This window comes from Corapipo altera, unplaced genomic scaffold (genome assembly GCF_003945725.1).
Source record: "Corapipo altera isolate COAL_440 unplaced genomic scaffold, ASM394572v1 61411, whole genome shotgun sequence".
Classification (NCBI taxonomy): domain Eukaryota; kingdom Metazoa; phylum Chordata; class Aves; order Passeriformes; family Pipridae; genus Corapipo; species Corapipo altera.
Window position 1 is genome coordinate 6,382,758 of NW_020884875.1, and position 144,179 is coordinate 6,526,936.

Below are 144,179 nucleotides of genomic sequence, written 5' to 3' on the forward strand. Positions count from 1 at the left end.
GTTTCTCATGCTGAGTTCATTCATGCCTGATTGCCCTCTTTGGTTTTGAACTGTAGCCTTGAAAAACAACAATAAAAAGAAAAAACACTCAAGAATATCACCAGTGAAATGCAAATCATCAATAAACTAATTTTTTTTCAAAGCAGATCTGTAGGAAGTGAAATGTGCTGCATGACCTTGGACAACTATCAATCCATCTTGCTGAGTAGCTGTCATCTGTATTTCTTTCACTCCAGACAGGCATTAGACTGCAAGCTGAATGCAGTTCAAAGGTACTTTCCATCACACATGAACTTACACCTTCTTTTATGAAACATTCTGCCTTCTCAGTGTTGATACACAAAGGTGAGGGGAGGAGTGGCCTCTTACCTGCTGCATGGGCAGAGGCTGTGGAACTGCCTGGGACTCCCCTCTGTGGCCTTCTGAGCCCCTCTGCTTGGAATGAGGGTGGGAACAATCCAGGTTACTGTTTTCACATAGGATTCAAATTCATGTCTATTTACCAAAAGAATGAAGATTCGTCTGATAACCGCATGTGAGCAGCTAGTCCTCTACATCTCTGAGGGCTGCTGCTGCAGGCATCTCTGCCTGAAGAACCTTGGGGAAAATGTGCAGGCAGCTGATCTTGGCAGTGTGCATGTGCACGTGTAAGTGATTATGTCTGTTCTCTCACAGGGACCCTCACTTCCCAGAGTTATCGACTGCCTGTGCTCTCTCCATCCCCTTGAGCCCCATTTGTGGGTGACCCCTCTCTCCTGTCATGGAGGTTAGATCATCCTAGTGTGATATGATGATATGTAGAGAGAAGAACTCAGTTTTCAAAGGCGATTTAGGTGGTTGAATCCAGCCAGAGATGTTAGAACAATGATTTTGAGCTGATTTAGGCCTCTTTTAAAAACTGAGCTCTGCCAAAGCTTGTCTGGATATTTTTGCACAGTGCTGTTCTTTGCTGCATGGACTTACTTTGGATTGATAAACACAAGGTCATTTTGTCAGTGATATGTTTGTCCCCACAGAACTATGGCTATGTGAGGAAGATAAGTATGAACAAATCCAGATATCTGAGAGCATGCTTCAACTCTGTGGTATGAGGCCATGTAGCATGAGAGCAGTGGATACTGCTCTCCCTGGGAGGTTTTTGTGGGTACCAGGTCTGCAACATGGCCTGAAGTGAAGCAGTGCAATGTCCTATGCTGAATGTAACAAGCATGTTTTGGTGGGGCAAGTGATTTTCCCCATTTCCCTTTCTGTTTTTAAGCACTGGTGGCCACCTTTACCTGCCTGTACCAGACTGTAATATTGCCTGCATGTCCAGGCTTACTCCTTTGCTGAATAACTTTTCTCTCTCTAAAAATTGTTAATGCTTTGTCTCTGTAGCTTTCCACAGGAGTACTGTAAGGAAGAAAGTGGTCACTGGAATGGAAGTGTGTCTCCTGTGTGCTAGCTGTAGATAGTGAGAATTCTGAGTGTATGTGTGAACTTCAAAATATTGGAAAAAAACTCCTGTGGTGCACCTATGTTTCAAAGTAAATTCTTCTGATAGTATTAGGCTGACTCACGACTGAGCACAGAAAGGGACACACCTTTTCCTTGCAGGAGAGCTTTTGGACTGTGAGTTTAACTGGACCAGCCTTGCGATGAAGCTGAACGCTCATCTCTAGCCCTTGGTCAACTCAGCCAGCAAAATAGAAAGGGTTGAGGTTAGAGACAGCCTCTCTGACAGCACCATCCTTAAGAGGCTTATGCTGCCTGTAAAATAGCACCGTCCCCTTTTCTTGTTAATCTCACTTTGCTGGAGCAGTAGTGAAATCTCAACTGGTGTTAACACTAGGTAGAAAGAGACTCACCAGCTGCTCCGTGCTTCTTTTAGTTGTATTTCACCATTCTTAAGGATCCAATATTGTACATATGCAGCATTAATAACTTATTCCTGTTTGCCTTAGGAGCCAACTTCCTAGTACCACCCCGTTATGACTAGAATCAAAGAGTAGGGACTGAGGGGGAGAGCTGAGGGAAGGAGAGGAAGAGCTGTAGGCAACCACCATTGCATTGCACCAACATCCAGCCAAGTCACACAGCCAGCAAACAGGTCTACTTCTGTTTGTTAGAAAGTCACTCTCTCTGAAACAACCTAATGTCTAGGCTAATGACTTTTCTGGTGGAGAAAGTTGATATCTTAACCCAGCATAGTTCTTACACTGCCCAAGAAAGTAGTTTGTCCTCTTGCTTATTGTGTTAAGTAAAAGCACACAAGGAGCTGGGCCCAACAACTGATAAAGGATGGGGGCTGTGCTCTGTATTGCTCAGGGCCCAGAACAGTCCTGCTTTAAGCAGTGAGTAGTGCAAATTTAGATGAGATACAGGTGGCAATGAGTACAGAGAAAAACACTTGCTGAAGTAAGGCGTTGCTGTTCAGCAGTACTGCAGCCTCTGGAAAATGCTGTCTTTTTTTTTAATCTTTTGTAAGTTTGAGATACTGAGACAACTGCCTTATCACCTGCCTTCCTCCCTCGGCTCCAGTAAGGTAAAACTACCTTTATTTCCAAAGATGATCAAATTGTTACATATCTAATAGAACCGTGATTCTTTTCAGCTTTTTTTGCAATCTTCTGTTGCAGATGCCAAAAGGATAATTTCTACTTTTTGAGCTCTACAACTTAGTCTAATAAAGGATACCATCACTACTGCAATTCTTTACTGAGGGCTTCACTCACCTGAATTCCATTGGCGTTGAGCTTTGTTCTCTCTTCTTTTGGGTCCCAACTAAAGTAAGGCCTTTGTTTAAGTAATGTCTATTTAAATGAAAAAAACCCACAACTGAGTCAAGCACAACCTGCTGCAAAGCACTTAACTCTCTCAGCAATTTGAAATGATGGGTCTGCAGCCCTCTCAGTTCTTGTGCTCTCTTCTTGTTAGCAATGTGTTGGCAGCCTGAATAATTACTGTGGGCCTCAAATGTTGTATTAGAAAAATCCATCGCAGCTGAAGTGACCTTGGTCTTATGTGTCAAACTACTTGTCACCCTGCTGTGGTTTGCAAGTTGGGAATTTCTGAGAGCTGAATAGTAAAATAGAGAGGAGATGAGCTGACAGTTTTGTGTGACTATGGGTGTGTGTGTATAAATACATTTAATCACAAAGAGGGAAGAAAAAGTGACAGAGAAGATAGCTTTTCCTTCTCCACTGTGTAGCCATAATATGTATAATGTGTCACACATACTGGTTGGCACTTAAAAACAGCAAAGATGACAGTTGTTTTAGGACCTTGGCTGCAAAAAGAGCCCAGAGCTCTGCTCAGACCCCTGTTCTAGCCTGTGGGCTCACAGCTGCCTGTATCTCAGAAAACTTCAGCCAGTAGTTAAGTGTCACAGATAATGGGACCAACCTACAGGGTGCTGTTTCCCGAGGTGTGTGTGACTGCATCTGCTCAGACAGTTAAGCATGACACCAGCCCTGGTTTGGAAGTTGCACTGGCATAGCATTGCATCTGAGCCAGAAAGCCGCTCCACAGGCCTGTTTTCTGATGGGCTGTGCTGCACTTTTGTTGCTGGAGCTGGCTTATTTTCTTTCCAGCAAACAGTATGGAGGTATTCAGATCTGTCTGCACTTGTTGGTGTAGGGGGACATACCCGATGGCTATGACAGTCTTTTGCCTATAAGCAAAAGATCTGTCAGATTAAAAAAAATTGGCTTTCTTACATGGAGCTCTGCTTTGTTCTTCTTTCAGTTTAAGATAAAATCTGGTTTTGGAGTAGGCTAGCTGAGAGTCCCTCCACTTGTAGAGCTGACCCCCTCTTCATGTGCTGTGCAAGTCTCTAAATGAAATTACAGTATACTTAACGCAAGGCTTCCTAAGTAAGTGAAACTGGAGTAATGCATGCCTATGTCCAAATGGTACAGGGTTTATGAAGCAGTTATTGTAGAATCCATGTTTCTGAGTTTGATTTCAGTAAATCTACAGAGCTCTTTCCAATTCCTTTTTCATAACCTTCTTCTTTCCTCCATATGTCAGCTGTCCAGCTCCAGGAGGTCTGACTGGGCATGATCTGCCATGTAGGCTACCTTCAGCAGCTGCTTCAGCAGGAGCTGCTAAATAAGCTACATAAGGCTTATCACAGGTTGCTTATGTTAAACTTGAGGGCTATATTAAAATGAGAATCGATGGATTTAAAGTTGTAGGGTGATGTAGTGTGGGGTCTGACTGTGGTGGTGGTAGCCATATATTGGATGGATCCTCTTTGGTGGATAAAGACTGGAAGGCAATGGAGGAGTGCAACTACTCCATGTCCTTAGGGAAACCTTCTCAGGTAGCTTCTGAAGCATTTGCTCCAATATCTAGCTGCTAAGTGGGATCCTCAGGCCTGCCTGCCCTGTCTGCATATCCAGAAAAAAATGTCACCTCTCTGTTGCTTTTCTCAGTTTCTCAGAGCTCAGTAAACACCAAGGCTGTAATTTACAACTTGTGACATTTCCTTTGCCACTGAAATACAGCTTTTTCTCATAAGTTTGTTTCATGTGCATAACCAGAGTGTGCAGGTGGATTTAGAGAGCTGCTTTCTTTTGATTTTGTGTTTGTAAACTTTTGTTGTATTCATTGACATTAGATTCTCTGGCATTATGTTTTTTATTTTCTGAAATTACACTTTGACACTGCATTGTATGTATTTGACCATCATCTGCCCCAGACCTGCAGTGTAATGCATGTAAGTCATTGTTCAAGCAAGTGATGCTAGCAAAGTATGAGCATATCTTGCCATTGTAAACTGGTCATCAGTCTGCCACTACAGAGACACTGGTGATGGTTTTCAACTATCTCCTGGGTGACAAGTATTGTACCTTTAGAAAGAGAATGCACCAGACCGGTACCTTGTTGTAGTTTGGTAGCTGAAGATGAATAAGCTCACAATTGAAGGAACCACATTGTTTTCTTCATCCACTACTTCATGTGTAAGGAGTGCCCAGAACACTGAATGGGAACCAGCTCAGGGAGAATTTTAGTAAGGACAACTCATGAATCAATATATTTAGAGTGGCAATGAAGGATAAATTTAAACTGAGATTGTAGTGGAAAAGTCCAGCACGAAAGCAAATATGTGAATAGTCCAGGGGAAATTTTGCTGGAATAAAATTACCTTCACTCTTTTACAGATAAGAGAGTTGAATGGCTTGCAAGAAGTCAATTCTTCAGTTACATCCTCTTATTTTAACATCTTCAGCTCTTGTAGTTTCTTTTCCTCTCTTTGGTGTGTTACTGGAGGGACCAATTTTGCTTAGTCAGTACAATTGCCTATAAAGGATGTTTACTTTGACTTCTTTTTGCCCAGCTGGAGAAGACTACACATCCCTTTTAATGCAGCACATTTTTACTCCCTTAGCAAGTTGTCTGTATGGCAGGATCTTTTGTGAAGTGGCACATGTGCAAGGACAGTTCAGATCTGGGAAGAGCCTCTGCAGGGTCTAAATGTGAGGTCATGGCAAAATTGCTTCTTGTGACACATATGGCACAGAATGGCTTTGTGTACACAACAGTGATCCTCTCTCTATGAAAAAATACGCTTCTCTGAGAAGAATTTTCCTGTAGTTTTGTATTCTAAAAGGAGAGAAGACAATTTATTCAGCAGTATGTGTAAGTGTTCTCTTGGAAGGCAGAATAACATCATAACTTCACAGAGTTAAAGCCTACCCAGCATTATGATCACCTTCGGCTGACTACTGTGAAGGAGGGGCCACGTTTATCCACTGGTTCCAGATTTGAGCCAGTATGTTCTGTCTGGAGTGTGCAGTGTCACTGCATGTCAGTGCAGCACCATGAGAGGTCTCAAAATCTGGTGCTGTGATAGTCCTAAACGGTCCCACCACTGGACATATCTGCTGCATCTTAAGGCTTTGGCTGATCATGGGTTGAATTTTGTTTCTCTGTTCTCACCTGCTTAAGTCTGAAGTGTGTATGAGGGTCCAGCCTGAAAAGGGGCAGTGGCTTGTACTAATGTTGTTTGTACGAACAGCAAGGGAACACTAAATAATGTCTGTGTGCACTTCTGTAAGACTATTTGATCTATCATGGGTTAAAGCATCTTACTGAAAATAGGCAGTGAAAAGACTATTGTTTTTGCAGAAGTTGAGTAGCACACATTCAACAGTTTGGTGGAAAACATGCTCTTTCTTAAACATTTAAGATATTACCACTTGTGAATTGTTGTGGCCATGTATATTTTTAAAGCTAGGTTGGAGAAATTCTTACTCAGAAGTGCAAATAAGTCTCATGAGTGTATTTGCCCAGGGTTGCTGTTCCTTGAGCCTTTTCAATGTAAAGTGGAGCTGAAAGGCAGGAATCCCTTTGGCATCACGTTTGTTCTAGCTCTTCCTTTTACTATTGATTTTAAATCTTTACAATTAATTGCTTTTATCAGAGTTTGCATCCTTCCATGGTTAAAGTAGGACCCTTCAACTGCTTAAATAGAGCAGATTGATATAAAAAAAATAGATTTGCTCAATGATAAAATAATGGCACGTTTCAGAGCAGATCAAACAATAGGACAGTTTCTGTTACCAACACTGGAGTGTGTTTTCAGGCAAAGCACAGGAGACAGTGGTTCTACAGTGGAGACTTACATCACCTTAACTTGACCACATAGGCTGGAGAGGTCTGGAAATTGTGTGTCTGCAATATCTTTGAACATAAACGAAACAGTGATGAGTCAAAAGAAGGAATAGTATATGTCTTTCATAGCAAGGGCCCTGAGGGTCGTTTGCTCTTACTTAATGACTTTTAGAAATGTCCGAACACCTTTTTAAGCACAGTCTAGACTGGGAAAAAAAAAAAGAAAAAGAAGAAAATAAGAAAAAGAAGAGTTGAGAGATTGATATAGGAGTGACAGGCAGGCATGATAAGATTTTGTGGCTGGGTGGTCTCTAGCTTGCAGATAGAAAAGCTGCATGTGCTGATCTAAAGACTCTCCTGCCCTGTCTGTCTTTGCCTTTGCCATTGTTTCTGTCTGTAACTTTCCCCTTCTCTCTTTTCTTGTTGTGTGTTTCTTTCTTGTGAGAGAAATCAAATGGATTGTATTATGCTCTGCCTCTAGGTAACTCTTAAATGGCCTAATTGCTACTGGAGGGCCAGACATGGAAAGTTTGAAAATGGTTGACAAGAAAAGAGGGTGAAGAAAAAATGCTTTTCTGAGGCTGAGGTGTCTTGTGGAGAGAACCTACTGGATAAAGCAGATGGGATAGCAATGTGACTTGTGTGTGTTGCTTCTGGTACTGTTGCTGGGTTTTTTTGACTGCTTCTAAGACATGCTTGTTTTGGGCTTTTCCCCTTTGGGGACATAAGAGCAGTCATTACACCTAGGGAAGAGAAACCCTGATTCTGAGAAAGCCATAGTCACCTACACACTGCAAGGGAGTTCTGGATGCATCCTCAAAACACTTTTTCCTGGTTTTGATAATGAAAATGTCTTCCTTGCAGAAGATGCATCGGTGAGTTTTTTTTTCCCTGACCAACACACTTAATAAAACTTACTTTTCAACATTTCTTTAAGTGATCGTATCTTCTTGGAATATTGCAGCATCTAGATTTCACATCACCTAAGGCTAGGTTTATTTATGTTCCTACCTGGAAAGAGAAAAACCCTTGATAGCTTCCCCAGTACATACTTCATTTCTCTGAGAATGAAATTTTAATGTTGACGTGCCCTTGAAACTCAAGCTAGCAGAGATCATGGAGCATAAGTTGTGTTGGAAGAGAGAAGGGAGAAGTGAATCAGCCAGCACTGTTAGCACAATGTTTACAAGCTTAGCAGTGACTTGAAATGAACACATCCACCCTGAGAGTTAACTAGATTTAGGTATTAATCAGGGACATGTCTTGCTTATAAGAGAGTTGTAGGTCAAAACTATAATAAACACTAGATTTTTCTGAATACTTCAGACAAATGCTTTCTAGCACTTCACCTCAATCTTTTAAATATGATCATATTAAAATTAATACAAAATACTTGGAGAATACGAGTAGTGGAATAATTTTCTTAGAACTGTATATAGATATCAATTTAGGACTTTTGAGGATAAAAAGACAGGAAAGGAAGTTACCAAAAAAGAAAAGGGGATGAAATGATTGAAATTGTGGGCATCTGAAAAATTCATAGCTGTTACTTTATTCCATTACACTGTAGGCAGTATTTATAAAGAAAAAACCCAATCTGGTAGCCATTATGAAAATGGAGACTACAAATAATATTAGCAATTTGCTACCAGACATGTGGTAAGCAAATTAAGCCTTAGCTCTTCCTTATAACCTTCAGTTTGTTGTCATTCTGTGGCTACTGCAATTTGGATTTATGGTGGAGTATAAATTTGCTTCAATCTATTAGTTTTCTGTTTAAATAATACAGTCATGATGCACCTCTGTGGAAGCTTGTAAGTAGACCAGCCAATATTTGTTAAATATATGAGACATGAAGATAAAAAACTGCACCATACTTTTTCATGTCCTGTTTATGTGGTTGAATACAGCCAGGGAGATGACCAGGAGAGAAAACTGTTTACTCCTACTAGAGAAAGTGAAGGGGTTTATTTAGTACACAGAGCATTTTATGTTAAAAGTATCAGATGTCCATGTTATAATCAGCTGTTCTTCCCCATGGAATACCTGCATAAGAACAAAACATTCAAGCTCTAAGTTCCCAGAAAGGTGAAGTTTACATGAGGTTATTTCATATTTTATTAGGATGCAGATTCTTCTTTTTATCCTAAGGAGAAAAAAGCTCTGTTTTAATAAGAATGCGCTTTTTAAAAATCTGTCTGCTTTTGGTCAAGATATCCTACATAAGGCTATAATTGTTGCAGGGGAAATAATACTGTGCTCTGGAGGTTCATCTGGCTGATAGATGTGGCTAGAAATGAGACTATAGCATCCTGGGAACTGTAAGGCACAGGAGAAAGCTATAACAAGGCACTCACACATGCTTCAGTGTGTAATTATTCTGTCTGAATGCAGCTAAAGGATTTAATTAGTATATAGAAGGCAGCATAACAGTGGAGTCTGCCTGATGACTATTGATTTTTAATAAGCCCAGAATAATGAACTGTCTTCAGGAAAATATTATCATAAATTTATTTCCTGTGAAGAATAAAGGAATAAAGACAGTGTGACCCTAGGTCTTTAATTTTACCTTGTATTAATTCCCCCAAGCAAGAGTCCCTTTTGACTTTTTCTGTTTATGGCTTTTTTTCCCCTTCTCTTTAGAGTTTTGTAATCAAGACCACACAATATTTTCTCAGATACTCCTCAGTTATCCTTTTTAATGTCAACTGTGTCTGCAGAGCTTTTCTGCTGTGCATTTAAAAGTGTATATAAGCTTCGCTTTCTGGGAAAGTGTATCCTCCTTTCCCAGGCAGCTGGTTCTGTTTTTGTGTTGGTTCAGCCTCATCCCAAGAGTCTGTGAATGCTTGAAGAGAGGAGAAACTGGTCTGCATTGACTCTTAATGCCCACAGCAGTGGAAATTGGTAGTCCCTTGGGACTGCTGCAGTTAGTGTGTCCTGGGAAGCACTGGCTCCTTTGAAAGCAGTAAATGCTTTGTCGCTGAAATCTGGTTTCTTGTAGAAATGCAGTCATGTTCTGCCATAGGAGCTTAGGGAAGGCTCTGACACTCCCTGTAAGGGCTCTCAACAGCAATAAGACAAGGCTGTATGAATCACTTGCACTAAGATAAAAATAGAAATTAGGTAGGCAGTAGTAGTCTGAAATATTTCAGGAAAAAAATCCCTGGCTATTTGGTTGGGGAGCAATAGCCACTGGAAAAAATTTTTGGGAAGGTGAAATGAAATGAGATGAAATTGGTCAGGGTTTTCTATAGGGGTAGAAAAATTCATTCAAACACCAAGAGAAAAAGAAAACAGATAATGTGGTTTGCAGATGATAGAGTAAGAAGTACTGGCATTCCTGTTGGTAGTAGAGTACACTTGACTTGGTTGGAGATGCTGGGTAACAAAATGCCTGGGGATGTGGTGGAGGTTTTTCAGGTTGAACAAGCACCTGCCAGGAGTGTCATTAGCCTATTTCCCTCAGCAAGCAGAAAGACAAGATGACCTCTTGCAATCCCTCCCAGCCTGGAACTGTGTCATCCTAGGATGGGAGGGCAGAGGGTGGGAGGGAATCCTGCATTTTGTGATGTTGGAGAGTGCAGGAATGACTCACAGTCACCTCCCTCCTAATGCAGGGTTCAGTGCTCCATCACACCATGCAGGAACTGGCAGTCTCATCCTGCAGCTATAGGTCCTCCAAGGCTTCCTGAAAGCCTGTGGGAACCCCTGAGCTCTCTGCTGTTGGGGAAATGCAGCCTGAGGTACATCCTTCATGTTGCTGGCAAGGAATGTGGGCTTTGAGACTGTGAGTGTAGAAATTCTGCAAATACAAGATGTTCAGGAGCAGAGGGGAGGGAAAGGAGCTATAGGGGGAACAAGAAGCTTGTTGCTATTGTACACCATTGCTGCTGTTTTGAGCACTTCAGCTGAACAGATCTGGTGAAGAGGCTGTGCTGGTGAATAGGCTCTCCGCAGTGATGGAGCTGGGAAGATGCTAGTGCTCTGTTACTGCCCTGCAGAGACTTAGTCCAGCTTCTCCATGTCTCCTTATGGGGTTTTGCTGTTTTGGTCCTTATGAAAACACAGGGAACAACATCCTTTAAAAATATTTTTATTTTCAGGCAAGTAAACTGACCTTATCAGTGTGCAAAAAAGGCAGCTTGACACTCTGTGCTGTGTGAAGAATTTTGACCTGTTATTGTTTGACATTTGTGGATTGTTATGTCAAACACAGCCACCTCTGAGGAAACAACTCACAGACCCCCCCACCGTAGAAAACTCCTCCTCTGAGCTATTCAGAGACTGATATTTAGACTAACCTATGGAACAAAGGATCAATTTGTGAGATAATTCACTGAAATAATCTCCATGAAAGACATCAAGTACTGAGTAATTTTTCATGGCTGTCTTGATGCACCTGTTAACCTGAAAATCATTTTAAGTGAATGAAATTCATTCACTTAAAATTTCATTTTCATTAAAATTGATGCCTTAAGCCCCTAATTTTTTTTTTTTCATTTTTCTAATATTTGTAAAACTTGTGAGTTTTGTAAGTAGTGGAAGTAGACTCTAAAAGCAGCCTCCCTTACATCCCTTTCTCTGTAGCACCCTTGTTTACACATTCCTTAACCCTCTTACCCCATTCTATGCTCCCTATATCAATCCTACTCCCGAATCCAGTAGAAATGTTTAGTCTTTTGTCAAGGCAAGGCCTAGATTGTTGGCAGAACAGCATATCAGGGCCTAAACCACAGAACACGGTGGAAAACTGGGTAACTATGTACCCTTTGTGCTCTGAGGGAGATGAAGATGGGATGAACAGGGGGTCTCGAAATGCACCCCAGACCCATTTTCAGGGGGTGGACCCGGGGCGGACCAGAGTAAAGGCCACAGGGTGGACACATTTGGGATTGGATGGAGGGTATTATAAAATGTAACCTCTCGGGCACAGGCGCGTGCGTCTTGTAACATCTTTAGCCTTGGCAAATAAACCCTTTCTTATCTCACCCCTAATTAACTGCTCCAGGAGATTTTTTCAGCACCATAAATCCCACGGCAACAAAATGAAAATCATTGTTAAGTGCCTGTTAACCTGAAAATCGTTTTCAGCTGATATTTTTGACAGAAAGGAAGTTTGTGTAGTGACACTTTTTTGTGGCTCCTCTTTAGACCTAGCCAGCTCCTGCTCACAGTAACAGCAGGGTGCCCACTGCCTATAAATCCAGAAAGTTTTAGTTCTGGTAAGCCCTGTTTTTTTTCTATTCCCTTTTCTTCAGGAAACAGTACGAATTAATTTTAACTGACAACATGAGGTAATAATCTCTCATGAGGCTTCCTGTTAGCTTGGCCAGCTGTATGTTGTCTGTGGCTTTCAGCATTGTTTCTCTCTCTTTTACTTGCTTTCTTATGCAACAGTTTGACATGATGTAAACTCTTGAAAGAGTCAGCCTGTAAAAACTTATCCCTTTGGGAATAGTTTTACTTTCCCTCCTGCTGCTCCCAAGGGCTCTAGGTGTGTGTGTCAGTGTGAGATTGAATACTGACTAAAATTAATTTTCTTGTTAAAGGAGGGCATTATTTGTAGTTGGCATGCTCATTTTTAATCCAAACAAGCAAAATGGAAGCAATGATGACAGGAGAATGTGGCTTATTTTCATGCAGTGCATTTGTAAAATCACCAGCTCTGGATGGGCATAGGGGATTTTTGTGGTCTGCATACAGGAATGCATGATTGTGCTCTTCTGGACTTGACAAATTGCTGTTACTAACAGCTACAGTCAGTAGCAAAGTTCTCTTCTGACAGCAGTTCCCTGCTTGCTGCTGGAGATTGAACAGTTTCTTAGAGGCTGAAATGGCATTCATGAGAACAGGAATGTGTTGGGCCACTTGTGTGCTGTAGGGAAGACACCAGGTTGTCAGAGACAACAGTTTAAATGGAACTTTCACAATAGATGCTAATTAGCTGCCCTAGAAAGCTCTGTTGTTATGACAAAGGCCCATTCCCCTCTGCCAGCCTGAGCAACAGGAGGTGCCCGAGGAGCTTCTCCTTGGCACCCTGCAGCACAATCTTCCTGGCTCTCAGATGATGGCAGGTGCACAGGGATGTTTTTCAGCTCTCTGCATTCAGCCAGGCTTCTGCTTGCTGGGACTGTCTGCTCGTGTTCTTGGAGTCGTTTCACTGTGTCCCGGTTTTCTTTGCTTTCCTCTGTTTGTCTTGGCAGCACACAGGTGCATACAGTTGTGTTTCAGCACACTCTAAAAACCTTTTATTTGCAGCTGGTTCCCAGAAAAATACCTGAATCCTTAGTTTAGTTTGAGGGGGTTTTTTTTGACTTTGTAGTCTGGCTCAAGTCTCAAGTTGTCAGTGATTTGGGAAGTTTAAATGCCCCTGGTGTGCAGAGGAGGTTGTTCTCCCTAAATGGATGGAGTAACGGTAACTAGAGGCCTCTCTGCTCTCACAAGGTCTTTTTGACCTCATGGATGGAAGAAAGCTTGAAGGTAGTTACTTTATATCACAGAACAGTTATAATTAGATTTGCCAACTAATCTTGAATGAAATGTTAGATTAATTCTTGCTGCTGCATTTTCTCTTCTTCATCAAATATCCTAAGTGGACTTTGTTTGAATTTGCTCCAGAGAAAACCTGAGCGAAAGAAATTCAATTATGCTTGCTTTTGTCACTTGACATTTCTTTGCAGTGCTTTGAGGACTCTATAAACCCTCAAGCATGTAATGCAGTTGGCATGAGCTTGGGGCCCTATTTTCCGATGTGAAGAGTATTTTCATCCAAGTCCAGCAGAGCACTTGCCTACCTATCCTTTCTGAAGATTACAGATAGTTTCACTGCAGTCATTGGGACTATTGACAGGCAATATAAGCTGCAGGCATGCAAGCCTTTGTGTGGTTTGGAGACTATAGCTTTGTGCAGCTTGATAAATATTTTAATTTTGGATTGAATTTAGCAATGTTTGGGATTTTTTTTTACTGTTTTCATAATATTTCCTTGCAGCAGGGAAAGAAATACTTTCATCAGTTAAATTATATTAGTAGAGTAGTCAACACTTGTAGAAAAATTTGCATGCTAATGCTGGATGGTTATTATTCCAGAAGATGCTTGCATACTTCATAGGTCATGAAAAGGAAAAGAACACAAAAGAAACCTCTCTTAAGCTTGTCTTTTCTGGTCTCATAGTTGTTGAAAGTTCTTCTGACTGTTAACTGTTAATTTAATCCAACTCATGGAAAGATGAAAGTATGAGCAGAAAACTACACATCCAAACCTGAGGCACAGCCACTCTGTATGGGCTCTGTCAAAGAAGAAACTGCTGTAGAACACAGTGGCAAGGCAAACAATTACCCTTTTATTTTTGTTTTGTTTAAATACCAGCAATTTTATTTTAAAGGGCTAAACAAGTGATAATGATTTTGCTTGAACACCCACACATTGGCATGAGCACTCTGAGGCAAATCGGGATGGAAAGGGAAAGATTTCATTGCTTTTGAAGACAGAAATGGACAGATGAGCTAAGCTGTCAACTTCAGATTTTGTGCATTTTTATTTGAGGATTTTTGAAGGAAGAAACATGAATTGAGAGGGAAAGTGTGAAAGAAAATTACATATCATTAGTTTTAAGGTGGTTTCCCTTTTTGGTAAACTCTACAAGGTGTAGAAATATGTCCCATTGCTCTTTACTTAATTTTTCTTTTTGTTTAAAGGAATCTGTGCTTTTAGAACTTTGAGGTAATTCCAAGGACTGTGCCTCTAATTTTGCCGCAGACCCAATGTCTCAGTAAAATATGTAACATTTTGTACACAGGAGCCACCTGAATTCAGGTGTTTAATTACAGGCCACATACCACATGCATTGTGAAGATCATACTAATGTTCTCAATTCTCCCTTCCCTTTCTGTTCAAAATATCAGAGGGCACCTGAAAGAAACCCTCTTGCCTGTTTTCATTCATGTTCCCATAAGCTGAGCGGTCATGATTTTAGCTGTAAAATAAACTATTACACTCCATACATGATTAATAGTTATTTTGACAATCTAGTCATTAAAATACAAAAACATAACAAAGGATTTAAGAAACCTATTTTTTTTTATAAAAGTGAAAAATATTTTTGCAATATTCTTGTTTTTAAGTTGGTGTATAAGAACTTGGAGTGGACAACAGCTGTTACAGTGTATTCAGTGGTACTGTTGGTTGGAGAGACCCTGCTTTGTGTCTCAGCTAGAGGGAAATAATTTGAAACTGTATTGGGAACCAGTGTTCTCCTTGCCAACAAAGCTGAGATTTTATGTGGAAATAGATTGCCTTTGGAAAAATTTTCTGTGACAAGAACTTTGATCCTTCTTCATGGAAAAAATAATCTCAGGAAAACCTTGTAAATTAGGAGAATTAATTCCTTTTAATAGGCTGAGACAGTTAACATTTACACTTACTACTTATTCACAAATATCATACAGCGCTTCATTTTTCTAAGCCATAGACACTGTGAAATGTCTCTGGAAAACTGTGCAATGATTTAGATGAAAAATGTGTTTTGTCTCATGGGGCAGGAAGTATGCTTATCAATGTGGCTGTTAAACTGCGAATTTTCTAAGGAACATACATACAAGTTGATGATCTTGATCCATAAAAGCAGGCTCTTAGACATGACTCATAAACCTGTCAGTGATTCTAATGTGTTCCTCTGTTTTGAATAAACGAGTTGTCCAATGACCTAAATAGGCCTTGGCCATCCAAAGAATTGTGTTAACTCTGTGACAGGTAGTTGCATTGCATGTGGTGGACAACGGGTCAGTGTTCATGAGTAAATGTTAGAGGAGCAGATTCTAATTGCAAAGGCTGTATTTATTAATTTGAATATGTATCATCCACTTTCAGTTCTTTCATCATCATGGCTGGGCTTCATGAACGAAGATCTGGGAAGGGCTCTACCCACGTTTGTTACAAGTACGTTGGTGGCTGAAAAGGCCAGTACGAGATAGGCACGTCCGATTGCAAAAGGCACAGCAGAAAGACTCCTTAGATGCTGTATTCTGCAAGGCATGATTCTTTCTGCATTGTCTTTTCTCCTCAAGGGTGATCCTGTGTGTGTTCTCAAATGCATCAGCAGCATTATATATAGTATCTCTCCAGGTCTCCTGATTGGAGGCCAGAGTAGACCAGTTATGATGATCAGTATGGACAAGGCTGAGATGTTGTTTCAGGGAGTCCTTGTATCTTCTCTTCAGGGCTCCTCTCTTGCGGCAGCCAGTGGCAAGTTCACCATAAAGCAGGATCTTAGGGAGGCGGTGGTCCTTCATCCTGGAGATGTGCCCTGCCCAGTGCAGCTGTGTTCTCAGTAACATGGCCACAATACTTGTGACTGCTGCTTGTTCTAGAACAGATGTATTGGTCACATAATCTGACCAGCGGATGTTTAGGATTGTACGGAGGCAGCGTTGATGGAAGCGTTCTAGGAGTTGTAGGTGGTGGCAGTAGATGACCCATGATTCAGATCCGTATATAGAGTAGACAGCACTATGGCTCTGTAAACACTGATCTTTGTGCTTTTCTTCAGGTGTTTATTTTGCCAAACTCTTTTATGAAGCTTTCCAAAAGCACTATATGCCTTTGGTAACCTGTTGTCTGTCTCTCTGTCAATCTTACCATCCAAGGAGATGAGGCTACCTAGGTAATTAAACTGCTGGACTGATTTGAGTTCTGATTGGCCAATGGTGATATGGGGATGATGGAAGACTTCCTGAGGTGCAGGTTGATGGAGAACCTCTGTCTTCTTTAAACTGACTTCCAGCCCAAAGAGCTCAGCAGCGTCAGTGAAGCAGGATGTTAAATGCTGCAGAGCTGCTTCTGTGTGGGCCACAAGGGCGGTGTCACCAGCATAGAGCAACTCCCAGACAGGATGATTTAAGGTCTTGGTGTGGACCTTCAGCTGCCTTAGATTGAATAGGCTTCCGTCAGTATGATATCGAATGTAGATACTGTCTTGATCCTCAAGGTCTGCCATGGCCCTTTGGAGCATCATGCTGAAAAAGACTGAATAGGGTAGGAGTGAGAACACAGCCTTGTTTCATGCCATTCTTTATTAGAAAGGGCTTGGAAAGTGTGTTGCCATATCTGACTTGGCCATGCTGATCCTTGTGGAGTGAGATGATCATTTTAAGGAACTTGGGGGGACAACCTAAATGTTCCAAAATCTGCCACAGACCTCTTCTGCTCACAGTATCGAAAGCCTTGGTGAGGTCGACAAAGGTTACATAAAGACCTACCACAATGTTATAAAAAATAATTTCCCCCATGTGCATGTAGTGTGTTGATTAAGAAGTTGAATGACTCAGTGTTTTTATAGCCTTCTAAAGACTTATCTGTCTTCCTGGCTTTTATACTCTTTCTAATCATTTAGCAAATCCTGAAAGGAAGACAAAACAAGGGCTTTAGAGACAGAGAAGTGAGTGATTAGTCCTAAGGAAGCTTCAAAGTAGATAAGAAGACTAGGTCAGGTTTGTAGTAAGGACAAAGATAAATCATTTAAAAGGATCCCTCATTCAGGGGTGCAAAACATTTGACTGGAAGATTTATGAAATTTATCAAAAAGCATGTTCAGGAACATTTGGATTAATAAATAACACAACTGATACTTGCCTGTATAGCTTCAGTTCATAGTTTGTGCTTGAAAAATGGAGAGTTCACTGAACTATGAAGTTCTGAAAAGAGCTTTTTATCTTTTTCTTCTCTTTACTTTCTCTTTCTGTGTGTAGGATTTTATTTTCTTTTTGACTAACATAACCATTATTTTTGTTTTCAGATTAATGAGCTGCAAATAATAGGAGATGATGATGTTTTTTTCCACAGTGTGCACATGTTTTTCAGCGTGTCAATCTGCATCTATCTACATCAATAATGTAGTGAATTTGTGGGTCTTTTTCCTCCTCAAACCACATCTCCACTTTTTCACCCGTTGTGGTTAGGAGACAACCACATTTTTCAAATAATCTTGGAGATATTTTGCCTTTCCTCCCTAATTGAGAATGCAAAAAGTGCCAAGTGTCTTTCTCTGCAAATCTGGCTCTTCTGAGTGCATCAAGCAGTAAGATGGGCAATGTCACTATCTGCCTAGTTACCTTTCAAAATGCACATCAGCAGGATTTTGCTTAAGGACTTTTCTTTAAATTTAAGGAGCAAGTGACATATACAATTTCACACCACTAAGGCAGAATCTCTGTGTAATAGAAGATTTTTGCAATTCTTTAGAAATCAAGTCTTGAGTAGAAACTAGATAGCTTAGTTTTTAAAAAGCGTTTATATTTGTCAAATATGACTCCTTCTCTTATATTCCACTGTTAACCCCTAATGATATAGTTAGGTGGATTTTTCTACTACAAGCTGATCTCCTTAACCCCTGTGACCTCTACAAAGATCCTAAAACCAGACAGTAGATAAAAGCATAACAAAAGCAGAAATGACTGAACTGTACAAAATTGGAAGGAAAATATGTGTGCTATCAGTGACCTTTATTTGCTGTCTAACAAAGATGAATTGTGCATTTCTTTTTTTCCTTGATGATGAATACAACGTGAGCCACTAAATCTCCTATTGCAGACAGAACTGTGTTTTGTGCAAAGATACTGCCATGGACAAGCTTTAACATAAATGTTTTCTGAGATAACAATCAACTTCACTGAGAACTGTGTCTTTGAAGGAATAGCACTCCCATCTCTTCATAACTTACTGCACTGCCTTCAGTGATGTTAGGTCTGTACTATCTTTATTTGAAAAAGATAGTACCTCTGAGAAAAGTATTAGCTGTGCTTAATCACTATCTTTATGTTTTTTTCATGAGAATTGCTCAGCACATAACATTAAACCAGGCACATTATGTTTATGTTGACTGCTGTGGCATCAGCATCAAATGGGCAACACTTGCCTGGTGATATGTACATATGTACATGTACATGTCCACATCTCAGGAGGTCATTCTGCACTCTTCTATCATCAACAGAGGAAAAGAGATGAAAGTGGTCAAGCATGAGTAATGCTTTAGTTGTCTAAATTTCTGGTAGATAAATCTCATTTTGCATGTCACTATTACCCCCATATAGTTGCACTGGCAATACTGGGTGGTTTCCACAGCCTACAATTCACTGAAATACTGTTTCAGTTTGATATTAGAGTGTTGCTATCACTCCACTATGAGAAAATCTTTTCATACCTAAGGTTGCAGCAAAAATATAATTACACACAGGATGTTCTTCCCAGTTTGAGTCATATCACTGGATGCTGTGTGTGACCCAAGTGGGACCTGGCTCTAGGAATGGGGGAAGCAGGTTGTTACGAACAGCAATTCTGCCTGCATCACTAAGCCATTGCTGTGCACCCTGATTCGTGCAAGCTGGAGAGAAGTGTAGGTGAGCAGACATAGTTCTGCATATGGGACAATGCAGGCATTCTGACCCCTTCTCCACAGGGTTTCCCCATGTCCTCCTTCTGAACTCATCATTTCTGTCCCTACTCTACATCCAAAGTCAAGCTCTTGCCTCATCACTGGGGTGGCAAAACTGATTTTTGCTGACAGCAAGCACTTGAATAAGTTTTTTGAGAACCAAACATCTTCTGAACCATTTCCTTCCTGGTACAATTCTTTAATAGTTTTCTATTTTCCAGTATGTGTGTACTAACTTGCAAAGCTTGGGGTGTAGGACATTTCACTGATAAAATCTAAGGCTGTTGGGAAAGTTGCTGTTCCTTTAAGAGTTGATGTTGCTCTGATTCACTTTGTAAAGATCATAGTTATGGTCTTTATACATACATAACTGCTTTCAGATAACCATCAGGACATATTTCAAATACTCACAAATGCTCTTTAGTATCTTTTCAGCATATATGAGTTGTAAGGTGTTAGAAAGCAGGCCAAAAAATCTCCCTCCTTTGCTGTGCAAATGAATCAGAGCTTCTATAAGTGAACAGGATTCCCTCTGCTGATAAAAGTGGGGCTATTCAAGCTGGAAAGGGATGAGCAGCACTTGATTTACAGAACTTTTTTCTCTATCCAAGCTTGGGTTTTGATTCACTGGGTTTTTTTGGGTCGAAGGAACTCCTAGCCTTAAAGAAGTCCAAGGACTCTTCTTAGATAGTATTATCCTCACATTTTGGTTTTTTTTTTTCTTTTTTTCTGTTGGCTAAACATGAGTGATGTCACCAGGTTTTTATTATTTCTTATCCTTGGTTTACCTCATTTTATTTTTTTGACACTGTATATGCATTTATTAGGGAGATTTGTTGTGAGACTCCTTGCTGTATTGCAAACAAACCAGACATAGTTCAGGAATCATTGATAGAGAGATGCTAGCATGCTGATCATGCACTGGACTTTTTGCAGCAATCTGGGATGAATGAATCTCAGTTGCAATGTATTTACACAGTGTGTCTGCATTTTACTGGTATGTCTGTGAATAAGAGTGGTGTTCTGTGAATAACTGTGGTGTGAGAAGAGGGAAGACAATTTGCAGAATAAATTGTACATTGTCTTCTTCCTCTACTTCCCAGTTGATAAACAGTAGGCAAATTCAATGGAGGTACAATTTCCTCCCCCAAGCCCTTTCTTCTGTGTTAGCTTGGCTTCTCTTTTGTGTTCTTTCTTCAGCTTGTAATTTCATTTGTACATGGCTGGAAATAATGTGTGGCTCACTAGAGGGATGCAGTGTGTTGGGAAGAGGGAGAGGGAGAAAAAGACAAAGAAGAAAGAGATATTTATTTGCACCTATGCAAGAAGCTCCAGCTTTCTCAGCTGCTATGGTGGAGACATAAGGAGAAACAGCTTGTTGTTGCTTTTTGCAATCTGCTCAGTATGCCACAGATAGTTTTTATCATCAGGGAGCTGTTACCACCAGTTAAAAACCATACTCTTTTTAAACAGTGTCTCACTCTCTCTCTAAAAAAAAAAAAAAAAAGACAACAAGAGAGATAATTTTCACTATTTAAATATATTTGTATATATTTCTTTCCTAGTGGGCTGAATTTTTGTGCTTGCAGAAGAGGCTCTTTCTTATGTTGCACACTGGGTTATCTGTCCATGCCTTTGGAGTCTGTCCATACTTGAAGGATTGTGAGATCTTCTCCAATCCCAGGATTGGAGCCAGCCCACCCAGTCTGGACATGGCTTCTGCTCCTCTGTGCCAATGTGGCTTGGCTTCAGAAGCATCTACACTGGGCTGTAACTCTGCAAGGACTTTGTTTTTCTGAAACTCCACAAACCTCCAATTTGCGAGTAAGCTGTGCTGAGATCACCATGCAGGCCCATTTCTGATCCAACCAGTTCTGAAGTTGAAGTTACCAAAAAGGAAGTATAAAAATTTATGCAACTGAAATGTACATAAATCTGTTCCCTGTTCCCTATTTTTATCGCAGCAGCTGCAGCAGTAACACCAGCTGCAATGGTGCATCTCTCCATAGGTATTTCTGTTCCGTTTCTAATGAAATGTCTTAACTCCCACCTGTCACATCAATGCCTGTCTTCCTTTTGGAGAGACAGAGGTACTTAACTGCATGCTTTGGTAAGGCTGTGTATTCATTCTCTGTGACACTAAACTGCACTTGAATGTATCTCTTCCTCCTACTGCTTCCCATTGTGTCTCCCTGAGGCAATACACTGCAGCCTGGGTCCAACAGCAACACCTTGCAACAGGCACTGACTCCTTTTCGAATGAAACTGTTTTTCTCTGCACCAAAAGGTTTTCAGTTTAAATTAAATAACTTTTCTTTTTTTCCATGTATTATCTCAGATGCACTGCCCTACCCCACACAAGAATTTTCAACTGAACCCCTAGATATTTCTTCTTGCTTTCCATGTATGTACACTAAAGTAAGGATACATATACATTAGCCTGTGTACCTTTTAGCAGTTAAGTTCTTTAAAGCAGCTACTGTTTCTTTTATCATGTTATGAGTGATGGCTTTATCCCATTTGAGGAAATGTACAATTATAAGTAGCACGTTTTTGAATGAAAATGATATTAACTATATAGAAAAAGAAAGAAAGCCTGATACTGGCTGAATTTATTGACAGGACCCTCCAGAGATTAAGTGGCCTCAGTTCCAGTTACTTTCTCTTGAAGGATGGGACCTTAAACAAACCAAACCAAAAGGTATGTTCATTGCTTCTTTTCCTTGTCCTTGTGAAAGCATGGAAAACATAAAATACTCCTCTGTCTTTGTAAAAATCTTTTATTTAATCTCCTATACTTGTAAACCAGTCCTCTGTCAGCTCTTTCCTTTTGAGGTACCCTCTCATAGGATAGCATAGGATACCTGCCAGTACAGCAGAAATCAGTGTTTTCTTTTTTGACTCTTTATGATGACTGGCTTTTGAAGAGTAGGAAGGATGAGGGTTAATCTTTTCCCTGTGAAAGATAGTTTGGGGTGTAGAAAACAGTTCTTGGATGGATGGATAAAGCAGTTCATGGTGATGTACTTAAAAGTATAAAGAAAAGGACGTGCATGAGAATGAAGATCTAAAAATATCACTTAGTTGGGAGAAGGTGGAATAGGGGATGGATCTATCATGAATGACTGGATGAAGAGAAATAAGGACTAAGAGAAAGTAAGTTTTTGTTTGTACGTTCTTTAGAGAACAGTGATAGTTGGTTTGATCTTATCTATGTGGACTGGACCAATAGAGACTATTGATATTGTTGGTAAGGGTTTTTTCGTGAATGTTAACCCCACCCCTTGTTGGTTTGAATATTCATCAAAGGATGTTGCACCATGTAGCCAAAGAGAATTTCTGTAGTAGTTGAAATCAGTTGAATTATTCAGTTCTCAAAATAACATAGCCCCTGTCCCACTGGAACTGCTTTTCCTGCTAGCGTAAACCATTCTAAGTTGTTTCTAGGGATTTATTTTTTGATTGGTCTACTCTATTCCAGGACTGTCAACACTGAAGATCAGTGAAGACTTATGAAAACATGTATTTATTAGAAACTTACTTCTATAAGATAAGGTTTTTAGAGGTTTTAGTCACAGTTATCTTACATTACGGATTTTCTTGATATGTTTACTTATTATTAAGTTTTTGAGAGAGCAACATGATTTGCCAAATGTGATATGGATCTTAAGTATATTGACATGAAAGTAAAATGAGGTCGCTGAGATGAGAAATTCATCCAATTTACTGGACATCTATATTGGATAACTCCCAATATTCTTATTTATGGCTTTTTTAGAAAAAATCAAAATAAGATCCTTTGATTGTGAAACACTATAAATAAATTGGTAAAGATCCACTTTTGAAGGATTCCTGGAAAGAAATTCCAGGGCAAGGAGTATAGAATACAGTATAACAGAAAAAAAAGTGTTCTGATTATGTTTCTTACTTCTGATGCATTCCTGCAGAGGAACAGGACCCACGTACAAGTGAGACCAGCCTAATTGCTACTCTTGTATGGGTGGCATCTGGCACCAGTGTGCCAAGATGGAAGTCAAGGACAGTTTTGGAAAAGAAATGTGTTGACCTTAGGCTGATGTGGCATATTTGAGTAGGAAGCTTCCTTCTGTTTATGCAAAAAGTGATTCTGCTGTGATGGATGTGGAAGTGACTTTGAAGCAACTGATTTGGAGAACCAGGACTTGGCTTTCACAGGGCGAATAGTTTTCCAGCCTTCAGTCAGAAAGTGGGTGGCTGATCTAAATGCTATCTTGTTACTTTTCTGTTCATCTCAGCAGATATGATTAATTTACGGCTACGACTACCTGTCAAATAGTTAATGATTTATGCACTCCAGGAGTTTGCAGGCTTTGACTTTTTGCCCTAAAAATGCAAGGAGATACCCCAGATGGACAGTTGAGCCCATCCCCTCAGTGCTAAGCCCTAAAAAGGCAAGAAGATGCCTCAGAGGGGCTAAGCCCTAAAAGGCAAGAAGATACCTCAGGTGGCCAGTCGGGCCCATCCCTCCCTCCAGTGCTAAGCCCTAAAAGGCAAACAACTCCTCATGCCAGGGAGGTGCAAAAGCATGCTGAGGGTATATAAACTGACTGGTGACTTTGAGAATTTGGGGATTCTCCTTCTCCCCCACCGCCTGCAAATCAAGACCATCGCTCTCAAGCATCGCTGGATCCAGTGGGCGGTGACTATATCCATTTCTTTTGTACTCTCAGCTTCTCTTTTCCCTTACTCTCATCCTAGTTTTCCTCTCCCCTAAACAGTTTCTCCCCCCCCAAAAGTTATCTTTATGTTACATTGTTTTATGACAACACCCAAACTGTTAGCATGCTTGTTGATACAGAATTGTTAAAATAAACCTTGTCAGTATATGTTTTCAAACACCGATTATTCAGTGTCGTTTCACTCTAATCCACTCCAAGGGAATTATTGATAAAAACCTGGGTTACCCCCCTCCCTTTTTTTTGGGCGGGTCGTAACACTACCATATTGGGAATGACACTTGAACAAACATTTCTCATTGTGAATATGGTCATTTGGTGTTGCAAGGTAAAATGCTGACCTGCTTTGACTAAATGATATGCCAAGTTCTTCTTCACCTGGAATTATTCTATGACTATATGTATATTTTACTTTGCAAGCTCTAGGGAAAATAGTAATGCCATATCTGGCTGTTCAGTTAAACTGGGCATTTCTGCATTACACTACTGTTTGCTGTTTCTGGAGAACCTCTAACTTTGACTGACCAGTCCTTGTAATTTATGCTAATGTTTTCATCAAGGGTGCTACCAATATGTGACCTGTACTTTCCTTCTCTCTTTGTAGTTGTGAGTCCTTCAAGACAGACAGGTTGAAAAATTAAAATAGCACTCTGCCTTGTATCGGTACTGTCTTTATCCAATTGTTCTCTCATACCCTTGCTATTTCTCATCATCCGCTGGTAAGAGCTGCAAGGACACTCGTGTTGGTTAGGGCCATGTGAGAGAGTTTCTCCATCCATTCTTAAAGAAAAAAGAAGTTACCAAAGTGGTACAATGTTTTTGTTAGTAGATCTTGTTTTCGTATTCTGCTAATAAACAGATTATATATCATGCTACTGCTTTTAGTGGCCATCACACCCACACGGATTTAATTATTGTTTGAGGGTATTTGAGACACGAGTTTCCCCCCCTGCACTGCGATCTCTTCCCTCTTTGATTTAATCAGTTTGTTTCCATTGCCAGTTCCTTTTTTAAGTTACACTATCTCTCCACAGATGCCAGAGATGGTAACACTATGCAAAACAAACTGAAATATGGCAGCATTCCGTCCTCCCATGAATAAGCAGCAATAGTGGGAGCAAATCACTATTCCACTCCATGCTCTTCCCAAATTATAGAATCATTTAGCGTAGAAAAGATCCTTAAAACCATCAAGTCCAACAAATGCTGGTCTTTCTCCTGAGTCTTTGGGCTGGTTTGAAGCTGCCATGGTTGCAGTGCCAGTAGGCAGCTGGAGCAGTGTTTTGGGGCTCACAGCTCAGACTGTTTTAGAACAGTCCTTTCAGGTTGTTAGCACTAAACACTGGGTGCTTTTCTGCTAGCATAAAGAACATGTTTTTTCAATGATGTATTTATAAGCCAGGCTAGATTTTGTCTTCATATGAGACAGTAAAACATTAATCCTGCCTCCATGCTGTCAGAGTTGAATGTGGCTGTTGAGATCTTTAGGGCAGAGCTGAGGAAAGCACTGATGCAGAGCCTGCCTGTTGGCAGGGTGTCCCCCTGCCCTGGGCTGGCCTGGCCCCAGCAAGGTCTTTCCAAACTCCCTAGTGCATCTTGCAGCCACTTATGTTCCCTTTTTTTGTTGTTCCCATCTCAGGATGGGAACTATGCAGTTTGTCTTAATATAGCTTTAGCAAAATTACAGCTAATCCAATGTCCTTTCTGGCTGGCCTGGTTCTGACATGCCATCACATGCTGTCATGGTAAAATGCATGGGCAACTGATGTTTATGGCAGCATCCTTGTCTTTAGGTACTTTACATGAGTGGGGCCAGGTGTCCCTTGCAGCTTCCATCCTACCCTGCCGTTATATCTCTGCAGTGGTACACCTGAGCCTGTGTTTTATATACTTCCTATACAGGAGGAAAAAAAAGTCTATTAGTGTTTGGTTTGGGTTTTCTGGGGGGAAGGGGGTGGAAGACCTTACAGGATTGCTACTTCCAAAATCCTGAAACTCTTTCAGGAATGGTAAGTGTTGAGTTTGTGTGCCAGGATAAGAGTTTTGTTCTTTTTAGAGGGATATCTCTGTTTTAGAAAGTGGACATAATAAAATGGGAAGAGGAATTACTGTCTGTAGAACAGTAACATGTGTAAATCCATATAAGCATCCAGTCTGCTCAACCAGGTGCCAATATTCACATCATCTCGTCTGTCCAGATAAATCTCCCAAGATTTCCCAGCATGTTGGGCATTTTTTGCTGTGTTGTCACTTTTTTCAGGTTTAAATAATGTCATTTTGCAAAGCAGCTCTTGGGCTGTGAGAAGGAAGGACTTGCCCTCAGATACACTCAATAACCAATATCTAACTGCTATTGTTGGTATGACTGAGCTTTTGACTAGAAAATTTCAGGGAATATATTTTAAAAATCCTTAATAGGAAGCTTCTGAAGGGAAAACTAGAGAGAACTGAAGGAAAGAAAGAGAGAGATGGGTTAGAGAATAATAAGTCAAAGAAGAAATAGTAGAGAGAATCTGGTAGGTGTTATGTAGAGGATTAAAATTAATTTTCAAACACTAAGTACCATGAAAGAAACCTTTCAGATTTTAACGAGTTTGACTTTAATGGACTGGCACGTGCTTGAGGGAGCAGCAAAGACATCAAGACTTGGACAAATCCTAAAACTCTTTGAAGACATGTCCAAGTACAAATGCTAATATCATGAAGCAGTGTCTGCTTGCCCTGTCCAGGGAGCATGGACACCTCAGAGGCTGTTGCCTCATGCTGGAGTGTCGGAAAGTAGTGACCCTCCATTTCCTGCCTTCAGAATAGTGCACTGAAGTGTCCTACTGTGTCTATTTTGGCCTTTCTGATTTGGCAGGTTTTCTGAATGTGTTGCAACAGTGATGTCCTGTGCCATAAATCCAGTTCAAGACTACAACTAGGACTGAACTTGTAGGAAAGTCCAGTTCCTGTTGAGGGTAACATTTTTTTTGAACAGATTTTCAAATGGATTTGACATATGACTTGCTTTTTGTCATTTGAAAATAGATCTCAGTCCTACATGATGAACCCAACTGAGGAGACCCCGGGGTCCTGTGTTGTCTTCTCTGTTTCACCTCTGCAAGACACCATCCCTGGGTTGACATCTCATGATCAGTCTTCACACTTTTCAGCTCCTTGCTGGTAGCTCTGCCTCTGCTTAAACACTAGGATTTTCTGAATTTCACCCTACCTCTCCCTGCACAGGTAGGAATGGAGCATTTTTTGTTTAATGTGTAAGTTGAGAAAAGTTTATCAAATTAAGAAAAAAAATAGCCAAGAATTATGGTTTGTGTACACAGAATAGAAGCAGATAATCGCATTTATTATTTCACTTGTTCTTTTGTTCTGATAATTATGGGAATAAGCAGCCAAAAATAAGTCTGGTGCAAGTTGTTGTGCTAAGGTCTAAAGCTGGTCAGCTGAGGCTCTAAAAATCCCTCAATAAATTTAATGGGAGCAGAATTTTAAACACTAGAAGAGACTGTCCAAACCTTCAGCCTTATGACTGTCATAGATACCAATCAGGAGGTCCGTGCATAGCTGATGTAATTAATTGAGTTGCCCAGTGCTCCTCTCCCTGGCACTTTCTTCTGTTCCAAGCAGTACATGTGGAACTTTTTCCAAGAGAAACCCAAGGAGTACCAAATCTGCAAAAATCCAAAAATAAAAGCAATGCGATTTAGAAGACCGTCCAAAACTATCCATCCACTGCAATCTCACCTACTGTGTGTTAGTAGGAGCTTTAGACAATAATCCGCAGTACCTGGCCTCTGCTACTGGTTTAGAGTAATATTACTCCCCATGTTCATTTAATTACTTGCTTGTTTTGTTTAAAGGATTGTCTTGGAGTTTTCTTCAAGGTCATTCAAGTAATCTAGTTTTGCATTTGACCTTTTTGCTATGGAGGCTATGGAGGAGGACTCCATCCGAATTTTAGTTATGCCATGATTAAAAATGGCTATTGAATTTGTCATTTAATGCTGGCGATGGTTACCAACATGTTTTTTTCATTCCGAATATTATAGAGAAATGTGTCCCTCAAAGTCACATGAACAAACATTTTAAGAGCTCACATGAGTATGTGGTATGGCGGTGCTAGCCTTTGCATCCTGACATTCAAGTGCTTTGATAAAGCCCAGAGACTGTGGCCATTGTTTTGGCAGCTCCGTGCCTTGGGCCGGATGGTAGGTGTGAAGGCCTATGCTCCTGGTCAAGGGAACCACAGCACTGTGCTAGGCAAATGCAGTCACTCTTCAAATGCACTGTCAGCCAGAGAGTTCAAACAACACTTTGAGGAGCTGCTCTCTGCATAAATTATGCTACAGTCCTTAATTTTTCCAGTTTTCAGACTCTTTTCCAATCCTGTACACCCTTCTTCACAGCACCTTGGGGGTTAGTCTGGGAGCTCTCCTGGTGTTTTCTTAGGCTTTCTCACACCTTTCCTTAGTCATATTTGGCTCCTAGGAGTCTTTCTTACTGCAATAACTGTGAGAGTATTAGACAGCAGCTTGACCAAGTATGCGCTTGTTTACATTATTCTGTGTATAGCTACTCCTCACGTAGAAAAACACCCTAAGGCCTGGACCAGAAGATATCACACAGGCATAGCGACTTTCAAGCCCAGAACTTTGGAGGAACCCCAAGGACTGTATGTGCTGTGAAGAAGATGAAGATGAGGAAGAAGGGGTCCCAAATGCCCCCCCACTCAATTCCTGAAGGGGCGTGTTGGGGGGTGGAACAGGGCAGAATCAGGGGTGGACAGAACAGAAATTGGATGGACCTTATTATAAAATCATAGAACCCCTGTCTGGGGACACACGCATGGTATGTGTTCCTCTATGCCTATGGACTCATTAAAGGACCTGCTCTCTTTATCTTATCTCCTACAGCAAATTGGCCTTGAGTCTTTTTCTCTGTGGTCTTTTAGGCAACAGTTCTGGCACATACGTAGGACCTGAATTTGCAAAGACTACTGAAAAGACCTACAAGCCTTTGAAAGGCAGCATCTTATGATTCCTTCAGAAGAAAAAAGTAATTTTAGAAATTAATTTCTAAATCAGTTTTTGACTTTCTTTGCATACTCTACTGAAGTTTTCCTTTGAACATGAGAATGTTTGCAAGTTGATATTTCTTGGATATGGCTTCTTGGTGATAGCTCTGCCCACAGATTGCAGTTTGAAGCTTCAATAATTCTTAAGTGTCAAACATTTAGTGCGATGGAAGTGTTGAGACATGTCCAGAGTGTTTGGATGTGAAGCTGGAAAATAAGCATCATGGAACACTCCTGGCAGTTCTTTCTGGTTTTTTTTCAGACCCAGTGAAACATTTGACACTTTTTCCCATGCTCAGACATTTCAAAAAACCATCTTTTTTCTACCTTTTTTTGTCTGGATAGTGTCATTACTGTAAGAAGAATTTATGGAGGTGCCCATCCCTTCACAGATAACCAGATTCCTTTGCTAACACCTGACCACTAATGTGCTAAAAATTCTTTTGGATGCAAATGGTAAATTGCACAGAAATTTCCTAAGATGACCTCTGGCCTCAGTGATACCAGCACCCATGGGACTAGGATTTGGTAGGCAGAGAACTCTCAATTTCTCTGCAGTCCCTTAACGTTTTGGCACAGAAGACATGGATTGTCTCATTTTTCTTCAGTGATCTATGGCTGGTGATAACTTTGATATCTATTTCAATGATAATTTTCCATTCCTATTAAATCCATTGACTCAGTGATACCGGGGACAGTCAAATAACAAGTACTAATAGCTACAGGGTATATTTTCTTCCTGACACATACAATACAGTTTTATTGTCATAAAAGAGTAAAGAGTTTACAGCAACTTACTTGGTTTGCATAAATTTGAGTATTTCAAAAGGTAAAAGAGAAACCTGACCAAAATCAAATGAGACTGGGTATTATGAGCTCATCCTTAGACGAATGTCATTACAAACTGTCTTTTTGTGGTTGGTGCTATGGTGGTCTCTTGTCCTGATTGGGTACACCTGCTGTGCTGTGCACCTTCTGGGGCGATATGCCCCAAAAAGGCCAAATGAGCTGGACTTGGCAGCAACTTAAGGCTTTTGTCCATTTATAAAGAGAAGATGGTAGAGATGAAGGAGAGAAAGACAGACTTGTTTAAATGCTGTAGACCTCCAAGCTACACTAATTAGTTAAACAGCCTGACTTAATAAAAGATGGAGTAGGATGATTGCATCAGCTGTCATATCATGGTGTGTTAGCTACCTCCAAGACTCTGAGGTATTTTCTAGAGGAAAAAAGTCATCAATATGTAATGTGACATCTCAGGCTTTGCAGAGACTTCTAAGGAGGAAATGGCTGACCTTCTGCCCCAGCCATTTTGTCTGAGATGTTTCCATTCCATTTTTGCTTTTAAACTAATTAGAAGCATTGCTAGCAGCCTGTTGAAACCTCACAGTGATGTGGTAAGAGAGACTGAAAGGCTGTTTCCCAGAATGGCTCTTCCAGTCCCAGAAACATTTTTCCCCTATAGCAAAAATTTTTGAAAATCAGTGATTGCACAAAGAGATGCAGAAAAAGATAAGCAGGAGTATACCCCAGTCTCCTATAAAAGAGAAAATATAGCCCAGAAAAATATTAGTAAGGTGACCCTGAAACCAAATTGGAAGAAGAAGCTCTTAGGCTCAGCACTGCTAGAAAGAAGTTGGAGCTGTAAGCAGCCAGTGTTTTATGCTTGCTGCCACTGAAGTTTATCAGGTCTTCCTTCATTTTCCGCACAGAAGTTGAATTGCATGAGTGAAATGCCTTGAATCCATCAGTTTTTCCTTCTAAACCCATTGATATCTCTCATTTAACTATGTCCAATGGGCTAAAAGTAGCAACGTGTGGTCAGACATGGGGTGTAGCATGGAGGCTTCAGATTAAACTCTGTAAAACTGGCAAAACACTGACCTTTTCTCTTTAGAATAAACAAATGTATCACCAAATCAGGCACTCCTGCTCACCTCCCTCAGTTTGCAGCAAGGCACTTTTTGCGGAGCTCTGGAGCAAAACTGGGCTCTGACCCTGGGGCCACTGGCCCCTTTTTGGTGCCTTCAGGTGGTGTTGGTCCATCTCAGGGTCTCAGCAGTGGGACCAAATTGCCCAGTGCCTGTGGCAGATGCTTGTTGCATTGCAGTACAGTACCATCAGGTGTTTGCTTTGTTCTTAACCCCAAGTGGATTGATTCATGTGACAGCATAGTGGTGTCAGCAGTGCTGCAGCTCTGCCTCATAGGCAGGAGTGCAAAGTGCATGGGTTGAGGTAATTTACTCGTTTTGGTGTTAATCACATCCATCCTAGCCCTTGCCAGATTCATAGGCATGAAGCAGGGAAGTGGGCTGGGGAATGGGGTGAGGGGGCTTCATCTTTTAAGCTCTGCAAAGTTCCGTCTGAGCATTGTCCCAAAGTGCAGACCTGCTCTCAAGCAGCTGCACAGACTGAGCAGATGAGACAAAAGAAAGAATCTTGGTCAAATTTGAACTCTACTGCTTTTTCTGATGACTCTAAAATATTTAACGTAGTAACCCATAGTGTATGTGAGCCTCATGTCTCATCTGTGCTTTAAATTGCATCTCAAAGAATTTCCGTTTGATAACTGAAAGCACATGTTGAAAAGAGCTTTTTTACATCTCCATAATCTAAATATGAGCTATGTATGTATAACATGGCCTTTTCAATTTTTTTTGAAAATACATTGCTTCTAACTTGACTTTTCTTATGCCAAAGCTTTGGATCTGACGCATTTTTTTCAGTTAAAACTCTAATCTAACTCCATTAATACTTTTTTTTAATATTGGAAATGTTGCGCAAACCTGAAGGCAAATGACACCACAGTGCTGCATTATATTACAAGCTGTTGACAAGTTGGGTTTTTTTAATAGTATTTTTTTCACATTAGTATTACATATGATATTCTCTATTAGAAAACAGATCTTTTATTTAAATAGAAAAAACCCCCCCAGTACAAAATTTTGAAATTAATGGCATTGCTCTAGATCTGCTTCCTTTTTGTGACTGTTTCTCAACTGTGTGAGTACCACATTAATGTTCTGTGCATTTATAGGCAAAGTTACCTAAAAGTTATCCATAAATACTGATAAAAGCTTTTCTGGTTTTAATACAGGGATTAAGAAAAAGGTAGTTCTTCTTAGCATTCCATGTGAAAACTGTGTATGTTGCTATGTAACTTGACAAGCACTGTATGCAGTTATGTATGCAAGTGTAATTTTCTGAATTGCAGTTTGCTTACGAGCCTAAACACTTATTTTCTTTTTAAAAATCCCAAAATTTCAAATGAGTTTTTTGCAACAAAGGCCTTATTCTCATGCAACTCAACAGTCACTTTCAGATTAATATTTGAAGCTGAAGGACTTTCCAGAGTCACGCTTTCAGAGATCCAGGCACATTCAGTGACTAATAGTATGTGCAATTGCAGTGTGTTCTAGAGCAAAAAGGTAATTTGGGGTACAGTTGCTTTAACAAATATAGAAATGAACCCCCAATGCTGAAAATGCAGTGTTTGAGGGTAATTGTTTTCTTGGATAACTAGACTGATTAATACTATAGAGTCTAGCTACAAAAAGAGCCCCCAAAAGCTCTGATAAAAATGCACTTGCTGGATTTTTTTTTCAGCCTGATGATCCATTTTTTTGATTACAGCACCCTATAAATCATATTACCTTGTGCACTTCAGTTGTATCTGCTGATACTGTGTTTTGGCTCCTATAGTAGTAATAATTTTAAGCTCCTGTTTTGTTTTGTTTTTTTTTTAATGAATATTGAATTATTTTCTCTGAGTTAAAACAACTTTTAAGAATCTAATAAAAAGCATGTGCCTGTCTAATACTAAATAAAATTAACTTAGAAATATCTGTAATTTAGGCAGAAGTCTGTCCTAATGACCTTTCAGCCTGAATTTATGAGATGTGATACAAACAACATAAAAGGTGTACACATCTAATATAGAGGGTGCAAATTCAGGATGGAAGTGGGACAACAGAAGTGTGGGGTTGGGCAAGAAGTCATGGAGGTCTGAGAGGTATTCTAATTGGAAAACTATTTGTTTTTAGTGGAGATTGCCACATTAATAAACCCACAAGCTTAGGTGAAAGTTAAGATCCAGGGAGCAGGTCGGGTGTGCGATCTGTGATATAGAAGCACAGGGGGCACATGGGCAGATTTCCTGTCTCATCTCTGTGTGAGAGTGGAGGGTTGTGTGATGTGCAGGATGTGTGGGGAGATGGTGCTTGTCAGGAAGTTGTGACTGCAATAGTGCAGAGCTGAGCCCTGCCCTGAGCTGCAGGTTTGCCTGAGCAAGTTTTGTGGCTACATGGGTGCTGTCCTGTGACAGGTATGGGTGACAGGTAGGACTGTCAGTAGGGCCATACTCTACTGCTATGTCCCATGCAGATCTTGTCACCACAGTGGGCTGGTAGGGATCCAATATAAGAGAAGTGTTTTCAGGTGTCATTTAAAAAATAAAATTGTCTTTTAAACACAGGTAAGGACAGGTAGTAGGGAAAAGTGAGAGGACAGGAGATGCAGAAGGATACCATATAGGGAGAAGGATACCATAGGGAGAAGGATGAATAGAAATGTTGCTGGGGACAGATGTTGAAGAGCAGACCCTGCTGTGGACAAAACTGCAGGACAAACATTCCTCTATAGGGTTTCTTGGTATTAACCTGCTCTTTTTGTTGTGTTGAACAGAAACACAATGCTAGTGCCAATGTCTTGCTCATTGGTTTCCTTCAGAAGTCCATTGCAATGAACAGATTGTGCCAATGTGTTGGGCTGTGCTTACTGAAAGGTTGTCATTTTAATGTGAAGAGTGAGTCTAATACCCTTATCTCTCACAAAATGATAATGGGGAGACTCTTACCATGTTGGGTGGCTCTATGCAGCCCCACTAGAAAGACTCCAAAGATCGCAGAATCACACAGAATCACAGAATCAATGAGATTGGAAGGAATGCCTGAGATCCAGTCTGACTTGTGACTGAACACTGTGCTTTCCTTGAACACCTCCAGGGGTGGTCACTCCACCACCCGCCGGGGCAGCCCATTCCAATATCTAATCACCCATTCTGTGAAGAATTTCTTTCTAATGTCCAACCTAAACCTCCCCTGGAGCAGCTTAAGACTATGTCCTCTTATCCTGTCACTAGTTGCCTGGGAGAAGAGACTGACCTCGACCTTCCTAGGACCTCCTTTCAGGGAGTTGTAGACAGCAATAAGGTCACCCCTGAGCCTCCTCTTCTCCAGGCTAAACAACCCCAGTTCCCTCAGCTCCTTCTCATAGGACTTGTGTGCCAGACCCTTTGCCAGCTTTGTTGTCCTTCTCTGGACTCACTCCAACAGCTCAATGTTCTTCTTGAATTGAGAGGCCCAGAACTGGACACAGGACTCAAAGTGCAGCCTAACCAGTGCTGAATACAGGGGAAGAATCACTTCCCTGGTTGCACTGGCCACACTATTCTTGATACAGGCCAGGATGCCATTGAGTTCTTGACCACCTGGGCACACTTCCAGCTCATGATCAGCCTGCTGGCTGTCAGCCAGGACCCCAGGGTCCTTTTCCACTGGACAGTTTTTCATCCTTCAGTCCTGCATGTGGTTATTGTAGCCAAAGTGCAAGACCTGGTATCTGGTCTTACTGAACCTCATACCATTGGCCTCAGTCCAATGGTTCTTCCTGGAAAGTAGAGAAAGGGCTAGAATTGAGGGCAGATGCCACAGGTTTGGGGAGAAAAATATCAAAATCTTAGAAGGAGAGGTGAGGGACAGCATTGAGTGCAGCTAACTAATGTTAACTAACTGGGCTTAGATGGAAACAAGCATCTCTGCATCACCTATATTCCACTGAAAGTCTGAGGCTTTCAGTGCATTGGTTTCAAAGGTTGAGCGTTTAGCCAGAAATGTAGATTGGAACACAGGATAAAAAGGAAAATAAAAAAGCAAACAGGAAGTTGTGGAACTGAGATGAAACCCCCAGAGGACCAAATTTTTGTTTCTCAGATTTCCTAGTTTAATCAGAAATGATGACAGATATTGCAGGGGCCATAGCAATTGTGGAAATGTGGCATTAGAGAAGATGTGCACTTAAAGGCATAGTGAGTACTGAAAAGGAATTTGTTTTTCAAGGACTTTAAAACTGAGGTTCATGATTGGAATCTCTGGGGCAGTCCTAAAGCAGTACTGTTTATACAGATAAATGGAAAAGCATATGAAATACAATACTGCATATACCTCCCATGTTTCACTGCACTATATATGAGGACTGTATTAGAGCTGTTGAAAAAAACTCACAGCTTTTGCATTTTTGACTCTGTGTACTTTAAACTCGTCATCTTTTATCTAAACTGTGAATTTTAATGGATGGATCTTAATATTGCTGACCAAAACCAATGCAAATATAATACATTTTCATTTATATTTATCTTTATTCAACCAAATTTACTTGTTTCCTTCCTTTCTTTCTTTGTGTCCTTATTCATCTTACACCTTTTATGCTAACTTGGACTGTTGATTCTTATTTAGGGGAGTGAAAATGTTAAACAGAATCATCCCATCCTTGAGATGTGTCAGCTGCATTACTCAGCTTGGTGTCATCTGCAAATATTCTGAGGCTGCACTCGATCCTTTCAGCTATGTAATTAATGAAGATATTAATAACACTGGTCTCAGTAGGGACCTTTGAGGGACACCACTTGACACTGATGTCCATCGGGACTGAGCTGTTGACCACTTCTCTCTGGATGTGACCATTTAACAAGCTTCTTATCAATCTAAAGGCCACCCACTGAATCCATCTCTTTCCAATTTAGAGAGAAAGATGCTGTGGGGGACTGTGTCAAAGGCTTTACAGAAGCCCAGATAAATGATATCTGTAGCCTTTTCTTTGTCCACTGATGTAGTCAGTCTATCATAGAAGGTCACTAGGTTTAACAGACAAGACTTGCCCTTGGTGAAGTCATACTGGCTGTCCCGAATCACCTCCCTGTCCTCCATGAGCCTTAGCATAGCTTCTAGGAAGATCTGTTCCACGATTCTCCCAAGCACAGAGGTGAGGCTGACAGGTCAGTAGTTCCCAGGGTCCTCCTTTCTACCCTTTTTAAATGGGTACAATGTTTCGGCTTTGCCAGTCACCTGGGACTTCTGATTGCAATGACTTTTCAAGTCTCATGAAGAGTGTCTTGGCAACTACATCAGCCAACTCCCTCAGGAGTCTGGGATGCATCTTGTCAGGTTCCTTAGACTTATGTACTGATTCAGGTTCCTCAGGTGGTCGTGAATTTGATCTTCACTTCTCCCACAGTGGGAGGAACTTTGCTCCCCTGGTCCCCATCCTACTGTTCATCTGCTCAAGAGATGTGGCAAGAGAGGTTGCCATTGAAGACTGAGGCAAAAAAAGTTGTTGAGGACATTTACATTTAAAAACATTTATTCCCTACAGTGGCTGTTACACCACGGTAGGCTGAACACAAGACAGATCTCAGGCATCAATTAACATCCTATGATCCCTATCTGTGAAATGGGAGCAGCAATGCTTATCATTGCAAAGAGTCCATGAAAATTTCCTGGTATTTGTAAATTTGAATTTTGAATCCCTGCACAAAATCTGCACATGTGGGTTGCCCCCCATGTCTGGAGATCCCAACTTACTGGAAATATTTTATATGCAGATTTGGTGGGTTCCCCCCCCCCATGTCAGTGACTATATAAGCTCTTTGGAAGTAAAAAGTGTCTTCTAAGAACCTGTATGTATGGCCAGTCTTCGTGAATGAAGATTTGGGAAAGGTCTTTACCCTTTGAGCCTGCGCGGTGGATTTTTTTAGGTGAGACACAGTGTGTGCTGAACTGAGCCCACCCTTTAATCCTAAGGTTCATCTGCCGAGGCTGAGCAAGCTTGGACGGTGGCAGTGAGGTCCTCAGGACGTAGGTTTGTTTAGAGTGACCTTCTCTTAGATGGATGGCCTTACAGGGCTGACCAGCTCCATCTGCCCGGGGGAGTTTCCCTGACTGGGAATGGAACCTGGGCTGCAGTGGTGAGAGTGCAGCATCCTAACCACTAGACCACCAGGCGTCCCTTTTCTAAGAACCTAGATATTTAATAAAAGCTTATTTCCTTTTTCTCTCATGGTTATTTTAATGTTTACAGTTCCCTACACAGTCGTTTTGAAGCCATGTGGCTCTCACTGTGGATTTAAGGTGTGTATGTCTTTCTAGAAGCAGAATACCAGGGATCCAGCACAATAACCTTTGAATCCAGTATTGAGAATGATTGTTTGTTTCCTTTCCAAAATGTTTTTTTAACGAAGATGGAAAACATCTGGATTTTGATAACTGCTGTTTTATAAAATGAAGAAAACAAAAAAGAAGAAAAAGAAAAGGAAAAAAGAATAGGGAAAATTCATTGAATCCCAGAAAAAGAGTATATGATTTTTCCTTCAACTGCTTGATGCTTTCCATGGAATATTTAGGGGATGAGGAAAGTAATTTTCCCATTACCATCAGCCCCATTACCTCAGGAATAAGCGAGCTGTGGCAGCAGGTATCTTTGCCTTCCGATTGCAAATTCCATAAATATTAACCCCAGCTGGTTATTAGTCTAGCATTTAAATAGTTCTCCACCACCACACACTCAGTCCATAGTTACAAGCAGGTGCTCTTCATTACTAGTCCATGTTAAAACAAAATAAGAATGTCCAGATGTTGGAAAACTGCTACTGGATAAACATATTTTTCTCCCACACTTTGTGTCAGCATCAGAAAAAAAGGCAGAGTAGGGGAGGCAGTTGTGATGACATTGCCAGTACAGGTAGTAGAAAGCTAACAGCTGGGACTGGTCCCACAGGTTGTCCTAGGTACCACACAGGGACAAACTTGAGCTCCCCTGAGCAGTCAGGTCCATTCCCTGGGCAGACTGCACTCGCCTGGACCTTGGTAGCCTTTAATGCTTATCATTCAGCATTTCAGTGTGGCATTTCAGTGTTCATAAAGCCTGTTCATTGTTGCAAAGGAAATAATTTATCGTTTTTTAGTTAGGTGTGGGTATGCTAACATCACAGATGTTATTTTCCGCCCTCCACCCCCCATTTCAACCAAAGTTCCTGGAGGTACCAGAGTGCAGAAGCTGCCCCCTGCCCCCAGCCTGAAGCAGCCTACTTCCTCTGCCACAGCACTGCCCTACCCTTTTAAGCTGGGGGGGGAAGCAAGTCAGAGCAATAATCTGCTTCTAGATGCTCTTTGATCTCCTGCTCCAGCTGAAATTCATCCTGGTTGGAGAGTCAAGCCTTCTGCATCACAGGTATTCTTACTGTGGTCTTGGGTAAGCTCTGGCCCAGTGGCAAAGGGCTCTGCCTTGCAGCTGAAGCTAGAAACTCAGAGTTTTAACCTTTTTGTGAAACAACAGACTTAATAGATGAAAATGTAAATTTTAGTCTTATTTTCCCTTCTAGTCTGAAAAAAAAGCATGATTTTAATCTGTCAGTTCATTGCTTGGGTCACTTCTCTAGACTTCAGGAGAATTCATAATTAATGATGCAGAGCAGGCTTTTTTTTTTTCCAGTTCATATTTGACTTTGAACTTAGCATTTTTTCCCTATTCCAGGCTCATAATTTACATGATGAACAAATGTCATATTAATCTTTTGATAGGGACCCATGTTGTTAATCAAATTTCTCGTTTTCTTAAACCAGTCTGTCTTGTTATGTTTTTAAAGATATTAGTCTTCATCAGAGAAGAAAAATGAGGCTTTCCCCTCTGTGTCCTATTATACCCATGGAATCATGTTACTGACCCATCACAAAATCCTGATAATGCATTCTAATTTCCTTATGAGGTAAGCTAGTAAATCAGGGCATATCTAAGTGATATTTCATGGCAGGTTTGCAGATTCCTGTCCCTACTTATAGTTCTAACTGATAATTAATTGCACAACAGTTTCCTTGTAAAATGCACTACCTTTCTGGAAGTGAAAGCAAAGGTTAATATTAATGAGAAATTCTATAGGAATGTTTACATTAAACTAGGACAAAATTTTGGCTGCAGTCACAGCTTTTCAGATTTGTTTGAATTTTTGAATAATGCTTTTTCATGCTACACATCCTTCCACAGCATTTTGGGTAACTAATTCCTTTTTTTTTTTTTTCTGTGGTGGTCTAACTCCACGTTGTCCTTAGAAATATGCATTTCGCTCTCTTTGGGCAAATGTACCTCTGCATCTGTGTTCACAATGTGGCTGCCTCTCAAGCGAAGCCTGCAAGGACCAGCCTCTTTGTGCTTCTTCTACATTGTTGCATCTCAAGCTTACCTTCCCCAAAGGCATCCTGTAATTCCCCTCTGAGCTGATGGGAATTGCAGAAGACACGTAAAAGTAAGGCTCTTGCATGACACTGATTCAAAAATAACAGCTTTTATTGGAATACAGTAATTACTGGCACCTTGTCAGGAAATGTTACCATTGAAAATCTTCCTGTTAAAGTCACTTCTTCCATCAAAGTAACTTCTTCCACAGTAGGTATGGCAATATGACATATAGATACAATTTTTTCCAGATAAAACCCAGCAGTTTTTCATAGGTGCCCGGGCTCAGCGCTGTCTCTTTTCCCTTGCCTCTCTTGTTGCTGGTAAGTCTGGCATGTTAATCGTCTCAGGTCCTGTGCTGAATACTTTCACGGCTGGAGTAAGTCAGCTTCTTTGCCTAGCGGAATCCTCAGGCTCAGGGAATTAGTGCTGAGAGCTGCCTGATCACTCTTTATGTGTACAGTGGGTAAAAAAAAAATAATCCAGAGGCAGGTCCAGTTCAGGGAGGAGTCTTTACCTGTAATTCATTCTTCACTTGGATGAAGTCAATAGCCTCCTCTTCGATATGGTGACCCCAGCATTATGACTGAGTTTGTTTCAGAGATACCTTGTGGTCTGGGGCAGCATGTATCCACGCTGTCTGTTGTAGGTAGTGAGAGCCATCAAGGTAGCTCTAGGTGAAACCATGAGATAAAAACCTCCAACATGGTGCTGAGTTATCCAGGGGCCCAGAAAAGTGAGTGGTCTTGCACTGGGGAATTAATGAGGCAGAGATAACCAGAGCTAGCCTGAAGACCTGGTTTTGGATTATGGGATTAGAAAGGCTTCCAGCCTTGGAGGATGGCACCACCCTTCTCTCCTGGGCAGAAAGGTTTTACTTCGGGGCAGGCATGGTTGCTGATGGTACAGTGGGATCCCTCCTCCACTGCTTCCCAGACATCCAAGGGATGCTTTGAAACTTTACATTGGAGCCCTTATAGCATGCTTTAGACTGACTTGCTGGTGTGTGCTGAGCTTTCAGTGCCCTTCTTGTCAAGTTAGGCTGGACAAGGCATAATTTAACTCCCTGAGACTTTATTAGAGTTAGTTTTAGTATCTCCAAAGTACTTAATATTCATATGCCAACAAAGGGGCTGGAGTCATGTTCTCAACTTGCACACGGAAGTCTTGTGTGTAGTGCCTGGAACATCTAAGCATCTATGTCTGGGCCAAAATCTGACCTAGTGTGAACAGCACATATGTAGCATGACTTGTGGTTGTATGTTGTGCATATAAGCTTGACTTCACATGGGAGTAAATAGCAATTCATAAGGAAATCTTTGTTTAAAGAACCTTCTCCTTCTTGCTGATGAGGCCAGGAGGTTGTGCGGTCACCTGTGGCACTGGGACAAGGACTGTGTCTCCGGGTCTTTGTTCTGCTCTGGAGAGCCCTTGAAGCTGGTTGCTCAAGGCATGTCCACTAGCTATGAGGCCAGCCAGAATTTCCTTGCTATGCAACATGCCGATTACTTGCTAGCTTCCCATGCAGAGCTTACGTGGTACAGAGGACTTTGTCTGAGCCTTCTACATCAAAAAGGAATTAAATTTCAATGCAAACACAGGTGGCAAAGTTGAGCCCTTAAGCCGACAGCAAAGTGTGTAACTTAATCTGGTGCTGCAGTAGACAAGCTATCCTTGTTAAATAGTTTAAATTTAGCTGGTTGAGCCCTTGAGAGATTATTTTTGGGAGACATTGTGTTTACATCTCTCCACTAATTGCATTATCTATTAATTCTACTGCTCAAGAGCACATGCCTAGACCTTGTACTTCCTTGCTAATTTGTCTCTGTGCTATATGAAGCAGAGACCCAAGGAAATTAGAAAATTGACTGTTTCTAGAAGTTCTCTTTATTAGTACTTTGAGCAGATCAGATCTGCTGAAACCTGGCTGACCTTTTCTTTGCTCTGGGTTTACAAACATAAAGAGGAAGTTTGTTTACTGCAGATGTGCAATTTGCTGGGTGCACTCACAAAGTCATCTGTCCAGCAGCCTGCACTCCCCTCACTGCTGCGGCACAGAAGGACTGTGCTGTTGAGTGGAAGGTATTCAAACTGTGGCAACAAGAAGCACAACTCTCCCTGCGCTCTTTGTCCCATACTGTAGTTCCCTTATGCAAAAATGCTTCTTGCAGGAGCAGTACAACACTGCTTTTCTTTTTTTTTTGCATATTTCTTTGTGGTTTTTTTTAACTTTCTGCCCTAGCAGGGAATCAAGCAGTCAAAATGTGAAGGCAGATGAGGATGTTATACACGTTCTTCAACCCTGCTGCCAGGGTAGTGCAAGCAAGGGCAGGTAGAGCTTGGACATTAGTTAATAATGAGAATTTAGTTATGAACTGACAAACTGTCATAGAATAGATATACAAGTGCTGTGGTCATGCTGCTGCTGCTCCGGCTTGTGTGGTATGGCTTTGGAAAATACACTATGTAGTGTTACATATTCATCTACTGTTTGGGAAATTTAACAGAATATACTGTCCCTGTTCAAGCCGCCTTGTTAAAACTAAGTTTGAATTCACAGTTAGACCTTTCCAGCCCCAATGAGAAAATATTCTGGATTACTGCACACCTTGGAAAATAGTAGTGCAACAGTAAAACCACCTCAAACTCCTCTGTAAGGCCTTAATTCTGCTTTTATTTTTAGCAGTACAATGAAAGCATAAATGTGCAGGGGGAAAGGGAAGATGGGGACAGAGTGTATGAGGGGAAAATGCTACTATGGTAAATATTCAATGAGTACAAGGAGGGAAGGAAGAAAGGACACTACTGCTTCAATATGGTATGCAACTCCAGAATCCACCTAAAATGCAGAGCAAATTTAAGGACAATGATGACAACAGCTACAAAAATCATTGGAGGGCTGGAGGGACAGTCTGTCAGTGACAAAATAACTCAGTCTATTTAACAAAAGAGGGTTGAGATGTAGTTTATATAAATTTTACAAGTATCTTCAAGTAATTTTTATTTGCCTCTATGTGACATGGTTTTTTCATGGAAAGCAAATTGCAATAGAGTAAATGAAGAAGATGAGAATGGAAAGCTTCATTCCTTTAAAACAATACTGTTCATTTTTACAGGAGGTAAGCTTCAGCTAGGAAAGTTACACTTTAATCAGATGTCTGTTGTTGGGTTTAATAGAGGGTAATTGAATGAAATTTTATGGTTAGTGATTTCTAAATGAGCAATCTAGATCTTTTGAGTGTGGTTTACTGGTCTTCTCTTTAATAAATCTAAAAAATGGAAGGAAAAACATGGATAACACTATTGCATTTTATATTCTCCTTAACTGAGGCTGAAATGTGCTGTGGACAGCAGGCTCTGTGAATAAAACTGCTACCTTGGCTTTCTTTCAAATACTACTAATATATGACTACATAAAGCTCATCTAGGTACCAACCCGAATTTCCTATTCCTTCAAGCCACATAAAAAATTAACCTCTGACTGCCTGTTAACCAAATTGCAATAAAGTCAAGTGAAACAAGTCCTGAAATGGAAGACACTTGAGCTTGTTGCTTTCTGGCTTATGTTGAAGAATAAGCAGAGATGCCTTGGGTAATTTTCTGTTTTCTTTCACCAGCAGAAATCTTCTTCCTCATTCATTTGTTGCTGCCATGCTTTAGAGGGTGCTCTCCATGCTGAGACTCTGTCCTGGTTCCTCTCTCTACTGCACCAGCTACCTGAGTCGTGGGCCCCAGGGTCTGTGGGGAGGCAAAGACCTTATCTAATGCCTCAGAACTGATGGGACAAAGGCAGTCACCAGCAATGCCCTCCCTTTCCTGTGTGTCCACATTATCCCAGGAATTGGCTTCCCCAGCTGCTATTACTAGGCAGATAGCCTGGTAATCTGCCTAGGAGAGGTAGAATGAATTGTGAAGAGGCCACTGGGTGAATGTAGGGTGAATGCCAAGATGGTGTTACCTGTTGCGTTCGGAAACGCAGAGCGTGAGTGAGAAGTGAGGCCATAAGAGGACGAGCAGAAGTGAAGCAATGGATGCTTAGAGGAACCTAGTACAGACCACTTCAGTATGGTCTGAGGCCAAGCCAATTAAGCCTGCTGAGAGAGATGAAATACAAAGACTGGATATATTAGCTTGGGCTTGGTGTAATGATAACGTGGTTACATTACTCTTTTCAGGCTGGGAGCAGGGGCAGAGCTGGCCTACATCTGCCACACTTTGTGTTGGAAACATGCCCAATCCAAACCTAAGCACAGGTGCATGTGCTTGGCCATCTTTGTGATGAGAAATCAGCAGCTGGGCACTGCTCAGAATGCATCACTTCCCATGTCCTGATCCAGCATGTCCATGGGAATGTGCTTTCAACCCATATTTTATGGATAAAGGGTTTTATGCCCAAGTGACTGAGAGCTTTGGGCCACACTATGTAGCAAAATAAGCTGTACCAAATCTTCAAAGTATTCTGCAATCAGGGATTGATCCAGATTATAGCCTAGCTGATGCATTGCTCATCTCTGTCCTGTTCCACGTGTTCTGTATTCAGCAAGGATGGGCACCCACATTAAAGGCTCTTCTGGGTTAAATCTGAAGCCCTGTCCTGCAGAAAACATTTGGTAAGTGGATTTCTTGCACACTCTCAGAACGACTGTAAGATCTGCAGGCTTTTGGCAAAAGTCCCAAAAGTGAATGCAGAGGTCATGTTTTATGTCAGGATTGACAGCTCACATCACACAACAAAACTTGATTTCTTCATGTTTTTCTCTCATTTCACAGATAACTAATTTTGTGGTAGAAATATCATACTGAAACCTGTTCTGCCTGTCAGCTGAGCTGCTCAGTCTCTGATTGCTGTATATCAGAGAATATAATAGCAGCCAGTCCCACATAAAATACACTGTTTATTGTCTATCAGAATAATATTTAAACCCAATAACATAATCTATTGTGAGGCACAAGGATTTCTGTGGCCTAGTTCTGCATCTCTTCTTTTGACAACTGATTTCAGTGTACTTGTGCTGGTGCAAATAAGATCAGATCTTTAGTGTAGAATGATTTGAAATGATGCAGTTTGTTCTTATATTTTTGCTCTTTGGCTGAGCTGTGTCTTTAGATGTGGGCTCCACTGCAAAGATGAGGCTGTGCCTGCACATGTTTTTATAACTAGGTTGTTTTGTGATACTGGCAGTCTTAAAATAGCTGAGCAATATGATATCCTCTCACATTCTTTTCTGAAGCTGATGCATATGTAGTGGGATCACATATTTTTTGTATATAATTTATCAGCGAAGCAGGGAAACTGTCTGAAAATAATCTCAAGTACACCTCCACCCACACAAAAAACCCCAAAAACCAACAAAAACCTCACACACCAAAACCCAATACAACAACAACAAAGCACAAACCCACAACAAAACAACACAAAAACAACAACAAAAAAACCACTCTGAAAAATAGGGATGTTCCATGGAAAAAAAGTCAGTTCTGAAAAAACCCCCGAAAACCTCACCTCACCTGATTTTCTTTTCCCCACTGGAAATATTAAACCAGGACTTCCCAACTCCATTTCTCCTGGATGATGAGGGTAGCCAGATCTCTCAAATGTGGGCAGGTCTCCGTTGCTGATACCTAGTAACACACCACTTGGCCCATGCTGCCAAATAGTGCAAGCTGCCACCCTTCATTTCCATGCTAAGGCAATTTACTCTGGTTTATGGCATGAAAATTTTCTTCATGAAATGTCTCAGTGAAAATGGCTACTTTTCTCCTCATTTATGGGGAGATATGTTATTTTCTAGAGAGCTGTCTGTAACCTGGTGAACTGCACCGCTCTAACAGATGTCTTTTACTCCTCGACAGCTGTGATTCTCACAACTGCTCCCCTAGATTTGGTCTCAACACGAAAGTGGAAAATACTCTTCAAGGCAGGGGGTTTGTGTTCTTGCTCTAAAGCACTTTTTGTAAAACCTTGCTTAAAAAGTAATGTTTTGGTTTGGTATACTAGGTGTAAAATGTTTGGGTAAACAGAGATATTCTTTTTTCATACTGTTCCTGCTGCCCACAAAGCACAACTGAGTTTATCCCCACATGTAGACAATTTCAGACTACCAGGATATTTTAGTTATGACATATGAATATATTCAATGATTGATTGTTTCACAGGCATTGAGTAACTGACTCAAAATTCACTTACTGCTAGAAATGAGCAGAGGCAACAAAGGACAAATGAAGTCTTTTGGCTATTAGCAGTAGCTACCTTTGGATGATGCTCTGTTTGCATATTGTAAAAAGTCTACTCTTTCTGATAACTTCATCTGGCAGTATGTGTCCTCAGAACTTGCTGTGAATATGGTGCTCAGTGTGCAAGAACACGTCCGTGAATCATTGGCCTGTGGCTGGCCTTTGGCAGCCAAGACACAAGAACAGGCTATGGGAACAGGAACTTTACAAGATAAAAGGGAACAAGACTACAATAGAGCTTGAGGGCCAGGCATGCTGCCAACTGCCCAGTCAAGGAGAGATAGAGGTCATGAAGACTATGATAGGAGGAAGTAACAACCTCCGAAGAGAGTAGCGACCCCCGGAGTGCTCCTGGCACAGGCATGCTCCAGTCCATCATCATGCTGCAAAAGTGCAGACGTGAAAATTTGGAAAACCCTCCTTCTGGCTTGTGATGGCCACATACACCAGCATGAGACTGCAAACTCCCCAGATAAAATGCCTGAGCCTGTGTGCTGGGACGAGGCACTCAGAACACTGAGGACCATGTTGCCTCTGCAGGGATGCCCGCTAAGTGTTTTGCCTGCCAAACCTCATCATGACGGGACTTGGAGCTGGACTCCTTGCCTTCCAAACACTTCTTCTGGGATTGGTATGTACCTTCTCAGCTTTGCACGGCTTTAGCTGAACATATCTGTAACAAATAGTAGCAGTTGCTTAATAAAGTAATATTTTCTTTGAACCTACCTGTGGGTGTGCCACTTTTCTTTATCCTGGAATTCTCAAACCCTAGAACACTCAGATATACTTAAAAATCACATTTTTTCAAACTTGTCAGAAGAAAACACTGGACAGGTGTCTTAAATAAAGGAGAGGGAGGAGTAATGGAAAAAGTCACATTGTGTTGTCTTTGCTTATACAGCAGAGCCTGTATAAATACTTAACTGAAGTTCCCCTTCTATGTTTTTGGGTAAAGAAAAAGTTGCAGGCAGCATGAGAGGAAGAGTATTTTCCTTTGTCCTGGCACTCTGGACATATAACAGTAGCACAGTCTTAGAGCAAGCATAGTACCTGCACCAGAGACTAGGTTTGCAAAAAAGTTTTGAGGGGCAGAACACCATATGTCCCCTCACATATCCTGTGAAGAATCAGCTCTACATAGAATTATACTGGTTTTATACCAAGTCTTTTATCATGCTTCAAAGTCAAAAGTTGCCAGTAGTCCATAAGGTCAAGTAAAATATCAATGTCCTTCCCTAATAATTGCATAACATTGTCATCACACATGTGGAATGAGATTTACTTCCAATTTAGTGTGGCTTTTGCTGGACAAGTTGTAAGTTCTAAGCAGTCAAAAATCTTCCATGAAAGAGCAATTTATCTGTAGGGAGTGTGCGATCAGCATGCCATCATGAACTACTTGCTTGCATTGACTGCCAGCAAGGCAAATAACCAGGTATGCCATCTATCAAAGCAAAGACATAAACCTGGAATGGAAATTTTATTACTTGAAAGGATGAGGGGGATAAAAGACTCTCAAGAAAAATGTGTGATGTAAAATTGAGAGACAGTTTACTGCTAAGAGTCGGTAGGGTCTTTAGAAAATATTACAGAGAACATAGAAACTGAAAAAAACCATTATTTTTATCTGAGGGCCTGATGGGCAATTTCAAACAAGGTTTCATTTTCTTTGAAGATTTATGGTACGTTTAAAGAGTAATTGGAGACTGAGGTGCACAGAAGCTTGGGTCTGTCTGTGATTAAGCAACAGCTGGGCCAAAGGAATGGCTTTTTCTAGAAGTCTGAAGGTAAACACAAAAGGCTTCTGAGAAGCCACTGGCATCCCAAGTACCACAAACCTGTAGTGGAGAATTGTGGCAGGCTTTTTTTGTCTTTGTTGCGGGTAATGGAAGAATGCTTTATAGACTATTTCTTAGCACTTTGCATGTAAAATAAAACATGAACAGGAATATTAACAGGAGTGGGACCTGGGTTATAGTGTTCATTCATCCTTAGCATTTATTTTGTGCTTCATCAGAAATAACACAGGAATAAAAATTCCTTTTGTGCTCTGCACCTGCTGAAGTGCAGGAGCTTGCCAGGTTGCTTCCATTTTGAGGAGCAACTGAGGGCCATGATGTTGGTCTGTGTCTTTGGTGTAACGCATTCTTACTACTTTGTTTTCTAAGAAATGGTATTTCCTTGATGTATTTGCTGCAGAGTAATTACAGAAAATTCACAACACACTTATTTTTCAAAGACCAAATGATTAGCATGAATGTTAAGAAAAGGATTTTCTTACTCTTAGTGATGTGAGGTGTTGACATCACTACAATATCATATCAATATGATATCAAGGCCATATTAATATAAAAGCAATATCATCCTAGTTCTTGTGCACTGCTGTTCCTTAATCTAAATATGCTGCTTGGCCCTGTTTTGCTTTGACTGTGCACAGCATATTTCTCTGTGAGCGACCTTGCCCAAAAGAGCTCACTGCAGTTTGGTAAAACTGGAGGCTGATTACTTCATCCTCTAATTCAGACATTTCCCAACAAGTGCTGCTGTCTCATAAGCATGCAAGAGAGACACAAAGGGCAGGGAGACTGCAGCCCCTGGGAGAGGGATGTATCAATTACTTTCAGTTCCTACCTTTCCCCCTGGCTATGCCTGGCTTAGGTGCAGCATTCATCCCTAGATGCAGCAGCTGTCCTGACCTCAAGCCATGCACCTGTATGCCCTTTCAGGGTGTTCCTCAGTGACAGTGCTCACATCCTGCACATACAGAGCACAATTGGCCTCTATGCTACACCAGAGAGTTTTGAAAGCTCTTTGCCAGCTGATGGTTGGAGATTAGCTGAGCTGCTTTGGCAACAGCTGGAGGTAGGGAGAACACGGCTGGGTGGTTTCCAGGGCTTACAAGACTCCTGGCCCTGGGAAGGGTTTGAGCTCTGGCTCTGCTGCCTCCTCTACCACAGAGAGTTATTGCAAAGGTTTGAAACTGGTGTCGTAAAAAATGTTCAGGCTTGGGAAAGAGTTTTGAGGTCAGACCTGAAAGGAGAGATAATGCCCTTTTCCCAAGACTGTTGCTTTCCCACAAGTGCCTTTAGATAACTATTTGATGCTGATGCTGATAAAATAATCAAGGTGTTAAAGGCAGGCGGCATTTGAGGATAAACCTGTCAGCTGATCTGTGAAGTGACTTCAGTTGAAAGCTGTGTCATGGTGGGGTGAGCTGTACAAACCATGCTCCAGAGCCAGCAAAACCCACCTTTTTGACACAGAGAAGTGTTAGAGTGATTCACAGGATCAGAAGTAGGTTGTGGCCTGAGAATTACTTTTTTAACCAAAGCTCTCAAAATGTGAGCTTGCCTCTTTGGAAAATCAGTGTGGATTGGTTTTTCACCTCTTCAAAACAGCTCATGATTTGATCTATTAATACCTGTGTGATTACAGGAAGAACAGTACTCTGGTTGGGGTTGCAGGAGCACTGAGCAGGGGTATCACCCCTTCCCTCAGTCAGTGCAGCCCAGCCAGCCTTCCCACCGTGGGGCACTGCCAGTACCCACTGTTGCCCTCCCCAAACTTGCTGCGGGTGTACTGCATCCCAGTGTCCAGGGCATAGGTATACTTTACTATTGCTAATCTTGACATTTGTTCTTTTATGTTTTTTTTTACTTCTAAAAACACCTAAATCTCCTAAATATTTAAAAATACAAGTAAAGCTTTTTTTTAAAAAAAAGGCTTAAAATTAAAGGCTATATCAAACTTTGATAGCTTCCCTGCAAGATATTTTTAAGTACTCAGTTTTAAGTCTCAGAGGTTTTCATTAAAATTTTGAGATAATAACATATCTCTGTGGTGGGTACTTCTTTATCTGTAGTACCTAGTGTATGGGATAAAATGGGATAAAATGCATGGGATAAAATTTTTATTATCACTATCTGTTTTGGGTTTACTTGTTTCTTCCCCCTGGAGCTGAAGATGGTTAGTTCCAGAGGCGGCTGCAGGTGAGGGGGTGGCCAGGGCTGGGACCGGGCCCCTGGCTGAGGCGTGCAGCAAAGCGCAAAAGAAATTCCAGCCACAGAGACGATGTTGCAGCCTGTGATGGTTTGGAGCTGGCTCCCTGCCAGGTCTCCAAACCTCACTGCAAGAGCTTCCCCCAAAAAAACAAGGGAAAAGAAAAAAAACCAAGAGAACCAAAATAAGAAAGAGCTAAAGCAGTATATAAATATATTTACGCTTATATTACATTTATATACAATTACAAAAACTATATACACATAAGGAAAAAAAACCGTAACACCTGAAAACAGAAAAGGGAAAGGGAAAAGGGACAAACCAAACAAAAAACCAAAACAGGTATACACACTCAATAAAGAACTAGTCAAAGAAAATCTTAATACTTTCCTTGAGATAGCACAATCGTGGCCAACCTCACTGCCAAGTACTAGACCCTGGATCGGCAGAAACAACAGGCCCTGTAGGCCCGACCAGGCCTCAGCTCCCCCACAACAAGGGAGACTGGCTGGGGGAGTCTGCTGTCTCCAAACCTCATGGGAAGAGAAAAGAGGAAGAGGCTTCTCTCTCTGTCTATTTATATGTTTGATTACATAAAGGAATAGGATGGAACACTTCCTTCCTTCCTTCCTGTTTGCCAGGAAGGAAGGAAGGAAGCGTTCCATCCTTCCTTCCTGGTTGCCAGGAAGGAAGGCCTACACTCAAAAGCATTACACAGCCAAGCCCATGTTGGAGCAGGTGAGTGCATGAAGGAGACAGTCATCCATGGGAGGCCTAAGAGGGAGTGAAGTCCTCTGGAGAATTTGCAACTCAGAGAGAGACAGAGAGAAGCCACGCTGAAGCAGGTTATTCTGGGTAGGACTTTAATGAAAACCATCGGGGTATAGAGACTGAGCCGAACCCCAGAATCTGCAACCCGAGGGAAGTGTAGACCCGATGTGGAGGGGTTGCCTGAGAACTTACTCCCTTTGGAGGGACCCTGCGGAGCAGGGAAATTCTCAGATCTTTAGATTCCCTGTAACCTGTGGTGAAGATCACGGTGAAGTAGGTTTGTCCCCCTGCAGCCCATGAAGGACCAGTGGGGGCACAGACCCTCCGCACCCCAATGGAGAGAGACTTTAGCTATTGCCCTGAGAGTAAAGAAGAGACTTCTCCTCCTGCACTGATGCAGGGGGGGCGAGGGGTGATTAGAAATTATATTTAAGACTGTTTATTTTATCAACATTCTTTGCAGCTTCTTTTTCACCTACTAGAACAAGTAAATCCTTGGAAATACATAGGATCATTGGAACTTCATCACAGGGAAAGTTGTTTAAAATTGTCTTATTTTATTATTCTTTAGTTCCTATCCTGTTAGCAATAAATTTTGATATCTTTCCTCATGTTGAGTCTGTCTTGCCTACGTGAACCTCTCTCACCTTTTAGCAATTCTGTGGGCGGGTTGAAAATCCAGCCAGAGTAAACCCAGGACAGAGTGGATGCATTAAGGAGACAGTCAACTGTGGGAGGCCTAACAGTCATTTGGAGAATTTGCAACTCTGAGAGAGAGAGAAGCCACACTGCAGCAGGTTAGAGTACAGCCTAAAGACAACCAGGGGAGGTGGAGTCCCAGAGTAAAATGCTGAGACTTGCTGTTGGTTGTTGCTGGTGATGTTCAAAGGCAGAATGAAGACAAAATGTGAAATGGTATTTTTGACAAAAAAATAAAACAGACATAATAAAACAAACTCAAGCAAAACATGAAAAATGTCAGTATTGGTTATCATTGAATCATGCAATCATAGAATATCCTGAGTTGGAAGGGACCCACAGGGATCACTGAGTCCAACTCCTGGCCCTGCACAGGACATCCTGAAGAGTCACATCATGTGCCTGAGAGCATTGTCCAAACGCTTCTTGAACTTGGGCTTGGTGCTGTGACCACTTCCTTGGGTGAGTTTTTGCTCAACAAAATACCAGATGTTGTATAAATATTATGTTCAACTTCAGATAACTGGAAGGGCAAATTTTTCAGGAATGTTTGAGATAGAGAGCCTGGATATGATGACAGAAAAGATCCTTTGTACTTCTGTTACAGCAGCTTTTCTTGGGTCATTTCTAGCCACAGCTGGAATGTTTGGATGTGAGAAATATTTCTTGTACCACCATTCCTGGGCCATCAGCTCAGGCTTCACTTCAACAAAGCACATGCCTGGCTTAATTTCTCGTTTCTGATATGTGAGGTATCTGACTGCTGGCTGGGAAGTGCCTCAGCCCTGGGCCTGCCTTAGTCCTGTAATCAGTGGTGTTATTCTTGGCCACACAGAGGGGAAAATCCCATGTCTCTGTTTGCGTTCTGGGAGAGGAAACTGTGAGCAAATGAAACCTTCCTGTTCAAGGGGGACCGGAGACATCCCATGCTCCTCACCCTCCATCCTGGAGCAACCAGACAGCCCACAGCTTCAGGGTAACAGGTTGTTCTATCAAAACATGAGCTACTACTTGTCATTTATCTCTCCAGCATATTTTTAAGCTTCAGCCACAGTTAGTGTTCCACACTGTCTGGCTTTTAATCTGCATTTTTTGTCCTCTCACAGGTGAGTGACAGAGGCCCTCTACAAGCAAAAAGAAACACTGATTGCTTTGGTCTCTTGTGCTGAGTAGTTGCCTTTTAGCTTTGATTCCTTTTCTTTTTTTAAAAACAGTTTCTTTTGCTGTTTTTTTTTAGTTTGCACTGCACATTGGTCAGTCTAGTCTTTGCCAGATATATCCTTCCATCCCTCCTTATCTCTCTTCAGCCTCTAGGCTTCACTGTCAATACAAAGCCATAGAAATTGACTTATCAAAATATACCGTCCCAACTTTTGGTAAAACAGATAACGATCCAAGAAGTTTTTCCAAGCTTTACAAATAAGACATAGTATGTTCAGTATGTCATTTCTACATGTGATTGCACAGATTTTCTGCTTTATCATGCAACCAAGTAAGAACATTTAAAGTTTCTAATAAAATGCCTCTAATAAAAACAGAGAATATTTCTGGAAGTTTGAAATAGAATCATACCTGCTGTTACTGGTCAGTATTAGTTTGTCTGAAGGGGGAAGTGTTTGACCAGTGATTAGGGCTATTCTTAGTGCTAGTTCTTACTCAAGCTTGTAGTCAGTCAGGTAGAGGTGGGTAAGCACCAGTAAAGAGTTCCAGCAGATAACAGAATTCACAACTGTTATTGTTTCCAGTAGCACTCATTACTTCATGGCAAAAAGAAACAAGGCTGAGTGACAGTTTTCATTTCCTGGCAGCGTGCAGGATAAGCTTATTTGAAAACAAACATATTTTTCTAATCCTTGGCTAAGAAAACTTGATATCTATTCCTATGCATGATGTGATTTCTCCAGCAGGCTTTCCTACATATGTTGCAGCCAGACCTGTTACTGCACTTATTGTTGTAAATAGATGGTAGTGGTCTGGCTCTGTTTCTCTTTCCTTTTTATTTTTTCCTTGTTTCCCCCTACTCCCCTAGCCCTCCCCCCCTTTGCTCTAGTTTATATCTTGCCTGCCTATATAATAGTAAACTGATGCATGGACAGAAAGAGGTATATATATGTTTCAACATCGTCCATTTTATTTTGTCACTCCTTTTTGGATCCCCAGGGAAATTTGCTGTGTGATGACACCTGTCTGCACCTGAGAGATGTTGTATTTTCTAGCACTGACCTGGAAGCACCAGGCAATCTGAAAAAGAATTCCTCCTTTCCTCCTGAGAGCTGGGCTAAAATACCAAAACCAATGAAGAGCTACATATAGAAAATAAGGAAAATTTTTCTTTTTGCCACAGCCTGTTCACCCAGCTTAATACATAAACCTGAGATAGATAGGAGGTTTTGTTTCAGATGCATGATTGCACCAGTAACATATGGCAATTTCGTAGTCTACTAGTAATGTCACAATTGTTTCGTTTCTTTGTAGAACAGACCATCTTCCTCTGTCAACATGTTCCTGATTGACTGTTTTATTAGCTTATGTCATTGTTGCTTTGTACTTGATTGCTTTATAAGAAGCACATTTACTGTCTGACTACTTTAGAAATGTAATTTCTATATTTTATTTTTTCTAATTTCTGTTTTAACATATATTTTACCATATAATTATTTATTAGATATAAATATATGACATATTATAATAATATAAGTAGAAGAAATTATATATTTCTTACATTTATAATTTCTAAGAAAAATACATTAGACTGCATTAGACTTGCAAGATGTGAGTACATGCGGTCATCTGTGAACAGCACGAACAAAGGCAGTCAACAGGGAACTTTTGCACAGAGTAAGAGCCAGACAGCTGATAGACCAACACTTCTGTGGCATTTGCTTAACAACGTGCTTAAGACTTGACTTTAACTTCTATTGCTTTGGTGGAGAATGGGTCAGATGGCTTTTTATTGCTTTGGTGGAGAATGGGTCAGATGGCTTTTTCCATCCTGATTATGAGAAACATTTGTAAAAAAGTATTCTGGAATTCCACTTCTCTGGCCTAGATCTGAGGCAAGGTCCCAGCTACTGTCTCATGGGTCGGTTTGGGCAGGTCGGTGGTACAGCACAGAGCAAGATGTCAAAGGCAGGCCTGTAGATGATCATGTAAGTTTCCCTGCATGCTGGAGCTGATAGGAGACAGCACTGGCAGGTACTTGGGGTTGGGCCAGGCAGCAGTGCTAAACATTTCTAAATAAAATGCAGTTTTTTATCTGCAGTGTGGCCATCATGAGATGTGCTTAACGAATGAGTAACAGTGCTCTCTGCACTTTCGACTAGGTCATCAAGCAGTTTCTGGTGCAACAAGGACAGCAGTATTTAAGAGCTGTTGCCATTGAGTTATCATGCAATGCATACTGGTAGCTGGATGGTCCCATTTCAGCCAGAACACTCTAAGAATTTGAGGATTTGTGGGATGCCTGTGCGTGTATGTAAATGCCCTTCTCTAATTCTAACCATTCCCCCTTCCCCCTTCTCCACCCACCAAAGTTATTTGTGGCAGCTGTTAGCACAGAAAGGGACCATTTCATGAGCTGAAAGCACTGTGTGTATATTCAATATATATATGCAGACCTCTCTTCTGCATACTCAGGATTTTGGAGGTCCTACATCCCCAAAATACTTGTGGGGTTTCTATAATGGAACATGAAGCATGGTTAAACTGGCACAGGCTTATACTGAATATTGCTATGTTATGTGGCAGTTACTGGTGCCACACATGTGGGTCAGTCTGTCATGCCTGACTGTGGGCTATTTTGTGCCTGGTTGTTCCCTCTGTGTGCAGTGGTTATCCCCAAACAACTAGCATCCCAAGTTGTCATATGTTCTGAAAACACATTTCAATGAAAACATGGAAAAAGCTGTGTCCTTTCATGGATAATGAAAAATTTAAACATAGACTAAAGGAACCTCTAGACTGGCAATTGCATCAGCAGCTGCTGACCCTTCCAAAGCAGAAGCCTTCAGATCAGAGCTCCGTTCTTCAAGATAGGGATATGCCTTGCATTGTAGCTATTTGTGGTTCCAGGGAATGAGAGCAAAACTGTGACAAGTGAGCATACGACGTATGCAGGATTCCTTTGTTCTTGATTTTTTTTCTTCTGAAAAAATAAATATAGAGACTGAAAGAATATGCATTTCCATTAAAGAGTAGAAGCACAAAACCTGCTGGCCAGTGTGATTGTGTGTAAGAGAGGGAATCAGCACCACTTTTGTCTTCTTTGGTAGTAAGCCATTCCGTGAATTTTGACAAAAGTTAAGTATACCTAGAGCCTCGGTCTAAGGCGGCTCATCAAAGCTGACCATGGACTGTGGTGCTGTCAGATGCCCAGTGCCTCTACTGCCTCTTTGCTTAACAGAGGACAACCCCATCCTTGGCTGTTCCCTGAGGGGGATCGTCGTAGTTTCCTAATGGTGCCTGTGCCCTTTCCTCATCTCTCGGGGAGCTAAAGCTTGTACAAGCAGCTGTGAATTGCCCCCCTGCAGACAGCTGTGCTCGGGAATGTCTTGGGCCATCCTCCCCTGGCTTCAGTTGCTGCCTGTTACTCTTTGCCCACAGCGTTTGGAGGCCCCTGTGTTTCTCACTCCCAAAGTGGTCACAGAGAGGATGCTCCCATATTCTGGGCTCCCTCACCATGAATGGCCCTTTCCACAGGAAGGGTAGGCAAGGCCCAACCACAACCTGTGCCAGAGCAGCCACACCGGGCAGAGCTGGCGTTGTGTGCCAGTGCTGCTGCAAGGATGTGGGTGGAGTGAGAGGCTGTGGCTTGCCCAGGGAAAGTCCTGAGCCCCACGGGGGCACCTAACACATGTAGCTGATGGTTTGGGCTGTAGGCAAACATAGTGCTGTGGGATGGAGGATCGTTTCATCCAGAGCACAGAACTGCCGTGGGAAGGAAATGCTGGAGCTGCAGTGCCTGGGCATGGGGCTGATGTTCTGCTGGAAAACCTGCTCATCACTGTGATCTCTGGGGGGTCATTGTGAAGGCTGCCAGCTGGGCTAAGCTGCCACTTCCCCAGCCTCACCTGTCTGCTGTGATGGTGATGTGGAGTGCTGTTGCTACATGTAAACAATGCCTGGATTCTCAAAATCACAAATGTGTTGGATTAATTAATTTGTAGAGCATCTTCTTGAGCCACCCTATAAGGGCTGGGAGAAACCAATAACTTGCTGATATCAGCCAACGTTTGCCCCCTGTGTGTGAAACCAATATATATGGGTATTACCAGCAAGTACCAAGGAGGAGGGCAGTCAGGCAGGAAAGTCTACCCGGGGGTAAGGAGAAAGTAGTTACAAAGGGATGTTTGGTCTGGGTAGCACCTGGGGTCTCCAGTTCCTGCTGTTGGTGACCACATGACCAGCTCAGGCACCTGGAACGTGCTGGAGGTTTCTGGAAAAGAAAAGCTCTCAGGGTTACAGGGATGTTACCAAGGCATGTTTAGTAGTAATGCATAAGGACTGGTCCCTTTATAGTTTGTTGCTGTAAGCAAATTTTATTCTCTTATGTGTTTCCCCTTGAAATCACCAAGTCAGACAAGAAAATAAAGCTCTGTAGTTCACAACTGCAAACGTGTAAATGTTACTGAAAAACCAGCATATGGTGGGGGCTATTGCCAGTGGAGGACTGTCAGTCTCCACTGACCTGGGCGTAGTCGCCTGCCTTTCTCAGCATTGTGTTTCCTGCACTTTGAGCTGGGGGGGAGGGGAATTCTCACCCTGCAGCTTCCACTGCCTGCAGCCCCCCGCTTGCCCCTCCTACCCCACCCTCTGCACGAGGCTGGCTGCCTTCAGTCAAAAAATCTGCTGGGCTTGGCACAAACGCCTTCTAATGCAAATATCAGAGGACTATAGAAAGCCTCTCTGTTCATGTCGGTTCTTCTGAGCCTCGCTTTCAAAGTGCTGACTGTGTTGGTTCTTATCGTAAGTCAGTCTCAGCAATTAACTTTCTTTTGATCATTTGGGCGTGTGCTTTTTTTTTCTTTTTAAGTGCACTTTTAATAGCAGATGAATGTAGTGACCAAATACACAACCATGGGATTTTTAATTTAAAGAATATGCTACTTAAGCAGATGTTATCAAGCTTCTCCAGACAAAAATATAGTTTTAAATTACAATTTTATCGATGAGAATAGTAATGAGGATTGTTACTTTGAAATAGGCAATTTAGGTGTGTAAGAACATGCAAAAATTGGCATGCAGATTTTAAATGTGGTATGTTAAAGTCTGATGTAGTTTACTATGCTGTTTCACATTAACAGCTGTATGAGTGATTGATGAACTTTTTTACCTACACAGGTATGGTACTTGGATGCTGGTGCCCCAAATGTGTAGCTAAGTAAGTGTAGGCCAGTTCTGCACCTTGTTTCTAAAGACTTTTACTCCTGGCACCCCTGTGCAGCCATCAGTCTCTGCTATTGAGTCCAAACAAATACAAAAGAATTTTTTACTCATTAGGAGACAGATGCTCAGTGAGACTCACTCCCTGAGCTTTTGTGTCCTGGACTTTTCTTTCTCCCTTTTGACAGCACTGCACATCACAGAATGCTGCTGTACTACCCCAGAGGCATTCTGCTCCATGGATTACTGAGTAAAATGTGAGTGAATCTATAAACAAAATTAAAGATTTTGTTTTAATGTGAAGTTTATCTCTTGCTAATAATGTTTGCCTTTTACAAACTCAGCAGACTAGAGCATGTCTCATTGCTCACAGTAGTCAGGATTGTCAGTGGTTTGTTTTGTTGAGCAACATTACATTTCTGAGGTTACCCCTCATGAGTAGCAAGACAGGTTTTTTTGCTGCAACCGTGAATATTGAAAAAAAAAATCCTTCTCAATTTGGTGATTTAGATCACAACCTTGTTGCAGCATGCATGCAGGCTGCATGTTTAAAATAGCATGTGGCAGATGTGTTGCTATAAAATTTTTGATGAAGAGGTGACCAGAATGCTCAGCTTTTCATGCTGTCAGTGACAGTGCAAGGATAGCACTTGCATTTGCTTGTACCTACTCCAGCTGGAATTCTTGAATACATTGGCTTGATGATATTTTTGATATGTAGGTTAGTATTTTTGTTATTTCATAAAGACTATACATGGTTCAGACTCATATAATTAAAAACTAGGGTTATTTATGTATAGTACTTCCAGTGTCCTCCTTTGAGACCCTTAGGGTAAACTTGGGCAGGTATGATCCATAATTGTTGAGGTTCAACCCAGACATAGTTCCTCACTCTGGTGCTGCTCACTGCAAAAGGAGGTTTCTGTCATGCAAAACTCAAGGTTTCCTTGGTGTAGCATCTCTCTCACAAGCATGTAATTTGTAGCCATCCTCAGAAAATTGCCTCTCTTGCTTTGGGTAGCTATACAAATCTCAAAATCTAATTTCATAGGTGGTGGCGTCTCACAAGTGTTTTCTTACATTGTGGTAAATGCAATTTAACTTAAGATCAGAAGAACTTCTATATGAATCAATTGAAGGTCCAGCCAACACAGTGTCCTGTTACAAGCAGTGGCTTGCAAAAAGCGCTTAAACAGAAGGATGAGGAACAGAGTTGTAGGAAGTGATTACACACACCTTCAGTAACTGATAGTTTAGGCATTTTGTGTGTTAAAGTTTGGATCTGGATAATTGTATCTAATAGCCACCAGTAGGTTTATCCTCTACAAAATCCCCCCCTTTTTCTAAATTCCTTTTATGCTGTGGCCTCCACAGCTTCCTGTGGTAATGAGTTCCGCACTCCAATTAAGAAGCTATGTGGAAAAAGCATTTCCTTTCCTTTAAACTGGATAATTTCTTTAAGTGCCTCCTTATCTTAGTATTGTGAGAAGTCACGAAAAATCATTATCTACAAACCTTTCTTTGTGTCATTTATCATTTTGTAGTCTTCTACCATATTCCCTGCATATTTTGTTTTTATAATATTTTATTTGATTTTCCTGTCTTTTTGAGCTTTGCCAAATAGTTCTCTTGAAGAAACCTTAGACTAATTTGCTTTAATCAGAATAACAAATCAGAATGGTCAAATGAAAAAAAATAAATTAATTTAGTCTCTTGTTTTATAGAAACTCTTCCAAACTTGTCATCATCCTGGACTCTGTGTAGCTTTTTTGGTTCTACATATACAATGAGGTGGGTTGGTATGAACACTGAGCTCTGATGTTTTTTGTGTACCAGGTTTCCTACCTGGTTTTAGCTATCATAGTTTAACATTATGCATATCTACGTAAGGTTATGTATTCATTCACGTATTTTACACTCACTAGAATTTCATTCTTTTCTTTCTTCAGGTCACTCTGCTGTTCTCTGCTTTGATATTCTTCAGCACATCTCCATAAGCAGTTTTAAGCTGAGTAAGCTTATTTCAAATCACTTTGATTATTTTGAACAATTCAGGTCAAAAAGACTGTAAATTGGCCTCCCTACTGGTTTGCTGAATATATCTGGGCAGTAGTAACATGTATGATTTAAATCATTAGTTGTTACCTTTTTGATACATCCTTCAGATGTAGATTTACATGAAGACTGTGAAGTCTGTGCTTGAATAATACAATCATCTGCAACTTGCCTGCATTGTTCAACCAGGTCTTAATACCAGTTGCTCCTTGAGCGAGTCAGAGAAACCACATGAATGCGACTTTCCCCTTACCAGGCAATCCAAGTACAGACAAGGAAAGAGTATGGCGTCTTAAGTAAGAAAAGTGTCTTATAATCTGTACTAGTTCCCCTAGCATAGAGGAGGCACACCTCTGCTGTTCCTTAGACTGGTTTTGTAGTCACCTTTCATGTGAAAAGGGTTGTTTCCCATAGCTGGGTTAGACTGTGTATCATTAGTTGATGTATATACAACTGGCCAGCCAAAGAGAAGGAGCTGCAACATAGCATGATGACTCTGGCTTTTTTATTTGCTTGTTTACAGCTAACTTTTACAACCCATCATTATGTTTATGGTTGAATTTGGAGAATATGGGTTTTAAGTTACTTGCATTTATTCATGTGGATGAGAGGGTACGGAGGGCATGTCCTTTTCTGTAAAACATTATGTTATCCTGGAATGGGTAAAAGGAGTTCTGTCAATATTAATGCACCTATCTTTGCTCTCCAGAAGCTTGCATGCCTAATACATCATTAAATCTAGTCAGAAAGAGGTACTGGCTTCTCTCTTTTTGAGATTAGCATATAAGAGAAGTGATTCTGAACTGTCAGAATCATTCTGTGACAGCATGTACTGTTAGAAGTTACTATCTTTCAGCTTAAAAGCAATATAGAAAGTACAGCAGCCTGAAGAAAAGGTATTTCAAGATCTTTTCCTTCTAGTGGATAATATTTACTTTATTTTAGTTGAACAGGTTTTTAGAGATCATTATGTTTAATTACGATGAATGTAATTCTTGTACTAACAATGCTTTCAGATTGAAAAAAAAAAGAATATTTACATGTATAAAAGTGGAGGATCAAAATCTTTCAGATCATTTTTCTGTTCCTAAGCATATGTTAAATACTGAGAAATATAGGTCTGTAAGCTAAAGAAAACAGTATCAAACACATGATGTTTGAAAAATCCAGGGCAGAGCTCTTTTTAAGGGAATGATTACAATTATTTACTAAGAGCATGACAGAAATATTGTGACTTATGTAGTACTGGTGGACATCACAGGAAAAGATGATTTTTGCAAAAGAGATTTTAATGAAATCAGGGTGGTACAGATTGCATTACTTTCAGCTGGGCAGGTTTTCTAGCTGGCCTGTCCAGTACATGCATAATTTGCTTCCAGTTTTTACCTTCTAGAGAAACCTGTTGTTCACTCCTTCTATGATCCTAAGTGTATCTGCACTCCTGGAACTACTAGTTTCTAAGAATAACAAGAGAAAACAGAGCCAAAGGGCATGATGTGTTAATTGTTTGCAGAATGTTCCCGGTGCAAATTTCCTTACTTTCTCAATGAGCTGGAGCTTTTTGTTAAATTAATGGAAATTCTCCTTGCTATTTCCATAAAATGCAGGTCCTTTATCTGAACTGAAACTCCTTTGTGGTTGCAAGGTGTGGGTGGCAGAATGCTGAAATGCCTTTCAACTAACCTTCCCAGAATTCTGTTTATAGCATAATGCAATAGACACAGTTTTGGCATTATACTGTCAGCACAGCTGTCATGTGGGAAATCACTTTCTACAAATATATTTATGGGAATGGCATAGAGATAGCCCACTGGTGCTTCTGTGATCTGAGGTTTCCTTTCTGTTAGCCACGGATCTGCTGATGAGAAAGATGACAAGAGAATAAAGGTGTGTAGTAGTTCAAACCAGATTTTCCCCCTGCAGTTGAAAGTGGTAACCCCCAGGGGGTGGTAACTCTTGAAGTTTTGAAGTTTTGTCCAATGAGTGCTTCTGCAAAATCTAAACATATCACAACCAAATGGAAGAGAAGGGTTGTAGTTTTGGGGTGGAAGAAGTAGCCATGTTCTGACTGCCACGAGGAAAGGGGCCCGGAGCCCCTTGGGCCCTCTGGGCCCCCCCCCCCCAGCCCCGGGCTGGGGGAGCTGCAGGCACCTGGAACAGCATAAAGCTGGGCTAGGTGCCTGTAGTTATGCCGGGAGATGTTTTCTCCACCGTGGGCAGCAGAGACAGAGCAGCAACAGCGGCAGCAAAAGCAACACTGGCTGGAGAAGGTGGGAGAGAGCCAGGACAGATAAGAGCTGAACTAAACAGCAAACGGCATGTACTGCAGAGAGGACTCCTGGAAGGAGACAGAGAGCCAAGAGAGAGCCAACAGCAGCAGATGTGAGCAGAACTGGCTCTACAGAGAGAACTGGGGTAAGAACTGAACCAAAAGACCCCAGACTCCTTTGAGACCCCTCTTAAATCAGAGTGGTGGACTCTTACTGATTAGAAGTCCTAGATGGAGTAAAGGAGCTAAGAAGCTCAGTCGTCCTGAGAGTTCAGCCAGGACGGTGTGTGGAGGCTGACCTTGAGGCCCTCCCTTGCTGCAAGCTACAAAGAAGCTCACAGCCATCCTGAAGCAGGGCACAGAGGCTCTGGAAGGGGTTTGAGTCCCCTGAAGATACCAGACTGTCACGAAGACCCCCTGGGCTCGTGATACGACCGTGGTGGAACGACCTTTGTCTGGGGTGACGTAGCCCACAGAAGACCCCTTTGCCTGCATCAAGGGGCCGAGGGGGATACCCCCTTGTGAGTGCTGGCAGAGATCCAGCTATCAGCTGCTGCAAGAAAGAAGAGAGAGAGCCTGCTGCCTTAGAGACATTGCTGCTCTGAAGAAGGGATCTGTCCTTCTTCCCTTCTGGACTTTTATTTGTAGGGGAGAAGAGATCTGATCCATTGTAAATACTTATGTCATGGCAGAGATAGCTAAGGTTGTATATAATGTATTGTAGTATTTATTCGTAGAGTCATTGTAATATATTCCCTTTTCCCCATTTTGAGTCTGTGTGATTGTCTGGAAAACACATCTTACACTAGGTTGAGATGTAGGAGGGGGTTTAGACTAGGGAATTGGATTTTGGGGATTGGATTTTGGGGAATCTCAAACCATGACAAGGTGTGAGAAATAAAATCTTTCAAATCAATGATAATAGGGGCCCTTCCAGCTTCAGAGGGAGGATTGTTTATTTTACATAATTAGAAGAGATGAAGATGATGACAAATGGAAGGATTTTAATGAGAGAGAAAAATAATTGTTTTTACCAACTGTAAAGGTCACCTCACTGATGAGGTGTCTTCTTTGTAGTTTCTATCAAAGCTGAAAATTTATTTCTTCTAGCATTTTGTGTATGCTCCTTGGGCTCTCTAAACTTGACAACATAATAATGTTATCAATGAGAACTTTGGAGAGTCCCAACTCTGTTAATTTTGCTCAGTATAAGAAAAAAGAAGTTGCTTCTTGAGCCCATTCTTGAGTTTCATTTAGTCTGGTCCAGGCCCTCATTGTCAATGATGCCAGAGACTCTGAAAGAAGTTGGCCTCAGTGAGAGATTTGAGCTAACTTCCCTCTCCCAACAGTTAAACCTTGAATGTGGAATCATAACATTTTACGTAAGCTATAAAAATAAGTGCATTTTTAAAAACCATGGGTTTAGGTTTTTAATGTTTTGTTTGCTAAATACAGCCTGTAAACTTAAGATTTATCAAGCAAGTGCTTGCCAGTGAATTGTATTTCCACCCCTCACCTTTTAGTACACAGAAGTAGAGGACCTATAACAGACCACCCATTGGAGATTCAACCAAGTGATGTAAAACGTGGCACAAGGAACTCAAACTCCATTCCGAGGCCATGACCTGTTTAGGGTGTGCTTTGAAATATGGCACATTTTAAGGCAATCTCATGTTGTATACATGTCATTAGTAAAGTGACTTCAGGCTCTTGGAAGTCATCAAGTTTGACACCACGTCATTAAAGGTTTTTATTACTGTTTCCTAAACATTATTACTATTTCCTGTACACTTTTTGCTACTGTCTTTTAAAGCTTATTGTTTGAAAGAAACCTTAAGCCTTACTTGTTTTCTAAGTCAGCTTGAACTTTAGGTACCGACAATAAAAACACACCAGAAATGCAAATCTTGACAAACACTATTGGCTGTCTCTGCCAGCTCCGTGCTCTTTGCCAGTGCTGCCTCAGTCAAGGACAGCTATTCGAACAGATCTCTGTGCTGAAATATCTGGACTCTGTGAGCCTCATTGTTTACCTGTCTCACATGCATGCTCATCCTGATTACAGCGAAGGCATCCTTCTTGTCATGTGTGCATCAAACCCTTCTCCTTACGTCTTTGTGGGCGTGCAACAACTGCCATTATCTGATTCTTCCAGGGAAATGAGGTTGAGGTGCAAGAGGCAGCAGTCATAGCCACTGACAGACCTGACAAGAAAATGTCTTAATGCAAACAGGAAATAAAACTGCATCTGTTAGCATTCCTGAGGAAAAGTGTGTGTTGAGAAAATAGGGCTCAGAGGCAAGGCTCAGAGGCTAAGTAAATATTTTATGGAATGGAGATGGGGATAGGAGGCTGGGGGTGGAGGGGACACAAAAGAATTGAGTTGCCTACACTTAGAGTATGAAATGAGGAATTTTTTTCTGTGTGCAACTGGGTTATATTTCTTTCTTTCTTTCTTCTGTATCTTCTTCTCCCAGATAAGGTGTTGGTCATATGGCTTCAAAGATTTTAGTGCACTCAGCAGCAAACCTGTGTTTGTGGTCTTGGTTTTCCATGGATTATTTACAATTTTGTGTAATCACAGTGGTTGATGGAGTGAGGAAGATGGGAGAGAGAGGTGGTACATATATATTGCAATGTTGAAACGAAGTAAGGTATGACATTACTTCAAGTCAGTCAAGGAGGAATTCCCATTCTAGCTTGGGAAGGCCTAGTTTTGGTCCTTGTACGATCCTGCATTGAGATAGGTTTATGGGAACAAGAAGAAGGATAATTTAAAAACCAATGTTCCTGTTGCCTACAGTGTCTTTGTGCTGCACAGGTTTAACCAAGCTATCTTGACATTACAGGTCAGTCAGTGCCCATTCTGGAATGAAAGTCTGGCAGCCCTTCTTAAGAATTAGCATTTCCTCATTGGAGATGAGAGACAAGGCTCATAAAGTAAAACGGACTTGCCTATATAGTTTATCTTATTTTCCTCTGTTATGTTTGTATGTATGTGTGGTACTGTTTATTTTGCAGGTGTGTCACACTGAAAGTTGAAAATTATTTTGACTATGGGTTAGCCTATTTGCATTGGTGTCTTTTAATTTGTGGTCTTCAGTTACCTTTGCAAGTAGGTAGATTCTGAGGTCTTAAAGATCTTTAGAAATTTTTTCAAGTTCTCTTCTTTATTTATGTTCAATAACCAAGAAATATTTAGGAGTCAAAAAACTAAAATGTTGTGTTGCTGTTCTACGCTGCTTATTTGGTACCTTGTGAGTTTGGTGTGTTTTTAAAATCTTTATGCCAATATGCTCTGCCACCTACAAAATTGTTAGCATTCATTTAGTGAATGCCAACAATTTTCTGGTTGGCTTATTATTCTGTTTCCAATAGAAGTGACCTACTTGGGTGGCAGCTGCTGTGTGTGAGAAGTGTGGAGAGTAACTTACGCAGACTCTTGGTGCATGGTACTGACCAGACATGGCCTAAAACCACCCTGAGCTGGACTGCTCAGCAAGAAGTTGTTATTTCAGTATTTCAATGAGTCCTCCCAGGAGAGGCAGGCATATAACAGATTTCCAAGACCTGACAAAACCTGTCCAGGGAGGTAATATTTGAGATAGTCAGCTTCATTTGTGTACTTGCTGTTTTGGCCATTCAACTTCATTTAGAGCCCTGCAATTCAGTAGCTTTGAATTTCTAATTTAGTATCTATTTTACTGTCTGGCAGAAATTATAGTTGTTCTCGGTGCATTTCAGGAAAGTGCTGTGGAGGATGAGAGGAAATCAATATTTTCATGCAGTAAATGTTTCTTTTGAAGTCAGAGCTCTAAATGAAAGTCATAGTTAAACCTCAAACACTGGTTTGATAACAAACTACCTAAGCCTATCAATAAATCAGCTTTTCTTCTATGAAGCCTTTTTTCCCTTTGAAATTGTTTTACAAATAATCTCATCTCATGAGATAAAGAGAGGATAATGTTTATGCCAAAAACTTCACAAGGTCTCCTCCCTGAGTGCAGATGGATTGACTAAAGTACCTTTAAAAAATGAATTTTACAGGGAATATGAGACACCCCACTCTCACCCAAATCCTGATTTATATTCCAGAGTGACCTATGTGTTGGTGAGTGACCTTATTATGTTTGTTTTATTGGTCTAATGATCAAGGATCTTTTTTCCAAAGAGCTATAGAGCTCTAATAAAGAGTAATGATTTTTTTCAACCTCAAAGAATAGGCCAAAGAATGTTCTTTCTTTTACAATTCCATTAGAGGGTGAAGGTCTATAATCTGGACTGTGCAGAAGTCCATGTGGTCAGAACAAATCTTTTGGCCAAAAACCTCTGAAAACTGTGCTGGACTAGATTAACAGAGAATACTCTCTGAAGCAAGGAGCAAATTACAGTTTTACTTTTAAAAACATCCCCAGACACCTGAAAAGGTCCCTAAGCTACCTAAAAATCCAATAGGGCAACAATATATCCTATGTAAGGAAGATCTTTGTCTGTATGATGTAATTCTAAATTAAATGAGTTTTTCAAAGTAAAATCTTTTATATTAAGCACAAATCATTTTGTATTTAACAGCATCCAGTGAGATGCTGTCATCTTATATGTAGGGAAACTAAACCCAGAAGAGATGGGGTGCATTTGTCTACTCTGAGAACCATACCAATGAGATCTGGCTCCATACTTTTTCTGTAAATGTTAAGATTGATTTCTTAATTCCAAATCTCTTTCCTCCTAAAGAGAAAAAGGCAAATAAAAAACCTAATCCTTCCTCTTGGGCTCAAAACTGTGCAGCTGATTGATACTATTATGCCATGTCTGAGATATAAACTAAAAAAAGTCCCTCATGTAAAGACTAAAATTGTCTGATTAAGTCTTTAATGTGGTATCATTACCTGTTAAAAGGGAAGGACTTAGTTTAAAGGAAGGCCTCTTATTCTGTGAATTCTTCTTAGAGAAATAGCTGCCAAGTTATTTGTTAGCCTGGCAATATCAAACACCCTGCAAGCCCTACAGAGCTCTGAGGATCTGCTTACAGGCAGAATCCAAGTGTTGGATTTATCCACAGCATCATCCCCTAAGATATTCTCAAGACATTTTACCCTTCCCACAGGCTAGAGTTTGCTGTCAGTTTTTGGTATTCATGTCAAGTGCTTGTGGGAAGAGATATGCCTGCTAGGAGATGACATTCTGCATTACTGAAGCTCTTTCAGTCTTTGTATAGGTTCTTCTGTCTCTTCTCTTTGGTAGGAAAGCTCCCTTTCCCATGTTGAATTTGCCCTTTAACTGTAGAGGAAGAAAGGCTTGTGAGGGATAGGAAACAAGTAGGCAGATATGATTCTATATTTTTTTCCTATCTTGACAGTTTTTAAGTGATGGAACAAGCTTCAGGTAACAGCTGAAACTGAATGTTTGCTCTTTATATCATTATTGACTGGTAGTTTGTGACTTTGCAGGCATTATTCCACTTCTCATTTTGAAGTATTTTCAAAGTATGACCTGTTTTTTAATGGTAACTCTTTAAGATATAAAAACAAAAAAACCAGACAAGAGCTAACCAAATAGAAAAAGGACCTCTCAAGTCTTTTGGTATCTGATATGCCTTATTACAGGTCTATAAGAGTCTTCACAGTATTTTCCACCATTATTGTTGGTAAAGTTTCTATGCAATCACCAATGGATCTTAATGCAGACTCTGCTTAAACACTCATTTCCAATCTCCTATTGCATTGTAGGGTAAGGTTTGGTATGAGATGCTGAGTAACATCCCTTTGAGAGTTATGCTGATGAAAACCAATGGGACTGATTTACAAGCTGACTTTCCAAGGGGAATTACTTGTTGCATACTCTATTTTATAGTTTGTCCTCTTTGCTGGAATACAGAAGGATGAAGCCCAGCAGTTTTTAGCCTTCCAGTGCAGTATGTATCTTTTGGCACCTGGGAAATGCAATGTACTACCTACCTTTCTGAAGCAAAAATTGATAGCATTGTGACTCATATCAGTGAAAGGTGCAGATAGATTCCTTTCCCTCTGGAAATATGAGTATGTTGTGAGTGTAGGTTGGAAAGAAAGGGAATGAGGACAGGGAGAGAGCACTGAACTCCTGGAGGCATACTGGTTCCTGACTTACTGCTGAAGACAACTCTTGCCAGTATCAAGCTTTACAGTGAAGATTATAGCAAATGTTTGACTGATTGTTTATCTTAATATCTTCATCCTACTGACCACTTAGATTTGCATTTGGAGTCTGTGCCCTCATGACTATCAGTGAAGTAGTTCACACCACTTTCTTCTGTTCACAGCCACTACTATTGTTTCCTGAGTATGGCACTACTCTGTTGTGAGAGTTGAGTATTTCAGATCTGTGTTACTGCAGAGTAGCCACTTAGGTTCTGTTTTGACAATGAAATTACTGAGTTGACAGATCCCAGAAGAGAAAAGGCATGGGTAGTTTTAGCAGTTATAAAGCTAGAGTATGTACACTCAAGACTCAGAGCTTAGTGATTTCTGTGAGCACACTGAAGCATCCTGCAATCTTTTGTGCATGTGGGATTTAACAACTCTGCTAATTCATTGTAAAAAACCCAGTTTTCTATTTAGCAAAGAAATCTCTCTCGAGAGAGAGCAGAACTGATATCAATTTGAGTGGGATTTGGTCTCTTTTTGTGTTGTGTGTCAGTTCTCTGTTATGTTACATAAGGGATGTTAGTTAACTAGGTTGTGTTAAGTAGCATCAATAGTTCAAAACAGGCTGGGGTTGCTCCACTGCAGATGGAACCGGCATATTTCTGAGGTCAATGCATGAGTCTGAGTCCTTTCATTGGTGCAAAAGTAATTTATTTCCACTTTTAGAAGAGGATTCTGTGAGAGAGTAGAGGACTCTCACAGATGGGAAACTTTGTGATGAACTTGTTGGAATGGCTAGAAAGGGTATTTCAGGCAAAGCTTCGGCATCAGGGAAACTGCATAACCATTCTTGGGTTTGGGGAAGAGGAAAGACTGGTGGGAATGAAGAGAGAATACTTAAATGTTGTTTTATTACTTCCTGGAAAGAACAGTTACTATGCTGTTGAAATGCTTCATTTGTGAGCTGAAAGTTTTGGACTATAATCAGTAACGTGAAATATTTTAAATGTCTTGAATTTTGATAGAGTCTCAAGTTCAGTCCTCACCTTCTTAGAAAGATATGGTAAATGATATGTGCCCTGGATACAGATCCTATGTTTTGGAGTAGATTATCTCCTAGGTAGAGTAGGTAGAAAAGATAAGGGATATAATAATGAATATTCAGCTACAACCTCTGTGATAAAGATTGTTTTGGCCCAAAGTAATATTAAGATCAAGAACTGTTTGAAGCCATAAACAGATTTTAATGAGTGTGATCTGAAAGATTTGAGCTTGAGTTTCAAACATAAGTAAACATAAGCTCTTACACTAGTCCCCATACTGAAAACCTGGAAAACAATTTGATTGTCCAGTTTATATGAAAGATTGTGATGGTGTCTACACACATTCAGCAGGCATAAATGAAAGCCAGAATTATTAAATTACGTATTTATATTTGCTGAAGTTATTTACCATATGTCTTCATTTGTATTATGCAATCCCAGTATTAGGAAAACCCTATTCAGTAGCCAGAAACATATTTATTTTTTAGGCAAGAGAGTAAGCTGCAATAATATCCATAATACGTATATATTTGCAGTGACTAAGTAGTGTGCTGCTTTTCTTTCTCACACAAAAGCATCCTTTTTATTATCATGTCCACCCTTCTTTACAATTTGCCTTACATAATTGTGATGTTGCTAGCTGAAAGGACAGGGGGAGCTACAACTGCCGCGGTCAGCAAGGGAAAAGGGTAGAGCGCTCCAGGACGCCAGGGTGAGAATGGTGTTGTAACCTTTGTTATGGTGGTGGTGAAATGCAAAAAGAGGCCAATAACAAAATGGTTTCTGCCTTATATAAGGTAGGGTAGGGAAGGTACTGAAACAAAAGGAGGGGTTAAGGCGGAGCATGCAAATTATAACCATAAAAGGGAAACACAATCATGTAGGTAAGGGGTAGCCTTATAGGGACAATGCTGCAATGCAGCATACATGGACCAACAGGAAAATAGGGTATAAAGACACAAGGAATAGGGCACAGTCAGGGTACAATATGAAAGGATAATAGAATAAACTAAAGAACAAGGGTGCAAATTTTGTGAAACAGTTCACAAAGCCCAAGTTTGCTTAAATGATGTCTTCTTTCAATCTTCATGAATTTCCACTTCCAACACACAACCACACAATTTTCCTTCTGTGTCCAATCTTCATTTTTGCCCCCGGTTGCTGCACTCTGTCTTTGAAGAAATGCAGAAATGTTAACAGAAATATCCATAGAACAAAGGTGTCACTGGAAAGACATCTTGTAATGGTTTAGATCTTGGAGGGTCTAATTTAAATAATAAATTGATCAGAACTCTTTGTGATAACTACATGTATGATTTAAAGCATGTAGGGAAAGATAGGTAATCAAAAAAGTAAAATAACTTGCTGAGTTTTCTGTGAGTTGGTGAGAGAGTGAGTTTCTTTACTAGACCCTGAAGAAACTGGGTGGAGTACTGGCCTTCTTGTATTCAGTAGCTCTATGGTTGTGGTGGGTTGACCCTGGTTGAATGCCAGGTGCCCACCAAAGCTGCTCTATCACTCCACAGCTACTCAGGGAGAAAAAAATATAATGAAAGGCTCATGAGTTAAGGACAGAGAGAGATTAATCACAGATTACCAACATAGGCAAAACAAACTTAACTTGGGGAAATGAGTTGAGTTTGTTACCAGTTGAAATCAGAGCAGGATAATGAGAAGTAAAACATATCTTAAGAACACCTTTCTGCCACCCTTCCTTCCTTCCTGGCCTCTACCTCCTCCCTGCCCGGCGGTGCAGGGAGATGAGGAATGGAGGTTACAATCAACTCATCAAAGGTTGTTTCTGCTGCTGCTCAGGTAGAGGAGCTCTTCCCCTGCTCCAGTGTGGGTCCCTCCTGCAAGACACAGTTCTCGATGAACTTCTCCAGCCTGAGTCCTTCCCATGGGCAACAGTTCTTCATGAACTGCTCCAGCATGGATTCCTTTCCATGGGTACAGTCATTCAAGAAGCCCCTGCTCCAGCGTGGGTACCTCACAGGGTCACAGGTCCTACCAGGAAACCTGCTCCAGTGTGGGTTTCTCTCTACATGGGTCAGCAGGTCTCTGCTAGATGCCTGGTCCAGTGCAGGCTTCCCGTGGGGTCACAGTCTTCTTTCAGGCATCCACCTGCTCCAATGTGGGTCTCTTCCACAGGCTGCAGGTGGATCTCTGCATCCCTGTTGACCACCATGGGCTGCAGTGGCACAGCTGCTTCACCATGGTCTGCATCACAGGCTGCAGGGGAATCTTGTGCCTGGAGCACTTCCTCCCCCTCCTTCTCCACTGACCTTGGTGTCTGCAGGTTGTTCTCTCACGTAATATCACTCCACTGTTTTCTGAGTGCAATTATATCTATGCAATAACTTCTTTTCCTTCTTTAATATATTATCATAGAGATGATACTACCATCCCTAATGGGCTTGGCCTTGGCCAGTGGTGGGTCCATCCTGGAGCTGGCTGTCGTTGGCTCTGTCAGACATGGGACTTGCAGCTTCTTAGAGAAGCCACCTCTGTAGCCCCCCGCTACTGAAACCTGGCTGCAGTAAACAGGCAACAGGTCCTGGGAATTGAAGCATATAAAACCAAAAAACAATACAAAACTAATACAAAACCAATAACAATAGTCCTGGTGGTTTGGCCTGTGCTCAAGAGAAAATGTGTGAGAAAATTAAATGATCTTCAGGCTGACTGAAGATGATCTGATGGAGAATAATAGGTAGGTAATTATTTATAAAACTTATGTTTTCCCACAAATTACTTGCTGGAAGTCCATCACATGAGCACATTCCTGAGTTCTCCAGGAATGATTGTGACATGGTGACCGAATTTGGCGCTTTCTTAGTGTGGCATTTTGTCTCACTTTTTAAGAGTGTATTCAGGTTTCCAAATTCATGGACACAATCCTGTCATTGGAAGCTGTCACTGATAAATAGCAGCAGGTAAGCAAGGAAACATGTTCTGCTTTGATTACTGCATAGGTTTTGTGGCTATAGCTCTGGAACTCATTCTAACTCCCCAAGAAGGCTGGTCACCATTTATTTTCTTCTTGTGTCATGAACATCAAGCAATGAAAAAAAAAGCCTATTGGACTGGAAATCTTCAAATATTGCATAAAATTTTAAGAAGCAGCTAATTTGTCTAAGGATGAGAGAATCATAGACTCTTAAGGTTGGAAAATACCTCCAAGATCATCAGGTCCAACCTTTGACTGAACACCACCTTATCAACTAAATCATAGCACTGAGTGCCATGTTGAGTAATTTCTTGAACACTTCCAGGCATGGTTAGTCCACTATTTCACTGAGCAGTCCATTGCAATTCTTGACAACTCTTTCAGTGAAGAAATTTTTCCTGATGTCCAACTTGAACCTCCCCTGGCAGAACTGGAGGCCATTTTCTCTTGTCCTGGCACTAGCTGCCTGGGAGGAGAGACCGACCTCCACATGGCTACGACCTCCTTTCAGGTAGTTGTAGAGAGTAATGAGGTCTCTCGTGATTCCCCTTTTCTCCAGGCTGAACAACACCAGCTTCCCCTGCTGCTCCTCTTATGACTTACTTTCTAGATTCTTCCCCAGCTCTGTTGCCCCTCTCTGGACACACTCCAGCACCTCAATGTCTTTCTTGTGGTGAGGGACCCAGAACTAAACACAGTACTTGATGTATTGCCTCACCTGTGCCAAGTACTGAGAGACAATCACTTCTCTAGTGCTGGTGGCCACACTGTTCTTGACAAAGGCCAGGATGCTATTGGCTTTCTTGTCCACCTGGGCACACTGCTGGCTCATGTTCAGCTGCTGTGACGAGCACCCGCAGATCCTTTTCCACCAGGCAGCTTTCCAATCACTCTGACCCAAGCCTGCAGTGCTGCCTTGGGTTGTTATGACGAAAGGGCAGGAGCTGGCACTTGATCTTGTTGAAGTTCATACTATTGCTTAACCCAATTTACTTTCCAGTACCAAAATGACTCTAATGGACCATAGGACTTCGTGATCCTTAATTCAGCAAATAGCAAACCAAAAAAAAAAGATATTTTGAGACAAATTTTTGTTTGACTCTGATTAAGCAGAATTTTCTTCCTTATTAGTGAAATATTGTAAATGCTTCATTTATGTTGAGTTATTACATTCACATGAAGGTTTATAGGCAAGCTACAAAGGATTTCCAGTACATTCCTCTCTAAGGTAAATGAGTCATTTTGAAGAAATTTTTAATGAGTCACAGAAATACATGCAATGTTTTACATACGAGTCACTACAAAATATGATCAAATATTATTTTAATTTTCTTAAGCAGGAATGTTGCAAATATATGACTGTCATAGTGCATTTTGTGACATTGTCTTCTGGTTATTTACTACTGTTATTATACCTATTGCTAAGTGTAGATAAAATATTATAATAGATATGTCTCAAATTTATGAATAAGAAAATAATGGAGTTCCTAATTTCAGCTAGTTAGGAGTGGGCTGCTGTTATATGGCACTGAGCAAGTTATTTCACATGCTCTGGTACCTTGTCTGTTTCAATCACCTTAACCTCTCTCTGAAATTCCAACCAAAACAAACTCCATTATTTCATTTCAGTTTTAGGGGTTTATTACTGCTGTTAAGTTTAAGAATTTGGCATTCCTTTTATATATAAGCCAAGAGCATTAAATAACCCCAGTGAATACAGTATTACCTCTCGAGCCCTCACTCCTTAAGATGATGATGTTGAAATTATTATAGCAGCCAGATCTAGGACTGACACAAGAAAGGACTGATTTCTGTAGAAACTACATCCCGACATCCTCATTAAGACCTTCCTTTCTGATAACCAGTGGTGTGTGGGACACCCTTTGTCCCCTTTCCTTGACACAACTTGTTGAAGAGGAATGTGAAGGCTGGGTGTGATCTTCCCAACATCAGAGTGAAAGGAAGTAACATACCAAACAGATGATGACATAAGTGCTGCTGAATCTAATTTCACCCCTTTGGTGACCACTCAGCAATATTTCAAAAGGCTAAATTCAATAGTCATAACAAAAAGCCTATTTAAGATCTGTCAGTATTAGAAGTGAAGATAGAAGGAAAGCTAATTAAGAACTGAGTTTATTGATATGGATAAGCTGTGCTTAGGCACTTTCAAGTTCAAGAGGTAAGGAGACTTCTGCACCAAGAATATACTGGGAAGTGCTGATTACAACCCCTCTTTATAGAGCTGGGCAAACCTGTTCAGCATGAATAACAGTACATAATCTCCAGACAGGCATTATTCTGAACTCAGTAGTGTGATTGTTCCCATTCCTGATGGTGCTATCTTTGAGAGAGACTGTGGAAGTTGAGGCATTTAAATACTTTATTAACCCTCTCCCTGCAACTCTCTCACGTTTCTCATATCTGATGCTGCATTCATTTATGTGTGAAACACTTAGAGCTACCCAACAGATAATACTTTTTGACATCACCTTCCTGGAAAGGAGTGATTAGTTAAACAGCACTTCTGATGGGTTCCTAGAGGTAGAGGTGTGAAAGGAGAGATAACGCTGTCTGTTTTTCTAGGCAGGTCTATCTCTGCATAGTTTTGTTGCTTTCTGACTGCACTTCATGTTAAGGACTTCACACTGCCTTCAAGTTTCCTTGGCATCAAGAATATCAAGGGGATTAAGCAGAGGCTTAAATACATTGTGTGGGCATCGAATAAATAAGCATCTATGTCCTTGTGGTAAAAGGTGTGCAGAGCTGTCCACTTGCAGACCCACTCCCTGTAGTGGTGGTAACCACTGAGCCAAGGAACTTTTTTAAATAACTATCCCTGTGGCATGTCTTGTCTTTAGTGAATTATTGTGACAGTCACAGAAAGACCCCAAAACCATGCCTGGCAGTGTGAAAACAGGCTGCTAACTTAAGCATTTAGCAGTTGAAATTTAGTCTGTCTGTGCAATGACAGGGGAGATATGTGGTGAAATGTGGTGAAAATAAAGACACCAAGAAGTGGTTGGGCCTCCATTAACTATCTCCTGAGAGAAGGAGAGCTGATTTGATTCAAGCCAGTGACTTGAAATGATAAGCCAGTCATGCTATGCAAAGAAAGAGCTGTCACTACCCCACAACCACACACACCTATTAGCACCAAGTGCTCATTCACATTTGCTACCTTCTCCCTATACTTTGGAACAGTCTTTATAATTAGTCTCTCTGTTTCCAAATACATATTTTAGGATCCTGTGTTCCAAAGCTCAGAACAAGAAATTGTTTTTCACAGTGTTACACAAAAATCACAACAGTAGCTATGCATTTTATGACTGCTCCATAGTTTTTTGAAGAAGGAAATTAGCTCTGTACTCTTGCACAACCTGGTTGTAATGATGATGCGGTGTTTATGAATGATGAAAGAAAATGATTTGGCAAAGAATTAAAAAAAAAGTAAAGATGAAAAGTACATTAAAATTTCCTTTCTAATCTTGAGAAGATGTATAAACCTAGCAATATTAAGATTATTGCTTTGGGTTACTATAATTTGAATATCATTTGATCTCGATTTAAAATATCTGCATATTTTTGTACAACAAACTTTGATAGCAAAGTCAGTGATAATGAGAGTTTGATGCTTTACTTATGGACACTTTTGCTCATAGCTCAGTGATGCCACTCTGAGATATCTTGTAATAATTTGTCTGAGAAGAAAACACCTTATAACATTTAATCATTACTTCTTTGATGTGTGGTGTGGTTAACATGCTTAACATACCTGATTCAAATAACTTAGCCTTGATAGAGAATTATCTCATCCTTTAAGAAATACTGATTTTTGCCACAGCAAAAAGAGCTTGCACTCTATAATGCAAATATGTAAAACATGCAGATTTATATACCTGCCCACAGATACACTGAAGCTTTTTCAAGATTCGGGACAAATAATGATACATAAACCCAAGAAATATTAATTAGAATAAGCATTTTGCAAACTTGCTGGAAGAAATATAAAAAGACAATATATCATGAAGGTATAACATATTGTACAAGGCCAGCTGCAGGAAATGTATGGTGTTTTTACTGTGGGTTGAAATTCCATCTCTAAATAACATGATTTTAAAATCTGCACTACAGCTTCGTGTACCAGCTAAGGTGATGACAGGAACCATAAAATAGATGGGCGGTAAACAAGGTAACAGGAGTGCTGAAAACACAGTGACAGTGGAAAAGCTTAAGGAGCTACAGGTGAAAAGGTACAGGAGAAAAAGAATTACTGTGTGACTTCTGAGGAGTACATGCAACCCATTTCAAGATGCAAGTAAGGCAGCATTAAGGTTTTCTATTTTCTTTTTCACTGGAGAGAGCGCTCAAGAGAAAAAGAGTCATTACAGAAAAGCCAGATTAATTGTTTCAGCTGGTACTGGCCATGGAGAAGGGGTCTTGCCCAGCAGTCTCTCACTACAGAGAGAGAGAATCTGGAGTTTTGACTATCAATTTAGAGGTAAATTTTGAAAAGAAAAGTTTTAGAAGGCACTGTTAAAGTCATTAGTAAAAAAAAATAAAATAATATTCATGTGATCAAATGGAATTGGGTAATAATTAAAGATGAATTCTGGTATAAATATTTATGTCACTTAAACATAGTTCAGTAGGCACGGAAGATAACTAGCATGGTGCTCATCTTTAAAAAAAGTGTAGGGAAATATCATTGGAGACATATACCAAAATGGCTGCCACCTATACCCTGCAAATTTATAACTGTAACAAAATAGTGGAACTGAACATTAACTATAATAAAATAACAGAACTAAACCTTTATCATATATACCTTTGCTACCTTTTGGAACAGAAATAGTGTTTTTTGCAGGTAATGCCTTGCAAACCTAATAGAATTCCTTGATGGAGCAGAAATGTTTTACATATGTAGATTCAAATTATGAATCTGAGTATAAATAAAAGGTTCTGACATGGTTCTTTCTGGAAGAATAGTGCATTCAAGTTCTCACAGGACAAGAGAACTTACTTTTTTTGTGTGGAAAAGCAACTAAGTACCAGATAAGAAGTACGAAGTAATAACAGAATCATCTTTCCCAGCAAAGATGGCTAGCAGGAATGAAGGTCCACCTCAAGCTTCTCTAATACTGACATGTGCTGACCAGCTCGCTGTTAAATGATCTGGTGTGAGTTGGCAAAGTTTGCAGATCAGACATAGTTATTAGGCAGACCAGTCATAAGATGATGACACAGGGTTTCAGAAAGGTCTGAGAGCATTGAAAAACATGATGATAAAAGAGCAGATCAAATTTATTGCTAGCAAGTATGAAGTAATGCATATGGGAAAAGAATCGCTATTATTATGAGTTCACAACAGCCTCTAAATTAGCACTCTATAAGGAGTTTCTTGAAACCATTGTTTTGTTAGGGGTTAACCCCCCAGTAATAATGTTAGAAGTTATTACTGTCTTCTAGTTATATGGTGTAAGTGTAAGCAGGGGATGGTTTCCAGGCAGAGGTATTAGCTTTGTCAGTAACACAACTGTGAGTGTTCTCAAGTATTAACAAATAAATACAGAAGAACAAGAAAAAAACCCAAAAATCTGTTCTGTGCTACTGGTTTATCTATGCCTCAAATATTGCATGGAAACCCTTTTTCAGAAAAGTAGCAGTAAAACTAGAAGATAGGTTGAGAAGGTTGTCAAGCTGAACAGATGTATGGAATCAGTTCTGTCAGAGGAGAAATAAAGTGGGGCACTTCATCTCAGATTATAAGAGGTAGCACATAACTGTGAAAGACCTGATAGAAATGCTGAAGTGTATAAATGGCACAGAGAAGGTGAGTAAAGCATAATTTCCCACAGTTCAAGAGATTGATAGCATCATGTAAAGAGTTATAATTAAATGACTTGGAAATTATCTCTCAAAAAATATATATAATCAAATTAAGGTGTCTGTTGTAGTTGATTTTTTAAAGGTATAAATGGATTAAAAAAGAGCTTGGGCAGCCTCACAGATCATAGTCCATCGCTGGCACAACTTCCAGCTTGACAAGTCTCTAAATCACTAACTGAGAGAAACTGAGAAGATATATCAGCAGAAAGGTCCTTGCCATATTTGTCATGTTCCTGAGCCCCAACTGCTGGCTACTGTCACAGTCACTGTGGTGGGGCAGATGAACTGGTGTATTAAGCCCAAGAAAGGGAATAATTTTAATATCCATCCCTAGTAGTGAAAAACACAGTCAAAGAGCCCTTATTCTGCCAGTATTTTAGCACTATGACTCATTTTTTACCTAATGCAATCTTCATGCCAATTAATCATAAGGGTTTCTGAACAAATATTTACATTTTAATAGGAAAGATAGAAATGTGTATGCTGAATATATTCACGATTCTTCCTGTGCTCAGAGAAGCTGACTCACCAGCTGATGCTAATATCCACTTTGTACTTAATATGTTTGAAATACAAAGGTGTAAAATTACTCACATTGGCACTTCATTATTTTACATCCTACTGCTGTGAGTGAATAGATACAGAAAATGACAAATAACAGAGAAGAGATTGTGAGACTTTTCTGTTACTCTTTCTAAAACCATACAGGCACAGGGACAAGAAGATGTTGCTTTCATAGCAGATATTTTAAGAGAGAAGTAGCAAATATTTTTATTGGTAAATTTTAAATATTTGCCTTTGAAAATACTGAGAAGGCAGTTTAGGAGCTGGAAAGGAAGTGCAGCTTTCCTCAAAGCAGTATTTGTTTGCATTTGCCTGGTAAATCCAGTCTTTTTAGATTCTAGATGTCATGAAATCAAAAGCTGTGGTAATGCAATGTCACAATGCCATGCTAGAAAATCACTTTCTTAGTCACTGACATTTGGAGAGGCAGTATAAGTGCTATCTCCTGGGAAAGTCATGAACCTAGAAAAGCCTGTTGTTTCATAGCATACCTCTAAATGGAAAGAACCTCCCTTGTACTTCCTTGCATGCCCAGTGGTGTCTAGGATGGCATCTTTAGACCAAAGCACCTAATGGTCTAGCTATTGCATAAGGGACCAAACATGTCCAGAACTGGCCACGCTTTGCAGTAAGAGAAAGATGTCTAAGTGAGGAGGAAACTCCATTGGATTTGCTATTGCTGTGTACTCTGCAACATCATTTACATTGGATTAAAGAGAGCTGTGCCAAGAGCTTCTCCTTCCAAAGAGGGGACCTTTGGACTTTGCACTGGACTGAATAACTTTGCAGTCTTCAGAGGCTGTGCAGAATTACACCCCAAGTGTATAAATCAGAAATGCTACATACCTACATACATACTTAAATGCTCTCTCTCGCTAGAGGGAACTATTGATGCCATCAAATTGCCTGCAGAATGACAGGGCACTCTGATGACTCTCAGTCTAGAAAATGGCAGGCATTTGCTGTTGCAATAGATTAGGGAATAGCCTATTCTTAGGAAATAGAAAAGTCTCAAGAAAATCTCCTGAAAAATACAGTCCTGAGAGAGATGAGATGGTGATTACTACTAAGATTAAGACCCTATGGTAGAGGAAGATAACTCACTTGTGTACACCTACTTGAGCGGAGGTGAGTTTGCTCCTTCCAGATTCCCTGCCTTTCCATGTTTACAGTTTTCTGCACGTGATGAGTCACTGAGTGCAGGGCTGCAGCTAACGACTGTAATGCATGAGGGACTTGTGGGAATCTTGTCTTCTTTCCAGGTCCATGCCATAGTATGTCAGGCTAAAGAAGTGGAGAGAAACCACCCAAGAGAAAACCTGTACTAGGGTTGCACCAGCTTCCAGCACCCCCCGAGAAATGAGAGGGTAAGAAGAGAAGCTCATGTGCCCTCAGATGACTATGAATTCTGCAGGTGTACTTTTTTTTTAATATTTTCTTATATAAGGGTTTTTATGATTTTATGTTTTTAGAGCTCCTCAAGTAAGGGCTGTGATTTCATAATACTTCTAAGCAATTTTGGGTAGTGTCCACCAAGTACACTGAAAGCTACTACTGTTTGTAATGCTAGCATGTGCAACATGCGTGTTGTAGAACCAGATAAAATTGTCATCTGCTTGCTTTGAGAAACCTAGGCAAAGACCTTCAATACCAGAAAATGCCTAAGTTTTAGTGTGACCTGAAGAAAGAGTCATATGTCTTGATCTCCAAACTACCGCTCCTAGCTCCCATGAGATGGCTTTCATGTTAATTGTCTCCTCAAGATTATTTCTCAGACTCTTGGCACTTCTGTTGGCTTCCTTCACTTCTTACTCAAGCCTAGCATTGTCTTTTGGTTATTCCTGGTATTCATCTTCCTACTGCTTATCTTGGCCTCTAAGTTTCTCAACCTCCCTCAACAGAGTTGGCATTACTACCTTCCCAAGCTTTTCTCTTAGAAGATCTGACAATTTTTTTCATCTCCCAAGGCACATCTATTAATCCCCCTAGCTGTTTGTTTATCTCTACTGAGTTTCTCACCTGTTCATTTCCCCAGAGCTGTTACAGCACAGCTCTTATTCCAGGACACTTCTTACTCCCCCCCCCCCCCCCTACTTATTCTTTGCTTACTTTGTTATATATTCTATCCGCCCATGGATTTAATCTCTCATGATCCACTTTTTCCTCTCCCAGATGATATAGTTATAGTGGAGTGTCTATGAGAAACCCTGCTTTAGCAGTTCTGGTCTGTCAGAGAAACTAGTGTAGCAACTGGGGATGGACTACACAGGTGCTTTCAAGGTCTGCCATGTTCAGAGGGCCCATAGATAGTCTATCCAGGACAATGGATGGGCAATTAGAACACTCCAAATGTGGACCATGAATGTCAGTAAGACAGAAATGGGAGACTTTATAAAGTTTATTACTACAGTTGTGCACAGAGACTTTTTAAAATTTAAAGAAAAATGAATGAAGGTAGATGAAATTGTATTTTCATCAGCAACATAAGATATTTCTAGCAAGGTTTCACATGTCCCAGACAGCCTGTCCCAAAATACATCTCTGACTGTATCCAGGCTTGCGCTTTCATTTGTGATTTCACTAGTGCCCTTCCACAGCTCCAGAGAGGGAGATGACTCTACTGAGCGCAGTTTCTCTGGGAGCTGCAGATGCATGTGCCTTCCGTATCCTTACCAGACCTGTTGGTGATATTGCTTCTTCCATCTCCAGAGCTGTTACCCTTTTACCAATCACACCAGCATCTTTAGCACCAGGTTCAGCTACTGGGCAGAAAACCAACTTCTGGGCTGTAAGTCTGAGCAACTCAAAGGCCTTCCCACGATAGTAGGCATCACTGTAAATCAACAAAATGCAAGGGCGAAGAGGTCAACTTCAGTCTTTGCCTGGGGCCTCTGTGAACTTTGCACCTTCTCTCACTGTTGCATTGCAAGCTCATGTTGTTCAGAAGAGGCTATGTACTGAACTGTTTCTGCTTGATGCACTGAGATCAAAACTTTCTTCGCTTTCATTTTTTTTCCATTCTGCATCACAATTCTGTGATCGGCAATTGTTTATTATTACCTAATACAGTCTGTATTGAAGATAAAAGATATATGTCAAGAACAAAGGCTGTTAGTTTTAGCTAGCTTCTTTTCAGACAAGAAAAGTATTTTCTGCATCCTGTATTTTCACTGTAGCATACACTGAGTCCTACTCTGATATCAGAGTTGATTGTGTTCAGCACTTGGAACTTGTGTGGGTTGTGACTTTGCTTATTAATGAAAAAGCAGCATCACAGCAATGGCATTTGTGCAGATGAATCCCTCTGCTATGATGAAAGAATTTATCTTCATATCCTAAGAATGCAATTGTTATGAGTCAAGTTCTGCTAACCAGAAACTATAAGCAGCCCAGCTCTGATGAGCAATAACAGGTGGGGGAACTCAGGTAGTCAAAAGAATACGGCTTTGCAAGCAAAATGCCTGAAAATATGCAAGTGCTTCTGGCAGCATATTCCCAGTGTTCATAAAAATAAGTAACTACAAATGAGTATATTTTATTTTTATCACGTAGGAGTTGCAAAGCACTCAGTGACTCAGATGTACAATTAACAAATTTTATTATTGGAGACAAGAATAGCATGCAGTCACCCAGCAATATGAAAAACATTTGAAATCAACCTTTTCTTGATGTTCTCCTGCTCATTGTCATTTCTTGCTTTGGACCATGTCAGGAACTCTTACTAAATAAACCTTTCCTGGAAGAGCAAGTTTTTTGTCTGGATAGGTCTCCTAGATTAGAGGTAGAGCAATAAACTTCCACTTGGAGGCTTTGCTCCACCTTTTCTCTGATAGCAAGAGGCTAAGAGAAGTTACGGCTGAGAAATAAGTAAAAAAAAAGCCAGATGGCTGAAGATGTCTCCCATGAATTGTGGCAATGTAAGGACTGCTTTTACAGATAAAGTGTTAGCTGCAACTTGATCCTATGATTTGTAATTTTGTTTCTTTGGCAATGCTAGATGGACCAGCAAAGAAAGCAAAAGCCCAGAGCAAAACCAATCTGTAGCTGACTCTAGAAGGTTTTGGAGGATTTTTCAAGGGTCTTCCAAAACATTTTAAAAGACCTTGCTCTTTCAGTGAATATCCAAATTACAGAAGTCATGAAGGTATGATAATGCATTGACTTCCTTCATATGAAATGTAGGGGCTTTTTGTCCTTTAACAGCATTTTTGCAATGTCAGGGATAGGATGGTGAAATTGTGAAAAAAGAAAAAAAAATCGCAAATATATTGCTCTAAGTTTACAAAGTTCTTGAAATTATGAGTAAAACAGTTTGTTGTGGGTTGATCTTGGCCAGATTCTAGGCACCCACTAAAGTCACTCGGAGCTGGGAGAGGTCACACAGGCAAAACAGACTCAATGTGGGGTTAATTCTAAATTTATTACTAACAGGAAAAGATATAAAGAGTGAGAAATAAAACAGTCTTAATCACACTTTCCACCCACTCCTCCTTCCTTCCATATTCTCCCTCGTCACCCCACAGCGGTGCAGGGAGACAAGTCCACCCCTCGGGCAACAGGTCTTCCAAATCTGCTGTCCCGTAGGTCACTTCCATGGGCTACAGGGGGACAGCCTGCTTCACCATGGTCCTCACCATGGATTACAGGGGGGTCCACAGCTCTGAGTCCTTCCTCTGCTCTGTGGGGTCCCTCCCATGGGTAACAGTCCTTGATGTATCTCTCCAATATAGGTCCACCCCTCAGGCAGTAGCTCTTCCATATCTACTGTCCTGAGGGTCACTTCTCCATGGGGTGCAGGGAGGGTCTCCGCACCCTGATGGTCCTTCATAGGATGCAGCCCTTCATAGGGTGAGCTGTACTGATGTGGATCCCCCACAGGGCCATAACCTGCTCCGGTGTGGATTTTCCTCTCCACAGGCCACAAGTCTCTTGAAAGACTTCGCTCCATCCTGGGCCTTCCACGGGGGTAATAGCTTTCTTCCATGAATCCATCTGCTCCAGCATGGGCTTGGCTGCACCGCAGTGGGCTGCCCCGGCCTGGGCCCTGGCTCAAATCAGCTGAGAAGGAAGGGAGGGCAGTACCCGCCGGCAGGGACCACTGTGCTGCACTGGTCTAGCCCGTAGGGCAAACCACCCCCCACCCTCACAGTTCCCCTTGGGAGCTTTGGCACTGTTGGTGCTGTTCGGCTCCTCGGGCAGGATGGGCTCCAGCACAGGCTGCTTGCGGGGTGGGCCTGGGGGGCTGTGGGGCTGCTCTCCACGGGGCTGCACACCCTGGCCCCAGCCCCAGCCCTGGCCCTGGCCCCAGTCAGTTCTTCGCAGGGGCCGCCGCTCAGCTCAGCTGGCACTGCCAAGAGCAATATGGGCAGCTTGGCTGGGCCGCCGCTGTCCGCTCTGGGCTAGGTCCCGAGAGGCCTGGGCTCGGCTGCCGCTGCCCCACTCTCCTCCCATGGTGGGGGAGGTGGTGGGACCACCCAGGAGCTCTGATCAACTCTCTCCTGGTTGGAAAATTCTTCTGCGCAACAACTTTGTTCTTAAATATGTTATCACAGTGGCATGATTATTGGCTCTCCCTTGGCCAGCAGCAGGAAGTCCCTCCTGTAGCCAGCTATCATTGGCTTCATTGGGGGGGAAACTTCTAGCAGCTTCTAACCAAAGCCACCCAATGTAGCTGCCCCCGCTACCAAAAACCCAGCCACCTCAATCCACGACACATAGAAAGATAATGAATTACCTATCTTGTGGATCTTAAGTGTTTCTACTTGTTCTACATATGCATATTAGGCAGTCACAAGGGATGGGTTAAAATTTTTAGCGATTAGTAATAAATCATTATCTTAGGCCATTGTTCAACAATTCAGAAAAAATGAACTTCATTATGCCTTGGGGCCTAATTTTCCTCACTCATAAACATAAATTGGTCATCTTTAACGATAATATTAAGTAGACAAACCGGGCAATATAATTCAGGATGACATGAAAAACAAATTCCTCAAGTCTATCCATTTCACAGTCCTTAGCTTTGCAGAGGCAGTGGCTGAAACAGTGTCTTGCTCACCCTCCTCTAGCCACCCTTTGCCACAGGGTCCGCAGGTGTGGAGCTCCTCCAGCCCCTCTCCTCCCAGCAGCTCCCTGGTCACCGACAGGACTAGGGAAGTGATCATCCCACAGTACTCAGCACTTGTGAGTCTACACATTAAATCCTGTGTTCAGTTTTGGGTCCCTCACTGCAAGAAAGACATTGAGGTGCTGGAGCGTGGCCAGAAAAAGCAAAGGAGCTGATGAATGGTCTGGAGCACAAGTCCTAAGAGGAGCAGCTGAGGGAGTTGGGCTTGTTCAGGTTGGAGAAAAGGAAGCTGAGGGTGACCTTATTGCTCTCTACAGGGTGGTGAAAGGAGATTGTCTCTTTTTCCAGGTGACAAGTGACAGGACGAAGGAAATGGCCTCCAGCTGCAACAAGGGAGAAAAGAATTTCTTCACGGAAAGGGTTGTAGAGCACTGGAACACGCTGCCCAGTGAAGTGATGGACTCATCACACCTGAAAGCATTCAAAAAGCTTGGGCATATGGTGCTTGAGGACATGTTTTCAACATGAACATGTGCTATGTTGATGATTGGACTTGATGATCTTAAAGGTCTCTTTCCAACCTTAAGGATTCTATGACTTTCAGGCAGACTTTGCTGGCCTCTGCTCCTTGGAGGTGGGAAATTTTAGCCAAGAATGCAGGAAACTATTTTAATGCTGAATAGAACAGCCTAAGTTTGAAGAGGCAGAGGTTTCATCAACACCGTTCTTCTCCTAAAATCCCTGCTGTAACAACAAATTGAGGTTTCTTTTGCAGCAGCCTTCTGGAAATACTTGAGCTCCAGAGGCATCACCATACTCACTGATCTCTGTCTCTCAAGCACGCACAACCAAAACATGCTTTAGTTCCCAGAAACAAACTCTCATGTCACACTTTATGTTTCACAGAGGAGATTTCACAGATTTTGAAAGACTTCCAAAGCAGTAGAGTAGTCAGTATGGGGTTTTTTCTGAACTCTTGATTGGAATGTCTAGACCAGGTTTCTACACTTCCCAACAATCTTAAAATTATCTCAACAAAACACTGTACAAACACGACTCTCATCTGGAAAGAGGAGTCTGGAAAGCTGAACTTCTGAATCTCCACTTGCAGTAAACACCATGATTTTTGCTAGTGTGCATTGCAAATGGCAGAAGTACATAAAAAAAGCTTGTACCCTGAACTTATATTGATCCAAATGTCTTATAGCAGTTCAAAATGAGTCCTGTCCTGGCTGCAGCACTGCTTTGAGAAATGATATTGAGCTTTGTGCATGATTAGTGGAAGGAGCATCCAATGGTGCATCTAAACTCTGATGGAGGAGCAAAGAGGTAAGTAAGGCTCATTATGCCTATCAAGTAAAGGTAGTTGTTAGGGATGTAACAGGCTAAAACCAACATAGTCTACATAAGGAAAAAAATATCATTATAGTTTTGACAGCAGAAAGTATTATTTTACAAGATTGCCTTCTTGTATCTGTTATCCCTGTTTTGGAGTCAACGATATTACTGAAATTTTTTCTTAATGAGTAGTTCAGCGTCTCCTGGAGTCTTAGAAAGAGCTTCTGAACACATGAAATATTTGGTGCCCTGGTTCTCAAGAAGAGCATTTTTCTGTTTTGAAGAGCTTTGAGGTCTCGACCTGGTAAATTCTGCAATTCTTTATTCAAGAAAAAGTTTTTTGAAAATCAATAATTCAACAAACTGGAAAGCCAGGCTGCCAGGGTTGTTCAGCTATAGCTCTTGTGTTGGTCAGGCAGACTGACATGAGCTGTGGCATAGCTACTTGGACATGGTTTGCAGATTGTCTGTGGTGGTGCAGGACCCATTGTGATGAAAGACTGTGGGGGTTGAGGACCATGAAGAAGAACAGTATCAGAGATGGAAGAAAGCATTACAAGAATCCATAGAAGAGGAAGATGAAGTTTCAACATAATGGACTTTCAGCAAATACAATGGACTGATGCATGAATGCGTAGGTTTTGATGTTTGTTGTATTCTCCTACTTTGTACTCCTACATTTTTATGAAAAATCCCCTCAGGTTGTTTACTTCTTTTACCGTCATGTTCTGATTGGTTGTTAGCTGCCACAGTGTAGATGTTCCATATAAGGTCATACCTCTCCCCTTGATCCCTTATAGAGATGTAACCTCTCCTTGTTCTCCCTATTAAGGCGAGTTCCCTTCTTCTCTTTCCCTATATGTCATGTTCACATCCCCAGTTCCAGAATGTTCCTTTCCTCTGCTATATTAAGGGGAAGCCATTTTAATAAAGAGCTTGCTTACTCACTTACTCCAGGACCTACATACCTACAACGAACCCTGAGTGAGTGTCCCTTATTTCCCCACCGGGCCGTAACAAAAGACCTTGCTGGGAGTCGAGGTGAAGAAATGGCTGTTGTTCAGTATTAAAACTAGCCCTAATGTGGGTTTGCTATATAGAGACATCAATGTTGACATGTAACCTGAGGAGGGGAGGAAGGACTGCTGAATGCAGTTTGACAACGTAATACGCTCTTGTGTAAGCGAAAAGGAATATGTTCAACCTTCAAAAATAACCATGCAGTCCATGAAAAGACAACGTGAATTTACAAATATAAGTGACAGAGTAGTTGAACTGAGGTATTGGAGTTGTGGCATCTACTCAGAGTTTTTTCTCTGCTTGATTACTCTTGATCTTCCATTGAAATTTGCCTGGAGTGTGCACAGTGGGGCTGTGAAAAGGGAGATGAGCAAATCCCATCTTCCTGATGGAGGTGTCAGCCCTTGTTGGGCTGTTTGGTGAATGGGTCTTCAGCTGAGGACTCCCACAGTTATTGCCCAACACAACTCTTATTCTGTGTGTCTCTGCACCTGTTCTAACTCCCTAGACAACAGATACAGCGTTGTCTTGTCTAGCAAATGCATGGCGTACCAGCACAAGGGAACTGGAAGCTGGGCAGCAGTGTACTCTGTAAATCATTGCTGGAGAAGTGCAATGGGATTGCTCATGTGCCAAAAAATTCCAAGCATCCCAAGGAAGCTTCTACAGCAACATGCAAGGACTCAGTCTCCGAGCTTATGTGCCCTTATTGTATGCAACAGCAGTAACCACCTCGCCATTATCTATTTTTGTTGCATATGTGCAAGGAAATGCTCAATACCTTTTGAATATTGTGGTTTACACCAGCATTATTCTCGCTTTTTCCCAGGCCTCTATAAGCTGGGAAAGTCACCTTGTGTTCAACCAATAGCGGGTGTATCCTGCTTTAGCTTTTGTCAGGGAGCCAGCATTTCATCTCTCAGCAGGCACATTGCAGTCACATAATGGAGGCAGGAACTCAGCTGAAATAAAGCAATGCTGAAAGCTTGTCAGAAATGTAAATGATATTGCACCTATTGTCAGTGATGTATCCTCCATTGTTCTCACAGTTGTTTCCCAGCTGAAAAAATGCTGGGGAGCCTGCATGATGAAACCAGAGACTGTTTACTGTAACATGATCTGTCAGGAACAGCTAACTGATCTCATACTACAAGAAGCATACATCTGTGGAAAGGAGAATTGAGTACTGAAACCCCGTGTTCGTAGTGCTGCAAAGCTGCAGTCTCAAAGTTTCCTCTGGCTGTGTCAGTATCGCAGGGAAGACTGAAAATGCAATTTACCTCAGTCAGGGGGGAAAGGTGGTTCCTTCTGATCTGTGCTGGAAGTGAAGGTAGAAGGATCTCAAGAGGTTTGTTCCAGAAGAGGAAGGATTACTCGGCATGGGAAAGAGAAAGAACAGGAATAAAGACAAGAGCCAAGCAAAGAAAAACTCTAACCCCAGGAAGTTCACAAGGGATTTCTGCATAAAGTTTGCTTAGCTGTCATTAAATAGTAGAAACCTGAAAAATGGTGGGTTTTAGAAACTGAGAATAAATATCTGGTATGTCGACAGATGAGTTACTGAGAGGTGAGATGCCATTTTCTGCAAGTATGTTACTTTCAGGCACCTTACTGTGACTATTTTGCTCAATTTCAGTAGTGTGATACAATCATTTCCCACAATGCTTATAACACAGGTCTCTGTCATGAGCACAGGGCTTGCTCGTCTGTATGAATTTGGCTGAGACTGACCACAGAAGAGAGTCTAACTCAGAATTTTCCAAATGTGAACTTGGAGGTGTTGGACATGCTTCTTATGCTGAAAAAAGAGGAAAGTACTTACTGAACTTACTGAACATGGTTTTTTGCAATAGTTCTTGTTGAAGTGACAAGTGTTTTGATCTTTGTGTTTTTAAACCGTTAAAACCAACTCAAATTTCAAATGGGGAACTGCTTTGGAATAGAAGATAAAGATTTAATCCTGGAAATGTCAGATCAGTTGGTTTGATAAATGTAAGTCTCTTAAAGAAGGTTTTCTTTCAAAAATAGAGAGAGCCTTTAATAGCTGTTCCTTACTAAAAGTAGTTTCTGTTTTGATGAACCCTTACTTTTTTCTAACAACTAAAATATTTTGTCAAAAACATCCAATGTCTTGAAGCCACAAGCACTTGTGTTCACAAACACCTCAGATACTCAGTCAGTACGTCACAGAAGAGAAGAGAATAAGCTAGTAGGTCACTGCCCCTTGGACAATTTTTTTGGCCAGTGGCTACTAATGTAAAAGCATTCAGGGTAGTTGTCAAAGAGAGACAAGGGAGCATAATTTCCCAGCTCCTCTTCTTCCTCTTCACATTTGCACAGCATGAAAAATAATGCCAAGGAGTTTTTTTATTTCTTTCCCTTCCACTTTAAAAAAGTTTCTTTCCCTAATATTTCCCTTTTCATTCCTCCCCAAGTTTCTTTGTTACCCTCTCTCTCCTGGCTGGTATTTCAGTACATCTCAAAAAATTTAGTTCTAGCTATTTCATTAGGACAACAGCAGTGGTGAAGTTAGATGGAAGTAATGACATCGTGTATGTACATCACAAAAGTACTACTCATTACTTTTTAGAAGATTTCCCATGAGGTAATGGCATGAGTCAGCATGGAGGCTGTACAGCACAGACATAATGGAACAGGTAATTTGAGCAGAGATAAGCATGATTTGTTTTGTGTCTCTTGCCTTTGACCAGTGCTCTGATCATACCAAGTCTTTTTTTTTTCTCAGCAGTGCTGATTGCAAAAACGGTAAAACTGTAGGGATACACTTCCATATCTGCACATCCCTGGAAGAAATTGTAAGGACTAAGCTAAGAAAATTAGTTACTTTTAGGTGCCTGCCAGACAGTGAGTGCACAAAGTCAAATTTGGTCTGTGGATAACTTTTAGCAACATTGGTGGAGGTGACTTGTTTGTTCCTCGTTTGGTAGGAGCTGGTCTGGATATATGAAAATTCTTTGTTGTTAGAAGAATTCTTTTCTTCTAATCAGAAATACCTCCTTAATCTAATAATGCAACACATGCAAATATACTCTGTGTATCAGTCAGGTCTTTTCCTCTTTCCTTTTAACTGCCTTTTACCTTGCTGGGTTTAAATGGAACCAGTCTCCTCTGAGACCACCTCTTCTTTGGGCTCCTTGAAGGCAGGGAAACAAAATGCAAGGTCTTGCATTCACATCAGGTTGGTATTGGTCTTCTTGATCCCTCACCTTTCACCTTCCTATAACACAATAATAAAATACAGTAGCTATTTCTTTCACAGTAGAACTTCCACGACATTGGTTGTAAGACTGAATAGCAGAGTCACTATGCAGACATGTACTTTACCTATTCATGTACATCTCAGTATCGATTACTTCATTATATCACAACATTTTTTTTTTTTATGTAAAGCACATTCTTCTACTTATTTCCAGAACCCTGCTGTGTTACTTGGGTTCTAGAGTGAGTCACCTGTCTGTAATTTAAATTTTAAACCTGTCATCAGACAGCTGTTTAGCAATACCTTTTGCAGATATCTTTCTGCCTCCCTCTCATCTGCCTTTAATCCACTGAGTGGGTGTTTGCCTTTGATTGTAAGAAAGTTCCCAGATGTATCACCTTTCATTTCCAAATACCTGGAAGGTAACTTCCAGTCATCTGACCATTTTACCCATCCAGACCAACTTAAGGCAAGGTCTAGAAAAGGAGATTCTGCAGAGTTCCCAATGATTTTTTTGGCCATTTATTGACCTAGTAATATTGCACAAGAAATTTTACAAGGGATTTTCCTTTTAGTTTGTGTGGATGAAATTGTCAGTTTGGGAAACTATAAACTAAAGAAAATGGGAGAGTTTACTTCAATGTTTGAGCTAAGAAAGAAATCCTCAGTTCCTTGAGGAATTGGCAGTAAGTGAAATTGCTTGAGAATTTGCTTAACCTGACTTTTTCCACATTAAGAATAAATCATAATTGTATTGGTTAGTTGAACATTATTTTGTGATTAGAACTTTTGGCATATAATGAATGGAAGAAAGAACGGAAATGACCACACAGAAATGCAATAGTGTGTGAGTATACAGTAGCACTAAACACTTTAGGCTAAATGTGTCTGGGTTTGCATTCACGTCCTTGGACGTGAACACATTCTGGTTAAGATGATCCTATTTACCTAAACTGAATGGAAGTCAATAATATTAATTGAACATGTATGGAGTTTTGTTATTTGAGCTAGTGAAAAAAAAAGGAAAGATAAAAAGGGCTTTGGAAATAATGTAGAATGATTCTAAATATTTTTCTCATTCAACAACAAATATCATTCTTGAGTTCTCTCATCAAATTTAACTGAGCCCCCTCGTGATCATGGGTACTGTGGAGCTGTACTTATGATGGAGAGACTCCTGTTCAGCTCTCAGCCACTTTTTTGCAGCATTGTAGAGCTTGCTTTATGCCACAGTGAGACCAAATGTGACAGAAAAACTTTATTGTGCCAACTGCATCTGCCAACAGGTGGTTCATGATTCACATACTTAACATCCTTGTATTTAAAATCAAAACAGCTTACAAAGAGAAGAAGGGAAGAGCAAAAAAATGGTGAACATGCCATTCAGCCTTCTGCTAAAGTCTGAGTGTTCGAATTTGTTCATCTCCAGTTGCTGTGTGATACTTTCTTCAGACTGGTAGACAAGGTGTTTTCTTCATGCTGTTGGGTCTGGATCCCAGGAGGGAATGTGACTGTGTCAAAAATCTCATCAGTAAAGCAAAACTCCTCTTGAACCTGAAAGAACAAAGCCATGGGTATCTGAGGCACAAGAGTGAGCAAGGGGCTCTTTGAACCTAGGCACAAGACAGTGTATGTAAGGAATTGCACACTCATGAATTTTGGACTTTTGTACTTTGTCCTGACACTGGAATAATTTACTAGCCAGAATCAAGGTTCACCCCCTCACTTCATGGTGAGCAACTCTGTGCCATTCATGGTGCCCATATGGTGAGGGGAAACTTTCTCCTCTCCTCATGGAAACCACATCTACTCCCTTGTGGTCTCAGGGTCTGCATCCCTTTGCTGTTTCCTTGCCCTTGCCCTCTGTCCTGAGGGAGCATAAGCTCTCCTTCTCTGGTCCACAAACAGCCCACCCCTTGTCCCCTCACAGTAGAAGTGGGGTCTATTCTGCCATGGGCACTTAAAAGGAGAACTGGCTCATGTCAGTGTGGCAGAGAGCATGTTAAACTTGGTTGCTCCCACCGTGTGTGTTTAGAAGCAAGGCCAGCAAAAGGGACAGCAGGCGAAGGAGCAGTCCCCATGGTTGCACCAGGAGGAGCAGGACACATGCAGGTGATCCCAGAGACAACCGTGCTGAGCAGATGGCAGCGCTCCTTTTCTCAGAGAGGCACTGACTCGAGAGAAAAGCCACATGGAAAATTATGCAAAGAGGTAGAGCGGCACTTTTGCAAATAAAATTGTGGGCAAGATGTTGTGATTTGCATTGGCCCTGAGCTGCACTGTAGGCTCTGTCTCACATTTTCCCATGAAAGTAATAAATCTAAGGAATTCTGCAGTGGCACTTACCTTATCATGAAAATGATAGAACAAATCCTAAATAAATTCCATCCTCTCTTTCTCTCTTTCTATATCTGCTGTGTAAATAACATCAAAATGTGGTCTAAAGACTGCTTTCCAAAAATATAAATAAAAAACACACTCGGGCTTCAGTTTTTAATTTATTGTTTTATTTGTTTTCTTTTTATTTGTTTGCTTTTATGTAAAGAAGGGTGAGAAAACAAAAACTGTGAGTGTTATATTAGGATATGTCTATATGTTTTTTCTCTTTTTCACAGAAGTTATGAAATAAATAAAACAACGTCAAATAAAGTTAATGAAATTTAAATTTACCTCTAGTTTCTTCTAGCAGCATAGACAGCTTTTCCTTTATGCCCATGGATTTTTTTCCTTAAAAAAAATTAAGTGGTCTTAATAATTAAGTAAGTCAGACAAATGTTCTTTAAATCATTGCAAGGGGTGGATAAAGAGATTTCCTCTTCGATACTGGCAGACATTATTCAAAAGTTCAAGGGAAGAAGGTTCTACAGCTTTCTTGATGAGACAGTCCTGAAGCTCATTAGTGCTCATTGAGTCTTTCCTGCTCTTCAGGCCTATCCTTCATTTATTTTTTTATAGTAAGCTATTAATTTGTGATAGTAGAGTATAACAGGAACCAGTCATGTTTACAAGTCAAAACTCTATGCAATATTGCAATAGCTCCTAGTGTTTTCTGCTATAACAGCCAATAACTCTTGCTGACTAAATTAAATTTTTATCCTGCTCCATACGGCAGCACTTTCTTAGGAAAATGAAGTTGTTTTACTTGGCTTGAAATACGAGTAAAACCTAACAGAAACCTTTCCCTTTTTTCTCTGTCTAAGCCTACTTGCATGTGTAGTAATTCTGTACAAAGGTCACTTCCAATTTTCTTCACCCTGAAGGCTTCCCAGTAAAACCTCAGAAGATGTCCTGACAAGCTCCGCCTGACAACTTTGCCTGCAGTTTCACAGCAATGATACCACTGTACTTGCCTCCCTGGGAACCTGGCAAAAGCATGGCTGTGCACAAAGAAACTCTTCACTCATTAAAACACACAGAAATGTCATAAAAAGAAGACTTTTCCACTTATTTCCAGGTAAGATTCTAGAAAACCGAGACAGAGAAAGAGAGGAGAAGACCTTTAATGCATTGTCTATTATAATAATGATTTCCATAGGACTTTAATCATAGCAAATACTGAGATTCTGAAGATCTTGTGAGCTGTTTAATCAGGCATGCATGTACACTATCACCTGTTAACAGCATGGAAGTTGGAGACCAGTTGGAGACTAGTGTAGAGATGCAGAGCTTGTGAACAGTGGTGGTGTGAAGGGAAGTCCTATAGTAATCTCAGTGACACAGTCACAAAAATGCTGGCACTGCTGTTGGGAGTGAAAGTCATCTGACTTAAGTGGAAATGCACTTACCTGTTTTCCAAACCAGTTTGGCCTGGAGCTGTGTTCCTCTGTAGAGTGCACAAACCAGTTCTCCCTGTGTGAACCATCCCTTGGGAGCAGACGGATCCTCACTATGATGACCCTTGGATCTCTGCCCTCCTGTCCCAGATGCTGTGCTCGCTCACCACCATCCAGACTCTGGCTGTGACATACATGTCCTAGAGTTGTTTTTTTTGCATTCTGTTTAACTCTTCAACATTACCTCAGATTAATGAAAAGAAACTGTATGTCAGTTGGCACTTTTTAGCACACACTGAATGCTGTCTTGAATAGTTCCCATAATATTAATGTATAATGTCTTTGTCCTCAGGGCATTTGCTATTACCAGAATGTTTCTCCCTCCTCCTGCTGTGTGAAGCTCAAAATTGCAACATATGCTGCAAAACACATTTCTTTGTTTCTTAGCTCCTGCATTCACATTTTCACCTGAGCTTTACCAGTGTAGCTAAAATCAGTCTAGGGCTGATATTCAGCTCTTCTGCAGGTATTCTGCTGTGCACCTGGGTCTGCCTGGTTGAGTGCTCCTAGCACTCTTGCAACAGGATAGATCTCCCTGTAACACTTGCTTCTCCTTCTCCACAAGTATCCAAAGAAATGCTTATGTCTTCAGGGTCAGGGATTTGGCAGCTTTGACCAAATCTGGTTAATGACAATGTGAAGTGGAATTTGTGCACTGAAGATACCTGGGCAGCAGGCAATGAATATCTGGGGTGGTGCGCATGCATGGTCCTTGGGACAACAGATGGTTTGTGGGGTGCCCTGCTCACAGAAGGGGTCACTGCTGCTGGTGGTTCACCACTGCTCTTCTGCCTCATGTTCCCTCACAGCACAGTAGCCTGCTGCACATTTCATATGTTGCTCCCTTGCCTCCCATAGTGACCAGGAAAAACAGGTGGGGCATTCTGAGGAGGTATTCTTACCTAGTCCCTGTACTGACACACAAACCTCTCCACCAGCAGAAGACTGGAGGTAGCAACACTGGGCAAGGTGCTTGTGAGCCTCAGGAGGCAGGTATGTCTCCCGCTGGTATGCCAGGAGTTGGCAGCATGAGTGATGGCCCTAAAAATCTTCTTAATTGGTTTTTCTTCAAGAGTAGTGCACTGCAAAAAGTGCAGCACTGAGAAAGGAAAATCAGTGGGGGCCTGTGGTTGAGTTAGGGGTTCCTTCGCATATGTCCTCTGACAGAGGGCAACCACATTTCAGGGCTTTTATTTTTTTAAACCTCATATGAACACTTAATTTTCAGGTTTTCTGATGTTTTGTCTTTGAGACCTAAAGGCTATTAAAGATATGGTTTCTCCTGCTCTGTGAGTGGTCACTAGCTATTTCAGTCCAGGAGGAAAAAAAATTCCTTTAGTAAAAACAATGTTAACTCATTCTCAATGCTTTTTTTTTAGTGGGTATCTAAAGACAAGTCCTAACTGTGGTCCCCTCAATATCTGGAAGACTAATTGCTTCTTAACCTAGGTCCTTGGAAATAACAAACAATATTTTTGCTATTTATTTTTCAGCCTTTTGAGGGGTATTGACACTTTTCTGTTACTAAATAAGAAGTATTTCCATTCAGGAGATTGAAAGTCAGGAATTGTACCAATCTGTACTCATAATAAAAATGAACAGTGCAAAAGAGATTTTAGCAAGTCTTGTAATAGTTTTAAATACTGCATTTTGCAAAGCCGTGATTTTGCTGGTTCAGTAACACTTCATCATATATTGAAAAAAGTCTGTAGGGTAATACAAGGACAGATAACACTTTATCTTTGCAAGGAAGGTATCCAGGGCCCACAGAACTACTATACAACTGAAGTTCCTTAAGACTCGAGGAAATTAAAGTCAAGCCTCTTTCCTGAAGGGAATCCTGGAGTAAAATATTAATCTGTGAGTCGTATGGTAAATACGTAGATAGCCGAACATGTTAAATTATTTTATGGAGTCGAGGTTTTTGAAACGACTTCTTATTTCAAGTAGTGGGAATATTGGCAAATCAATGCTACAAAGTCTAGACAGAATTATAATGATTTTGTCTGAAGTGTGCTTGCACCTCCTTCGCATTCATTTACAAGGAATGTAAAGACTGCTGACTGTATTGCATAAACCTTCACTGAAGCACTAGGAAGTCATCTCCTTCCAAGTCCAGGACAGCCAGATTCTAAGCCATGACTGGTTGTAGCCAGTTCCTGCTCAGGCTGATGCTGCTGAGCATCCTTCTCCCTGGCAGGATGCAGATGGCCCGGGCGATGGGAGGCAATGCACCCTCAGCATATTTGGATGTGGCAGCCAGCTGGGAAGGACTGTGAGACACTGGGGAGCTGGGCTGTGTGGGGTGCCTGGGCAGACAGAGGAAAGGTTTGTAGTATTAGTGTGTTGATTGTATTTGTTAAACAAATAAACACAACTCTTCCCTGTGAGTTTTTTTTGCTTACCCCTCTGACTAGAAAACAAAACCCAAACCCATGATTTAGGAGACCACTGACAGTGTAGCAAACAGTATATAACTCTTGAGTTCCAGTTACTGCTTGAAAGCTGACATAATGCAATTAGAAATATTTTAACCTCGTGTTTGAATAAAAATGAGGAAAGTAGATCTTAGAAGATATTTAGTGAGAGAGAAATTGTTCATTGTGAATTATTTGCTTGATTCTGTTTAAGAATTTCTACTCATCTGAAATTTGAAATCACAGGGAGCAAGGAAAGTATACTGTCATCCAAGATCAGTTTCTGTTACTGGAAAAAGCCTAACTGAAAGGAACTTGGAACAAGGAAAGCACTTCAAGAAAAATTATTGACAGCATAGTAACGAACTCTCTCTTGTCCACCCTTGTTTCACTATGCAATTCCATTAATTCCTGTGACATATCCTGAGTAAAATACCTCGTACTGTATTATTTTGACTTGCATAAGAGAATGAAGAGGTCAAGAAAAAGAGTATCCCACTTCTCAGCCTCCATTCTTCAGTGCATAATTGACTGTAGGTGTAATATGGGAATAACTCTTATCTTCCTCAGACTATTTTAATTAAACACTTCCATTGTGTATCTCTGTGCATGTGTATTCTTTTTTATTATAAAAGAGATTTATGTGAATTTCAGTCATGCTGAGACCTTTTATTTCATCCGTAATTAAATCAGCATTACCTTCTTCTGTTCTAAAACAATAATACTGTCCCAGAGTGAATATTTAGTTTTCAGTGTCAAGATGTGCGAAATCTGATGCTGGGCCAGGCAGGAGATGAAACCTGCTGTGGTCCCTGTGGTAAGTGTTATTCTCTTCTATGCATCCCCAGAGGTGGTGGGTTGTGCTGATTCAAGTTCAAGAGTTCTCTAGATCTACTAAATACTCTGAACTCTGCTCTTTGTGCAATATAAATTTTTGTCCATGTCGAGATGAAGCATGCTATGCTAATTGAATTATCTTCAGCAAGCAGTTATTTCCCAGGTAAATATGTATGACTGATAGTTGTAAATTGCTATGTAATGAGCAAGTTTTGATAAACAACATGACTTTCCAAAAAGAAAATCAAGGTGAGAGATGTGTGTGGTTTATGGTTTACTTCTTTTCCTCCTGAAGACCTGTTCAGCATGTGGCGGCACAGGACTGACTTTCTGTGTTGCTGTGGTATCTACTTGGACCTGAAGGTAAGACATCCACCTACAGCTGCTGGCAGAGAGGTTCCCAAATGGGACTGCTATGCTTAGCCACAGTCAGTTATGGTTATGTTTGTATGGTGCTTCTAAGCAGTTTAGCCATTAAGAAAATTACTAAAAAGCTCATTGTAATTATACAGTTGCATAATATTTCTCATGTGGATAAGGTAATTCACTTTTCTTTCCTAAAAATAATTTTACCTTTTCCAATGAAGGAAATTATTTTATATCAGCCGAGATCAGCAATGTAGAGCCACTGATCACAAGTTGCTGATTTAGGACAATTCCAGAAATTCTTGGCTTTTTTCCAAATAAATATTTCTTTGACTGTTTCTTGCCAAGAGTAAGATGAAAATGAGTGTTTCTTCTTCCCAGCCGCACGTCAGCTCCACAAAGGCTTCACCCTGTCCAGGAAGATGGTTCTCCAACAGTTCTTTTTTATTTGCAGAGCAAATTGTTTAACAAGAAGTTTCTACTGTCTGCCCTCTTTCAAAGGGTGAGGGGGAAGTGCTTTTTTTTCTTTTTTTTCCTTTTAAACTGATCTTATCTTGAGTATCACAGATGAACTTGTGTTTCTGCTGACTTTCCACGAGAGACCTCCATCAGCCTAAATACCCAGTTGTTTAGTAATTATGATTACTGGGCGTTACTTGAACAGTTGAGGAGGATATGGTCTTGCCAGTTGGCCTCAGGGAAAAGGCGGAGTCCCAGGTCAAAGGAAAATGTTTCTGTGAACATTTTTTTTTTTCTCTGAGAAATTGAGGTTTATCCAAGCAGGCATGTTGTGAGAAACTGAAGAGGAAGGAATTTTTATGCCTTGAAGCAATTACACAGAGATGACAAGAATGATATAATCTAAAGGATGTCTAACGTTCTCATAATGCGCCCGTGGAGAACTTGAAAGAAGGCTTCCTTCTTCCGAAAAGACCAGCCTGTGTACATCCAGCCATCTTACACTGATGAGCTTAAGTGCAAATGTTCAATTCCTGTAAACTGAAGAATCTGGAAATAAGATTCCCAGTTTACAAGAATTGCAGTAAAAATGGGGAGGCAGCTGAGGTCAGAGCAGGAGAAGCCTGGACTTGAACTGTTTTGCTGGACTTCCTGTTTGACTTCAGGGCCAAAGTCATGGCTTCTTCTGATGAAAAAATCAGCCAAACCTTCAAGAGCTGTCAGGACTCAGCAAGAATTCTGGTTAAGGTTTTTGCAAGCAGTTTATCCTTTGAGTTTAAACTCTTGCTTTCTTGGGTACACACTTGAATAGTTAGAATAGCTTTGTGCCTTTATTTTGGCATGAATGTCATCCGCTCTATTATCAACACCAACACTTCCTGTGATTGAAATTACATTTGGGACATTCTCAACAATACTAGCACTACCTTTAAATGTGTGATAATGAAACAAAACAGCAGTTATCTTTTACAATCCTTAATTCCCTTGAGTGAAAATAGCTAGAAAGCCAAAAGTGTCTAAAATGTACAAAAATAATCCTATGAAGTTGTTAATGCTTCACTGCTATGATAGTTTGAGTCTCAGCTCCTGTCCTTGCAACTGTGGTTGCTACTTACCATTATTTATCTATTATCTTAGGAGGCTAAAATGCAATTAAATCAGCACACTATAATGACATCAGTTGATTTTGTTCAGTATATTTCTGGAAAATATACACTCTGCTTGCTGCAGGTAGATCTTACTGTGAAATGGATATTTGGGGTATTTTATATGGATTTCAGTTTCATACAGCTTTTTCTGATAATATGCAGCACTAATCTTAAAAAAGAGGCTTCCTTATTTTCAATTGTATAAGTTATTTTCAAGTGGTAACAACCTACTTTATACTGAGTCTTGCCGGAAAAACATACAGTAGCTGGAGGATGTGGAGATAATTTAGTGTGCTCCCTGTCAAGGATTTTTTGGCTTCTCTTAACAGTAATTAAGACTTCTCTTGAGGGTATTTTAAACAAGGGGTTTAACATGCATCAGTTTTCCTTACTTTTCCTTGATTTTTTTGGGAGCTGGAGGTAATCAGTGCGTACCAGGGAGAGCTTTATCAGAGGCTGTTGATTGCAAATAGTGCAACATTCCTCTGCCTTGGGAACGATTACCTGCTTTGGGAGAGACTTAGACACCAGGAGAACAACAACAAAGGCAAACAGTTGGTGTCAACTTTAAATTGCAAATGAAATTACTCTGACAGTCTACATCTAGTCCTTGAGAGAGATGAATACTAAACCCCATGAATCATGGTAGAAGTCCTACTATCAATGAAACAGCACTGATGCCAAGAGCATGGCTGACAAAAGCCCTCAAAGTTATCAGCTCTTGCTAAAATGCTAATACTTTGAGGACCCATCAAAATAAGTATGTATGCATATGATGCGTGTGGACTTGGCTGAGCTATATATCTCTTCTGAAACGAACACCATCAGCAAGAAGGCAGAGAGGACACACACACAAAATTCTTTCTCCCTCTTATTTTTATGCTGTTTATTATGGAAGTATAAGAAATTTCATAACTGTCATGGCATGTTGTGTAAGGCAGGTGCCAGTATCACAGCCTTGTTGGGTTTGGTTGGTTAAGCTGTACACTTCATATTGCTTGCAAATTTGCTCTCATAGCAGTAGCAGAAAGCATTTACTTGAAGTTATTTTGAAATCTGCAGCTGAGCTTGTGCTTAGTGATACAGCCCATGATAATAATAGGAAAAGGGATGTTTACTGTAGACTATCAACGCCATTCATCTTGGCCCAGAAATTGCACAGGGTGCCAGCACTGCCACCAGTTCACACAGCAGGGCGGGAAGCCCTGCCCACCCAGGCAGGTGGGCAGACAGCCAGGGAGGTGGCCTTTGTCTTGGGGAGACAGGTTGAGCTGGAAAAATTGCTTAAGCAGACTGCACGCAAAATAGATGGTCTTTTCCTTAGAACTGGCACATGCACTGAAATAAGCAAGGAATTTCAAAAGCATATGTGAAGTTTCATGGAGCTGCGTAAGTGCTAGCAGAGGGTGTACTCTGTGAGATCTAGTCCTGACAAATGTAGCCACGTTTTCTGGCAGACCCTGTCTTGATGGACATGCAAGTAAAATATAACTTTGGGCAGCACTGCGATTTTTGTAACACCCCCGATATCTGGCACAGCAGCACAGTCATTTTAACATCTGAGCTGCATAGTCAGGCATTGTCAGCCCTGGAGTGTGCTTGTCAAACTTTTACCTTAGGGCTGGTGTTTACCAGATATGGGGCTCAGGGCTGCTTTTGCAGTTCCTGACAGAGTGAATGTATCTGTGAATGATGAGCTCTGAGAGGGCTCTGGATACAAGACCATCTCTAGCATGATGCCTGGTCTGGCTCCAAGTGTGAGCACAGTGTTAGGGATAAAGGTTAAAATAATTTCATAAAGAATTGGAGGTTGCAAAACATTACTAAGCACCCTCCTTTCTCCTGGCTGCCAGTGTAAGTTAAGCATTAGGGTTTCTCAGATGAGTTACTAAGCAGGTGAGGAGAGCACCTACCCGTTGGGTGTTCAGTTGGGGTGCTGGTGCCTAAAAGCTGCAGGCAATGAGCAGCAAGAGCAAGACTCTGCTGGAGGGGCAGCTTGGGGAAAATGAATTAAGCACCTCATCTGAAGGAGATGCTTTTTGGGGACTATTAATTGTACTTCTCAGGAAATTACTTTTCTAAACTATGCTATTAGCATATTAGCAGGTGGTTTGACCACACCCTGCTTCCCAGTCTTTTCCAAGAAAAACAAGGAAACAGAAAAATGGTGGATTTGATCTGTCCAAATATCTCATGTGGGGTGGACTCTTTTTACTGTACTGCAATTATACATTCCTGCCTCTTTTCTGATGAGTGACACTAAGAGTAAAAAAATGCGCCCATTTTCTTTAGTTTCCTTTCCACTTTCCTTTTAGTATTCTGTTCTGTGAAAAAAAAAATCAAAGACCTTGAATTTTTAAAATCAGGATTCTCTAGCCCTTCCTCTGGGTGATTCTCAAGCTTTAGTTGTTCCATATAGATAATTTTTTAGATTCACTTGAATACAACTTTGTTTTCAGTCACTGCATGTTTATGATAGTGTTATAACTTGATGGAACATAAAAGACATGGCATACTACTCCTGTAACTACAGAAATATTTTCTGATAATCACCTTCTTAGGTTGCCAAAAGCTATCAAAATATCCCATTCCTTCTAATAAATCTTACATTTATTCCAATCAAATTAGCTCACCTCTTTGCCCAGATCTTAATAGAAGGCAGTACAACATTTTAAATGAAAATTTAAATGATCAGAAGGAGAAACATGGATTATTTTTTCACAGATTAAGGGTATGTTACAAAAAATATTAAATTACATCAATTCTTTTATATTTTTCAACATGCTACTAAAGAATTGGTTTTAATGATATGGAAATTTTGTTGAGCATTGAAGAAAGATATTTTATATTATATAATAGAGTAGACATACATTACTTTTAAAAAATGAATGATGTGCTCGCTGATTGAAACTGTCAAATTTATTTTTGCTCATCTGCTTGACTTCAGATTTTGAGTCATTTTTTAAAATGTGAATTGAAAAGGGTATGTTTCTGTCCAGAAGCAAAATATACCATTTACAGAAGAAATTGCATAATTATGTACTCTTACCTCAGTCCATCAAGTGTTTCAGCAGCACAAGCAGGAAAAGCTTTAAATGATGGAGTAGTCATGTTCAGGTATTTTTTCTTCAAGAAATAAAGTCCATCTCTATTTTCAGCAGATCTCTAAAATGCTGTAAAATGTCGCATTTCAAGTACTTTCTGTCAAAATCTATCATTGTGACAAAATCTGGTTTCTGATACTACCTTTTTACTGTGCTGTGGTATTTTTCCTCCAGGATAAAACTCTGAGAAATTTTATTTCCAAAAAATCTCAGTTTCATATGCAGGAACTTCTGAAAGAAACTGTCTGTTTATTTGGTGTACAGCAGGTCCTTGCTTGTTGCCGAGAGATATCCAAAATTGTCACTCTTCTTTGGAGAAGTGGAAGTGTGAAAGGTCTTAAACACACTTTGGCTTAATTGTCATCCATTTGAATGCTTATTTTCACCAGAATAAATGAATAGGTAGGATGAAATTAGGAATGTTTCTACCTGACTCATTTATTATTTCAAATTGTACACATTAAAAGAATTAGTATTGACTTACCCAGCTATATTGAGTTATTTCCCATTCTCCTAATGAAACAAGTATTTTATTAATCTTTTTCCCCCACTAAGTTTTAACTCTTTATTTTGGGATTTTTTTTTCCCCGTTTTTCCCCCATGTCAAAATCGAAGATTTTCTGATAATTCAAATATTCATTTTTGATTAATTAAAAATTTTCTCTATTCTCATGAGGAAATTTGCTGAAGTTGTCCCAATATGGGACAACAGTGCATTTAGAATCAGTCATATCATTACCAGCTAGGTCTGAATTGAAACTTGTATCTGAGTGGGAGCTACTGACAATCTATCTGAGGGTAACCTGGTATGGATTTTGTGCATTTGCATTACTCCAGTGGTGCTTCAGTGTGCCTGGAGTCTTTCAGAGTGAAACACAGGATTACTTCCCTGTGTAAGCTAAAGCTGTTATCTCAAACAAAAGAGCGTTTTTCCTTGTTTCATATCTAGGAACTTAGTGTGGGAAGAATTTTGAAAATAAAATACATTATAAAATCAATGATTTTTGGTTTTCATCCTTTTCTTGTGTAAAAACTACCATGGAGCACAAAAGAACATTTTTAGAAACTGTGAAGCCACCATAAGAGCTATTGTTCAGTTTTGCCTTATCTGTCTGTCTCTCTTCCCAGCTAAGAACTGAGCTCAAGAACTTTCTTGGTATTGTTTCTGAGAAATGTTTAAGACTAAAATTCCAAGACTCATTGAATTGAATGTGAGTTTGCTAATTTGCTTCAATTTGGCATTTCCAGTGTCTTACAAATGTCCAAAGAGGAATTCAGACAGAAAGCATTTGCTGGTTTAAGAGCATTATCTGAGTTCAGACATGAAAGTGTCTCTTCTTCAACTCCCATACCTTTGTGAAAGAGGTACCTCACAGTCTAATAAATGCTGACTTTGGGACTGGGGACTCCTCCCTACCACTATGCAAAGTAGAGCTTTCTGCCCCAAAAACAGACCTAATGGCATTCGCATGTCTCAGGCCACTGGTGTCTTAGCACATCACTCACTTCTGAGTGTTCATCACAGCAAGAAAACAGTGACGGCTCATGACTGCATGACCTAAGTGACTGTATCCTGAGATTGGGAAATATCTCTGTGCTTGTACAATATGTGCAAAAGATGAAAATGAAGGAATTTTGGTATATTTGGATGGTGTAACATATGTTCCTGTAAGCATAAGCACAGCAGAATAGGTAACAGAGGCGAAACAGTCCAGTCTACAGATTCCATTATTCTGTAGGTATGGTGTGAACAATAATTGTTCTGTAGCATTCACATGAGCAGACAGCCCATCCAGAGTCAGGTGGGATGCCTGACTGGTGTCTTAGGGCCCCAGAATATAAACAAGGGAACTCACAGAACTCACAGGAATGTATTGCTAGTTTTGTTACCAAACTGCTTAACATTGGTCTATAATGTGGTTTTGACCCTGGAAGATCAGCTGCCAAGGTAATGATGCAGGAGGCATATAATAAAAACTGCCATCATTAGTAACTTGAGTATCACACTGTGCTATGCATAAGAGCTGGATTTCAGGCTTTGCTGTTCCGTCTGGGAAACCAAAGACATTGATGGTGCAGATGTACTTGCAGGCCTCTTGAAAGAGCCTTCCAAAATATTTTAATGGGTGATCAGTCACAAAGGCAGATTGATGGATATGGGGCAGCACCCTACAGGGTCCTGATTGAATAAGACACTGGTCTGCCTGACAAGACAGAATTTTATTCTCACCTGATAATTTGGCTGCCAAAAGTTATGCATGCCTTTTGTCATCTAGGATCTCTGTACTCCCTTTCTGCTGCTTCTGAAGGTAAAGCCACCCAGGCAGATTCACTCACAGCATTAGCAATGTGGTTAATGAGAGGGTGTGTCCCGCAGATTAAAGTCTGGAGAGATGCAGCTGCAGTCCTGGGCAGAGGAGCATGGACTGTATTCGACTCTCACAAACGGCTATCATCTTCAAAGCAATCTGGACGATACTTAAGGGAGAGCAGGGAAATTACTGATCTGTGCGTGGTCCCATTTATTACACCTGTGGCAATTTCCATTATGTTTGTCTGCCAGTTTCCGTGATGAGCTGTGGATTGGGAGAAACCGTATAACGTGGTGCCTTAGCTTGCTACAGGTGTTGGAATTGCCTGTTACTAGCTCTGCCTGGCATATTTTGTCTCTCATGAGTTGTACAGATTGTGCTGCATGAAGTTTTGATGTTTATTCTGAATTAAGCATTGATTTATACATAGCTTTGTCTACTCCCTAGCTTGAGATGGTAGATGCTGTTGATGATTTCTGTTATAAATATTTGCTTTCTATGTGTTGGCATTTTCCCTTTGTTCCAGATGGATTAGCAATCATAAGGTTTTTATTCAGCACAGAACATTATAAAATTACAAATATCTACAATGAGAAACTTCACATACTCATGATCAGAGCTGCCAAGTGCTAACAATAAGTGGGGGTTTTGGTCTCTTTCAAAATTCAGAACAGCGTGGGAGCAAATATCAATATGCATAAGAAAATTAGCTGTATTTGTAAAAGGGTATTTGGATTTTAGTTGCAATTGATAGACAGGAAAAGATATCAAGTAGTAAGGGTGACAGAGACCTGCAGCTTGTGTTCTCCCTCCTGATGTCTTTTTTTCTGCCTCTGCTAGTGCAGGCAGCAGCATTTGGGAGGGGAAGAATTGCCCAGACTCTTCCAGCTCCAGCACTGTTCACAGCCCATAACTTCCATGTCTTCCTCTGTCTGCAGATTGTTCTTGGTTTCAGAGCAAATGGAAAAGAAGGAAGGTGGACGTCCTGGACCTTTGAATAAATATTTGAACAGAGAATTGTGAGATAAAAGCAGACACAATTTTACCCTGAACACTGTGCAGTGCTGTGAGTGTAATAAAGGTCTGGAGCCGAGCATAAGGAAAATGTGGAATAAGTATAGAACTGTGGCAAGGCAGGAAGGTGTACTGCCTTGAGTACACCTTTACAAGACCAGAAAGAAGTCCATTTTTAATCTAAATGACAGTTACTGATGAGATCAGATGAACCTTGCATGCCATTGATTATCAGAATTTGTCTAATTCATGAATCATTTTGAAAGGGACTAATTAGAAAATGAGTTAAAACACTCTAGGATATTCCATATATTTATTTGTTTTTGCTCCAACAAAGGCTTTTAGCAATTTGTATCTACCTGATGAATTTACACCATGTCTCACCCCTTACAATAAAAATCAGATTCTATATTTTTTCCTATAATTTTTTACAAAAATCATGGTCTTGGTTTTGCTAGTGATATATTTGAAGCAAGAGGCAACTTTTCTTCTCTCAAAGAGAAATATAAATCTTGAAATAGAACATACAAGTTTTTTATTGCTCCAAATAATTTTTGCCCCCATCACTTTAATTATTTGTGCAAAAAATTTTATACACCTCATCTCATCACACTGGCCTTTTTCAGCATGCTTTCTGCTCCAGTGCCTAGATAGGCATACCTCATGTCTTCTTTTGTTAAAAGGGTGCTTAAAGCCTCCTCCCTCTCCTCTCTGTTTCTGATTGAGTGTGGAAAACACTGCTCTGACAGAAAACCACAGCAAGATATTTTGGCACTGGGAGGAGAACGTGCAGATGAACTATTCTCCTCAATCTCCTTCAGCCTTGCAACCCCCATGTCCATCCATTATCAGAAGGACCCTGTTGAATGCAAATACACATGGGGGTTCATAGATGCCTGTCTTTTCAAAGTTTATAGAGACATTGTGATGGAAATGCATATAAAAAATGAAATTCTTGATTTCATAAAACCGTGGGTGCCCAAAGATGTTTTTTGCTATCCATAGAAACCCTGCAACACCCAGAATTCTAGCGTGGTGCTGGAAATACAAATATACTATTGATTTCAGTAAGTGTGGATGAGTACTTTAATATAAAAATCCTCGGGTCAGTATTTAACCAACAATAGCTTTGAGAGGCTGATTTCAGTGAGACTACATTTAGATGATTCTTTATAGTCACAAAGGAGATTAGAAATAACTATAAATATGTTGATTTGGGGAGGTATAAGTGGTATAAAGTCGGCTTAAGCTGGTATGAAGAAAGAAAATAGAATAAGAACAAAAAGTCCATTGCAGGCAGCAGAAGGAATAGGTCTGAAGGAAAATCCAAGAGGATGTCATAAGCTTCTTTAAAGCACAGCTGAAAAACAAGCTTTTAAGAGAAATGGCACATGAAATGCCCACCAATGCTGCAGTGAAGGTAATCTCTTTGTTCCTTGGTTTTGCAGTAATAGAGTAGGAGAGGATAGAAAAACCTGGCACTATTCTTACAATCTGGTCTTGTGTGGCAGCAGAGATGAATGGCGCCAACAGATGTGTCTGTAGGAGACCCTGCCCATACCAGCAGCACCAAGCACCCCGCTCTGTTTTGGTGCTTCCCAGCAGTGTCTGGTTTATGCACTTGTGTCACATGCATGAAGCACTGGGTAGCCTTGCCCCAGAAGAGGGTGCCTGGGAGTGGGCTGCTGCCTGAAGAGTGGCTGAAGCCCTCTCACAGCTTCTCCACTAGCTCTTGACCTGTCATATGATTAGATGTGACTTGGTGGCAAAAGAGTTTATGGGACATTTTGGGAAAAAAAGAAGCTTTCATATGCGTAACTTCATCTGTCTGATAGGTTACCTATAGCAGGTCTTACAGCAAAGAGAGTTCATGTGTGATATATTTCTTGTGCTACAGCTTGTAGCAGGTTATAAAAATAAAATGAAAACCAGCCTATATCATTACTTTTTACCACCTGGAAAAGGTCCTCAAAACAGTGTAATTTTTTAGTGTTGTGACCTAGCCATGAATGCCTAGTGGGATTTTTTTATTGTGCACTAACAGTCCATCACTTTTAAAAATCCATCTAGGAAAGTATGAAATTCTGAAACCCTCTGATTTTCAACTTGCTGAATGCAGTTGCACTCTCGATGGAGAAACTTTCTGAGTTGCTGTTATCTGGATACACTCTATACAGGTTGAGTCTTTGCTGGTTGCATAGCACTGATTATTTAGAAGGAAATTTTTAAGTAGGTGTGTATTTCTACCTTTGCCACTTTGTGTACAGAAAAAGCTTGTCATACTTACATCAGCAGTTCCTTGTGGAGCTCCTTGATGAACACAGCAAACTCCATTAGGAGTATGTTTGAAGGAAAAAAACTTTCATAATCACATTCAACCCTTATTTTTACTTTTCAAGTCCTCTGAGGTTTTTACATAGAATAAGGGTATGAAACATAAATTAAACTTTGGTCTAATAAAGTAATAAGCAAACTTCAGAGTTTGAGGAGTTCATTTCAGGCAAGTGTTGAAAATCCAAAGGTTGTCTTAGATCTTCTCTGAGCAGGCCTGCAATTGAATGGGAAATGTCCAAGAATCTACTTTCTTTTCCTCCTGAGATTTCATACATGCTGTCTTCTCAGCTGCTCAGGGAACAGAAAGTGCTTAAATACTCAGCAAAAAAATAAACTTCAAAGTACTGAATCTGACTCTTAAAACCTCAGAAAAGGTTATTGGCTTTCAAGTGGTCATTTGAACCTGTGTATCTGACCCTAATAAATATGCTGTGCAGCTGCCTTATTTCTGTAAGACCTTCTCTCTTCAAGACAAAGACATCCAAGAGTAGAAATGATAACTTTTACGGGTGCTAAACAGAGTTTGCTTTGCTTATATTTTCTGTTATTCTTTGTATTTTGCTAGTATTAGTATAGCAGAGACTCAGGGCTCTGGACAGGCAGCTCTGTGCCATGCTGAGGACACAGAGAGCCCAGAATCCACAGTTCAGCCCCGAGCTATAATGTAGGTGTGTGTGCTCCCAGCCTTGATCCCTGCTATTCCCAAATTATTGTTGGAATCTCCTTGACTGCTAGCAGACCTACCCGTTTGCTTTTTGCCTTGCCCTTGCCTGCAGCTCTTGGCTCACCTTTCCTGGAGAAGCAATCAGCGAAGTCTGTGGACCTTGTGTTTTCTTGATTGAGCTGAGGTAAATTTAAGGACCAGCAAAGTAAAAAAAATACTGCCAAGGTTTCTTTCAGCTTTTCAAGTGAAATATCTTGCTTTATCTTTTAGTAAATTAGTCTCAGTGGAATTCCTGATTTCCTTGCCACATGCATATTTTTATTTTAAATTGCTCTTGCTTCTTTCGTTCTTTTTCTTTCTTTCTCTCTTTCCTTCTTTTTCTTTCTTTCTTTCTTTCTTTCTTTCTTTCTTTCTTTCTTTCTTTCTTTCTTTCCTCTTTCTTTCTTTCTTTCTTCCTTCCTTCCTTCCTTCCTTCCTTCCTTCCTTCCTTCCTTTCTCTCTTTCTTTCTGCCTTCCTGCCTTTCTTTCTCTCTTTCTTCCTGCCTTCCTGCCTTACTATTCTTTCTTTTCTTTCCTGCCTTTCTATACTTTCTACCTTTCCTTTTTTATTTATTTATTTTTTGACTGTGGACACTGGCTGAACCTTTTAACAGAAGATAAAATGGAAAAAGTAGAAAAACACTAATTTTTTCACAAAATGCAAACTTAGCTGAGAAAATGATTATTTTAGTATGTAAAGATGACAAAATCTGTTTATCAGATGAAATGATGCAGTGTAGCTTTAGCATTATAAATAGTGAAATTATTACCTCTTGGGAATCATCAATCAGCATAATATTTTTAAGAAGACTTTTTCTCATAGTTGGTCTGTTTTTAGTCTCAAAACCTCATTTTCTTGCACAGATGCATGAAATCCTTTCGTTTGAGTGATTAGTAGGGCCCAGCTCTTCTGTTGATGCCATTTTCTCTTACACATTTACATTTGTGCTTAAGGAATTCAAATATTCATAAACAGCGTAATTATAAACATATAATGCATATATATGTTATTATGCACACTTTGTAATTAAATTACCCTTACTTTCTAGAGAGTTCATTACTGCAGATGAGGGATTAAAGACGTGAGGAAGACACTGACTTTTAAAACATCATTTACTGTTTTAATGATTCACAGAATATGAGAAAATATGGTAAATTCAAACACAAGAAACAGATATGGAAAACTATAGGCTATGAATACTCAAGTTGCACTGACATCTTTTGCCAAGGTCATATGAAAGAGAAGTCAATATAATTAGCTTTTTTAGCATCATGCTATGACTTCTTTGTGATTGCTGTACTAAAAGCAAACTGGATTTACTTCAGCTCACTCCTACTGAAATACTCCATCATTTTTCATTCTGTATTTTATAACATGCTATAAAATTGGAGCAGAAGGAGCCCAAGAGTCCATCCTCTGCCTCTCGCTGGATCCATTACATCTCTGAGGGGCATCTTCCCCACTCATTCTTACAGATATTGCTTGATTTCTCTAGTCACTCTAGGCCCTTTGTGTTGCACCCATGCTCAGGTGCTTGACACTCCTGCTGCCAAGTGTCTTATTTGAAAGTCTCTATTGGCTTTAGGCTCAGTCCTTTCCATTCACTAATAAGCAGGTTGTAGATGGGAATAACAACAGTCCCTGCAGTATTGGACAGATCCAGTGGTAAGGTTCCAAAGGAAAAGGCTCTGAAACATTTCTTACAGAATAATTTCTGCATCACAAAGTTGTTGGTTTTGTTTTTTTTTTAATATTTCTGTGGTTTTATCTGTCAATCTAAAAATTGTTATGTCTTTGGAAGAGAACATAATCAAATACTGCACATTTGGCAATATTTTACTCACTTTCTTGAATTTTATGTCTGCAGAAGCTATTTGCATGACTTTGTTTTTTCCTTATTTTGTTAAATAGTCTGATTTTTCTTCCATATTTTTTGTTTACAGCTGATGCTTTGTTAGAATTGTTTCAGAACTATCATCTTGAGTTCTAGCGATGCATCTTTTCTTCCCTTTAAGTAACTTTGGATGTGAAACAAGTGTTCCAGTGACAAGAGTTTTACCACTGTCTTCCTATGATGTACAATGGACCACAAACATTGTCACTGAACATTTCTTTTCACTTCTGTGAAGGGGTGGCAGATTCTGTACTAAATTCTGCAGTCTGAATTCAGGGAAATTTCAAGCAGATGAATCCAGCCATTTTCAATGCAAACATAACAAACAAATATTAAGATCTTTATTAAGATTATGACATCTTATTTTTATAAAAAAGATCAATGTCAACATACATACAAATGCAACAGATTAGCCTTCAGTAGAAAACGTAGTGTCTGCTTTAACAGTGGACATGTATACCTGTTTTCCAATTCATGCTTTAAGAAAATCAGGCTCCCAACCTCCTAAGATTCTCATGTTCCCCTGTAACACTCTCAGTTGCGTTGAGTTTTAACAGTGAGAGAGAATGCATGTAATAAGTTGGTAGAGGTAGAAGGCTTGAATAACAGTATGACCTAATTGAGTCATCAGCTTCTTATATGTTTCTGTATTTTCCCTTTTCTTTAAAGTTACTTATTTTCAACTTTATTCAACTGTGTTGTTTTCAAGAATTCTCACTGTAAAAAACAGTGTCTCATCAGGTGAAGAAAGAAGGGTGGCTGTAATCTTAAAAAACCAAGTAAAGTCCAAGTAATTTGAAATTAGAGGTTATTAGAGCTAAGACCATAGAATCACGGAACATGAGCCAGGTGACTAAAACCTTTTTAGCTGTTGGGATCCTTAATCCAAAATTTCAAAAAAGGCATTTGTGTGAGCATATGTGTACAAAAGAGGTTGAAGGTGAGAACTGTAATACAAAACAGGGTCATTATTGATTATAATTATAATTATTTGTCACCCGTATTAATTGGTTATCACCTAGAAAATGTTAACAACATGAGAATACCCAGTTGTGATATTTTGTGAAAGATGGAGAAAATTACTATAATTTGTAAAATACCTTTACATACCTATCTCTGTGAGCTTAGCGATAGTCACAGATGCCCCTGCTGTGGCTTTCTGCTTGAGCACACAAATACAGAAGTAAACTGGAACACTTTTAGCAATCAGTGGGAACATGTCTCATTTTGGAGTTTTCACTGATCCTCAACAAGCTTGCAGTGGTGGGTGTACAGCAACATATCTGAGAGTGAGAATAGCAAAGATAGGAAAAAGTTACAAAGTCCTTTCATAGGGTATGGCTACTTTTTTCCCAAGATGTAACCAATAGCCTTGTTTTATTATATTATTTTGATAATGAATTACCTATGCTATCCTTGGTTTGGTCTCTTAAGCTTCTGTTTTGCTGACAATTCATGTCACTTAGGATGGAAACACAAAGAAATTGTAAAATTCTGGTGGAGACAGAGTCCCACCATACCTAAGGTGAGAGCTTCTCACTTGGCCTCAAGTCTGGTACTGTCTCCTAAAAAAAAAATTCCTAAAAGTTTGAACCTGGATGTACTCTGCTGAAATCAATAGACACTCTTCAGTTGAAAATTAGTATAAATGCTCCTATTCAATATCTGATATGTTTCATATTCCACTCATTTCACATTTTCCCTTTGAGGAAAAATGAATCCCTTTCCATTTCTTTCTGTTAATGAATTTATTTTAATATTAAGAATAAGAAAAGTAATGAAGCTCTTCTATTTCGTGTAGAATGATTAAAGATTCATTGGGGAGAGGGAAGCATTATGGAGCCCATGGACTAGGAGATCCACAAAGAAAATTAAAAAACAGAGTTGAAATCCCTAGTCCAATTAATATTTATATATTTTATGACAAAATGAACAATTCCCACAGGAGAAAGCCCTAATTTAGACTATTGATTAGTTTTGCAGAGCTGTTAATTCCCTGCAGGTATCTACGTCCTTTGGACCTGCAATCTCCTCTCCTTGGATGAGTAAAGTCACTTCAAATTAAACAGTTTAGGTAAGTAGACTGCAGGAGATATGTCCTTTTGAGCTGTCATACCAGGCCAAGTCCCAAGTGGTTTCATAACATGGGGGCTACACAATTGTGTTGGCTGTGGTGGTGCTTTGAGCCTCCTTCTATAGGGACATGTGTAGACACTCTCTACCCCTCACAGCCCCTGGTTTTGCTCATCGCTCAACAATGTTGAGAAGCATCTCAGGAAAAGCTCCTGGACCTCTCCTTAGGGTGCATTGATGCTGGGACTAACAACAGCGAAGTCTGGAGCGGCTTTGGTGAACTGTGTCCCAGACAAAGGCCTCCTCCCCTCAGTTTTAGGACTCATCTCTCTTCCCTGGTCTCTGCAGATATTCTTTAACCAAACGCCACTCACAGCTGAACAGAGAAAGCAGGATTGCTAGTTCTTCTTTCTTCTTTCTCTCACTCAGAGACTTGCAGAAGTACATAGGGAAGCAAAGGGGTAGTTTGAATATTAAATAAATAAAATTCCTCATTTTGTTTCCTTTTGCTTTCACTCATCTGTACTGAACCACAAAGAGAATCTTTGAATTGATGCATAAAAACCTCTTCAATGTCCCTTCATTTGTCTGGGTACCTGGATACCAACAACCCCCTCAGATATGAGCTCTGAGCATTGAAATCTATAATAGCTGTTTTTAAATGCATGTTTATAATGTTACATGAATCTGAAAGGCTGCATAAGATTTTTAGATTCCCAAGAGTGCATGGGTCTATGTACAGGTCTGAAAGAGAAATAAGTACATTTAAAACAGGCATTTAAATCTAACAAATTTTTCTCTGCTTAAAATATTAAGGATGTAGAAAACCCAGGAATACAGCTTGAATCATGTTTTCAGCTCATGCTCTCAAATCTACGTAGAACTTTATAGCTCTGAGTCAACTTAAAAGTTCCTATTGTCCACACAGTGAATAGATGCATGTGGGACTAACCTGTGTTGCACCAGCTGGGATAGCTAGATATGATGTTGCTACACCGGATCAAAATCTAGCCCTTGGCATTTTTTTAAAAAAGAAGGTGTATTTATACAGGCTCAAAAAATGTCTTTATAGCATGAATCACAACCTGCAACTTGATAATGACAAAATGTCTCATGATTTAACCACCGTGAAACATTTGCCACCTTTGCTACATGTTTTCTCATGGATTAAAGAGATTCTGAGGTTAATATCTGAGCCTTGCCCCTTATTATTTGAGAACTATGTGTGAAATAGTCAAAATCTGCAGCCTAATTTGTAGATTAAAAGTAATCTTGGACTTTTGCTGCTGCAAATGAACTTTTTATTATGGTGGCAATGTCACTCCAGTGTAGGGTGGGTGCTGGTAAGAAGTCAACACTGCCCAGCTGTTGTCATGCAACAGGATCTTAGATAACAGAGATATTTGCTGTTCACCAAGGGGTGCCATTGTGTGGGAACTGCCCATGAGGGCTGGCTTGTGATGCTACTCATTCCAACCACTTTTTAGTCTGGTATTTGAGATGCCATTCATAGGCTGGGTCCTGCTCAATGTTACCTCATTCTATTTCTGACTTTTCCATTGACTCAAGAATAAGGAAGTTGGTTGGTTTATTCTGTTCTCCATTGTCATAGAATCATAGAATGGCCTGAGTTGATTATCACTAACTTTTTAGTAGATTTAGTAGTTAAAATCAGTCAGTAATATTTTACTAAAAATATATCTTCTCTGGTGTGGTAGTTTGGTCTGGACCTTCCTTGGTGACCAGTTTGCAACCAAGGAAAGGCCCAGATTTACCCAGTATTCACTACGATTTTTATGTAAACCGGGCTATAAGAAGAAAGGAGGAGAGGCCTTCGGTCTCTTTCCTTCTGGCAGCTTGGAGGTGCAGGTTCCCTGCTGTTGAGTCTGCCGTGTTGGAGAGCGAGGCCTGGTAAGGCCTTGCCGACCTTGGGAGGCGGAGGTTGCCGGCGATCGTTCCAGAGCAACTCTCGGTTGTCCCAAGGAGAGTAGTGAGAGTAGTTTTCTTTGCTAACTCTTTTAGTGGATAGATATTGGGCTACTAATTGGGATATATATATATATTTTATTTTGGTTTTGTTCCTTTTCCCTTCCCCCTTCCCTTTCCCTTGTGAAATTGTATATATTTCAATTGCATATAATTGTAACATAAGTGTAAATATATTTATATATATCACTTCAGCTGTCTCTCTCTCGTTTCGGGTTTTCTTAGTTGTTTTTTCTCCCTCTTCTCCCTGAGGTCTGGGGGGGGACTTCCTGTGATAAGGTTTGGAGACTTGGCAGGGAGCCAGCTTCAAACCGTGTCATCTGGAAATACTAATCTTCCATACGAAAAGAATTTGGAGCTGTGAACCAATATTTTTGTTTGCCACATCTTTTACCAGAAAAAGAAGCCACTTTTGCCCCAAATTTTTTTTCAGAATAAAAGCATTTATCTTCCAAAACAGAATTTTAATCAAAGAAATAATTCTTGCAGGTAGGATACTTCATTGGGCTTCAATATCTGGTTACTTATAGGAACTCTAAATGCTGCAGAAAAAGAAACAAAGAGAGTATAAACTTCCACAAAGGTTTAATACCATTCTGTACAAAATCACTGGTTATGTGTTTGTGTCTCTTTGTGTCTATACGAGTGTAACAGAATTTGAAAGCCCTCACTAACAGCAAAACAGAAAAGGAAAAATACCAAAAATGTGGAGTTTCAGAGGGTAAAAGAATCATTTGCCTACATCATCTATCTAAAAGATTTATTTTGAGAGGTAATTTGTGAATGATTTTCTGTTGAGATATGTTCAAAGGGCCAGGGTCCTGATTACTGCATGCACTATTACAATACTACAACTACAGTAAACTATGTTTTGGCTTTAAAATGATTATGATTTCAGAAATTATAACAGTATCTTTTGTCATCTTCAGCCCGAAGCAGGAACTGTTCCCCCCTCAATTATGTAATTGAGAAATAGGATCATAGATTTAAAAGCTGGTACCTAGCGGGAGGCCAATTGCCAATGAGAAGTAGATTCCTGGTTGTCCAAAATCTACTTTTATTCTTGTGTCACTTTTGTCATCTATAATACTTTACTGAATTTCTAAGTCAGTGAAGTAATCTATTGGAAATCTATGCTAAGGACTCACCTCCACAAGCTAACCTACAAAAGGACTGACAAAATTAATTTAAAAATCATTAAGCACTTGTGTGATACTAAGTCAGACAATGGCTTTTTAGAGTGAGCAGGTTCAGTGGTTCTGGAGTTGTCAGAAATTTTGCTGAAGCAAGAATAGGATGTGATGATGAACTTAAGATAAATCTTTGTATTATTCTCAAAGAAGAAGTGACAGATGCCATAGGATTGACAGAGTTGGGCTGGATGGGCTGCCGGGTTCTGAGGCACGTGTGTGAGATCCCCAACCCTCCCAGCCCATGGAATCTGGCTACTGGGCATTCACACTCCTCCCAGTGCCATTGTCACTGCAGAGCAAGGTGCTAGCACATGGACATTTTCCATTTGGGCAGGAACAGATACAGCTTATGCTGAAAATAGAACTGAGAAGCAATTTTTATTGCAGTGTTTAATAGAGACAAAATATCTTTCTTCTAAAATTGAAGATTTCTCCAGGGAAATACTACTCAAGGAAACTATTCAAATTTCAATAAACCTGAGAAGTAATTTCTGCTATTCATTTAAAAAACCTGTTTGCATTGTTTTTTATCATCATACATAGTTTAATGGTCTCTCCCATTCTCTCTTCCACAGTTTAAATGTGTCTAAACTGTGTAGTGATACACTGAATGAAGAAAGTTAGAGGAAAATTGGAGCTAGCAGTACAAACAAGTGATGTACAATGATGTGGAATTAACTTGAACAGTTCAGTAAAGTGATAATCACGAATGACTAAGTACATAATTGGTTAAAAATGGTGTGATGTTCCCGTATTTTGAAAACCTAGTTTTGCACAGTTTCTATTTTGACACATTTTTTGGGTTTTAAAAGCCTTTTTTGTGGTACAAAGCAAAACGTTAAAATGCTCATATGGATTCATTGTTTTAAGAAAGAATTGGTTAAGAGTTTAGAAGTCCTTTCATAATTAATAAACTTGCTTTTTATTACACTGATGTAAGAGCTATTTTTTTGGTTACTTTACAGCCAAATATTCAAGTGTCTTCAATTACAGTTAATAGCCCTGGGCTCTCTGGCTCCTCCTGGCAGCTCTGGAGCTTGAATGCAGAGATGAAGTAGTGAGTTAAATAAGTCTAATTTGGGAACAATGTCATTCTGAATAACACTGGGAATAGAACTGTTTCTGTGGCATTTTGGCACAATTCACCTTTCAGCAGGAATACTGAGTGTTGGTCCTGAAAACTGGCCTAAGATGGCATGCCTGTGTGAAGAGACAGTCCCTTTTTTAGTGTACTTTCCATGCCTGGCACATAGCAGCGTGCCCATGCCCACCCTGTGCTGCATCAAGGGTCCTGCTGCCCAACTGCCTTCTGCCCAACAGCAGTGTGGCACCTCTTGGCAGTGCTGATTTCTCCCAGCCTTGTGTTCATGGTGAAGACTTTCCTTCTTGGTGTTCAATGTCCTCTGTGTTTTCTGTTACTCTGCACAAAGCATGGTTGCTGGCAGCCCGTGGTGAGAGCATTGCCCTGAGACTAAACAAACACTTATTTACATGCCATGAGTACAGCATCCTATTAAACCCTTTAGAGGAGGAGCAGAACTTTTCTGTGTCATTTTAGATAATTGCAGCAATTCAGCAGTTCAAAATGGTTCAAAAATCCATCAAAAAATATTCTTGCATTTTTCTGTAAAAATCTTAAAAGTCCATTTTCACATTCACATGTCTGAGTGGGAAGAAAATTATTTACTTCTGATTTAGTATAATTTACCCATCACTATGCCTATCTGACTCTTGGAAAATAAAACCGGGGTTCACGATGGAATGCAAGTAGGGGGTTGTTGCAAATGAAACCATTCATTCATAAACAAAAAGTGGAATAGGAGATAATTTTGCTAGAATCTTGAAGCACACAAAACCAGAGAGTGAGAGAAGAAATAGTTCTCTGTATGTGCCTTTATTAATGGTGGGGTTTTATATATCATTACTTTTTTTCCCCCTTACAAGTAAAATCCATCAAAGAAGAAAACAAGGTTAAGTGAATGAGAATTAATTTCCATCTGACAAATGTTTTATCACTTACAGACTATTCAGATAGTTATGAGAACATACAATACAATAACAAAAAGAAAATTAGCTTACCTTTCTATCAAGAAAACAAATTTCACTGGAAACAATGAATTTGTGTTTCAGTAAACATCCTGAAGTTGACAGTAACACTCAAAAGCAAGCAGAGAAGATGACAGCTAATTGGAGATGCAGAAGGAAGGCTAGGAGAAGTTCTGTCTCTGCTCTCTGGGTGTGAGAGATTTGTGGTGAGTTAGACTATCACAGGATTGTCTCAACATACAGGAGTTCAGAGTCACATTTCCCAGGTGGTGTTGTGTTGGTGTCACAACATTGTGGCTAAGACATTTTGGAAGTGTTTGACACTGGTCTAATTCACCCTTCCCTTGCGCATGATGATACATAGATAGGGATTTTGCACATTAATTTCTACCTGCTCTGAGTCTGACTTGAAGCTTGCAGAGGTTCAATTTCTATCATCATTAATATTTGATATGTTTTTTTTCCCTGTTCATGGTACTTGAAGTAATGAGAGGTCTGTATCACAGCTCACCAAAACAGGACTCAGTGGCCCATGGCACCCAGGAACAGTATGCAAAGTGGTGTGCAGAAAGGCACTCCTAGCATTAACTTATTTGTAGTGTCTCTCTGGGGAAATGGTTTCCAGCAGTATGTTTTGGATTCACCCTGGAGCACACTGATGTGAAAGGCTGGCAATCAGAAACAGAAAGAAAACAGTTATTCTGTCTGTCTTATTAGAAGTCCTCTCTGTCAGTTCACAGACAGAAAACTCTTTTGCTTTCCAGCATTGGCCTTTCATTTTTTTCACCTTGTATGTCATTTGAGCAGAGCCTTCTGTTTCCTGGGGTGATTCTCTACGAAAAACATCAGATCTCAGCTCTTATTTAAAAGGCTGCAGTCAGCTCTGTGAATAGCTCCCAACTCTGTGCTGATCAGACTTCAAGATCTGACGCCTCAGCCTACTCAGAAGAGCGGTATCTGTACAGGATCTTCTCAGCTGATACTGTAGCAGTGTAACTGATACTGAACAGGTAACTGCAACAGTGGTGTACGCCAGGGAACTAACACTACCATCAGGAGTTGCTCACAGCATAGTGAACAATCACTTTAAACTCACTCTACTTTGAAGAGAGAAGGAAATACACTTAACTTGAAGCAGGCTTTTGTAATGTGGGAGTTCAACAGACCTGAGCAGGAGCAGGCAGTGGATCCAACAAGATCCCAACAGAGAATCACAGCAAAGTCTTTCAGGAAATTGCTAAAGACTTTCCTGCTTAAACCAAATGAGAACCTCTTGACTGTGAGGTGGTATAGCATGTGCATAGACACTAAGATTTGAACTTTGGTGAGAAAGTGTTTAAGTGTGAACTCCGTATGCCCCCTGATGCAAGAGACACAGGATCTGCACAGGCAGTTAGGCCATGTAATAGCAATGCCTTAAAAAACCGACAATGTGGTGATGGCTTGGGACAGGATTTTTAATCTCATCCCCGACTTTTATTATTGGAATGAAGATAAAACATATAGATTTAATTTACTTTTTCTTAAAATGACTAAAAAAAAAGTGGGTATTTAACCAAAAAACAATGCTAGTATTTTCTTTCATGTATTCTTGTATCAAGAGGGGACATTGGATTCTCTAAATGGGAGCTGCCAAATTCAACTTCAGGTACCACTGCAGAAAAGAGACTTGTAAGTAATTAATTTATGTGAACAAAACAGTTTGTCTGCTAATGATATTTAACTAAGCTCACTGGAGAAATGAACCAGTATGTTACCTCTATGCCCTCTTGCAGTGTTGCTGTTATATCTGTATTTGCTTCAGCCACCACTTCAGCTAGTTTTCTTGCAAATAGCAAGAAATGGGCTCTTATTTTTCTCAGTACACTGGAGCTGAACTTTTCCATGGCAGTTTCTGCTCTGTTTTATATTAGTATTGTGCAATGTCGTCTTTATTCATTTATACATCTGTATAACACAATGGCTTTCTGTGAGACTGTGAGAGGAAGTCTAGCAAACACATAATTTTCTTCTCTCTTCAGCAATGTAATGGGAGAAGAAGTAGAAAAGGACATCTCAGTGCTGACAGCTCAATGTAACTTATAAAATTGCTTGTATTTTCCCAAAAGGGTATTAATTTCCAACACTTTATGTAGGTCATGTAAACTCTACTTGACCCTTCAGCACTCTGCAAATGTAGTACACTGTGGAAAAATACTAACTCCAGCTCATTAGCACAGGTAATTAGATGTCTATTCAGTGTCCAGTGTTATGTTTTATCAATGATGCCAGAAGCGTTGTATATTTTAAACTGTATAATTTCTTAGTACATTTTAAAAGGTATCCTTTATTTTCTTAAAAGGTACAGCAACTGAAACTGCAAATAATGGTTAGCAGTTCTGGAAAATAAGTTGTCAAAATGTCCTTAAATGTCCTTGATATAATTCTTAGGAGTCTTAAACTTGTGATTACAAAGATATGTTCAGGAATATAGAACTCATGCATATAAATGTGAAGTACAATTGGTTTTCTTTTAAATATTCATTGGATGTTTTTTCAGATCTTCAGTACTGACTTACTTGAAAAAGGTGTCTGTCCCTCAGTTTTCTAGCCCCTAGAGTAACACTGGCTTTTGAGAGACACACAGTAGCAACTGCAAGCACAAGACAAGGACACATTAATACCTTAAACAATACATAGTTGTCACCAAATGCTTAGCAATTTCAGCTCGGACCAATATTCTTTTCAGAAATATTGACTATTGAAAATGAACATCCTACTTGTTAACAGAAAAACAAATCTGAAAATTTGGATGTGAAAGTGTAAGAAAAATATAAAATCCCTATGAAAATGTATGATCTGCTAGCTTGCTGAATAGTTTTACTCTTATTGCATTGGCAGCTTCTACTATTTCAGAAATATGCCAGTCCACTGGTGAGAGCCTTTGTTAGTGTCTCCTATCAATTACTTACCAAATTTGCAATCTTATGAAACATCAGTTCCCTAAAATGATGGTGATTTCTCGGCTGAAATTTTTACTCTGAAAAAAAATACTGAGAGCTCAGATGCTGACACTGGCCCAAAGTATTGCATTGACTTTGAGGGAAAAACCCCGCACACAGATGATTAACTATTTTACAGAATGTTCAGATAAGTAGTTTTGGCACAGTAACACAAAGCTGTGTAGATAAAGGAGAAGTGTCTTGCACAGTGACCTTTGTATATAAATGAAGATGTGGATATGTCTGATAATACACAAAATGCTCAAATACCTGTCTCCAAGTTTATGGTGGGGTGATTATGACACATTTTTTAAAAAAGTTTCAGTAAATTAAAAATAAAAAATTAACTATTTGTTACAGAGACTTGGTCAGAACATTTCCAGAGAAATGCAGTGTTGTTGAAAGCACTAATCAGTGCAAGCTGAAATGCTTTTCTGAAGTGAGTACATTCTGGTGTGGTTTTGGGTGGAGAGGAAAGAAGAGTTGTGCTTTATTATCCTCATACCTCTCACAAAACCGCAACAATGAACACTGAATGAGGCTCTGACTTGTTTTCATACAGAGGAATGATCAGAATCAGAAGAAGGTCTTGTATTTGCAACACCAATTTAAAATACATTATTATGTGAAAATGCAGAGAGATAGTGAATCTGAAATAAACAGGTCTCAGCTGCTGACCAGGAACAGACTTCTCCAGTTGGCCCGTAAGATTAAGCAAAGGCAATACTGCTGCAAAAGAGCTCTTGCTGCACAGAGCCCAGAACACCAGTTAGACTCACAGCCTGATATTTGGTGACAGAAAATTTCACCATGAAGGAACCAGTTATTGGGGAAGGTAGCAATGTTTGTTCATGAAAGAAGTGATCACCCTGTTTTGAATGTTGATAATTTTTAACGTTGAACTACTCTATCTTTTTTTTGATGGATACACTTTTAAAACAGGTCCTACATAAGATTTTGTCCTACACAAGATTTTGTCAAAAGCTTTTGTCAAAATCTTGCTCATTTGCATTTCATCAAGTAAATTATTTATTTAAAGAAATATAGTGAATCATTACCTATCACAGTCATTAATAAGAGCTGGTATAGTTCAAATATATAAACCCAGATGCTACAAAGACTCCTTCCCCATTTCTTTGGTGTTTTATTGTAGTTTTCTTTTATAATCACTCTGAATTTATTGCATAACCATACGTTGTGGTGATGAAGTTCTGGTTCTCTCTATCTCATTTTAAATTTTAATTGTGTTGATTTCTAAACTGTTAAGTAAGTATTTAAATAGAAGTGGGACCCAGATGAAGTACTGAGATCTACAGCTGAAATTTTAACATATTAAGAGTATCATGGCATCTTGGCACTTGGTGAGGAAATTGAAAACAACCCTACCTCTCACTTGCTGATATGAAATGAAAATGTTGTATCTCCTTTCATGCATACAAGTGCACCAACAAGCAAAAAGGTGTTAGTAAGGAAGAGTATTGAGCAGGGTGACTTTTCTAGCTGAGAAAAACAGGATGTATTTATGCATCATTTCCAAATGGAGTTCTAGAGAAAGAGGAGGTAGCAAAAGGACCATATGTTCAAAAAAAAAACAACCATGAGCTGTGAGATTTTGCATGGCATAATGGTAAGTGTGGGAAGGCATATTTATTAGAAAAAAAAGTGAATAAATATTCACAGAGAAGAGCGAATTGGAACTGTTCTAAAGGTTATAACAACACTCCCTAGGCTATTTGTTTTGGTTTCTCTCTGTAGCAATTTCCTTTCAAAACACAAGGTGTCATTTTTCTTATTGGAATTTCATACTGTGTTGGACCCAAGTTCTTGTGAGACTCCCTACTAGGTCACTCACAACATAGGTAAACCTGATGGAAAAGAGGTGGTTTCAGTTGACAGTACTTCTGAGTAAGTAATTAGAGTGATTCACTCCTAAGCATTATCATTTTTATTCTTTCTGCTGGAGGAGAGGATTGGCATGACAGCGTGCTGTGAAGGCAGAGTGACGAACGCAACTTCAGACTGTGTCACAATGTGCATTCCCATCAGAGAGAGAATAAAACACAACTTTCTTGCATGAATTGTGGATGCAAAAGCCTCAGGTTTTTTACTGACACAAATGGATACAAGCTTAAATATTGAGCAGCTCTACTTAACCTGTGTGAAAAACTTTGCTGTCCCATTCCTGTCCTTTGTGAAGACTTGATACTTCTTTGGCAGTCTTGCCAAGAAATGAAAACAGAAATGATAGCAGGCAATGGGCAATGCAGAGTGTTGGTCTGAATGATAGTGAAGTGTTGCTAGGCTAATCTGTACAGATTTGCATTGCAGTTACTTCTGTTTTCCTGTCTTTCAACATTAATTTGGCTGTATACCTTCTATTTCTCTTCTATTCCCTATAAATCACTAGCTTTAAAATTCAAGGAGGGAAACTTTTCATGCCTAGCTTAAGATAGTAGAACAAAGCAAACTATGCTGTCCCTAGGATTTCAGTGCTTATTTGCTGACAAAATAGCAGAAACTAAACCTAGATAGTTAGTTAGCTAATTCAGTTCAGGAGAGGATATAAATCTATTTATGCAGAATTACATTAATGACCACAGCCTAGAGAAGCTCACAGAAGTACTTGTCTTCTGTGTAGTGAAGTCCCAGTCTTAAACTAGTCCTCCTGAATCCAAAACAAACAAAATATTACATCTTCTTTCCAAATCAGATTTTCCAAAATAGACAGCCTGTTTGTTTACCTGAGGTGCAGACCAAAAGTCTTTCAATGTACATTAATGAGAAGATAGAACTAATTCTTCATGGCATCTTGACCTAACTAAGATAATATGAAAAAATTCCCTTCGGTTCCTAAATTGTATGTAGGTTAGACATTCATTCTCAGTCCTTCATGTCTCTCTGCACCGGGAAGAATAAGGAATTATACATGGACTTGCAATTTGAAGCCGAGCTCACAGAAGAGAGAACTCCTTTGATCCTTTACGGGTGAAGAGTTCTCACTGAGCTGCTGACAATTCATGATACATCAAGTGCTATGAAACACATCTGGCTCTTGCATAGGAATACTGTTTCTACCAGCTGTTAACCTGGCTTTTGATTAGCCAGTTGAACAGAAAAGACTGAAATTACATCAAGACACAAAGCTGGTATCTGTGAGACTAAGGAATAATAATTTCTGTTCTAATTATATATCATGACTTGGTTGAAGTTCAGCCTTTCCTTGCAAGTCTTCCTTCAGAAGACTTATTTCTGAAAATGCTTCCAATACTGTTTCCTTCCTCTTGTTGTTCCTTTACTTCAGGAAATCTTTCCTGTGAAATACAAAAATCCTTGTGAAGATATTCTTCAAGTTTAGTCTTACCTGTTGGAGTAAAGGAAGGATGCATAGTTCATACCATTTGCCTTATTAATTGTCTTTCAACAAATTGTAACTTTTTCAGAATAATCAGATTTTTACTGAAGTAAAATTTTTACTGGTAAATATCTTATTTGGTAAATATTTATTAAATATGAATGTGAGACTTAGAAAAGTAGAAAGGCTTCCTACTATGTCTAATGAGTTTTGATTCTGGTCTCTGGTTTCCCACAGGGTAGACACTGACCTTTAAGGTCAGATTAATAATAACTGGTCAGGTAACATTGGATAACACTACCAGTCTGTTGTTCCAGCTACTTGACAAAACATGTTTGTAGAGATGTTTCAGTAAAATTGCAACACACTTTGGGTAGTTTGACATTTTTGAGTGGCTCTTGTTCTTGACACATTAGGTTTTATGGTTAGTTTTCAATTTGAATTGTGAAATGAAGAACACATAGGGAGCTTTAATATTTCAGCAGTGTTACTAGCTCTTCAATAGAAGTTCTGTGAGGATATATTTTGTTGACAGCCTGGGAATCAAAAGGCAGTTGTGTATAGTCTACTCCTTGTACTAAGTGTTCTTTTTGTAGTACCAGTACATTTCCCACCCTGGGACATTTCTTCTCGCATCATCATCATGGCTGGGCTTCACAAACGAAGATTTGGGAAGGGCTCTACCCACCTTTGTTGTAAGTGAGTTGGTGGCTAAAAAGGCCAATACGAGATAGGCATGACTGATTGCAAAAGGCACAGGAGAAAGACTCCTTAGGTGGTATATTCTGCAGGGCACGATTCTTTCTGCGTTGCCTTTTCTCCTCAAGGGTGATCCTCTGTGCTTTCTCAAAGGCATCAGCAGCGTTATAGATGGTGTGTCTCCAGACCTCCCAATTGGAGGCCAGAGTAGACCAGTTATGGTGATCAATATGGCCAAGGCTGAGATGTTCTTTCAGGGAGTCCTTGTATCTTCTCTTTGGGGCTCCTCTCTTGCGGCAGCCAGTGGCAAGTTCACCACAGAGCAGGATCTAAGGGAGGCAGTGGTCCTTCATCCTGGAGACGTGCCCTGCCCAACGCAGCTGAGTTCTCAGTAACACGACCTCAATACTTGTGATTTCTGCTTGTTCTAGAGCAGATGTATTAGTCACATAATCTGACCAGTGGATGTTTAGGATTGTACGGAGGCAGCGCTGATGGAAGCATTCTAGGAGTCGTAGGTGGTGGCAGTAGATGACCCATGATTCAGATCCATATAAGAGAGTAGATAGCACTATGGCTCTGTAAACACTGATCTTTGTACTTTTCTTCAGGTGTTTATTTCGCCAAACTCTTTTATGAAGCTTTCCAAAAGCACTATATGCCTTTGGTAACCTGTTGTCTATCTCTCCATCAATCTTACCATCCGAGGAGATGAGGCTACCTAGGTAATTAAACTGCTGGACTGATTTGAGCTCTGATTCGCCAATGATGATGTGGGGATGATGGAAGACTTCCTGAGGTGCAGGCTGATAGAAAACTTCTGTCTTCTTTAAGCTGACTTCCAGCCCAAAGAGCTCAGCAGCATCTGCAAAGCAGGATGTTAAATGCTGCAGAGCTGCTTCTGTGTGAGCGACAAGGGAGGCATCATCAGCATAGAACAGCTCTTGGACAAGATTGTTTAAGGTCTTGGTGTGGGCCTTCAGTTGCCTTAGGTTGAATAGACTTCCATCAGTATGATATTGAATGTAGATACCGTCCTGATTCTCAAGGTCTGCCGTGGCCCTTTGGAGCATCATGCTGAAAAAGATTGTGAATAGGGTTGGTGCTAGAACACAGCCTTGTTTCACGCCATTAGTTATTTGAAAGGGCTCAGAAAGTGCATTGTCATATCTGATTTGGCCGTGCTGATCCTCATGGAGTGAGATGATCATTTTGAGGAACTTGGGGGGACAACATAAACGTTCCAAAATCTGCCATACACCTTTTCTGCTCACAGTATCGAAAGCCTTGATGAGGTCAACAAAGGTTGCACAGAGACCTTTGTTCTGTTCCCTACACTTCTCTTGCAGTTGTCTGAGAACAAATACCATGTCTGTGGTACTCCTGTTGGCTCTGAAACCACACTGACTTTCTGGTAGAATTCCTTCTGCTATAGTGGGTATTAGTCTGTTCAAGAGTATTCTTGCCAGGATTTTGCCAGCAATGGAGAGCAGAGTAATACCATGGTAATTTGAACAGTCTGATTTAGTACCTTTCTTCTTATACAAAGTGATGATGACTGCATCACGAAGGTCTGATGGGAGTTCACCTAGTTCCCAACAGCGCATCACAAACTCATGAAATTTAGCATGGAGTGCAAGGCCCCCATGTTTCCAGACTTCAGGTGGAATTCCATCAACCCCAGCTGCCTTGCCGATTTTCACCTGCTGTATGGCCTTAAGAGTTTCTCCTAAACTGGGGGCAATATCCAATTCGTACTTCACCAGTTGTGTGACGGACTGAATTGCTGAGTCTTGGACTACACGGTTGGTACTGAAAAGAGTCTGAAAGTGTTCAGACCATCGATTCAGAATGGAGGTTTTATCTATTAGAAGTGTTTGAACATGAGAGCTGAGTAGAGCGCGTGGGACCCTGGGCTCCCGGGAGGCTCCTGCACCATGCGGGAGAAAGGAGAGAGAGGAGGAGCCTTGCCAGGGGGTACTGTGCCCCCATGGAAGAGGAGAGGGGACCTTCGGAGCACACAGAGGTTTGCCGTTCCAGGTTTGGGAGGGGGAAGGAGGGGAGGGGGAGGTGGGGGAAAGAGAGGGAAAAGGTGTCAAGTGGTCCGAGGGGGTCCTCCGACTGGCGGGAGGGAGAGCGGGACAATCCTGTATGAAATATCGCAGGTGAGCAGTGCACCTGAAGATACGTGGTAACACAGTGGGGGAAGGATGAGGTCAGGGTGGATAGTGGGTTCTTTTGGAGTGATGGGGGTCCCGGCCAGGCTGGGACCTTGTAAGGCACCCCAGCCTTGGATGGGTACAGGGGCCAGAACAGTTGGTTGGTTTGTTTGTCTGTTTGTTTTTGGTTCACCTGCGGCTACTGCCCAGGTTCGGCATATTCTGGATATATTTGCTTTGCTCTGTTACGTCTTCTGGCGTAAGTACATACCAAAATACTAAAGCAAAAAAGAATACAGTGAAAAGACTCAGTAGAAACTTTCTGATGAACTAGTGACAAATATATGATGGCAGATTTTGATTTTAAGCCAAGTTCATATAACACCGCAATGCTTAAAAATACCCTCTCAGATATGGGCAGGCTCTTCTAAAGTGCTAACAGAAGAAAATCTTGTAGATGAGTTGTTTAATATGATGCATTTGTACCAATAAGTCAGGATTATTTTTAATGGAGAACTAGGGCCTTTCATGTATAACTTCTGATGGAGTATCTTTCTTTTAAAATTTCAGTGCTTTTTTAAGTGAAAAAAATAATGAACCTGCATTGAAATAATGTGGCTGGATATGCTTCGATGGTGACTCACCAAAGCTACTTTCCAGTTACATCATGTCCTTCTTCTCTCATTGGCAACAGATTCCCCGTTGGGATTTCAGCTTCCATAGCACAGCAGAAGCTGAAAGGCTTCTCCATATTTCCACGTATTACTCGCGGGAAAGCTTATTAGTTACCGTAGGGCACAGAGTCTGAATTGGTATATGAAGTTTCTGTAATGTAACTTATATGAAGCACTCAAGAAGTCTGCCAAATAAAAATATTTGGATTTAAACTGGAGTGTGTCAGTTTTTGAGTTGTCACCAAAAAGTTTAGGATTTCAACAGAAATAAAAGAACACTACTCACTCAAATGCGATCAGTTCTTTTCTTTATATATCACAGCAGCTTGCTGTGGTCCAGGCTGGTAGCTCTGTGCAAAAGGGAACTAGGGACATACTGTTGACTTACCAGATGTGTGGCATTTCTTACTTACTATTACTACTCTACTCTTCACCACTTAATAGGATATGGTGTTAATTTGATCCTGACCGGTTTCATGTACACACAGCCTGTACAACTTTACTTTCTATTGTGACTTCCTGTAAAGCTGTGTTAACAGAGGATACAAAGTTCCTGCATGAAGATCTTCTGTAAAATAGACTAAGTTATTTAGCTGTAGCTGAAGTACCTTTTTTTTACTTATTAATGAGAATATTTTTAAGTAAGAAATGTTAATGATGGAGGCCACATATTCAAAAGAGATTCTCTGGATTACAGCTAGTGCTAAAGATGAGATTCATCTGATCCATTTTAGAAGTTAGATGGGATGAGTTTTGCCTTGCAATTGTTTCTTTTTTTACACTGAGTATAAAAGTACAACTATTTCAGACGTAAGCCTCTATATTTTCTCAGCTGAATCCCACAGTTATGTGTGAAGGTTTAAGATTTCATTTAATAGGGAATGGAAGAGAATAAGCTTGCAGGGTAGCTCTCCCTCTCTCCCTTCCTCCCTCTCTCTCTCTGTCCCCCTCCCTCTCTATCTCTCTCTCTATATATATACACAGGGAGAAATAATAAACTGAGGAGTGATGTGGTTGTAGAGAAAAAATCAGTAGCTTTTCTTAAAAAAGAAACTAAGCTAAAACCACACTAACCGGATTATGAACAGTTACCACTAATGAGCAGTCACATTAGCTATTACTAAAAACAGTGGGAATATTTCTCTGGGTAGCAGCTCACAAACTGCCACTGAGATTTAAAATGAATTTTGGGGAGTAAAAAAAAAAAAAAAATGGATCTGGAAAAGTGAAAGTAAAAAGAAAGAGGAGAAAAATGGGAAAAGTGATAGAGGAGAAAGTCTGAACAAAAGATATGATTGAATGTTGATTTTCCCTCATAAGACCCTTAAAAGACTATGAGGCTCACCTGAGATGGGAATGGGAAGTAAAACGGAGGTAGGTTAATTGAAATTTCATGATTACAACATTTTGCAAGTAATGCAAATTGTCTATTATTTACTATTACGTGTAATATGTCTGTTACAGGAGGTATTGGGCTCACAGGCCATTGTGCTGCTGGGGGACTTCGACCACTCTGATACCTTCTGGAAAAGTAGCATAGTGAGTTGTAGTAAATCCAAGAGACTCCTGGAATGAATGGAGGATAAATTCTTGAGTTAGATAATAGACAGCCCTACCAGAGGGATGTGTTATTGGATCTGTTGGTCACCAATGCAAGTGAGCTAATTGGGGTATCAAGATTGGAGGCAGCCTGGGCTGCAGTGATCATGCACTGGTGGAATCTGCAGTCCTGAGGAATGTGGGTCAGGTAAGGAGTAAAGTTAGACCCCCTAAACTTTAGGAAAGCAAACTTCCAACTCTTCAGGGAGATAGTCAATGGGATCCCCTGGGAGACTGCCTTTTGGGGCAAAGGAGTGGAACAGAGCTGACAGATCTTTAAGGAATTCTTCCATGGAGAGCAAGAGCTAACAATCCCCAGGAGCAAGAAACTGGGCAAGAAAGGCAAGAGACTGGCATGGCTGAGGAGCTACTGGAGAAACTAAACAGAAAGAAGCAAATGCACATGCAGTTGAAGCTAGGACAGGTAACTTGGGAAGAGCATAGAGATGAATTTCAGTAATATAGGGACGAGGTCAAGAGGGCCAAGGCAAAGGTGGAATTGCACTTGCCAAGAAACAAGAAGGGCTTCTACAGGTAAGTTAACCAGAAAAGGATGATATCGAAGAAGGAGTACCACCCCCTGTTAAACAAGGCTGGAAAACTGGTAGCAAGAGATGAGAATGCTGAGGTACTCAACAACTTTTCTTGCCTCAGTCTTCAATGGCAACATCTCTTCCCACACCTCTCAAGTGGATGGACAGCAGAATGGGAATTGGGGGAGCCAAGTCCTTCCCACCGTAAGTAAAGGTCAAATTCATGACCACCTGAGGAACCTCAATCAGTACATAATTCTGTGGGACCTGACAGGATGCATCCCAGATGCATCCCTCTCCTGAGGGAATTGGCTGATGTAGTTGCCGAGATACTCTCCATGTTATCTGAAAAGTCATGGCAGTCAGAATTCCCAGGAGGCTGGCAAAGGGCATTGTACCCATATTTAAAATGGGTAGAAAGGAGTACCCTGGGAACTACTGACCTGTCAGCCTTACCTCTTGTGACTTGCAAGATCATGGAACAGATCCTCCTAGGAGCTATGTTAAGGCCCATGAAGGACAGGGATGTGATTCAAGACAGCCATCACAGCTTCACCAAGGACAAGTTCTGCCTGACCAAGCTAGTGGCCTTCTACATCACTGGACAAGGGAAGGGCTATGGATGTAATTTATCTGGACTTCTGTGAAGCCTTTGACACAGTCCCCCACAACATCCTTTTCTCTAAATTGTGGAGAGATGGATTTATGGATAGACTGTTCCATGGATAAGGAAGTGGTTGGACAATCACATTCAGAGGATAGCGATCTATGGCTCAGAGTCCCTACAGACACCAGTGACAACTGGTGTCCCTCCGAGGTCTGTACTGGGACCAGTGTTATTTCATTAATTAACTTCATTAGTAAGATACTTAAAGGGATTGAGTGCACCCTCGGCAAATTTGCAGATGACCCCAAGCTGAGTAGCGCAGTTGACACACCTGGTACTAATCAGAGGGACCTGGACAAGTTCAAGAACGTGGCCAATAGGAATCTCATGAGATTTTATAAGACTGAGTGCAAGGTGCTACATCTGGGTCAGGGCAACTCTTGGTATTAATATAGGCTGGAGGATGAACAGATTGAGAGCAGCCCTGACTAGTAGGACTTGGTGGTGGTTGTGGACATGACCCCAAAATGTGCACCTGCTGCCCAGAAAGCCAACTGTATCCTGGACTGCATCAAAAGCAGGAGGCCAAGACGTTGAGGGAGATGATTCTGCCCCTCTCCTCTGCTCTGGTGAGACCCCATCTGGAGTACTACATCAGGCTCTGGGGTCCCCAGCACAGGAAAGACATGGAACTGTTGGAGCAAGTCCAGAGGAGGGACACCAAGATGATTAGAGGGATGGAGCATCTCACCTGTGAGGAAAGGTTGGGAAAAGAGGAGGATTTGGGGTGACCTCCCTTCCAGTATCTAAAGAGAGCCCATAAGAAAGATGGAGAGGGACTTTTTACAAGAGTATGTAGTGATAGGACAAGGGGGAATGGCTTTAAACTGAAAGAAAGTAGGTCACCAGGAACAACTTCTCTTTACTGTTGTTTCCCTTCATTCATCCATGGCCCTCTAACACTTGAAACCATGCAAGACATTAACAGGAATGGAAGGAATGCAGAGGTCTCCAGAGTTTGGTATTTGCTATCAGTAATTGCTGCACTTAATCTATTCACCATTTCTAGGAAAATATGAATCAGGTCTGTGCAGGTATAAAACAAGAGCTATTCAGCTAAATGAAGCAGTGCTGGTGTAAGACCAGCAAGATGAGGCCCATGATAGCAAACAAACTTATTGATCTTGGTGTCAATTGAAATGGGATATTGGCAAATGTCTTAGTAGCTGACAGGTATAAATTCTGTGATGTGTAGCAGCATAATAGTAGTAATCTGAATTTCCTATATCTTTGCAGATGAATGTGATAATTTTGTAGTAAATATTTAAAAAAAAAGTTAATATCAACAGAACAAGTCAAACACAAACAAAAATAAATGGACGATCCTTCAAACACTAAGTCACTTTAAGATTAAGTAATGGTGTAGTCAAAGTATGGGTTTTCATACATAAATATTATAAATGTGATGACAAAATGAGAGGTGCCACACGATAAAATCATAAACAAACTTAATGTATTATTGAGGGAAATGGTCATTACAAGAACTGATATGCATTTTTTTACTTGATATACTGAAAGAACAATTTTTCTAAAGAATTTGAAATATTTTTTAAGTATGGGTGAACATAGTGAGTTTGGATGAGGTGTTTTTAAAAAATAGGACTACATGTTTCAGCCTATTTCTTGGGAAAAAAAAAAAGAGGTCCTTCCATTTTAAATGTCTCATATTCATCTTTTCTTTTTATTTTCCTATCATCACCACAACTCACTCAAATGTCTTTGGTCTGATTTCCTGCTCTCTTTATCCTTCTTGAACAGTCTGAGCTATGAAATTTTAAAGAATGCTCTTTTCCTAAATTTAGCCAGTACCTGATATTTAGAAATTGTGTGCAGTAGATCAGGAATGTGACTGACTTGGAAACCTGAATGCAGGTCCCAACGTATGTATGTATTCACAGTCAGGATTGCTAACAGTTTGCTAACACTACCTATTTTTTTTCCTAAGTACGTGTTTTCTGTTGAAACTGAAATTAATGTGATAATCATCAAATCAACTCAATTGACCACAGCAGGATGGAAGACAGAGCCACCTGGTAAGGCACATCACCTCCACTCTGTGTGATTAATATAAATTCAGTCTAGTTGCATTTGCTTCCTTGCTTCATCTTGCATAATTCAATCTGAAGTAGAACAAAGCAGGTTATTTCCTGTTAGATTGCCTTTTTTAGTGAAGTATGTCGGATGCAAATTAAGCTATACAAGGTATTGTTATATATATACATCACAAAGCTTCTGTAACATGAATTTAACTCCAGGGAAAACTAAAGAGCAGCATGGAGAATTAGCAGGGTATGACAGTGTCTGTAGAGCAGCAGGGTTAACTGACTCCTGCAAGGATTATTTTTCCAAGACTTCATCCTTTTGGTATCTTTCTCACAGTTCTTACTGAAAATTGAATTAACATTATTCATGAAAATTATGTCATTTCTTAGCTTTTTTGCTTGCTAAAAATAGGTGTTATTACCTCGCTCCCACTGGGTAACAAAACAGGCTCACAAAAGCGAAACAAGGACAAGTTGGGCTGCAAGGATTCTTCAGTGGCTAAGTCATTTGACTGCAGCCAAGCTGCCTTTTAACTGGACTAGGATCTCTTTTTAGTTGCACAAAAATTATTACAGCTTCTACATTTACTTACTTTCTCACAAAGTCAAAAGGGGCTTTAGAGACAGCATTTGATTTCTAGCAAGAAAGAAAACTCATGAAAAAGTTTTAGCTCCACAGCTTATTCTTTTCTGAGTTCCTTACAACTCTTTCTTCGCAGACTAAACATAATCATCATGGTTTTTATCAATATTGAGCAATAGAGAAACATTTTGGCATAGTTTTTTATTTTACCAAAAATTAATTTATGTTTTTTCTGATGTTTGTTTTAACCAATTACGATTTTGTTAAATTTTACCAAAGAAGAGCCCCTCTGTTTTGTCTCTTAATATGTTACCACGCAAAGAGCTGCAGTCTTCATTAGATATGGATTCTGAGCAGACTAGAAATAAATAAGTAATGGAAACTAAGTGGAAGCAGAATGTAACTATGGGCCATGAACTTCCATGACTGAGTGCGTGGATGAAGAGATTTGGTTTTTCTAGTCTATGACATGAGTTTCCTGCTACTCCTCCTTTAGGCCATTTATTTTTCTCAGGGATTTGGAGGAGCTGCAGACTTTGGTTTCACAGATCTGTGTAGCCCAACTGCCCATAATCAAACCAGTTGGAGTAGAGAGGAGTAAAACCCTTGTAACGAGCATGAAAATCTAGTTACTGGACAAAAAAGGATCAAAGAAGATACAGATCAACACAACACAGAGCAGATGCTTGAATGCTTTCGTCTTCACTCAGTTCTATGTGCATAAGACGATTACTATCAAAAGGATATGACTCTTCAGACATTGTAAAAAAGAGATAAGATTTCAAGAGTATTAGAATCTTTCCCTTCCATTATATTTAATGGAATATTTTAAATCACAAGAAAAAAGTATGTCTGCAGTTATAATTTCATTTGATAGTTCAAAGCAGGTGTCAGTTTTATTTGTCATGCTAAGGAGGAGAAAGGAAGTTGCAATATTGAAGCAGCTAAATTCTCAAAGTATGATGACTGACAAGCAAAAGAGAAAGAGAAGGAACATAGAGTAGCCTCCCTGAAGATGAGTAGAAGAGATATTCTCTTTAGGGGTCAGAAACAAACACAGAAAAATAACATAGCTCAAAGTAAACTTCCAGCATTTGAGCTTCATTTCCCTGGCTCTGCGGGTAGGAAAGATCTTTAAAACGTGTCCTTTCCCAGCATGGAAACATGATCACCAGTGCTCCAGGCCTGTTGGCACCACAGGATGAGAAGGGGCTCTACTGTTTCACAGTGCAAGCCCCTGGAAGGCTTTTCTGACATGCAGAAGCAGTCTCAGTGTTTCAGTGCCACAGCCCACTTGCATCTCAGGGCTTGAGGAAAGATTATACAAAGGAGGTGCAAGGGTGAAAAAACAGAATTAATGTATTGTTATGCTCCTGTCTCTGTGGAGAGGAAGATTAACCTCTATTTTGACACACTTCTATTTTCTTTTCCAGACCATGTCCTCTGTTTCCACACAACAACAGCAGCTGCCCCTTGATCCTCTCAATGACAAATTAAGATAAAGTGATATACTGCCAGTCACTGAATATATCATCTGTTTTAGGGAGGTTTGTAACTATTCCAAGATTTAAAATTGTTTATTGAATAACTTACTAAATATTGATAAGCAACTTTCAGCAAGTAATTAATTCTGAAAACCTGGACCTTGCTTGGAAATCTGTATTTTGTTTTTTATTCACTGGATGCATCGGGACAGAATATATGCTGAAAAAAACAATTCTAAGTGATTCTAAAGTCAACATTCTTTTGAAAATAGTCTCCAGTATTCACTTAACCACTAGCTTTTGCAAATGTTTTTACCAGTAAACTGATCCAGTAGTATATTTATAGAAAACTGATAACACTGAACTATTTTTTTATTTGGGGTGAAGATCCACAAACATTTTAAAACAGGTACCTAGTTCCAATTGCATTCTAACTTTCCTTACAGAAAAAATAAAACAACATACAAAAGGGAGTATGACTGAGTGTGAAAGTTATGTAGTGAATTTCTCACGTGGGAGCAATTCAAGCAACTAATAATGTGGTTGAGAATTTTTTCTAATGAATTTACTTTCTGTCAATTTGTCTGAAAGAATTCCGAATGACTGGTCCAGTTACTGCGCAGGAACGTGCTCAGCCATTGCTTGATATGGTACTTGACACAGTTTGAGCACATACTGTGGCATGTATTTTTTATTACTTAAGAATCTGAGAAGGACCTAAAAATAATGAAGAAGGAATATATTTATTCCTATGGTTTTGAGTGTTTGAGAGCTTTCCAAAGCCTTATGTTCAGAAGGGAATCCTGCAAAGCATTATTTGTATGTCTTATTAGCACTCTGTTGAGAGATTCCTTTAAAATATAGCTCAGATTTTATATCTGTGAGCAAGTTTGAGCTGGCTTCCCGCCAAAATCTCCAACGCTCAGCAAAAAGCCCTTTGCCTCCCTCCCCTTTTCGGCAAAGAAAGGAAAGGAAAAAAAAAATTATAGAAACTGAGAGAAACCGAAACCAACCAAGTTATAACAAAATATATGTGTATTTTTACAAAAAAAATTAAAAAAAAATAAAATCTAAAAAACCAACCCACTACAATCTGAGAGACACCATTTTATGATCTGACTTCCTGCCCAGGATTTTCTTGAGGAAATTATTGCTCTTTCCTCACTAAAGCAGGTTTTAGAAAAATCTGCTGCAATAAGTGACAAATGTATACAATCAGATTGATCGCTGATGCTTTCTTAAGCAGGTCATTTAAGTCCAACAAAATGAAATTCATGAGGAAGGGAAGCAGTGTAAAAAAATAAATTTTATTTTTTATTAAAGAAATCTCCATTTTTAATATTTGTATGTAAAAATCAAGATAGGCAATAGAAATCAAACTGGTTCTTCTACTTTTCCACTTTCAGTAACCTCAAGAGGTCAAATTTAGGGTATGTAACAAACTCCCTAATTCTCCTCTTAGAGCAGAGAGCATGCACTTTTCTACAGCCAAGTTAAGCTCTCATAATGGCTGTAGTAGTTAGAGAAAAGAGCACATTCAAAATCTTACATGCAGTATACAATTATACCCAATAATTTTTCTGTTCTTTAAGCAGGACTGTCCTTGAACCTTATATTACACATCAAAGACTGCTAAAAACATAAACCTTTTTCATAGATTTTAAAATCTGAAAACAGATTCCCTTTCCTGAAGCATCCAGAAAATCATTTGCAGAAATTTTTCGATCAAATACTTGTAAATCAGCACGTATAAGAAAAAAACTTGTCTTGAATGAAATAACATATTTCAACAGAAGCGTTTTCCTGAAAATTCTCTGAATAGCTCTTATAGTATGTCTATAAAAATAGAGCACTGGTACTAGAAATCGATTTAACTAAATCCATAAACTTAGTATATGAAACCTGCAAGCAAAGTGAAACATTACACCACTGGGAAATATTTTCTGAGGCATTGGATAATGAAGAAGTTCTCTTCTGACTGTTTTAGGAATAATTTATATTACTGTTAACGATATTAGACAGGCTTACTTACATCTTTGGCCAATGCGATCCATGCTGTGTCTGCCTGTAACTTGCTTATTCTTTAAGAGCTACAGCTTGTGGTACAGACAGCAATGTATATTTTGAGACCTGACATTCCTTAAGTCCCAAAACCTAAAGTTACATAAAAAAATGAAAGCTACACATTTTTCACCAAAAAGGAAGTTTATTTCTCTGCAAATTTTGAAGAGAAGCACAAAACTGAAATGCACCAAAAATACTCTAAAGCTAATCTCCTCACACCAGCCCCTCCAGTTTTCAAAGTATGTGTTTCTGAGGAGCTTTGGCTTACTCTTAGAAGTCTGTGTCAAAGAGGGTCTCCAAAAAACTTCTGAATAAATACTCTTTTACAGAGCTTTTGCAGGATTTCTATACCCTCTTGGAATGATACGATGAGAATGAAGTTTTGATTCTGGCCCATTTACCAGATGGTATAATTCAGAGTGCAGAGCTTATGCTTTGAAATGTAGTAAATTGCAGAAGTCATACATGAGGTAGGCACAGGTTACATTGACAGGGGACTTTTTTATGCTGGTTTTACTTAGCACAATCAGCTTTCACTCTGCAATCACTTCCTTAATATGAAGGCATGCACTTGCCTACCCCCACCAAGGCATCATGGAGTACATTCTCCTTTTCATTTTGGGGAAAAAAAGCCACAGAAACAAAGACAAACTCCCCAAAACACAACTAACTGTTTTGGTCCTAGTTAAATTAAATTGTAATTAGCCGTATGTTTTGAGCATTTGGAGGTGTTCAGGGTACTTAATATCCTGAGATATTCAGAATCTTGCAGAACTCCTTAGTTTAAGGAGGAAAAACCATTTTGGTATTTGACAAAAAAAGAAAGGAGAAACAAGACGTGAAATGTCACACCGCCTAAAATAAATCAGAAATCTCCAAAAAAAGAGTGAACTTAATAAAGACAGAGAGGATAGCTATTTTTTTTCCTAAATGAAAAAAATTACGATTCTTCTATATATTTGAAATCTTACTTAGAAATTCAGCAATACTATTTTATTCAAAAATTGCAGAGAAGGTTTGCAGGATGAAGAGGGATCACATATGGAGAATTAAAAAAGCTGAGGCTGAGTGGTTTCAGAATTCTTTTAAAAGAAAATCTGACTCTGGATCTCAGATTACAGTCATGTAGCAGTGTGTGCTGCTTGCTGATGAAACCAAAGGTGTGGAGTTCTGCTTGAGTTACCAGCACATTAAAAGAAGTCAGACGTAATATAACTCTGCAGTTATAAATGCTTTACTGGGCAGGGACACCAGCAGCACAAGCAGAAGAGAAGGAAATAAAAAATAACATAGTGCAGATGTGCACATTACCAGATTAAGCCAGACACAAATCAAATGAAGACTACATTTTTACTGTCTGGGTTGTAAACCTGATTAATTAATTCACGGTAATGTTTGAGCTGTCTTAATTCATACTTGATAAAAGTACTGGAAAGACTGCAATTATAGTCAGAAAATAGAAAATTTTCAGAAAATAAAAATTCTACTTTGGCAATGACAAATCCTAAATTCATAAATTTGAAAAAGAACAAATGTAGAAGCTAGGGGCAAATAGCTGCTGCCTTTTTGCACCTGAGCTTAGATACTATTTGCTCCTTCCCTTAATTTCTTTGAAGCTAAACACAGACTCCATTTCTAAAAAAGTCATCTTAAAAAAGCTTGTTTTGCTGAAATGTTCCTCTTGAAAGAAAATATAATCACTGCTGTAAAAAGTAAACCAATCAGCTAAAAACATTACCCTAATATTTGCATTATCATGGCTATGGCTCCCCAAAATTTCAATGCAGAAATTGCTGAACATCTGATTTTTGTGCTGATGGGTCCCTGTGGGCTCAAGGGACAGCAGGGCCCACAATGGTCAGAGAAAAAGGAAGTCGAACAGCCTTATTTTCTTTATACTTTAGCAGATCAGTATTCAGTGGGGTTCAGATTGGAGGAATCCTTCAAATGAGGAGAAAATACAAAGAAAATGAGCAGAGAAGACCTTTAAAAAAACCCAGAGAAATGAGAAGAGAGAAAACACTTAAGATAAAGGAAAGTCATGATGAATTTTAAGAAAAAGCAGTCAGTCACTAAGAAAGACTGGTTAGAAGATGAGATCAGGAAGAAATGGTATTCTGTTTCATGTGTTTCCTTCTCCTACTGCTGAAATGGTAGGATGAAAATTAACCTGTGATTTTTTCAAAAAATGGATGAGATAATGCATGGAGATTGATAAGCTTAGTCAGAGAACTCTGGGAATAAAAAGGGTTAAGAACTGAAAGAAAGATGACAACATGCAAAGAATTACTTCTCTAGTGGCAAAATAATTTGCCTGTATGCCCAAACTCTTGTTGACATTATAGGAGGGAAGAGCTGAGTATATAGGACCCAATTAAAAATAAAAATTGTTGGCAAATAAACTAAATGAAGAAAATTATAATGCTTTAGTGGAACAAAACAAACACTGCAGTAGCAAATATTAGCATTTTCTTAATATACCACCCATTCTGTATAGTAAACTAAAAGTACTACTGTTTGTTCTAAACGGCTAAGTGCTATTCTAAACACCTGAGCACTATTCTTCAATAGTATAAAATTTATTCCAAATTAAATAACATTTTCTAAGGGGCAACTTTACTCACAAACATGGGAGAGGGAACATAAACGAAAAAATAAACAGCAGAAATATTTCATTACTTGTACATTGTTCATTCAGTTGTAACATCTTTATCTCAGAATCTGAGAATAATAGAATATTGGAGCCTGAAAGGGACCTTTGGAGGTCACTTTGTAAAGCCACTAGAGCAAGGCTGCCAGGAGCAGGTTGCCCAAGACCATGCCCAGATGGCTTTTGAAGATTTCCAGGAATGGAAGCTCCACAACCTCCCTGGCCAACCTGTGCCAGTGCTTGGTCACCTTCAAAGTAAAAAAGTGTTCCCTGATATTCAGAGGGAATGTCCTGTGTTTCAGTTTGTGCCCACTGCCTCAGGTCCCGTCACTGGACACCACTGGAAAGAGCCTGATTCTGTCTTCCTTATACCAGTGCCATTCTTGTTTTTTTCTTTGTTTCCAGATTTGAATAATAATTTTCTAAAATGAATATGTACTGTTTTGTCTGTCTTTGTATCTTGTTCACTTTGATTTTCCAGCTTGTTTGCCCTGAAATTAGTTTTTGAAGAGTCAATTTTTGCTATATGCGTCTTGCATTATAGTATACTATGCATAGCTGTGATACTCCTAACTTAATATTTTCAAGAGGTTTTCAAAAAGACTCTGTTTGGATTGTAGGATCTTATAAATGTTTTGTGAATGGGTTTAGCTGTTGCTTAATATTATTAGTGCTGCTATTAAAACTACAAGTGCTGGATTCTGGTACACTAATTCTTATTTTTAATAAAATACAAGTTGCATCAAGCAAACAAAAGTTATTTTCAAAGCAAAAGTTATTTTCAAAGCAATTCTGCAGGTTTTTTTCTTTTGCATGATGATCAGAAGTGAATCACTGTGAGTAGGGAGGAGAAGGAGGAGGAGAAAGGAGAGAAGTTGAAAGCAAACAGGCTAATTCCGATTAGACTTGCAGTTGAAATAATATAAAATTAGCCTGCAAACATCTTGGTTGTTTTTAGAAACAGATGTTGCAGTACCGGAGACTGTCATTAACATTGCTGTGGTCTGCTTCAATGCAATCCATTGTTACCTAAAGAAAACTCAGGGAGAAAAAAAACTCCGGAGCAAATTAATTTGGGGGTAAGGTAAGGTAAGATTTTAATGATGCCTCTCAGGCATTGGGGTTATGTTCGGGATTACAGTCCCTAGGGCACAGGCCCAATCTTTATCAAGGGGCAAAACTTTCCAGGCTTCTTATTCACAGATCCAGTTGCACCCTGAACCCTGGGGAGGAATTAATCTCAAGGGGAACTGTGCCATCCTTGTCACAATTTCTGGGTTTATGGCCTCTTTAGACTTGTCTTTATCACAATAGGAAGGGAGAATGATTTTTCCTGTAGCATTAACAACCATGCAGAGAACAACATAATTTTCCTGATTAGAAATTATGTTACTTAGGGCCACAGGATAATAGGCTTCTGTAAGTGGTTTCCAGATTCCTGGGAGTTCTACCTTAGACTTACCAAAGTTTTTCCCATTTAGCAAAATACCAATTAGGGGCCAGTTGCTACCCTCACCGTCAATTGCTGGTACTTGGGTACAAATCCAGCAGTCATTTTTTCGGAGGATTTTAGACACATTTTGGTCTAGGGCCACATGTAATTTTTGATCCCAAACTCGATTCATAGTTATCAATTGTATGGATAAAATATAGAGTAGAATCACTCTATACCACATCCTCTTTATCTGTGTCAGGTTCTGATTTGCTGGTTATTCCGGGAGCTGATGTTTTCTTAACTCTGGAGTGATGAAACCAGGGTTCTTTGCCAGCAACTTTGACGGTGGTGAGGGAAGTCAGCAGGATTTGGAATGGTCCTTTCCACTTGGCTTGCAGAGGCTTACTCTTTCACCATTTAGTGTAGACCCAGTCTCCTTGCTGGAATTGACAAACAGGGGTGTCCAATCCTATGGGTTTGGATAACTCGATGAATTTCTGGAGCTTCTGTAAAGTAGAGTCTAGAGCAATTAAATATTTTTGTAAATCAACTTTCTCTCTCATGTGATTGTCCCCTGATATGTGTAGAGCTTGATGTAGTCTTCCATATAATATTTCATAAGGACTTACATTATCTCTCTGCCTTGGGACCTCTCCCTTAAACTGTATGTAGACCACGATAAGTAATAGACAAAGAAAAACTTTCTAGCACTGGGATTTGAACTCACAGTCTCACAAACACTGTGTGAACTCCTTCCCTAAGCACCACCACTAGGCTTCAGGTAAAAACAGACAATTTTAGACATAGAGAGGCGTCCCTCTCCCCGCCCCCCTTTGGCCAACATGAAACACAAAATATGAAGCTCCTCCTGCCTTTACTGAAGCCTTATGAACAGTCTAACTGTTCACCCCAGCGAAACCCTTTCACCCACAAATTGGGAAAGCACTGACTTTTTGCGACTTTTGGGCCCAAATCCAAATCCCTTTCCTCAAGCCACTCCCTTTCCCCCAGACCTTGGCCCAATCACGTTCCTCCTTCTAGCCCTCCCCCCGAGAGGAGGGCCATGGGAGTTCCAAATACAGGACTTTTTGCCTTGGAATCCAGAGAAGAGACTCGGTCACTCTCTCCTGCTGCTGAAGGGGGACCACGTGACTGAGACCCTCTCTGAGAGATTGTGAGCGAGGAGTCGAACTTCACCAATTCTGTTAGGCAAGTGCTTCATTTTCCCCATAGCTGCCCTCACAGTGCTGTGCTTTGTACTGGCGGGTAGAAAGTTGTTGGCATCACACCCATGTTTGGGCTGCTGAACGGTGCTCACACAGCATAAGTGCTGTCTGTCCAACATTTCCCTCTCACCAGTAGTCTGGGGGTGAGAAAGATCTTGGAAGGGGACTGATGCCTCAGAGCTTTTTGGGTTTTTTAACTTTTGTAGATTTTAGAAGTAGTTGCATAGTGAATGTAGATTTTAATGTAGCTGTATTATATCACTTACCCTTAACATAGTAGTTCCACATACCTAACTCTGTTACCCCATTCCATGTCAATCCCTCTAAATTCTGTTAGCGTGTTTAGTCTCCTTTTCAAGGTAGAATTGTAGAAAAACAACCTAAGGCCTGGACCAAGAGATATCACACAGACACAGAGACCTTCAAGCCCAGAACTTTGGAGGAACTCCAAGAACTGTGTGTGATGAAGATGAAGAAAAAGGTGTCCCAGAGACACCAAAATCAATTCCCGAAGAGGCATGTCAGGTGACAGAACTGGGGGGTGGACAAGTCTGGGATCGGAGGGACCTTATTATAAAATCATAGAACCACTGTCTAGAGGGATGTACATCATGTGTATTCCCTGGGCCTCAGGCCTGAAATTAAAGGACCTACTCTCTTATCTTGTACACTGAATTGACCCAGAGTCTCTTTTCTCTGTGGTCTCTTAAGGCAACAGGACACAGCTGGAAAGTGGTCACGACACCAAGCCTGTCTGAGTTCAAGAAGCATTTGGGCAACACTCCTAGGCATGTGGTGTGATTCTTGGGGTGTCCTGCACAGGGTCAGTAGTTGGACTTGATGATTCTTATGGGCCCCTTTCAATTCAGCGTGTTCTATGACGCTATGATTCTAACGCTCAGTGCTTTGTTTTCTGGTGCCCAACCACCCTCTGGGTAAAAAACCTTTACCTGATATCTAACCTAAACCTCCAGCTGTATGTGTCAAAATGAACAAACAACTAAGAGGTGGTTCATGGCCATACTCTTTATTAACCTCTTCTTTAGCACGTCTCCAAGGGACACCTCTGGAAAAACAGGCAATGAGTAACCTCAAAAACCTTCTAGTATCCTCAAAATTTTTTCCTACTGTTGCATAACCAGAGAAGAGACTCACATTATCTGGAACTATACAGAAGAGAAGGCAGTAAGAAGATGAATTGACATGACCAAAAATACATGTAATATTGGTTCTGGAACTGAACGAAACCTCTATATAAGCTGAAATTCATCCAGCACTTTGCTCAAAATAAAAATCAGGTTTGGAACTGTCAGAAAAATTCAAACTGGATTTCTTTCAAACTTGGATGGTGTAAACAGTGCATAAAAAAACCCTTCACTTCAGGAATGTTATAGGCAAAAAAGAGGGATTATGAAATAGAAAAAAGGAAGCATATGGAAGTTAAATTTAGGGTACAGGAAGGATTCCCTCGTGTGCCTTTCCATTGTTACTGTAAAGGAATGGAATATGAGGAAAGCATGTACTGAGTAACAATCACAACAATCTTTTATTTCTAGCAGTTCAACTTCAGCCTGCACAAACTTTTCAGTGGAGAATAAAATAATTAGATCTTGGCCACCTGATCATTACTTCTGATTAGCATTTATCTCTATCCAGCCTACAGGACATCTCAAAGTGCACACAGAAATGGGGACCAGAGTACAGAAAGAGTATCTCATATACCTTTGTTTCAGCTCCTCCACATCCCTGGAGAGCTCTAACTTAGCATCTAGAAGTCTCTAAAGTCTCCAGAGAAGAGCAACGAGGCTGGTGAAGGGACTTGAACACACGTCCTGTGACGAGAGGCTGAGGAAGCTGGAGTTGTTTAGCCTGGAGAAGAGAAGGCTCAGGGGAGACCTCATCACTCTCTCCAACTCCCTGAAAGGAGGTCGTAGCCAGGTGAGGGTTGGTCTCTTCTCCCAGGCAGCTATCAGTCAAACAAGAAGGCACAGTCTTAAGCTGTGCCAGGGGAGGTTTCAGTTAGATATTAGGAAGAAATTCTTTACAGAGAGGGTAATCAGGCATTGGAATGGGCTGCCCAGGGAAGTGGTGGATTCTCCATCCCTGGAGATCTTTAAGATGAGACTGGATGTGGCATTTAGTGCCATGGTCTAGTAACCATGGTGGTGTTGGATCAAGGGTTGGACTTGATGACCTCGGAGGTCCCTTCCAACCCAGCTGATTCTCTGATTCTCTGATTCTCTGATTCTGCTAACCAGCATCTTCTCAATGTCTCCTCCCTTGCTGGACCTAAATGCTGTCTCATGTATTTCTCAAGTGGGTATCATGAATCTCTATTTCATGAACTGAACAGAGGCTGTAAGCCCTATGCTACCGATGGAAATGGGAGCAGGCTGCAAAAACAAATTTGGGAGCCACTACCTTTAAATTTAATTTTGCAGACAGGTTATCTTCTCTATTTATTATCACACAGCATAGTATCTGTGCCTATATGCCACCTTCATTTAACCTCAGTGCCATTTTTAAAATGAGCAAGTGTGATCACTAATGGGGATAATCTTATAGCTGCTGTGAATAAGTAAGCATAATCTT

The 144,179-nt window shown here is 40.3% G+C and overlaps 1 long non-coding RNA gene across 1 annotated transcript; it reads left to right on the plus strand.

Annotated features, from left to right (window-relative positions):
• Window positions 1-45,417: 45,417 nt before the first annotated feature.
• On the plus strand, window positions 45,418-88,420 carry LOC113943304. The gene is made up of 5 exons (XR_003526277.1): window positions 45,418-45,963; window positions 59,132-59,194; window positions 75,756-75,874; window positions 79,337-79,441; window positions 84,490-88,420. It is a non-coding gene; the product is annotated as an uncharacterized LOC113943304 (long non-coding RNA).
• The last annotated feature ends 55,759 nt before the right edge of the window (window positions 88,421-144,179 follow it).